General features: G+C 50.1%; 3 protein-coding genes across 7 annotated transcripts; 2 read left to right on the top strand and 1 right to left on the bottom strand.

The window, feature by feature from the left end:
- Positions 1 to 22,053: 22,053 nt before the first annotated feature.
- On the top strand, positions 22,054 to 37,190 carry MFGE8 (milk fat globule EGF and factor V/VIII domain containing). Its single transcript, XM_027957063.2, has 9 exons — positions 22,054 to 22,182; positions 25,212 to 25,340; positions 25,723 to 25,851; positions 28,016 to 28,197; positions 28,768 to 28,923; positions 29,791 to 29,935; positions 34,905 to 35,089; positions 36,133 to 36,288; positions 36,411 to 37,190. Exons 1-9 carry the CDS (start codon positions 22,110 to 22,112, stop codon positions 36,546 to 36,548), a joined length of 1,293 nt encoding a protein of 430 aa, XP_027812864.1. The 5' UTR covers positions 22,054 to 22,109; the 3' UTR covers positions 36,549 to 37,190.
- Positions 37,191 to 40,926: 3,736 nt separating this feature from the next.
- On the top strand, positions 40,927 to 58,850 carry HAPLN3 (hyaluronan and proteoglycan link protein 3). Of its 2 annotated transcripts, XM_004017742.4 has the most exons (5): positions 40,927 to 41,016; positions 48,782 to 48,962; positions 52,568 to 52,936; positions 56,102 to 56,404; positions 57,057 to 58,850. In XM_004017742.4, exons 2-5 carry the CDS (start codon positions 48,839 to 48,841, stop codon positions 57,341 to 57,343), a joined length of 1,083 nt encoding a protein of 360 aa, XP_004017791.1. In that variant the 5' UTR covers positions 40,927 to 41,016; positions 48,782 to 48,838; the 3' UTR covers positions 57,344 to 58,850. The 2 variants fall into 2 exon arrangements, with proteins under 2 accessions (XP_004017791.1, XP_060257371.1); XM_060401388.1 differs by having other exon boundaries at positions 40,927 to 48,962.
- A 1,083-nt stretch (positions 58,851 to 59,933) lies between these two features.
- On the bottom strand, positions 59,934 to 128,119 carry ACAN (aggrecan). Of its 4 annotated transcripts, XM_060401386.1 has the most exons (19): positions 127,766 to 128,119; positions 99,851 to 99,927; positions 98,850 to 98,954; positions 96,992 to 97,375; positions 95,500 to 95,674; positions 94,079 to 94,206; positions 93,505 to 93,798; positions 91,850 to 92,254; positions 89,447 to 89,621; positions 88,520 to 88,647; positions 87,157 to 87,450; positions 84,273 to 84,488; positions 77,165 to 81,709; positions 67,351 to 67,464; positions 64,048 to 64,206; positions 63,557 to 63,639; positions 62,323 to 62,467; positions 61,329 to 61,511; positions 59,934 to 60,822 (listed from the first exon to the last, which is right to left on the bottom strand). In XM_060401386.1, exons 2-19 carry the CDS (start codon positions 99,918 to 99,920, stop codon positions 60,746 to 60,748), a joined length of 7,680 nt encoding a protein of 2,559 aa, XP_060257369.1. In that variant the 5' UTR covers positions 99,921 to 99,927; positions 127,766 to 128,119; the 3' UTR covers positions 59,934 to 60,745. The 4 variants fall into 4 exon arrangements, with proteins under 4 accessions (XP_060257369.1, XP_060257370.1, XP_027812861.1 ...); XM_060401387.1 differs by lacking the exon at positions 67,351 to 67,464; XM_027957060.3 differs by lacking the exon at positions 98,850 to 98,954.
- Positions 128,120 to 140,950: the final 12,831 nt, after the last annotated feature.

Below are 140,950 nucleotides of genomic sequence, written 5' to 3'. Positions count from 1 at the left end.
TAGCAGGCCAGGAGGGCCAGGCAAGAAATATTGCCTCCAGCTGTGTTCGGTTGTATGTGACTTTGTTCTTGGGGGAGGATGCGGCTGAAATTCAGGGAATTTCCGAAAGGACAGGCTAGGTCTGAAGGAGGCTGGTGTTTAAGGATTGTGAGAGGCTCAGGGTTGAGCTGGAGAGGGGATGAGGTCCTCCGCTCTTCATTGAACTGGGAGCCTCTTGCGGCTGCCAGAGTTCCATTTATCCCTCTTTTCCCCCAGGATTTCGCAGTGCTTGGGGGTCACATAGAGTCGGACATGACTGAAGCGACTTAGCAGCAGCAGCAACAGCAGCAGCAGCAGCAGCATCTCAATAATTCTGCTTGCTCGGTAGATGCATTGATGCTTTTCAGATATCAGTTGAAAACATCAAGTTCCTGACACTGGTCAGTGAGTCCAAACTAGAATGATCATCCTCTCGTGGATCCTCTTTCCCCAAACTTGGGTTTTGTACATTATGTTCCCTGAAGTGGTTATGTTACTGAGGTGTGGGGTCCGGCTGCTTGCTGCTCAAAAGCCAATAAACAGGCCTGGTTGGTGGAGAGAAAAATTTGCTTTATTTTAGACGCTGGCGACTGGTGTGGGGAGTGTGGATGTCTGTCCAAAGGCCAACTGCCAAGCAGGAGGTGAGAGCTTTTATAAGCTGAGGGAGGGGGCTGCATGCAGAAACAATAGAGTCAGCTCTGACAGTCAACTTCAGATTGGTTATCGGTAGACTGACCAGCGTCATCTTGATTGTTTTAGGTACAGTTAATCTTCAGTTCCAGGATCGGTTTGCTTCCATTTCTTTGAGGCCGTTCCTTGGAACTGTGGCAGCTTATGTCACGGCTACAGTCTGGTTATCGTGTAGTTAACTTCTTCCACCCTGTGAGGGTTTCAGTATCTATAAGACAGCTCATAGGACGTGGCTCAGAATATTATCTATAGTCCTTGAGGAGAAACGAAAGGTCCTTGACTGCATTTGATGAGTACATTATTATTATTTGGTCTCCTTTGTTTTCCTTCATTTCTGCATGTTCTCATTTCTCTGATTAAACTCATTCTTTAAAGTTTTCCACAGACAAAAGGCAGGCAGAGTACATGGGGGAAGGACCACAGAGTCCTGCTGTGTTTCAGTTACTTGTAAAAAGAAGAAAAGGAAGAAAGCAAGCTCTGCTCTCACACTCTGCAAAGCAGCAGCTGCAACATATAGCCAGGGCTTTCTCTTGTCAGACTTGAATTTTTTTTAACTTTTTTTTTTTTAATTGCCTGCACTATGTGGCATGTGGGATCTGTTACCCAACCAGGAATCGTACCCGTGTCCCCTGCGTTGAAGTGTAGAGTCTTAACCATGAGGGAAGTCTCATCAGACTTGATTTTAAGTCACTAAATACATTGCCTCCTCAATCTTTACAGTCACCCTGTGTGGTAATTGCTATTCCTTTATTATCTTTCCTAGGGATAGATCCAAGTTTGTGAGGCCCTGAAACTTATACAATTGGTGGGCCCTCTTTTAAAACAAATTAGATTACAGTTATGTAAATATAAGCACAAAATTAGGCCCAGAGCCTTGACAGGTGGCACATGACAAGTGGCAGAAACCAACAAAATATTGTAAAGCAATTATCTTCCAATTAAAAATAAATAAGTAATTTTTTTTAATTACTGAAAAAAAGTTAAAACCTTAATTTATTAGTTTTTTGACTGTGCTGTACCTTCACTGCGGTGTGCGGGTTTCCCTAGTGGTGGTGGGCGGGCTTAGCTGCCCCGAGGCAGGCGGGCTCTTACTTCCTGAGCCATGTTTGCTGCTTGCAAAGGTAGATTCTTAACTGCTGGGCAACCAGGGAAGTCCTCAAGGTATTGTTTCTTTCCTTTTTGAAAGGCTTCCATATTTTCTGAAGTTCTAATAAGGAGCATGTAAGTCCTATGAAAAGAAATTTTGTTCTATTGACTGCCCAAGCAGGAAAGAGTCTGACGAGCGTGTAGCCATGCCCTGGTGTGGGTTAGAGCTGAAGCGAGGGCGGAGGGCACAGGATCAGGCCACCTGTACCCACTTGCCCAGGAGTGGGAATGGAGCATCCTGACTCTGAGTTTGCGCATCTGGACCCAGAGGCAAGAGGTAAACTGACACCAGTGAGCTGCGAGCAAGTGCTCTGGGTGACCTCTGGCTATTCCTGTGCTGCCCAGGGAGGACTACTTCAGACCCGGTACTCTCACATGGGGGCTTCCCTGGTGGCGCAGACAGTAAAGAATCTGCCTACAATGCAGAAGACCCAGGTTTGCTCCTTGGGTTAGGAAGATCCCCTGGAGAAGAGAATGGCTACCCCATTCCAGTATTCTTGCCTGGAGAATTCCATGGACAGAAGAGCCTGGTGGGCTACAGCCCATGGGGTTGCAAAGAGTCGGACGTGAATGAGCAACCAACACTTTCACTTTAACTTTGGGTTTCCCTGGTGGCCCAGATGGTAAAGAAGCTTCCTGCAAAGAAGGAGACATGGGTTTGATCCCTGGGTTGGGACGATCCCCTGGAGAAGGGAACAGCTACCCACTCCAGGATTCTTGCCTGGAGAACTCCATGGATAGAGGAGCCTGGCAGGCCCATGGGGTCTCAAAGAGTTGGACACGACTGAGTGAACACTTTCACTTTTTTCAGTCTCATCTGGAGGAAGGAAGGAGTGGAGTAAAGTCACTCAGTCGTGTCCAACTCTTTGTGACCCCGTAGACTGTAGCCTACAGGCTCCTCCGTCCATGGGATTTTCCAGGCAAGAGTACCAGAGGGGGTTGCCATTTCTTTCTCCAGGGGATTTTCCCCCTGACCCAGGGATCGAACTTGGGTCTCCTGCATTGCAGGCAGACGCTTTACGAGGATGAGGGTCCAATTCCCCAAAGACAGACTGCTGGTTTGGACTCCACAGCTGGATATGCAGGATTCATTCTCAATTCATATCTTTGCCATCACTGATCCTCCTCCTTGGAAGGCCTTCTCCTTTTTTACTTTGCTTCAAGGCTTAATACGTGATCCACTAGGTAATAGGACTCTGCAGTATAGACTTCTACCACTCACCCAACCTTTGGTTCTTTCTGTCTTGAAAGGCCTCTTTTCCCTTTCTCTCTCGTGAAACAACAGCAGCTGATAGAGCTATGGATCAGGCACTTCCTATGGACAATTTCAGTGCGTTCTGTGGATTATCTCATTTACATGGACATATGTGCTCTGCTCAGTTATGTCCGACTCTTTGCCTCCCATGGACTGTAGCCCGCCAGGCTCTTCTGTCCTGGGTTCTCCAGGCAAGAGTACTTGGAGTGGGTTGCCATTTCCACCTCCAGGAGATCTTCCTGACCCAGGCATTGAACCAGAGTCTCTTGTGTCTCTTGTATTAGCAAGCAGATTCTTTACTACTGTGCCACCTGAGATGCTATCTCATTTAATCTCCTAAACAAGCTAAGCAGTGGCTTTTATCAAATCTATTTTTCCAGACAAGGAAGCAGAGGCTGAAAGTCGTGCAGTATCTGACTTGAGGTCACATAACTGGAAAGTGGCAAAGCCAAAACTCCAAGAAAAGACAGGATCAGGCCACCTGTACCCACTGCCTTGGTCTTAACTTCTTACCTGACCTATCTTCTGATTAAACTAGAAGCTCTAAGAGGTGCGGGCAGTTATGACTCCACTGCTGGGGGTGTGGGTTTAATCCCTGGTTGGGGAACTAAGTTCCCACATGGTGCATAGCATGGCTGAAAAAAAAAATTAAAAAGAGAAAAATAATGTTAAAAAAGAGATGCCTTAGACCTCTTGATGTCTTAATGGCATGGCTGAATGGCTAGTACAGAGTGGACATACAATGTCAGCGGAGAAGTGTGGGAGGAACTGGGGACGTTTTGAAAAGATTCATCTTCAGCTGATGCTGAGTTCCGGATTGGGAGGAGAAATCATAGATAGAAGTGTCTGCAAATGAGCCTCTGCGCTGGACCTGGTCTGGCAAGAGGCTAGATTCTGAATCCAGTCTCTCTGCCATTAGACCTTAGCCCAAAGTCCTGCCTTGATCAGCTAAGGACTGAGTATCCCGTCTTCTGAAGGCTGAACTTGAAAGCCGTGTTATCATGGAAGGGTCTGATTTTCATTTGGTTCTGGTGTCTCCAAAGATCTTAATAGTTTTCCTAGTTTCTGCAAAGGTTCCAAGGTCCTCTGGGATTCCAGTCCAAGATACACCATCCATCACTTTGAGCTTCGATCACTTTGAGTCGCGAGACCTTGGCAGGTCCCTTCTGGACCACACGGTCCCACCTGTGACTGCCTGCACCCTTTCTTGTTCAGTGGTGAGAGTCTGTACACCTGCGTGTGTGTGTGTGTGTGTGTGTGTGTGTGTCCTTTGTAACCCCCAGGGATCTCACTCACATCCTGCTGGCATTTCATGCGTGTTAACTCACTCTGTCCTTGAGGCAATCCAGGGAGGTATTCACTGCTACCCTTGGGTTTTGTTTATCTAATTCAACTTCTGTTTTTTAAAGTCATTGAAATAATTCAGAACTTTAAAGCTCCAAAACATACACTTCTAAAAAGTCTCCCTCCCTCCCCTGGTCTTCAGCCACCCAATTTCCTTTCCTGGCAGCAACCCAAACAGCCCATTTTTTGGTTTATCCTTCCAGGCATACTTCTTGCACACACAAGGAGATGTGTATAAATATTATGTCCTGCTCCTCCGCCTTCTCCAGTGGTGGCCATTGGAGACTATCCACCCAGTCTGTACTTCATCTACTTTACTTAGCAATACAGCCTCCCCAATATTAATACTTTTTTAAAGTTATTTTTTTATGTGGGCCATTTTAAAAGTCTTTATTGAATTTGTTACAATATTGTTTCTGTTTTATGTTTTGATTTTGTGGCCACTAGACATGTGGGATCTTAGTTCCCCAACCAGGGATGGAACCTGTACCCCTAGCATTACAAGGGGAAATATTAATCACTGGACCACCAGGGAACTCCCTCTCCACATTATTTTTAAACCCATGAGGTTCCTGGGGTTATGGAGCCTGGATGGCAAATCAGGTCTTTTAGGATGCAAAGCCTGTAAGGCGCTGACTCTGGGAGGGGGCATCCGAAAGCCCTGTTCCTATTCAGGACTTTCCCTCAATGGGCCCAGGCAGCTCTGATCGACACACCTCTGGGTGCCAAGAGAGCTGGGAAAAAACCAGCCAATGGCTTGGCCTGGCAGAAGGTTCCAGGACCTGGAGGAAAAAAGGGTTTTGTTCTCCGCCCCCTGGAGACTGGCAGGAGTTGGCCTGTCCGGGGGCCATGCTGTCTTTCTCTCTGCTGTCTATAAGAGCAGAAAAAAAAAATAGTTTTCTCATCCTGCCAAGACCCGATGGCAGTTCGGCGGGTCTTGTGCTGGTCCCTCCAAGGGCCCGGCTCCCACGCCTCACCTCCTTTTGATGGCTGTGCTGGCTGTGGGCAGCCTCGGGGGTCCCTGCCAAGGCCGGGGGGCCTGGCCTCCCTGGGAATGTACATCTGCTCCACGTCTGGACCTAATTGCTGTGCTGGGAAGGAACTCTCCATGCTCGTGTCCAGACAGCCGGCCTTCTGGGATTGGCGTGGGGGTAGGAGGCCAGGGAGAGCTGGCCAGCCCAGGCTGAGGAGGAAATGTCATTGGGAGTTAAGTGTGTTTTTCTGCTTTTTCCTACAAAGAGCCCTGTTTGTGCCCTCTCTGTCACCCGCTGACCCCAACCGCAACCCCCCCAGACTCTCTGCTCCTCCACAACACTGGGTCTGGAAGGTCTGCCAGCGGCTTCCTTCCGGTGCACTTGATTCCCAGGGAGCCTGCGCCCCATTTCCAAGCTCACTGGAGGAGAGAGGGAAAGAGGCCGGACGGGAGCCTGGGAGCTGCCCACGGGGGACAGCTCTGATGAGGTTTCTTCCCAGGAGCGCCAGGTCCCAGGCCAGGATCTACTCTCTGTCCTCAGAAGCTGGGCTTACGGACAAAGCCCCCAGCAACCTGTCCCTGAGCAGGCCAGCAGGCGGAGATTTCTCTGAGCTTCATCCTCCCAACTGTGAAATGGGCGCAATAGCGAGATCTGAAGACGGCGGCGAGTGGGCCCAGATGAAGCCGGGAGCGGGCAGGCTACAGCCCGAGTCTCTACAGCCGAAGTTTGGCTGGAAAAGCAGAAACAGAGGGACCTGCTGGGGCCGGCGGGAGGGGAGAGGGCTTTGGTTTGGCTGGGGTCCATGCTTGCCCCTGGGGGAAGTGGGCCCCTAGACTAGCATTAGGGAGGTGTACCTCTGGGCATCTTCAGCCTGTCTTTTGAAGGATGACAAAGAGGGGCATCCAGTGTTCAGAGTGCAGAGCCTGCCCCCTGAGAACTGAGCAGCAAGATGTGGTCTGAGCCCCGACTCAAAGGGGCTGCTGGTGGCAGCTCAGGGAGGTAATGCAGGCTGGAGTTCTCAGTAGCAGCAGTGCGGAAAATGGGCAAGAAAGAGCCTGTTGATGGCTCTTTCCTGGTGGTCCAGTAGGTTAAGACTCCAAGCTTCCACTGCAGGGACCACGGGTTCCATCCCTGGTCGGGGAACTAAGATCCTGCATGCCAAGTGGTGTGGCCAAAAATAATAATAACAATAATATTTAAAAAGAAAGGAAGGAAAAAAAAAGAGTCTAGGTGGGGATGGCAGGACAACGGGTGTGCACCAGTTCTTTGGAAAGTGCTGGGGAAGCCATTTGGGAACTGTCATTCTTGGGACACAAGAGCCAAGTGCCAGTGATAACTCTGAAGGGGGAGGGCCTTGGGAGACCCCCTCCTTCCACATTCATCAGGGAGGTCTGGTAACTCATGGGCAGGCGTGCTAAGTTGCTCAGTTGAGTCCAGCTCTTTGTGACCCACTGGACTGTAACTCTCCAGGCTCCACTGTCCATGGGATTCTTTAGGTGAGAATACTGGAGCAGTTGCCATGCCCTCCTCCAGGGATCTTCCTGACCTCAGATCGAACCCATGTCTCTTATGTCTCCTGCATTGACAGGCAGATTCTTTACCATTAACACCATCCAGGAAGCCCAACTCAAGGGCATCCACTTGCTAGTTCAAGAAAGAAATGGGTCTCAGGGCTCTGCCAAGATCCCTGGCATTGAAAAGGTTTAAAGTTGCCACTGGAAGGCCTTACGGAGAGAGACATGGAGAGTGTGGTGTGCAATTCCAGCAGTTTGTCCAGCCTCTGAGAGCCACAGTGGTCTATGTTAGAATGTGTCAGGGGGCCCCTATCACGGTATGCCTCATTAGCCTTGGATGAGCTTGCTTCCATGCTGGGCTTCGAGCCCCTTTTGGTCACCTTTATGCCCCTTTGGCATTCACACCAGGCCTGGCAGATGCTAAATACTCATGGTGAAGATGGAGAATTTAGTGAATCATCTGTAATTTTCCAGGGCCACTTTGCAAGGCTGGATAAGTAATCTGGATTAACTGTGGCTGGTAATGTGAGGTCCAACTGCTTTTATGTATCCCTCCCTACTTTATTTCCTTCCCCTCCCATCCCAGAGAAAAGAGGTCTTTTAGTATAATAATGTAGCAAAGTCAAGTTTACAGGTAATGAGAAAGGTCTGCCTGTGCAGCTGATTCTCATCTTGATGCATCTGATGAGGGCTCTAGAGGGCTGCTAGGCCCTGGCACATTACGTAGTGGGTGCCGGTTGAGTGCATGCATGCTGTTGCTCAGTTATGTCTGACTCTTTGCAACCCCACAGACTGTAGCCCACCAGGCTCCTCTGTCCATGGGATTCTCTAGGCAAGAATACTGGAGACGGTTGCCATTTCCTCCTCCAGGGGATCTTCCCGATCCAGAGACTGAACTCCTGCATTGGCAGATGGACTCTTGACCTCTGCGCCACCTGGGAATAATCTGGGTCTCAGGTCTACAATGCGGGAGACTCAGGTTCAATCCCTGGGTTGGGAAGATCCTTTGGAGAAGGAAATGGCAACCCACTCCAGTACTCTTGCCCGGAAAATCCCATGGACAGAGGAGCGTGGTAGGCTACAGTCCATGGGGTCACAAAGAGTCGGACACGACTAAGCGATTTCACTTCACTTCAGGTACCCCACCATAAAAAACAGCAGAGCCAAGGTTCCATTTGTTGACGAAAAAGATGCACGAGAGTTTCGAGTTAAGTTTTATTTGGAGCCAAATGAGGCCTGCAGCCCGGAAGACAGCACCTCAGATAGTTCTGAGAGACTGCTCCAAAGGAGCAGTGGGAGAAGGTCATTATACAAGATTTTGGTGAAGGGAGAGTTCAATGCAATCAAACGCTTACTTTACCAAAGATTTTCTACTAGTCATGAGGAGCTGAGGTCATCATGAAGGGATTTAGTGCTTTTCCAGATAAGAGGAGATGCAAAGATTGGGATCATGAAGTCAGTTCTTGAAAATATCTACCTAAAGACTTGTTCCACCAGTTTCCCTGGAGCACAGAATGCCTCACTCTCCAACCTGAATTCCCTTCAGGGAGTGTCAAAGGTCAGCAGCTGCAGCAGCACAGGATTCCACCTCCCCAGAAGCAGATGGCAAAGGCCCTTGTGTTGTCGCTGTTCAGTCACTCAGTTGTGTCCGACTCTTTGTGACCGCATGGACTACAGCATGCCAGGCTTCCCTGTCCTTCACTGTTTCCTGGAGTTTGCTTGAATTCATTCATGTCCACTGAGCTGGTGATGCTATCTAACCATCACATCCAGTGCTGCCCTCTTCTTTTGCCTTCAATCTTTCCCAGCATCAGGCTCTTTTCCAATGAGTTGCTTCTTCACATCAAGTGGCCAAAGTACTGGAGCTTCAGCTTCAGCATCAGTCCTTCCAATGAATATTCAGGATCGATTTCTTTTAGGATTGACTGGTGGCAAGTGCCAGTTTGTAGTTGACCCATTCCATTTTGGAGTATTCAGAAGTCCATGGGCCTCTCATGTCTTAATGCTGCCTTAGGGCCAGCAGGTACTCAAAACCTTTTCATTTTCTGCTGCCCCTTCTTCTCCTTCAAGCATCCAGGGAATCTGGGCTTGTTGTAGAGAAGAACCAGTTCTGACTCTGTGTTGGAACTGTTTCTTTGACTTGCTTTCATTGCTGTTGTTGTTGTTCAGACCCTAAGTCATGTCCAGCTCTTTGGGACCCTGTGGACTGCAGCACACCAGGCTTCCCTGTTCTTCACTATCTTCGGGAGTTTGCTCAAACTCAGTCTATCGAGTTGGTGATGCTACCTAACCATCTCATCCTCTGCCACTTTCTTCTCCTGGGTGAAGAGGAGAATTTTGCCCAGCCTCAGGGTCTTTGCCAATGAGTGGGCTCTTCACATTATGTGGCTAAAGTACTGGGTTCTTTTCATTGCTGTTATTGCTGTTATTATAATCATTCATAATGGCTTTCCTCAAAGGACCCAGCCCTTCTGCCTGACTGTTAAAGTGCCTTTGTTCAGCTCATAGAGAGATAATGGGACCCTGCCCACCTGTGAATGGCCACAAAGGAGAGATTAACTCACCCCTTCCAAAGTCTGGCCCTTCCTGGAGATGTTTTGCAAGACTGAGGGCCCTTTTCATTTACTTCCTCACTGCCCCTCCCTCTCTATCCTGCCTTTTGACTTTAGTTCCTCCTCACGTCTCTCTCTGGTTCTATAAAAGAACCTGGCATCCAGCCGCCTTAGTCTGGCATCTTCTCGGTCAGCTGGCTTTCTGAATGAAGTGGTATTCCTTGCCTCTACACCTCATCTTGGACCCACTGGCCTGGCTTGCAGCAAGCAGAGCTTGGACTGAGGTGAGGGAGCGTGTGTTTGCAGAGCCCTGCAGTTGAAAGCACACAGGTTTGGCTTTCTTCCTGCGGCTGCATTTTCACGCCTTGGGTTGCCATCTTAGAGCTGGTGATTTTCACATCTATCTGTATGAAAGTTTCCTTTCAAAGCCCCAGCCAGGTCTTTGTGAGTGTAGCTGAGAATGGCCCTTTAAGGAGACCGTTCTTGCTGGGACCCTTTCTCACTCCTGGCAGCCCAAGGGGCTGGGGGCAGGGTGGTGTGAAGTGCTAACTCCGTATCTGAGGGCCATTAGGACACTGCTCTGTCCTTCCTAAGGGTTGTACTGCTGTGTACTGTGCTCTGTCACTCAGTCGTGTCCGATTCTTTGCGACCCCACAGACTGTAAGCCCACCAGGTTCCTCTGTCCATGGAATTTTACAAGCAAGAATACTGGAGTGGATTGCCATTTCCTCCAGGGTCTCTTCCCAACCCAGGGATCTGACCTGTGTCTCTTGGCTCTCTTCCGTTGGCAGGTAAAGCTATTTCTGAGAATGAGTGTTTGCCCTTGTGAAGCCTGGGGGCATCTGAGTCAGCAGTGATGGGCTGGATTAGTGGGAAAATGAAGAGGTCTGCAAGTTACCTTACTGGTGAGACCTTGATGGGGTTGGACTTGGTAGGCCAAAGCTTTCCCAGCCAAAGGTCATCACACAAGCTGTCTAGTCCCCAGGGCGTTAATCAAGGTTCTAGATTCTAAAAAGACAAATAGACTCTAGAATCTAAATTCTAGAAAGACAAATCGCTTAGACCTGTAGATATGCTGGGAAAGGAGTGGATTCTGGCTCCAGGCAGAAGTCTCAGCGAGCTCCTTGACTGAGGTTAGCAGATACTAGGGAAGTGAGAATGGGAAGTGTGCAAGGCTAGGAATTGGCATACCCCCTAAAGGTCCTGTGAGGAGGATTTAATGCCTTAGGATCAAGAGGTTGGCCATGCTAGGTAAGGGCTTTAGGGGCTCCAGGTCTTGTTGAGAACTGTAGGGTAAAACAAGATTAATTTCAAACCATTGCTGAGAAGGAAAAAACTCCTCCTCTACACTCTCATGTTCTGTTCTGAGGGTCTGTGAATTAAACTAACAAAAGACAGTTTAACAAGAATTTACTTACACACAGGTGATCAATGATGAGCAACCCAAAAGGGGAGTTAGAATTAGGGGTCTGAGTCTCTAACTAGTAGGTGAAAGGAAAGAGGAAGAAAAGAATCCTACGGAAGAAATAGGTTTCTCTAGGAGAACTAAGGGGACATAAGAATATTTGCAAAGATATTTCTCTAAAAAGGTATGAGTGGTCTTTCTGTCGCCTACAGGACCCTAAAACTTCTATAGAGAGGGGTTTACTGTAGTTTACTTTTTATCTCTTCCTGGGAGCAGAGCCACCCCAAAGAGGGCACTTATGACAATCCTCAAGTCTCAAAGTTTTCTGCTTTTAGTCATACAGGGAAGTCTGAGAAGGCTTCTTTCCACATCAATTGAGTTCCAGATGTCTTCAGCTTAAAATAATCCTTATTCCAACTCTGAGGTGCTGAATGGGCCCTCATGCCACATAGCTTGGAAATCGCTCAGTAAATATTTTTCAATGAATGAATGAATGAACACAGTAGAGATTAGGTAGGGAGGATGTTGATTTATGGCTACACATTTCACACCAAGGATTGGAGCAGGAGATGTAGTCCCATTCCTCTCTGGAGAGAAGTTTGCCCCACAGCCAAGCTGAGCTCCCTCTGGACTCAGGGGCATTTTTGGAATATGTCAAAGACTGGGTAGACCAACTTGTTCACCTGGCAGTTTTACAAAAGTGCATGTGACCTCTGCTAGGACTTGGGAATTGAGTTCAAAGGGGTGTTGGGGCCAGAGCTGCAGTGTAGTAGGTTTGGAGCAAGCAATCAGAAATTTTAAGTCTGCTGGTCAGTTCATTGAGGGTTAAATAACACAACCAAGTGAATCTTAAAGATCTCATTGGCTTTATTAAATAATTTGTGAATTGGGCAGCATTCCACTTCGCAAGTAGAAAGGAGCTCCACTAAGCTGGAAAAAATGAAAGATTTCTAAAGACAGAGAGGGGGCAGAAAAAGGAAATTATGAGCCAAAAAAAAAAAAAGTATTGTTTCAGGCAGGGTCGCCCTCCTAAGGGGAACGGAAGGGACCTACGAGGCAGAATATCTCATTAGTGCTGACCAGGTAATTTCAAGTTGGTTAAAGATTACATTCCTGTGGGAGGCTGTAATTGCAGTTGGGTTAGGTATTAAGTCTTGGTTTGCTAAGGAGGGGTTTTAACATAAGTAATTCCATTTTGTACCTTTTATTTTTATTGTTGTTGTCTCTTTTTTCTTTTTAACAAGAGGGTCGACTATTTCTTGGGAGAAATGGCAAAATGACTGTCTGACAAGTTCTCCTGGGGCTGCTGGCTTGAAAAGGAGGCAGTAGTAAGAGAAAGGAGACAGGGCCGGGATCTCTGCATAGACAAGGCACCCATATCCTTAAAGGGAGACCCTTCCAGCTGGAGCATGAGCGAGTGTTGGGTGGGCGAGTAGGGGGGTGGGGTTAGTCCATGACAAACGCTCCTGGGCCTGTGGTTTACTAACGATCCTTCTACCCTGCCCAGCTTGGGGCTCTGGCTTCATTCCTCCCTGGGTTCGATTTCTAAGAAAGGACTTGATGTTCTTCCCGGAAATGGCCTTGCTCTGGACTCAGGCAGGAGATGGCTTGTCCAGATGTCCAGCTGGCCCCATTAACAAGGCTTTGAACAGAGCCCTACAAAAATAGATCTTTCTAAGGCATTTCTTCCGTGTCCCCTTTATGCTCTGCAGATCAAATCCCCGACCCAGGTGTGGTGGTATTTCTTTTCCACACCAGATGCTGACTCTGAGGACTGCTCTGGGCCAGCGAGGCAACCTCTCAGCATGCCACTAACCTCCTGGGAAGGAGAAAAAAAGCAGACTTTGAATGAAGAAGATTAATGTGCTTGGTTAGCAGCTTTGGTTGAGGCACCAGGCAGGTAAGATGGGAAGCTGGGGCTCAAATCCAGGTCCCGGGTCCAAATCTCTCTGTGCAACACCCAACTGTCTCTCAGAGGAGCAGACAAACTAGGTGGGGAGGCATCTCAGGGTGCCAGGAACTATGAACAGGAGACCATTGGCTGTTCTGAGCATCAGGGCTTCAGGAGTTCAGAGAAGGAGAATTAGTGAGGCTGGAGGGAGTCGCCAGGGAAATTAGTGAGGATAGTGTTCAAAGGTGAGGAAAATCATATAAAGGAACCTCAGAATTTGGCCCACCTTTTGGTTTCAGCGAGAAAACACTTCTACATTTTTAAACTGAAAGCATGTTTATTCCTCAGTGCTGGCCCTTGGCTCTTGGCCTTTGGCTGAAAAACAAAAGGAGGTTGTTCAGTCCCTGGGCTGGGATGTTTGCTCACAGATCATGATGTGTGCTTAGAGCATCTGGTCTGGGAAAGGAGGTGTGTCTCTAAGGAGCGTGAGCATGGGACTGCCTTGCCATTCTGCTCCAGCCCCGCCTGCATTCACAGATGCTGGAGGGCAGAAGAGGAATGGCTAGGCTAGACAAACTTCCTTTCCTTCCTCGCCATATCAGTGGAGTTGGGCAGTGTTGACAAACACATAATCATAAACCAGCATCTTAGAGATAGTGAAGATCTGAGAGATCACCTGTCCTCACTGTGCCTCTCATTTACCCTCCTCCTGACTCATGCCCTTTGCTTGAATCCCTCCAGCCACAGGGACCCACCCCTGCAACAACAGCAATCTGTTTCCCAATACAAACATAGCAGCTATCATTGGAGAGCATTGTTTTCTTTTTGAGCACTTTATGGATGCTTCAGGTTCTTCTTATATCCTCCCTGCCCTAGAACCAGCCATTTCTCCAAAGCACTTTCATCCATTTTGTTGGAGAATGGTATTAGAGACAAAGGTCTGAGCACTAAGGTGCTCATTGCTACTGGGGTGTCACTGTTTCTAGGCCCTCTCAGCAGACAGAGCTAAGAAATAAACAGTATAACTCTTTGGAGAAGGAAATGGCAACCCACTCTACTATTCTTGCCTGGAAAATCCCATGGACAGAAGAGCCTGGCTGGCTACATTCGATGGGGTCGCGGAAGAGTCAGACATGACTTAGCAACTAAATCACAACAACATTACAACTCTTGTATACACACATATCTATAATTATTTCTGCACTATTCCTCCGTATCTAGGTTAAGTTGAACTTGAAGTCATGCTAGTATCTCTGATTAATCTAGTACTGTGTGGATTATTCCAACCTCCTTCCTTGTTTATCTACAACTTCTTTCTCCAACAGTGAGAAATCTGAGTCCTACCATCAACCATCCATTTACTCACTTGTTTAAGCCCCAGTATACATGCACACAGGGGGCTTCCCAGGTGGCTTCGTGGTAAAGAATCCGCCTGCCAATGCAGAAGATGCTGGTTTGATCCCTGGGTCTGGAGGATCCCCTGGAGGAGGAAATGGCAACCCACTCCAGTATTCTTGCCTGGGAAATCCCATGAACAGAGGCACTGACAGGCTACAGTCCTTGGGTCGCAAAGAGCTGGACATGACTGAACAACTGAGGACATATATGCACATGTTAGCCTGAAACTCCATGAAAAACAACTTTACTGCCTTTCCTGACTAGCTTTTGGGGATTATGCAGAATTCTGTTTGTCCTTAGCCTTATAGTTTCCAGTCAAAACACTGGTTTCCTAAGCTACTTATGTCAGCTCCTCTCCACTCCCCTTCCTGCCTCCCCCACCAACTACTAGCACTGACGTCTGTCATACATTTGCAATCAAGTTAGACTCTTCTGTCACAGTCTGGGGTCCTGCAGCCATCCTGGCTGGTTTTTAAGTATTTGTCATCCTGGCTGATTTTTCAGTATTTGTCTATGTTCATAAAGTTCACTCTTTGTGTTGTGAAGTCTGTGGATTTGGCTAAATTGGGTATCATCATGTCTCTAGCACTCCAGTGTTATACAGAATATTCCATCACCCAAAAATTCCCCCAAGGTTGCCCTTTGCGGTTAACCACTCCTGCTCCCCCAAACCCCTGGCAACCACTCATCCATTCTTCATCCCTATAGTTTTACTTTTCCCAGAATGTTATGTGAATGAAATCATAAAACATGTAGTTTTTTGGGTCTTTTTTCTCTATTTTAGCAAAATGCTTTTAAGATTCATCCATGTTGCCATATGAATCACTATCTCAGTAATTTTTTCACAGATAAGTATGCCGTCATATGGTTACATTACAATTTGCCAGTTCATTGATTAAAAGACATCTTCGCTGCTTTCAGTTTTTAAAAATTTTTATTTATTCATTTTGTCTGTGTTGGGTCTTCATTGCTGTGCCTGGGCTTTCTCTAGCTGCAGGAAAGGGCTACTCTTCATTGTGGTGCATGAGCTTCTTATTGAGATGGTTTCTCTAGTTGCAGAGCACGGGCTCTAGGGCATGTGGGCTTCAGAAGCTGTGGTTAGTTGCCCTGGGGCATGTGAAATCTTCCTGGACCAGGGATCGAACCCATGACCCCTGCAGTAACAGGTGGATTTTTAACCACTGGACCACCAGGGAAGTCCTCCAGTTTTTGATGACTATGAATGAGGCTGCTGTAAACATCTGTATTTCCATGTTAACATATGTTTTAATTCACTTGGATACACATCTAGAGTGTAACTGCCTGTGTGTCATAAGTCTATGTTAAATTTTATAAGAAACCACCAAACTGTCTTCCAAAATGTCTGTACCATCTTCCATCCTCATGGGCAGATGAGGGTTTCTATTGCTCTGCATTGCTGTCAATAAGTATTTGGGGTGATCAAGTTTGTTTTGGTCTTTTTTTTTTTTTTTTATTTTGGCTATTCTATAGGTCTGCAGCGATATTAAATAGTTGTTTGCATTTTTATTTTCTTAGTGAAAACTTACTTTGAGCATCTCTTCCCATGCTTATTTGCCATCCACTTATCATCTTTGTTGGTCTTCCCTGATAGTTCAGTTGGTAAAGAATCTGCCTGCAATGCAGGAGATCCCAGTTCGATTCCTGAGTCAGGAAGATCCACGGGAGAAGGAATAGGCTATCCACTCCAGTATTCTTGGGCTTCCCTTGTGGCTCAGATTCGGGTAAAGAACCTGCCTGAGGCCTGGGTTTGATCCCTGGGTTGGGAAGATCACCTGGAGAAGGGAAAGGCTACCCATTCCAGTATTCTGGCCTAGAGAATTCCATGGACTGTATAGGCCATGGGGTCACAAAGAGTCGGACACGACTGAGAGACTTTCACTATCTTTGTGAGTTTAGATCTTTTGCCTATTTAACAAACTGGATTGTATATTTTCTTATTTTTGAGTTTTAAGAGTTCTTTATTCTGGATACATGTTCTTTATAAGATATGTGATTTGCAGACGTTTTCTTAGTGTGTGGCTTGTCTTAATTTCTCTTAACAATGTTATTGCAGAGCAAACAGTTTTCCTTCATGAAGTCCAGTTTGTCGATTTTTCTCTCGAGGATCCTGCTTTTAGTACAGCATTTCAAGTTCATTACCCAAACAGAAGTTATACAGAATTTCTTCTAGAAGTTCTATAGATTTCTGGTATAGAGTTATTTCTATGATCCTTTTTGAGTTAAGTTTTATATAAGATTAAAGTTAAATTTTTTTTTTTTTTTTTGGTATGCAGTCATCTGATTCTTCCAGTACCCTTAGTCGAAAAACCTATCCTTTGCCAGGTATCGTCCTGGCACCTTCAAAATTCAGTTTATCAAATTGGTGTATATATTGGGGTTAATTTCTGAGCTTTCTGCTCTGTCCCTTTCTCAGAGCTTTTGCTTCTTCAGATCCTTGTAAGGCTGGCTTCTTATTCAGGATCCGTGTGAAAGTCACCTTTTTAAAGAGGTTTTTCTGGGTCACCCGATCTAAACTTGTCCTCCTTTATTCAAATCATGTCATATTGTTGTGCTGTCTCTGTAGTACTAAGACCTGAAACTGCCTAGTACTGGGTAAGAAAGTGTTCAGGCCAAGGAGATACCATCCCACTGAACTCCAAAAGGGGCAGATCATAAAAGAAAATCCCCTTCCTCTCTAGCCCTCTCTCACTTGTTAAATCCTCTGTCAGCTCCAGATCCCAAGACCCAGGTCTTCTGTCTCTCTCCTCAGTGAGTGGAGCCAGTGGTTCCCATTCTCACTGTGCATTAGCTTTAACTGGGGGAACTTTAAGAATACTTATTCCCAGGCTCCACCCCAGGGATTCTAATTATGTGGAAATGCGGCCTGGTCACCTGTATTTTTTTAAAGCTTCCAAGTTGATGGCAGTGTGCAGCTACCATTTCTAGCTTGAATGCTGACCACAGTTGGTACTCAATAAACAGATTGTTGAATGACTCAATGATGAAATGCAACTCAAGTTGGTAACTCTGTATTTGTACCAGGTGGGTGGCAGAAAGTCAGTGAGGGTGATCAGGAGCTTCAGTTCTGCTGGAGTTTGTGGCATTAACCAGCAAGTATGCTGAACTCACAGCCCTCTCTATCTGCTATCTGAGGTGGGATTTCATTTTTCTTTTATTTTTTGGCTGAGCTGTAAAGCTTGTGGGATTTTAGTTTCCTGGTCAGGAATTGAACTTAGGCCCTCACAGTGTAAGCACTGAGTCTTAACCGCTGGACCACTAGGGAATTCCCTTAGGTGGGATTTCTGAAGAGCTGTATTTCCTTTTTATTGAGATATAATTCAGAGAACATAAATTTCACCCTTTAAAAATGTACAGTGGTTTTAGTATACTCTCTAAGTTGTACAACCATTACTGACTGCTAATTTCAGAACATCTTCATCACCCCTAGAAGAAACCTTGTACCCGTGAACTGCCTGCCTTTCAGTTAGCATAATGTTTCCAAGGTTCATCCATGTTGCAGCAATGGTCAGTACTTCATTCATTTTTATGGCTGAATAATGGTTCATTGAGTGGATATACCAGTCGGTTTATCTATTCATCAGTTGATGGACATTTGAATTGTTTTCAATTATGAGCTGTTGATAATGAGTCAGGAACATTCATGTGTAAGTTTTTGTGTGAACTTGTTTTCAGTTCTTTTGGATATGTACCTAGGAGTAGAATTGCTGGGTTCTATGATAACTCTATGTTAAACTTTTTGGGAAACTGCCAAACTGTGGCGGTACCATCTGATGAGCCCATCAATAATGTGTGAGGGTTCCAATCTCTCTATATCCTCACTAGCATTTATTATCATCTGAGTTTTTGATTATAGCCATCATAGTGGGTATGTGAAGTGGTATCTCATACATTTTTTTTTTTTCAATGATTATTTACTTATTTAGCTGCAGTGGGTCTTAGTTGCAGTACATGGGATCTCTGAAGCAGCAGGTGAGATCTAGTTCCCTGACCAGGGATCAAACCCAGGCCCCTGCATTGACAGTGAGGAGTCTTAGCCACTGGACCCACCAGGGAAGTCCCTCACGTGGTTTTGATTTTGATTTCCGTTTTTCTGATGACTTAAAGCATCTTTTCATGTATTTCTTCCATTTGTTTATCTTGTTTGGAGAAATATCCATTCAAATTCTTTTCCCATTTAAAAATCGATTTGTCCTTCTGTTGTTGAATTCTGAATTATTTATATATTCATGATATTCAGTTCAGCTCAGTTCAGTTGCTCAGTCGTGTCTGACTCTTTGCGACCCCATGAATCACAGCACGCCAGGCCTCCCTGTCCATCACCAACTCCCGGAGTTCACTCAGACTCGCATCCATCGAGTCAGTGATGCCATCCAGCCATCTCATCCTCTGTCGTTCCCTTCTCCTCCTGCCCCAAATCCCTCCCAGCATCAAAGTCTTTTCCAATGAGTCAACTCTTCGCATGAGGTGGCCAAAGTACTGGAGTTTCAGCTTTAGCATCATTGCTTCCAAAGAAATCCCAGAGTTGATCTCCTTCAGAATGGACTGGTTGGATCTCCTTGCAGTCCAAGGGACTCTCAAGAGTCTTCTCCAACACCACACTTCAAAAGCATCAATTCTTTGGCGCTCTGCCTTCTTCATAGTCCAACTCTCACATCCATACATGACCACTGGAAAAACCATAGCCTTGACTAGACGGACCTTAGTCGGCAAAGTAATGTCTCTGCTTTTGAATATGCTATCTAGGTTGGTCATAACTTTTCTTCCAAGGAGTAAGCGTCTTTCAATTTCATGGCTGCAATCACCATCTACAGTGATTTTGGAGCCCCCAAAAATAAAGTCTGACACTGTTTCCACTGTTTCTCCATCTATTTCCCATGGAGTGATGGGACTGGATGCCATGACCTTCGTTTTCTGAATGTTGAGCTTTAAGCCAACTTTTTCACTCTCCTCTTTTACTTTCATCAAGAGGGTTTTTAGTTCCTCTTCACTTTCTGCCATAAGGGTGGTGTCATCTGCATGATATCAGATCCTTAGAAATGACTTGTATTTATTTCCTCCAATTCTGTGAGTTGAAAAGACCTTTTTGAAAATGTCTTTTGAAGTACAAAAGTTTTTAAATGTTGATGCAGTCCAGTGGATCTATTTTTTCCTTTAGTTGCTTCTGTTTCAGGTGTCATGTCTAAAAATCCACTGCCTGATCCAAGGTCATAAAGATTTGTGCCTGTTTTGTTCTACAAGTTTTATAGTTTTAACTCTTACACTTAGTTCTTTGATCTCTTTTGAGTTAGTCTTTTGTATAAAGTACATGGGAGTTCAACTTTATTCTTTTATGTCTATCCAGTTGTTCCAGCTGGAGAGGGCAATAGCACCCCGCTCCAGCACTCTTGCCTGGAAAATTCCATGGACGGAGGAGCCTGGTAGGCTGCTGCAGTCCATGGGGTTGTGAAGAGTCAGACAGGACTGAGCGACTTCACTTTCACTTTTCACTTTCATGCATTGGAGAAGGAAATGGCAACCCACTCCAGTGTTCTTGCCTGGAGAATCCCAGGGACGGGGGAGCCTGATGGGCTGCCGTCTATGGGGTCGCACAGAGTCGGACACGACTGAAGCGACTTAGCAGCAGCAGCAGCAGCAGCAGCAGTTGTTCCAGCACAATTTGGTGAAAAGACTACTCTTTTTTTGAGCTGTACCACATGTCTTGTGGGATTCCAGTCTCGTGACCAGGGATCAAACCCAGGCCTATGGTAGTGAAAGTGCTGAGTCCTAACCACTGGACCACCAGGGATATTCCCAGACTATTCTTTTTCTATTGAATTATCTTGCCACTCATTGAAAATCAATTGACCATAGATGTATGACTTTATTTCTGGACTCTCAGTTCTATTCCATTGATCTATGTATCTTTCCTTATGCCAGTACCACATGGTGTATTTTTTTTTAATTAAAAAAATATATGTTTGGCAGTTCCAGATATTAGTTGAGGCATGTGGGCTCTTAGTTGCAGCTTTTGGGATCCAGTTCCCTGAGAAGCCCCCACTTCCCCTCCCCTGTTGGGAGTGTGGAGTCTTAGCCACTGGACCACCAGAAAAGTTCCCACACAGTCTTGATTACAGTTATGTTGGAGCAGGTTTTAAAATTGTGAAGTATGAGTCTTACAACTTTGTTCTTCCCCTACTAAGATTGCTTTGATCATTCTAGGTCCCTTCTGTTTCTACCTGAATTCTAGTATCAGCTTGTCAATTTCTGCAAATAAAGACAGTTGGAATTTTGATAGCCGTGTTCAACTTGTCAATCAGTTTGGAGAGTATCGCTATCTTAACAAATTTTAACAATATGTCTCCCAACTCATGAATAAAAATGTTTCCATTTATTTGAGTCTTCTTTAATTTCTTTCAATGTTTGTTAGTGTTCTTCTACTTCTGTTAAATTTATTTGTATTTTATTCTTTATGATGCTACTGTGAATGAAATTTTTTTCTTAATTATTAATCCATTTTTGTATTGTTCCCTAGTGGCTCAGTAGTAAAGAATCCCCCTGCCAATGCAGGAGACTTGGGTTTGATCCCTGAGTTGGGAGGACCCCCTGGAGAAATAGCAACCCATTCCATGGACAGAGAAGCCTGGAGGGCTACATTCCATACCTTGCAAAAGAGCCCGACACAATTTAGTGACTAAGCAACAACAAAATCATGAAGGGTACTGAATTTTTACCAAATGCTTTTTCTGTGGCTACCGAGTAGATCATGTATGTGTAGCGTTTTTCCTTCTGAGTAGTTTTAAGAAGGGTCTCCTGCCAGTAGTTAAGTTTGACTCTAGTCTGAACCTAGGTATCAACATAGCTGGTAGGGGAGATATCCTGCTGCTCTCTTTTTTTTTTTTTTTTGTGGCTAGTCGGATGAGAACACTATTATTAAAAATTTTTACCCATGTAAATAAGCAATACCTGCACATGATAAAAAAATAATTATTTAGGAAAAATTCAACCATGACAAGCAAGTCTGTTTTGACCCCGACACTTCAGTTTCTGCCCCCTTAAACAACCACCATGTTCATTTCATTTCCTGGAACACTGAGGTGTTTTCCTGCTACAAGGAAGGGCAGAAGTGAACAGTTGCCTCACAAACTTTATAGCATGAAAATCCTGAAGTATTTTCTGCCTGGCCCTTTACAGAAAAATATGCTGATTCTTCTTTTTTTTTTTTTTTTAAGTCTCTGACCATTTCAAAGGATGATGCTATGATATGCTATGCTATCTTTGTATACATGTCATTTTATGCGTGAGAGTTTCGGCAGAATGAATTCCTTTATGGGGAATTGCTAGGTCTTCCGGTCTCAGCCTTTGTCATGCTGATAGATATTACCACACAGCTCTCTGGGTAAGTTGAACCAATTTACAGTTTCTCCAACAATGCATGCTTGAGCCTGTTTCCGGGAGCCTCGCACTCACAGTGCGCTACTAATTTGATGCTTGCCAATCTAATGCAAATAGTACCCATACTTGTAATCTGGGTTTTTCTTACAATGAATAAGGTTTAGCATCTTTTCTTAAGCCTAAAAAGTAAAAACAAAAACCAAAGCAAAACCAAAAAGCAAAGAATAGACAACTCCTTCTGAGCCCTTTACTGCTCAGACGACTCGGAACTCAATGCCTGGTCACTCGCACCCTGCGGGATACAGGGCGTGGCTCGGACTGAAGCGGGCGGCCGCTGACTCCCGGTTCCTCCCAGCCCCTCCCCAGTCCCCGGAGCCCCGCCCCGAGTCCGCCTCTGGCGGGCCTGGGCGGAGCACGTGGCCCGGTGGGAGGTGCCGCGCTGCCTGATTTATTCCCGTCCAGGAGAAGGAGTGCGAGCCCTCGGGTCTGAACCGCCCCAGCGCCGGGTCCTGCGCCCTCGTCCCCACACCATGCCGAGTCCCCGTCTGCTGGCCGCGCTGTGCGGCGCGCTCTTCTGCGCCTCCGGACTCTTCGCCTTCTCCGGTGAGTTGATCGCGCCGCCCTCGCGCCCTCGCCCCTCCTCTCCGCGCCGCTCGGAAGTTCGCCGCCGCGCCCTCCCTCTGCCTCCGCTGTTTACAAACTTGGTCCAAGACCCGGGGCTGAGCCGAGGGGCTACCTCTCCGGCTGCTCCCGGGCGGGCGGCGGGGATGCTCTCGGCCTCTCCAGCTGGGGGTGGGGTTTGGTCGGTGCTAGAGGCGTGAGCGTTGGGCGGGGGCTCGGGACACTGGATGACAGCCCAGCCTCCCCCAGGAAAAGTGGCTTACACAGAACAAAGGAATCCGCTGTGTCGGGCCTCTGTTTTCCCATCTGTAAAATGAGGCCACGTCCCTCGTAGCTCAGACGGGAAAGAATCTGTCCGCAATGCGGGAGACCCAGGTTCAATCTCTGGGTAGGGAAGATCCCCTGGAAGAGGAAATGGCAACCCAGTCCAGTACTCTTGCCCGGAGAATCCCATGGACAGAGGATCCTGGCGGGTTACAGTCCATGGGGTCGCAAAGAGTCGGACACGAGTGAGCGACTAACATAGTGCTCTTGCGCTCCTTCCACCAGGAAGTTTCTAGGACTCTTGTATTGATAAATCTTTTCCAGCCAACTTTACCTGGAAACTCCCTCCCAGGCCATGCCGGCGGCTGGTCTGTTCATTGCGATTTTATCCTCCGTTTAAAAATAGGTATTTGGTCAGATAAGCGAGGGACTGGCTAGGGAGCCAGAGGAGTGGATAGGCTTGGGGCTGGGTGGGGGGTGGGGGGAAGCCAGGATGGGGTGAGGAGCTTAGGGAGGGATTCGGAAAAGGGCTCGACCGGAGATGGCGGCTCCTGACTCCCCTCTCTCCCTATGGCCTTGGCCTGCCGCTTTATCTTTTGGCCCTCCTCCCCTGCCTAGGACGCATCCTGCTGAGAGCTGGGCCTCCAGCAGGCTGGTGATGGGGATGGGCGATGCCCTACACCGCGGGCTGAGGAAAGGGTGCCCATGAGGTGAGCGAGATATGGCAAAGACTCTTCAGGCACCACCTCCATCCTTTCTTCCTAGAAATAGGATTGATGAAATTCGTTGGGGTGGGAGAGTCATGGCTGAGCCCCTGCTCTGCCATCTGGTGCCAATCTGACCCCCCACCCCCACCCCACCCCAACGAGTGGAATCCACTTGAAGTCTCCTGGAGACAAAGAGAGATGGCTGGGTCTGAAACGTCCCCTTGCCTCGCCTCCCCTGGCCCCACAGCCTGGGCCCTGGCAAAATGTCCCTGGGGAGATCTCCCAGAGAAGGCAGGACCCTGAAATCCCAAAGGTGGTTTTGGAGACCCAGCTTAAGCAGGAAGGGGGAAGCCCCACAGCTGCGATGCGTGGGTGAGTGGTCAGGCGCATGCCAGGTAGGGAACACCTTCCCCTTTCTCTTTCCACTCTCCCCTGCTTTGCCCTGGAGCTCTGCAGGATGAGGGCCCTTGGGAGGGGGACAGAGGGGAGTCGGATTTTGCCAGGAGGAGCCCAAAGCTCTGGCCATTCTCAAGTCTCTGCCCGCTGCCTGTCAGGTCAGGGAGGGGATTAACCTGCTATTTAAAGCCAATGACTAATGGCTCATTGGGAGCCGCCTTAAGCTCCTGAGGCCCCCACTGCTCATTAACGGTGTTCCCTTCCCTGGAGCCCCCGCCCAGCTCTCCAGGGCTTTGGGATTTCAGAGGGGCCCTCCAGCCTGGGATGGCGTGACTCTGCAGGGAGGAAAAAAGGTTTCTCATGTCTCACCCCAAGTAATGCGTAGGGGTGTGGGGTCTGGGGCAGCCCTTCTGGGATGCAAAGATCAACTAGAAGATGTTCTGAAGGTCTGGCTGACCTAATGGGCTGAAGTGCACCCGAGTCAAAGCACTGGGGACAGACTAACACTTGTCACCTGGGCCCCCAGATAGGAGCTGTGAAGTCCTCTCCAGCTCTCTTCCTACCTCTCGTTGTTGTCCATTGTTTCTCAAATCCACCTTCCTCCTTACCTCAGCCTGCCTTCGTCTTTTACCAGGAGGCCTGTGGCAGCATCCTTGATGCTTTCCTGGTCTCCTCTCTCACCTGCTCAGTCACATTTCCACGCAGAGCCAGAGGGATCTTTGCGTACTTCTGAGCCACTTCTCCACCCTGGCAGCCCATCCATGTCTCAGCACGTGGCCTTGACATTCTCCCTCACCAGCTAGGAAATGGCTTCCCCACTCCCACCTCATGCTTGCGAACCTGAGTTTTTCCTGGTGGCCAGTGGTGGGGACGCTGAAGGAGGGTTAAGAGCTCTTGTTCTGCAGGATGAAGAGTCTCCACTTGTCCTTCGTAAGGTGCCCCCTGCCTCAACCTCCCTTTTCAGTGATGTCTTTCTTCCTGATCTGCAGTATACCATGTGTTCTGGGCTGCTGCTTCTTTTTGGAAAGTTCTTTCCTCATTCCCCTGCCTGGCACCTTCCCAGTGTGACTTATAGCCGGCTCAAATGTCCCCACCTCTGAACCTTCCAGCTTTCTGGCAGAAACCATCCTCCCTTGGCCCCTCACACAGGCTCCTTCAGAGCTCATAGTGCCTCATTACCTGGTGACTTGTAGGTCACCACCTCTTTCCTCTGACTTCTTTTTTTTTTTTTTTAATAGGTATTTGCTCATTTGGCTGTACCCAGTCTTAGTTGGAGAAGGAAATGGCAACCCACTCCAGTGTTCTTGCCTGGAGAATCCTAGGGATGGCAGAGCCTGGTGGGCTGCTGTCTATGGGGTCGCAAAGACGGTCGGACATGACTGAAGCGACTTAGCAGCAGTCTTAGTTGTGGCATGTGGGATCTAGTTGCCTGACCAGGGATCGAACCCAGGCCCCCTGCATTGGAAGTGCGGAGTCTCAGCCAATAGACCACGAGGGACGTCCCTCTTTTGGCTTCTTGAGACCCAGACTGCATTTGTCTCAGGGGCCCAGAATATATACCTGGTAGTTGACCACCGCCGCTCCCCCCGCCCCAAATATTTACTTAATGAATGATTTGTTCCTAACCCAGAACTGTCATTGCAGGTGACCTCTGTGACTCCAGCCAGTGCCTGCATGGTGGGACCTGCTTGTTGAACGAGGAGAAAACCCCTCCCTTCTACTGCCTCTGCCCCGAAGGCTTCACGGGCCTCCTATGCAACGAGACAGAATATGGTACCTGTCCTGGGCCATGCCTGCTGCTCCCCACCAGCTCCCAGCTGCAGCCCTGGCTGTTGGCCTAGCTTGTCCCACTGTGGGCAGTGGTCTCCAGCACCCCTCCCATTGTCCGCTGGCCTTTTCCTGGAAGCTTCCAGGCCACTTGGAAAGCTGGGTGCTTCCTTCACTTGGGTTGACTCACCTCCACGTGACCCTTCTTGGCTCCAGGATGGCCCAGGCCCCCTCGGGCAGATTGAGAGGGGGGAGGGAGGAGCTGGTGGGCACTGGCAGGCAGCAGGCCGAATTTGAGTGGAGGGTCCTTTGGGGCTTGGCCTGTCTGTTGCTGCCTATCTCCAGCTCCTTCTTGATCACCTGCCCATCTCACCTGCTTCCTCCCCAGGTCCCTGTTTCCCAAACCCCTGCCACAATGATGCTGAGTGCCAGGAAACCGACTCCCTCCGAGGGGATGTCTTCACCCATTACACCTGCAAGTGCTCTCTTGGATACGTGGGCACCCACTGTGAGAACAGTGAGTATCCAGCGGTGCCTGCTCCGAGGGGCAGGCCCTGTACCACAGACCTGGCATCTCAGGCCACATGCCAGCATTCCTCCTGCGTTAGGATCTCCTTCGGGAGGATTCGGAGCGGGGCAGAACTCAGTTACTGTGGATTGGGGAGGCAGGGAGGGACTCTGTTGTCCTTCCCCAGGCTTCTTCCTGCCTGGTTCTCTCTCCTGGAACTGCTGGTCAGGCCTGATGTCCCTGCAGGGGAGTAAGGGGTGGTGGTGACCCCAGAGGTCGTGGGAGTGTTATTTTCACTATGAACGAGACATACAGCCTTAGAGTTAAATCCTGGGATTTTTCTACCGAGAAGGGAAAACCAACACATTCTTAATCTTTTGGGGCCCAGGGAGTCAGTTAATATGGTTTGATCCTCAGGGTCTGACAGTGCTGGCCCAAGTGAGACCTCTGGCCTCCTCGCAGAGCTCAAAGAGGAGGGAGAGGCCTGGGCAGACTGGGCCGTCCGCTCACGGTCAAGCGGTCAGAGGCCCGGCGTGTGCAGAGGGGCTGACCAGCCTGGCTTGCTTGGTTATCCACCCAGCCACAGATTGGCCCTGGCGGGTGCCCAGCAAACCTTGCCAGCAGCGTCTGTCCATGCTGTCCTCACTCCTGGCCTAGCTGAGATTCCTCCCACAAACCAGGGCTCTTCCTCACCTGCCGTCGGGTGGGTGAATCCAGGCCCAGGGCTGGATCGGGTGAGGGTGGTGGTGCCTGATTTCTGCAGTCCAGGGGGTCTGTCCCTGAGTGGGTGGGCAGGGGGCAGTGTCCTGCTCTGGGCAGATCCGTGGACGGTTTCCAGGGGAAGGAGAAAGGGCTGGGCCAGCCGGGTGGGAGCCAGCTCCGGGGGAGACCAGGTAAGTGTCTGCTCACTCTGCAGCTCAGAGGAGACAGGCCCGGAGGGCCTGTGCCCTGTGCCCAGGGCTAAGACCAGCATGTCTGAGACACTGGGTAGAGGAATGTTGTAGGGGGGAGGGGCGGGTGTTCCCCAAGGCCGCTGGGAGCCCTGGGTGGAGCCAGGTGGGCCCACTAATTACCATGCTGGAGCCCAGGTAACCCTGGGTGTGCCTGAGTGCGAATTAACTCATCTCGCCTCCTTCTGCTTCTCGGCTTGGGGTCTGTCCCAGGCTGGATGTGGCCGCGACCACAAAGGGCGAGGAACCCCCCCACGGGGACCTTTGCCGCCCCTCCTTGTTACTTGGTGTGTGTCTTTGGAGCTCTTAAGGACCCCGCAGGCATGTTTGGGGCCCGCTGGGTGTGGACATGAGGGCTGAGGACAGAGCAGATCTGGGTTTGGATCTCTGTTCAGCCAGTGGCCGGCTCTGATCTCGGGCGTATGGCCTCACTTGTGCCTCTCTTTCCCTGTGAGAGGGTCATACACCGAGCTTGGCATGAGCCTGGGGCTTTGGAATACAAGTGGAGCCCTCCTGGGTTCTCTGCTTGGGACCCAAGGTCCAGGCTTGCAGGCTTGGCCCCCGAAGACCACATTGCTGGTGAAGGTGATGGGCTTTGGCCGGGGGGGCGGTTTGTCCCAGATGGCTGGTCAGGACAAGTAGTGAGAAGGCACAAAGGGTACCAGAGAAAACAATGGCTCTCACACTCCATTCAGAAAACTCCTGCCAGTGAGATTCTAGAAAAGTCCAGGCACATGTGCTTTATGTGCAGTGTAAGGACTGTTCGCTGCCGTCTGAGGGGCCCTTCTTCCAAAGCCATCCTCTTGGGGGACCAGGGGGCTGGGCTGGATGGGGCGGGACATGGAGGAAGACAGGAGGTCATACTGGTATCTGCTCACTAGCCCACCCTCTGTGTTAGAATAATTGCTGCTTGATGTCCTGTAAAAAAGAAACCACCTCCTGCAGCCTGGTGGGGGACTCCAGCTGCCAGTCGTGACCTGTGGGCCTCACCTGGAACCTTCTAGCAGCCCAGTGTCCCAAACCCCTTCACAACTCTGCCTGGCCCCTCTCTCTGTTCCTCCCTGTGCACTTTGTTTCTACACCTCCTCCTCGGCCCTCATCGACCCTTCATGGTCTCTGCTCTGGGTCCTCTGGGTCCTCGGCAGAGGCCACAACTGTCTTGTTCTCGTGTCTTCTGGGCAGCACCTGCGTGGGTGGCCCTCTGACTGCCCTTCCCCCCTCAGCCTGCACCTCGCCGCTGGGCATGCAGACGGGCGCCATTGCCGACTCCCAGATATCTGCCTCGTCCATGCACTTGGGCTTCATGGGTTTGCAGCGCTGGGCCCCGGAGCTGGCCCGCCTGTACCAGACGGGCATTGTCAACGCGTGGACATCCAGCAACTATGACAAAACCCCCTGGATCCAGGTATGGAAGGGGTGGCCTGGGGGTGGGTGATGTGATGGGAGAATGTGGGTGCCTGTGTTGGGGGGGACGCCATGGGAGGGTTTAGAACAGGGGTCCAGGTAGCAAGGGAGCCGGTTCCCACGGGTGAAGTATCTTTTAAGTGGAGGGCTGCTCTGGGAGCCTGGAGTGGGTGGGTGGGATGAAGGGAGTGACTACGAGGCTGTTAGAGGGGGGTTTGCACTGTTTGCAGCCTCTAGAAGCTTGTCCTTTTAAAAAAAAAGCCTTTATTGAATTTGTTACAATATTGCTTTTGTTTTATGTTTTAGTTTTTTTGGCTGTAAGGCATGTGGGATCTAGTTCTCCGACCAGAGCAGGGATGGAGCCCACACCCCCCTGCACTGGACGGCTGATTCTTAACCCCTGGACCACCAGGGAAGTCCCTGGAATCTTGTCCCTGTGTCCTGAGCCCTGGGCCCAGAGCCTGGAGAGGGCCAGATGAGAAAGCCCCTGCTGCTTTGTCCTGATTGGGGGAGTGATGGGGGTAGAAAGAACCCGGGAGATAGGGGTTCTGTCCTGCCTGCCCTGGTCCAGGTGAACCTGCTGCGGAAGATGTGGGTGACAGGCGTGGTGACCCAGGGGGCCAGCCGCGCAGGGAGTGCTGAGTACGTGAAGACTTTTAAAGTGGCCTACAGCAACGACGGGCGCCAATTCCAGTTCATCCAGGTTGCAGGGCAGTTAGGAGATAAGGTGAGGTTTGTTGCGAACCCTGAAGAAGGGCTGTGGTCAGCAACCCCTGGGGGTCAGTGCTGTTTGAGGGCTCCCAAGGAGGCGAGGGTACCAGGGATGATGAACCATAAGGTGGGTTTTCAGTGGTATCTTGGCTCGCAGAAATTGGGAAGCCCAGATTGTGTCTTTGTTTTTAGTTGCTCAGTCATGTCTGACTCTTGTGGCCCCACGGACTGTAGCCTGCTGGGCTCCTCTGTTTATGGGATTTCCCAGACCAGAATATTGGAGTGGGTAGCCATTTCCTTCTCCAAGGGATCTTCCCAACTTAGGGACCAAACCCACGTCTCCTGCATTGGCAGGTGGATTCTTTACCACTGAGCCACCAGGGAAGCCCTAGATAAGAATAGTGAGACTCAAGAAGTTTCAATGACTTGTAGACGGTGGCTGTAGTGGTGGAGATGGGATGCATTTACAGCCTTCAGGGACACCATGTACAGTTGTGCGGGCTATGCACTGCTCAAGGGCTACTACTTAACATCATTCACCATGTAGACCTCATGTGTACTTCTGTCTGTGGGAAAATCATTGTTGCAAAGTCTTTTGAGAAAGGAGTACCTTTTCCTAATTTGCACAGAGGCACCCTGTAGATCATAGGTGGTCCTGAGTGAAAGATGAGGATTTACACCTACACCCTGTGGTGACCAAAGAAGGTATGAAAAGGGGAATCTGTTGAGGGCTGTGGGCTGTCTAGAGGAACGGGGAGCTCCTGCCAGCTCTGCTACGCACACCTCTGTCTCCAGGCCCAAAGTGGAAGCCGGGGAGAGACCACCCCAGGAAGCGGGACTGCCCGCACTGACCCACTCCTCCAATCTGCCTCTTCCCTCCTAGATATTTGTGGGTAATAGGAACAACAGCGGCCTGAAGATCAACCTATTTGATAGCCCCTTGGAGGTGCAATATGTGAGACTGGTGCCCATCATCTGCCGCCGGGGCTGCACCCTCCGCTTTGAGCTCCTTGGCTGTGAGTTGGATGGTGAGTGCCAGTGGCTCTGCCGTCCTTGAAGATGGCTGTTCCTGTCCCCTCTTTTCTCAGCCAGGGTGAGGAGTTGGGTAGGCAGGCAGCAAAGCCCAGGAACCTGGGCTCACACAGAAGGATCACCCACCCTTAAGCAGTCCTGCCCAGTTGCTACATGTTCTAGAAGCTGGTTGATAAGAGGAAAAAAGGACTTCTCCTGCGGCTCAGTGATAAAGAATCCGCCTGCAATGCAGGAGAGCCGGGTTCGACCCCTGGGTGGGAAGATCCCCTGCAGGAGGAAATGGCAACCTACTCCAGTATTCTTGCCTGGGAAATCCTGTGGATAGAGAAGTCTGGTGGGCTATAGTCCATGGGGTTGCAAAGAGTCAGACATGACTTAGCGATTAAATAGCAAATGACAACAAAGAGGAAAAAAGATACCACTTCAGTTTTCAAAATATTTTTAGGTACTCTGATTGGTTCCTTGAGCTTCTAGAACATGTAGCATTAGTTCTATTTTGCAGATGTCAGTTCTACGAGGGCAGGGAGTTTGTGTTTGTTTTGTTCACTGCTGCATTCCCAGTGCACTGATCATAGGTGTTCAATAAATACTGATTAATGAGTGAATGAGTGAAGGAGGAAAGTGAGGCCCAGATAAATTGTTTATCAAGGGCACACAGCTGGTAGGTATTAAAACTTGGTCTGAATCCCTGGGCTTTGACACCCACTCATCCACTGTTTCTCCCTCCCAAACCTATAATCTGCATTCAGGGGCAACATTTCGGGACATGGAGAGTCATAGGGCTGGAGACGTGCTGCTTGTCTCTTTCCGGACTTTCCGGAGAGGTCAGGGTACAGGGGCTGGGCTGAGAGCATTGTCTGCGCAGCTCAGTCCAGCCTTACTTTCTCCCTGAGGGCCGGATAGTTTTCTCTCTTTGCAGCCACAGTGCCACCTGCTGGCTGCCAGCAGAACTGCAGGGCTCTCTAGGCAGAGCTTGCGGAGCAGAGATGGCTCTCTGCCTTTCTTGTCCTAACCCAGGGCCTACCCTTTGTGCCTCCTTCCCCTCTGTGGACCCTCTGTTATCGCATTTCAGTTACCACCCAAAACCACTCAGAGTTGAGTTCAGTGCCTGTCTGGGGTTATTCTTTTTTTAAAGCATGAAGTAAAGTCAGTTTATTTTTGCTCCCAGAGTCACTGCCTTTTGAATCTAATTGTTTTGGGGAGTTAAAGACTATCCCTTTTGCTGAAAGAAAATTTAAACAGTTGATAAAGGACAGAAACAGGTCTGGGAACCCACATCCTGGGCTCCTCTCCCTGGCATCCCTCACTACTTGCTGTCATAGTCCGAAGCCCTTGCCTGTTTAAAGTTGTTGACCTGAGCCTCTCATGTCACAAATGGCTCCTTCTAAGGCCGAGAGAGGGAGGGTGTGTTTGGCAAGGGGAGGAGGTGAAGCTGACTTGTTTGTTTTCCTTAAGGATTGGACCAGTCTCCTTTCCCTTGTAGGCATTTGGGTCGGCTGGAGAGAGTATTGGTGTGTGTGTGTGTGTGTGTGTGTGTGTGTACACATGTGTGCACGTGCGTGGGACTTGATCTGGGCATTTCTGGGCATGCCCTGCACCAGATCCCTCTTTACCAGCAGGCACAGTCTCCTTGGTGGATTGATTAGTTATTTAACTCAGTAGATATTTATTAAGGTATTTATTAAGCTCCTTCTGAGTGTCTGGCTCTAGGGAGTAAGGCTGTTGGGTTCTAATGAGAGAGTCTGATGTGAGACAAGAAGCAAATATAAAAGAAGGGTCAGATAGCAGTAAGAATAATAAAGGGAAAACTAGCAGGAGACGTGACGATGGTGACTTCGGGTGAAGAGAGGGAATGGCATGGGGACTGCTCTGTTGGGATGGCCTTTGAGTAGAAGCTTGAATAATGCAGATCAGGCCATGAGAAGAACTTGGAAAGGGCATCCCAGGTGAGGAGTTGGTGAGTGCAGAGCCCCTGGGACACGTTGAAAGGTACAAGGGAGGCCAGTGGAGCTGGAGCCTAGAAAATGAAGGATAGCTTGGTGGGTGATGGGCAGAGATGGACCGGGCAGGGACCGTGTGGACCATTTTAAGGATTCAGGCCTTTGTACTGAGAACAAGAGGCAACCATTGTTGTGGGGGTGCTGATAGGCTGTGGTTAGAGTTGGGTCTAGAAGGGATCCCTCAGGCTGTGTAGGGAGAATGGAGGCAGAGGGGCATTGTGAGTGAGGGGGAGATGTGTAGAAGACAAGGTGGCTTGGGTCAGGGTGGCGGAGCCAGTGGATTGGGTGGATGAGTGTCTTCCACTCCAAGTGAGCTCCATGGCCCGGCAGAATGAGCATCACTTGGAAGCTTGTAAACTTCCAGCCCCAGCCTAGACCTGCTGAGACAGAATCCTTATATTAACAGGGTCCCCTAGTGATCTAAGGGCTTCCCAGGTGGCACTAGTGGTAAAGAACCCACCTGTCAATGCAGGAGACATGAGACAAGGGTTCGATCCTTGGGTTGGGAAGGTCTCCTGGAGGAGGACACGGCAACCCACCCAGTATTCTTGCCTGGAGAATCCCATGGACAGAGGAGTCTGGAGGGGCTACAGTCCATGGGGTCGCACAGAGTCAGACATGACTGAAGTGACTTAGCTCTCATGCACGCACAGTGATCTAAAAACCATCAGTATTCTGGTTCAGATGGTGAAGAATCTGCCTGCAATGCAGGAGACCTGAGTTCGATCCCTGGATTGGGAGGATCCCCTGGAGAAGGGAATGCAGCTCACTCCAATATTCTTGCCTGGAGAATCCCATGGACAGAGGAGATTGGTGGGCTATAGTCCATGGGGTCACAAAAAGTCAGACACGACTGAGCGGCTAACACTTCATTTCACTTCCACTGATCTATGAGAAACACTGCTCTGGTACCTAGGTGGGGAGTCTGAGGACCAGAGTGGGGAGGAGACTTCCCCAGGGTCACGCAGGGAGTGGTGGAGCTGAGAGTTCTGCTTGGTGCCCTGCCCAGTTCTCTTTTATCTGGTAGGCTGTCTGACTTCTGGGGAGGGGGCCCATAATGATGGGGAAATGTAGCGCTGGAAGCAGATGGGCTGCAGAAGGGTGCACCATGATCAAATGATGCCTTGGCTTCTCTCCGGAGAGTTCCAGGTTTGTGCCAGCCCCGTGGCCTTCCAGGTCTGGAGCTTTGGGATGAGCCAGCTCCCAGCCCATCAGCCTGTCTTTATGGGAGAGGCTGGAGGTTACCTGACACACCACCATCACAAAGAGATGGTATGATTGATCAGCATCGGCACTGTCTGAAGGCAAATGTCTTTACTGGCAAGGTCAACAGCATCTGGGGAGACGGTGATGTAAAGCACTGTGTGCTATCGTCTGCTCCCAGACGGCACCATGGATTTGCAAGTCTTACCCCGGATTCTGCAAAGGGACAGCCAGTTGTGCAGTGAAGATTCTGACATGTGGGAGACATACCCATTATTCTCTTGGGAGTTTTTTTTAAAAAGATATTTATTTATTTGACTACACCAGGTCTCAGTTGCAGCATGTGAACTCTTAGTTTTGGCATTACAGGATCTAGTTCCCTGGCCAAGGATCGAACCTGGGCCTCCTGGCGCTGGGAGTGTGGGGTTTTAGCTGCTGGACCACCAGGGAAATCCCCTCGTGGGAGTTTGTCTCTTGCCCATCCCCAGCTGTTCTGGCCTCCTGCAGGTGCAGATGAGGGCACAAAACAGCCCAGCACATTCCTGAAAGTTTGGAGCAGGCCCGAGTGAACCCAAGGCCAGCTTCTCAGGCAACCTTCCCAGGCACGTCAGACAGTAGCAGAGTAGTGAATGTGTGAACCCTTTGGGGGGTGCTGTGGGGCAGGGAGACACGGTCGTTCCCGAGCCTCAGGAGTTCTGACTTCTCAGCTTCCACCTGCTGGAGAGCAGGAATGCAGTGCTGTTCATCACTGGGTCATCACCAGGCAGGCCTTGCCAGCTCTCAGTGTGTGCAGGAGTGGTGGAGACAGTGTCACAGTGTGGCATGGTGATTAGCTCTGTGTGTGTGTGTCAGAGAGACTTGGGGACAGTGCTTAATGGCTCTTAGCCTCAGTTTTCTCATCTGTGGAATGGGGTTGCTAATATCCTGTTGATTCCGGTTTTTGTGTGGTGGGTTAAATGACTGAAGTCAGCACTGAGTCAGTGAGATGGTTACTATCAGTTACCCCAGGACTTGGCAGTATGAATTGCAGCCGTACTCTAGGAACGACAGGAAGTGCTGTGAGTCCAGAGGAGTCCCACCTCAGTGAGGTGGTCAGGGCAGGCTTCTTGGAGGAGGGGTCTAAGAGTCAGGCTTTGAAGGAGGGTGAGAGGTGGTGGATCAGGGCCCTGCCCTGGGGTGGAGGGAGAAGCGTGGTGGGTGATCTGTTCAGAGCAACAGAGGGGTGTGGGGCGGGAGCTGAGCTGAGGTGTGGGTAGGGCTGTCAGCAAAAAAATATTTAGACCAGTTAGCTGGCTCTGAAAGGCGGAAGGAGAGTGTCCTTTTGTTTTCCATGGTTTTTAAGTGTAACTGTACTCCTCGGCTGTTCTGAGTCTTCACTGCCGCGTGGGCTTTTCTCTGGCTGCTGCAGCCGAGGGCTGCTCTCTAGTTGTGGCACGCGGGCTTCTCGCTGCAGTGGCTTCTCTTGTGGACCGCAGGCTCCAGGGCTCAGCAGTCTTGGTGCTCGGGCTTAGTTGCTCCATGACATGGTGGAATCTTCCTGGACCAGGGACTGAACCTTTGTCTCCTGCATTGCCAGGCAGATTCTTTACCACTGAGCCACCAGGGAAGCCTGAAGGAGCTTCTGTGTGTTCAAGAGGATGCCAGAGGCTTGTCAGAAGCCAGGGTTCTTTTCCCTTCACTGCCTTGCTCTCACACCCACCAGGGGAGGCTGTGGATCCCAGATCTGGGTGACAGCCCCCCACCCCCACCTCCTTGTTGGCAGGATGCACTGAACCCCTAGGTCTGAAGCATAATACCATCCCCGACAAGCAGATCACAGCCTCCAGCTACTACAAAACCTGGGGCCTGAGTGCCTTTAGCTGGTTTCCCTACTACGCACGACTGGATAATTGGGGCAAGTTCAACGCCTGGACCGCCCAGACCAACAGTGCCTCTGAGTGGCTGCAGGTGAGTCAGGCTCCTCTGGGGATGCAGGGTTGGGGTTGGGTGGGGCTGTGGGAATCTATGACCCTGGACCAACCCTGGCTTCTGCTTGCTGCTTGCCAAGAGGGAGTTTCTTTGAGCCTTGTTTGTGTTCGACTTTGCTCTTTTCTTCCTCTTGTGTTGCCACCTTTCTGCTGATTCTGTCACTCAAGGGTTGGGGGGTGGTGGAGGAGCTCAGAGCTGCTTCTGTCAAGGTTCTCAGCCCCAGGTGCTGAGTGTGTGTGTGTGTGGAGGTGGGGCCACCTCTATTGGCTGCCACAGGGTAAGGCTGAGCCCAGGGACAGCAGGGCAGGATGGAGGAGGTTCATGTCGGGGTTTCTGTGCCTGCTCTCAGAGGATGCTCTCTAACTAGCTGAGAGCACACTGTGCGACAGCCCTTGGATTTCACTGCAATTGGGAAGCTCAGGAGAGTAGTGGAAAACCAGAGCATCCTCTCTTATCTCTGAGGAAGCCGGGTCCTGGCAGGGCGAGGACTTGCCTGGGGCTCCCCTTCTGGTTGGCAGTGAGATGGGTTTGTAGCCTGGATCTTACTGAGCACTGTCTTCTCCTGGTTAGCTGGCAGGCTCCCCAGGTTGGACTTGGGGGCAGGAGGGTGGTGATGTCTCTAGGCCCCAAGGAGCACATTAGCCTGGGAAACTGGGTTCCATGAGAAGCTGCCTGCCTTTGGAATCCCCCAGGACCAATGTCAGGTCCTGGACAGCCTGCAGGGCCCTCATGAGCAGTTTATGTCCCTATAGACTGTGGCCTCTCTGCCCCTGTTGCCATTGTACAAGGGTTGCCTGGGGCCAGGCTCTGAAATCTGACCTTTGTTGCAGTGAAGTGCTTGACAAAGTTGGTGGGATTATTTATGCCCATTTGATTGATGGGGAAACTGAGGCTCTGCCAAATGAAGTAATTTTCCCAAAAATAGAATGTATGCCCCAGCATGTATGTGTGCCTTTTCCCACCTTACTGGAAATGGTGCAAACAAAGAAGATGGGATTGATTTTTTTTTTTCCCCCCTGTAGATTGACCTGGGCTCCCAGAAGCGAGTGACTGGCATCATCACCCAGGGTGCCCGAGACTTTGGCCACATTCAATATGTGGCTGCCTACAGGGTGGCCTACAGTGATGATGGTGTGACCTGGACTGAGTACAAGGATCCGGAGACCTCGAAAAGCAAGGTGAGTGTGTGTCCAGCTGTCCTGCCTTCCCCACTCCAGGGGTGCCCTGTGAGTTAGATCTGGGGGTCTGAGGGGGAGGAGGACTGGCTCTGAGGGTCTCCTGACACCTCCTCTTCCTCCAGATTTTCCCTGGTAACATGGACAATAATTCCCACAAGAAGAACATATTTGAGGTGCCGTTCCAGGCTCGCTTCGTGCGCATCCAGCCCGTGGCCTGGCACAACCGTATCACCCTGCGCGTGGAGCTCCTGGGCTGTTAGTGGTAGGCCCGGCCGCAGTGACCGGAAGGGCCCTGGGGCAGATGCTCCTTTCTGTGGACCTGCTGCCTCCTCCGCCTTGCCCTCCTGATTGTAGCTGACCTGGGGCAGGCAGTGTCTCCCTCCCAGTCACCTCTCCCTCCCTCCTCTTCCCTTGCCCCACTCCCAGGGGTCTCTGGCACCCAGTCCTCAAGCCATCCCATTTGCTTAGGCATGGTGGGAGCTGAGTAGGTCTGGGATGGACAGGGAAGGGCAAAGTACAGAACGTGGGTGACCTGTGCCTCTCAAGGTCCCCACGTCCAGCCCCCGTGTCCTCCCTGCACCGCTCCCACACCCCACACCCCCAGGGCCCTGGAGGAATAAACAGGCCCTGAGGCCCCAGGCTGGAGAGAACAGCCTGAGGCATGACGCTGCACTCCTGGCCCCCGAGACGTCCCCTTCATCCCCTCCCACCCCCCACAGATGCCTCTTGATTCACTGTCATCCTGAAGCCTAGAAAGAGGTAGAAGGTGGGGTGGGGTGGGTCTGTGGAGTGACGGTGGAGGAGGCGGATGAGCATGGAGAAGGCGGGGAGCCCCTCTGTGCTGGTTCTTTACCCCAGAGTACACAGGCAGCTTCCAAAATATATTTATATCACCCCCTGAACGCTCACTGTGGTTCGTCATTGCTCCGCCGAAATGGGCTTCCGCCTACAATGCAGGAGATCCCGGTTCGATTTCTGGATTGGGAAGATCCTCTGGAGAAGAGATAGGCTACCCACTCCAGTATTCTTGGGCTTCCCTTGTGGCTCAGCTAGTAAAGAATCTGCCTGCAGTGCGGGAGAGCTGGGTTTGATCCCTGGGTTGGGAAGATCCCCTGGAGAAGGGAAAGGCTACCCACTGCTGTATTCTGGCCTGGAGAATTCCGTGGACTGTATAGTCCATGAGATCGCAAAGAGTTGGACACCACTGAGCGACTTTCACTCACTCAATGGGCTTAGACTTGGACTGGTTGCTACCCCCACCCTCAGCCCTCGCTGAGCCCCAGCATTCGTGTCACCTGACCTGGCTGCAGAGAGGGAGGAGGCTGCTGGGGGGCAGGGGCTGGAGTCCCACTGGAGGGGTCAGGACTCTTCCCCATAGTTCTCCTGCTTCAAAGCCATGCAGCCCAGGGCCTTAGTTGCTGTCAGGTGAGGGGCCCCTGGGAGCCTGCGCGGTGGCTTCCTTCAGGCCTGCCTTTGCTCCTTTCTGGCTCCAGGAAAACAGGCGGAGGCAGCTGGTTTTCCCCTTCGGCAGTTTCCATTTTCTTTGCCACTGGAACGGTGGGCTGGAGGAGCTGTTAGAAACTGAACCTAGGCTGCTTCCAGAGCCGCGGGAGGCCCAGCAGCGTGGGGTGCAGTGTGGGATGGGGGCGGTGGCAGGGCTCTGCCAAAGGGGCGAGGTGCTGCTGGCCAAGCACACTGGGTCCTGGGAAGCCACTGACAGTTTTACTCCAGGGCTGGGAGGAAACTCCGGGGGTACCCCTCTTCCCACTCCCCACCCTTAGCGAGGAGCCATCCGGAAGTGGCTCCTGTGTAGGGGGGCACCCTGCAAGCCAGTGATCTGCAAGGGGGGCTGCAGATAAAGGAGGGACTGACTACCTGGGAGAGGGGCATATGCGACCACCCCTTAGTCTTGGGACCCAAGATGGGTTTTCCTGAACAGACTTTGGGAGTGTGCCTTGACACATTTAGGCAGTGTCTGGGCTGCAGATCTGGCCATGTGGCTGCCAAAGGGAGGGTGTGGTTTTGTTGGAAAATCATCAGGGAAATTAGTCTGGAAGTGGCTCCTCCCCTGGAACTTCTTGGCTGGGCTTCTTGGCTGGGCAGGGACAGAATAAAAGGCGCAGACTGTGGTCTCTGAATGAACTGGGAGGGTGGGGTTCCCCATCCCTGGGGGCTGGGGTTCCTTCCCATTTCAAAGCTCTCCTCTGTGGAGCTGCACTGTCTGGGTCTGGAGTCTCTCTGGGTGGTTACTGACTTTAGGACTCCCTCCTAGGAGCATATCCTACCACCAAACTTGTTCAGGCCTCTCCTGGGGACCGAGCATCTTTTCTACCCTGCATCTCTGCTCTGGGATGGTTCGTTCCCCCAGTAAGTCCCATTTGCAGTAAGTCCCAGGAGTCCCACTTGCAGAAGGGAAAACAGAGCTTGACTCCAGTCTGTCAACTTGTCCCTCTGTGGCATTGGATATTTCCTGCTGGCCAGTTTCACTGGATGGCTGGCCAGGTGGCAGGTGGACTGGTGGGCAGTAGTCACGAACCTCCACCTGGTCCAGGAGACCCAAGGTGACTCTGGAATTGCCTAAGCCACCTCTCAGTCCCTTCTTTCGCTCATCTTTGCAGCTTTGGATGTGTTGGCCCATAGCCTTCTGAAAGTCCCCCTCCTGGGACCCTAGATGAGGGTTCCTTCCCTCCTGACCCCTTCTGTCCTTGACTTCTCTTCCTGGGCAGCCAGCTCCCTCCACTTCCAGAGCCTTCACCATCACCTCTACCAATTATGTTTTTTATTCCTGACCACAGTCCTGAGAGCCACCTCTGAGATTTTACCTGCTGGCCATCCCTGCCACTGGCCAGGATGTTAAACTTGCTTTGCTGTAACAAAAGTGATCTTCCCTGCTGTCCATCCTCTCCCTACATGTGTGGCTTTCAGCACTGGGACCTGTTGACTTGCCTCTCCAAGGAGTCTAGACACCTTTTCATTCCTGGTTTAAATATAGTGGAGTGATTAGGAGCACAAGGCCTCAAGTTGGAGAAAAGTGAAAACGTTAGTCGCTCAGTCATGTCTGATTCTTTGTGACCCCATGGACTGCAGCCCACCAGGCTTCTCTGTCCACGGGATTTCCCAGGCAAGAATACTGGAGTGGGTTGCCATTTCCTTCTCCAGGGGATCTTCCGGACGTGGGGCTCGAACTTGGGTCACCTGCATTGCAGGCAGATTCTTTACCATCTAAACTACCAGGGAAGCCTCCAAGTTGGAGACTCTGGGTTCAAATCCTGGCTCTGAGTGATCTTGGGCAATTTACTTAAATCCCTCTGAGCCTCATTTCCCACCTGTAAAGCGGACATAAGAGGACCAACTCCCTGGCCTTGGGTTGGATGGAGAGAATGTACAGAAGCACTGATGCAAAGCCGGGCTCATCAGGGGCCTCGGAAACCTGGGTCATTGTCACCAGAGCTTGCAAGGGTTTCCTGATTGTAACTTACATCCTACTCATTCCGCAGTCCCCTCCGTTCTGCACCCAGGCTTCTGACAGCTCTCCCTTGGGGAGGAAACTGCACTGGTGCCCTTTTGCCCATCAGGCTGACATTCACTTTGGGTGCAATTTAGTCCACCATGGAGAAGGGAATGGCTACCCACTCCAGTATTCTTTCCTGGAGAATCGCATGGACAGAGGAGCCTGGCGGGCTACAGTCCATGGGGTCACAGGAGCACACGACTGAGCACACACGCTCTACTACAGCAGCTCTTTGTGCTCTGAGATGCTCCTGGCAAATCACACACACACATACTGTCAAGGTGCATTTAGGAAGAGGTTCCGGGTTCAGTGACCGCTTGGTCAAGGCGGAAAGATCTCCTTAGGCTTGGCTGCTGAGGAACCACTGGGGCTTCCAGACCAGGCCTCCTGTTGGCATGGAGGGAAAATTAAACACCCAGCCCAAACAGGCATCCTTGGAGCTGGCTGCCTGATAGCTGTCCTGACAGGTCAGGATTCTAAAGCCGAGTCACCCCTGTTAGAGGATCAGGCAGAAGCCTGATCGCCCCTGCAGGCTGCTGGGAGCACCATCTGCCCATCCTGTGTTCCCCCTTCCCGCTCCCAGGACTACTCACTCAAGCCCCACCTACTAGGGGCAGCCTCCCCGTGCCTGATGCTGAGTTAGCCGAAAGGCAGATTTCCTGACAGTCAAACTAGGGCAGGAGGGATGTCAGCGCCCCTTTGCCTTCTCTGGGCGAAAAGCAAGTGAGAACGGCCACCCCTCCCCCACCTGAAGGTGGGAGTCGGCCATAGCCCAATCGCAGTGTGGAGGTGGGGTGGGGGGAGGCTACCCCCTGCTTAGTCCCGTTGCTTTTGGTAAACCGGCACGTTCTGAGACCCTCTGCGAACGCTCCTTTTCCACGCCCCTGAATATGACAGCCTCAGCTCCTGGGCACTCCCTTCACCGCGCGGCCTGCCAGATGCTCCGCAGGTTGGGGTGGTCTCCAGCCGGTTTGGGGTGGTCTCCAGGCAAGTCTGGAGGCCGCCCAAATCTGTCGCACCACCTCCGTTTGGGCCCAGCCCAAGGGAGGGAAAGGGGCGTGTGTTCCTTTAAGGGGCTGGCCCGGCGGGAGCGCGGGGGTTCGTCCGCAGCCGCTTCCCTTCTGGCCATTCAAGATCCCTGAGTCCGTCTGCTTCCTCCGACCGGATCAGCCCCGCAGCCCAGAGCGTTCGAGCCGTCGAGGAGCCGCCTGGGGACGGTACGTAGCTCAGGGGTGGCCGGGCTCCTGGGGCGCCCTGTGGACCAATTCCTCTCTTCTTGCTTTCTCAGCCCCACGCTTCCCGGGCAGGGTTGGGGAAGCCGGCAGGAGGAGTGAGCCGGGCCCCGTGGGGCCGGGGCCGAGTTGTGATCGCCGCCGCCGGTTGGGGGCGCCCCGGGCGCCCGCGGGTTCAGAGCAGCGCGCGGCGTGGGCTGACTTGCGTGGGACCCTTGTGCCTGGACCCTGGCCGGTGAGGCCAATTCAGAGGGAAACCAGTGGCCTCTGAGACCACTTCCCGGGTCTCCTCTCTCCCACCGGGTCTCTTCGCAACTCATCCCGCAGCCTCCGGCACAGCGCCCCAGGCACCGGGCTCTGCCCCGGGGCATCTGTTGGATGCTCATCTGTTGGGGGCGGGAGCGGGGACTGGCGTCGGGAACACTGCGAGGGGCTGGGGACACCTCCTGAGGCAGCGGGCGGGTGGTCTTCTGCCTGCCTGCTCTGGCCCTCAGGGCAAGCGCAGTGGATGCTCGTGGGTTTCAGGCCTGGGTTCAGTGGGGTTTCTAATTTAGGGAACAGTCGGAGCGCGCGGAGAGTGAAGTCCTGGGTGGGAGATGGTATCCTTTAGGGAGGAATTTAGGGCTCCTGAGCAGCCAGGAAAAAAAAAAAAAAAAACAACCCCCAAAACAGCGCCGGACACTTGGACCCAGTTCTGTCACCAACTCGCTGGGTGGCCTTCAGCAGCCTGTGACCCGATCTGGACCTTGACTCCCAGCGCTGACCTCCGGAGGGCCTTTTGCCCTCTGCCGCAGGAGGAGGTGACCGAGAGGCGGCCTGGCCCCTCTCCCACAGCCCTGCATGAGCCAGCGGGCTGGGAATGCCGGTAGGAAACACCTCCGGACTTCTACTTTCCGGGAACCGCAGGTTTCAAAGGGCTTGGGGCACCGAAGTCAAATTCCTCTCCGGGCGCGGGCTGATGGAGACCTGGAGGGCAAGGCTGCCCTCTGCTGGTGTCAGGGAGACGTGTGGTGTCCGGTGGTGCAGTTGGGTACTCGGCTGTAGCTCATCTTCCTAACAAGTCTGGGTTCAGCTTATTCTGATGTGCGGAGGGGTCCTAAGGCAAGTGGTGGCTGGGAAAAGCAAAGGATGGGTCGTCAGGAATCAGGGAATCCACGCATCTTGTTTTGGTCACTCTAATACATTAGTGAGCTAGGGGGAAAAAAAACCACTCCCAGACCAGAAACTAAGCTGTTTTGGCTCAGAGCTTAGTTTCTGAACCGTGAATTACCTTATGCATGACTGGTAAGAACCCTGGGGGAGCAACCTCCGTATAACATGGTCTGGTGGTGATTTTTTCCCCCCCAGCTCACTAATATATTAAAGTGACCAAAACAAGAGTTCTTCACCATTAAAGAGCAAACCTCAGCAATGCGTGAATTCCTTAAGATAAATGCTGTCAGTCCTGCAGAAAGTGCCTTTCTTACTGATGTCCCTCACTATTCGAATGCTTGCTATTCACTGTCCAGCGCTCAAGAACCAAATAGATTTGAATAACACAGCATCCTTCCCTGTCCAGATTTCTCAAGCTCTCAGTATCCAAACTCTTGCCATCCCATCTGAAGGATGTGAGAGATTTGATGAAGGAGGAGCACTGGACTGCTGGTTTAGCTGCTGAACAGAACTTAGCATAAAGTTTTCTGATAAAAGTAGAAACCAGGGACTTCCCTGGTGATCCAGTGGTTAAAAATCCACCTTCCAATGCAGAGGACGCAGGTTCGATCCCTGGTGGGGGAATTACATCCCACATACCTCAGGGCTATGGAATTCTCCTGGCCGGAATACTGCTCAGATGGTATTGAATCTGCCTGCAATGCAGCTGACCTGGGTTGACCCTTAGGTCTGGAAGATCCCCTGGAGAAGGAAATGTCAACCCACTTCAGTATTCTTGCCCGGGGAATCCCCTGGGCAGAGGAGCCTGGTGGGCTGCAGTCCATGGGGTCACAAAGAGTTGGAGATGACTGAGCGACTAGCACTACCCCAGGGCAACTAAGCCTGCAAGCAGCCACTAGAGAAGCCCACAGCTAGAGAAGCCTGTGCATCACAGCTAGGGAGCCCACCCGCTGCAACTAGAAAAGCTCCTGTGCACCACAAGCAGAGAAAAGCCTGCCCAATGGAAAGAGACCCAGCGTAGCCGAAAAACAGTGGGAAACAGCTGAAGAAGTTGCAAAGATATTTCCTCTGTGTTAAAAAACAAAACAAAACATTTAAGAAGATGACTTTACCCTGGGTCAGACTTTTAATTTTGGTAAACCCAGTATCTTTTGGAATCCAGTGCCCGTAAGAACCCACATCCTGAAGGAAGAAGTGTTTGCCCAGTGGTGGGTGAAAGCTGCAAAGCGCGGATTGACGTGCTGGTTTTTTCTTTTTTCAGGATTGCTCTTGTTTCTGTTAGTGCTCTGGTTACAAAGTTACATGTGTTTTGAGCTGTTGAGTTGTTCAGTCTGACTCTTTTGCGGCCCCATGGACTGTAGCCCACCAGGCTCCTCTGTCCACGGGATTTCCCAGGCAAGACTATTGGAGTGGGTTGCCATGCCCTCCTCCAGGAGATCTTCTAGACCTTCTAGACCCAGGAATCGCACCTGTGTCTCTGGCATCTCCTGCATTGGCAGGTGAGTTCTTTATCACTGAGCTACCTGGGAAGCTCCTCTTTGTGTGTAGGCTGCTTAGATCTGAGTCACGAAGAGGCTTTGTGGCTGTCACCTGGGGATTCCTCTTGGACAAGGAGCGAGGCTCACAGTGTCCTGTCATGCACAGCACACAAGGCAAGTCTGGGCTTTGGGCTCCCTGCAAAGAGGTCTAAGAGCACAGTGGATTCTACCCCTCAACTTCCTTCACATCATTGCTTCGTCTCCATTAAGAGCTCCTAACTGTTCTGAAAACAAGAATGTTTCCTCCACATTCCACCACTCTTACAGGCCAATGCTTTTCTTCTTTCCCCTCCCTTCCTCCTCCTTTCTCTGGTTTTGCTGTATCCCTCCCTTCTAGTTCCTGTACACAGGCATTCTTAGGGTCACACACTTACAATCATAGCAGAGTGGCAAGGCTGTGTTCTGCTTTGTCTACCCTAAATCATACCCTGTGCACTTTCCACGTTGCTGCCTGATGACCATACTCAGACTTCCAAATGCCTGCTGTCAACTCTGGTCTCGCAGCCCCAGAGTCCGCTTTCCACTCAGCCGCTGGAGGGATTTTTTTTAACATGTAGGTCTGATCCTAAAGCCTAAAGCCTTTGTGGCTCCTCTGCCTAAAGCCACTACTAGCACCCCAGGGCCTTGGGGACAAAGGACAGGCTGCTGAATCTGACACCCAGGAGCATCTAGACACTGGTCCTTCTGTCCTCCTCTCCCAAGTTTCAGCCAGAGCTTTGGCAGGAAGCAGAATTCACCCTGGATGTTTCCAATAAAGACTCTCTAATGATGGCTCAGGGGTAAGGAAACTACCTGCCAATGCAGGAGCCACGGGAGATGGTGGGCTCGACCCCTGGGCTGGGAAGATCCCTTGGAGAAGGAAATGGCAACCCACTCCAATATTCTCGTCTGGAGAATCCTGTGGATAGAGGAACCTGACAGACTACAGCCCATGGGGATGCAAAGATTTGGACCCAATTGAAGTAACTGAGTACTTCAATTACCCAATTGAAGTAATAGAGTTTTGCCAAGAAAATGCACTGGTCATAGCAAACACCCTCTTCCAACAACACAAGAGAAGACTCTACACATGGACATCACCAGATGGTCAACACCGAAATCAGATTGATTATATACTTTGCAGCCAAAGATGGAGAAGCTCTATACAGCCAACAAAAACAAGACTAGGAGCTGACTGTGGCTCAGATCATGAACTCCTTATTACCAAATTCAGACTTAATTTGAAGAAAGTAGGGAAAACTGCTAGACCATTCAGGTATGACCTAAATCAAATCCCTTATGATTATACAGTAGAAGTGAGAAATAGGTTCAAGGGACTAGATCTGATAGACAGAGTGCCTGATGAACTGTGGAATGAGGTTTGTGACATTGTACAGGAGACAGGGATCAAGACCATCCCCATGGAAAAGAAATGCAAAAAAGCGAAATGGCTGTCTGGGGAGGCCTTACAAATAGCTGTGAAAAGAAGAAAGGCGAAAAACAAAGGAGAAAAGGAAAGATATAAGCATCTGAATGCAGAGTTCCAAAGAATAGTAAGAAGAGATATGAAAGCCTTCTTCAGTGATCAATGCAAAGAAATAGAGGAAAAGAATAGAATGGGAAAGACCAGAGATCTCTGCAAGAAAATTAGAGATACCAAGGGAACATTTCATGCAAAGATGGGCTCAATAAAGGACAGAAATGGTATGGATCTAACAGAAGCAGAAGATATTAAGAAGAGGTGGCAAGAATACACAGAAGAACTATACAAAAAAGATCTTCATGACCCAGATAATCACAATGGTGTGATCACTCATCTAGAGCCAGACATCCTGGAATGTGAAGTCAAGTGGGCCTTAAGAAGCATCACTACGAACAAAGCTAGTGGAGGTAATGGAATTCCAGTGGAGTTATTTCAAATCCTGAAAGATGATGCTGTGAAAGTGCTGCACTCAATATGACAGCAAGTTTGGAAAACTCAGCAGTGGCCACAGGACTGGAAAAAGTCAGTTTTCATTCCAATCCCAAAGAAAGAATGCCAAAGAATGCTCAAACTACTGCACAATTGCATTCATCTCACATGCTAGTAAAGTAATGCTCAAAATTCTCCAAGCCAGGCTTCAGCGATGTTCAAGCTGCATTTAGAAAAGGCAGAGGAATCAGAGATCAAATTGCCAACATCCCCTGGATCATGGAAAAAGCAAGAGAGTTCCAGAAAAACATCTGTTTCTGCTTTATTGATTATGCCAAAGCCTTTGACTGTGTGGATCACAATAAACTGTGGAAAATTCTGAAAGAGATGGGAATACCAGACCACCTGACGTGCCTCTTGAGAAATCTGTATGCAGGTCAGGAAGCAACAGTTAGAACTGGACATGGAACAACAGACTGGTTCCAAATAGGAAAAGGAGTACATCAAGGCTGTATACTGTCACCCTGCTTATTTAACTTCTATGCAGAGTACATCATGAGAAATGCTGGACTGGAAGAAACACAAGCTGGAATCAAGATTGCTGGGAGAAATATCAATAACCTCAGATATGCAGAAGATACCACCCTTATGGCAGAAAGTGAAGTGGAACTAAAAAGCCTCTTGATGAAAGTGAAAGTGGAGAGCGAGAATGTTGACTTAAAACTCAACATTCAGAAAACGAAGGTCATGGCATCTGGTCCCATCACTTCATGGGAAATAGATGGGGAAACAGTGGAAACAGTGTCAGACTTTAATTTTTTGGGCTCCAAAATCACTGCAGATGGTGATTGCAGCCATGAAATTGAAAGACGCTTACTCCTTGGAAGAAAAGTTATGACCAACCTAGATAGCATATTCAAAAGCAGAGACATTACTTTGCCGACTAAGGTCCGTCTAGTCAAGGCTATGGTTTTTCCAGTGGTCATGTATGGATGTGAGAGTTGGACTGTGAAGAAGGCTGAGCGCCAAAGAATTGATGCTTCTGAAGTGTGGTGTTGGAGAAGACTCTTGAGAGTCCCTTGGACTGCAAGGAGATCCAACTAGTCCATTCTGAAGGAGATCAGCCCTGGGATTTCTTTGGAGGGAATGATGCTAAAACTGAAACTCTAGTACTTTGGGCACCTCATGCGAAGAGTTGACTCATTGGAAAAGACTCTGATGCTGGGAGGGATTGGGGGCAGGAGGAGAAGGGGACGACAGAGATGAGATGGCTGGATGGCATCACTGACTTGATGGACGTGAGTCTGAGTGAAGTCTGGGAGTTGGTGATGGACAGGGAGGCCTGGCGTGCTGGGATTCATGGGGTCGCAAATAGTCGGACACGACTGACCGACTGAACTGAACTGAAGTAAATATGAGTACACACACGGCACTTTCAGTAAACGGACAAGCAGGGCAGGAATGAGGGGGAGGTATGTGGGGCACTAGGCTCGTGTGCAAAATTTTTTTTTTTTTTCTCAATGTGGACCATTTAAAAAGTCTCTACTGAACTTGTTACAACATTGCTTCTATTTTATGTCTTGGTTTTCTTGACTGCCAGACATGTGGGATCCCAGCTTCCTGACCAGGGATCAAACCTACACCCCCTACATTGGAAGGCAAAGTCTTAACCACTGGACCACCAGCGAAGTCCCCTCATGTGAAAATTTAAGGGAGGGGTGTGTGCATGCCAAAAATCTCAATGATCAAGACATAATATTTTGATGCAATACAAATAAAATCGAATCAACAATCTATAGCCCTTGGGCCAGCTGCCTGTTTTATCTGAGTGTCCACTTAAACTGTAAGAACCCCCCAGAAGTAGTCTAGCATGGCATAAAAAAATGTTTTTTAACCTCTACCTCCACAGGCGTTTCTGGACTGAAACAAAAGCTTTGCAGTGCAGGACTCATCCTCACTAACCATGAATGCACCTGATATTTTCTAGTCTAGTCTGGTCTGTTCAATGTCATTTTAAAATGCTGCTCACAACTTTTCCAATTCAACCTTGCAGTTTGAAAAATGGTGATACTGTCGTATGGTCCTGCTTAATTTTTTTTGCAGTCTTTTCACTGCCTCCTAATTCCTGCTTGGGCTTCTGTGGTGGCTCAGTGGTAAAGAATCTGCCTGCCAGTGCAGAAGACACGGGTTTGATCCCTGATCCAGGAAGATCCCCTGGAGGAGGGCATGGCAATCAACTCCAGTATTCTTGCCTGGAGAATGCCATGGAGAAAGGAGCCTACAGTACATGGGGTCACAAAAGAGTCTGGCACGACTTAGGGACTAAAAAACGACAATAAATTCCTGCTTAGGATTTGTTGGCTTGCCTGTTGCCCATCTTGCCTGCAGAGTGCAGTCCTCTGAGAGCAGGGACCTCATCTTGCTCATCACCGCTGTTACCCGGCTGCGAGAACGGTGCCTTGCATGCCGAAGCTGCTCTATCACAGGGGTCCCCAACCTCCAGGATCTAATGCCTGGTCATCCAAGATGGAGCTGATGTAGTATTAATAGAAATCAAGTGCACAATAAGTGTAATGTGCTTGAATCATTCTGAAACCATCACCACCCCTACCTCCACCCTGCCCTAGTCCATGGAAAAATTATCTTCCTTGAAACAGGTCCTTGGTGCCAAAAAGGTTGGAAAGTGAAAGTCGTTCAGTCGTGACCAACTCTGCGACCCCATGGACTGCAGCCTACCAGGCTTCTCTGTCCATGGAATTCTACAGGCAAGAATACTGGAGTGGGTAGCCGTTCCCTTCTCCAAGGGATCTTTCTAACCCAGGGATTGAACCCCAGTCTCCAGGGACTGAACCCCAGTCTCCTGCATTGCAGGAAGATTCTTTAGCATCTGAGCCACACACACACACACACACACACACACACACACACACACTCTCTCTCTCTCTCTCTCTCTCTCTCTCTCTCTCTCTCTCACACACACACACACACACACACTCCAGGGGATCTTCCTGACCCAGGGATCGAACCCTCGTCTCCTGCTTGGTAGACAGATTCTTTACTGCTGAACCACAAGGGAAGCTGCTAAATTCCTGTTGATTGAACGAATGAGTAAGTTGGTCCCTGGGCCCCACTGCAGACTTCTCTCACTGGCTTGTTTTTCTCCTCCCAGTTTGCCCCAGGCCCCAGCCTTGTCTGGACACCCTGGCGCTGCCCGGTGTGTGACACCATGGGCCTGCAGCTCCCGATCCTGCTGCTCCTGCTGTGCTGTGTCTCCGGCCTGCCTTTCTACAACGGCTTCTACTACTCCAACCGTCCCAACGGCCGGAACCTGGACAACGGCTACAGCAAAGGTGGGTGGCCTCTTGGCTTGGCTCTTGGCTCGGCTCTTGGTTTGGCTAGGTGATGAAGGCGTCTCCTGGCCCCTGCAAGATCCGAGTTGGGTGGGGGCTCAGGGGGTGAAGCCAGCAGTCCTGCTCCCATCTGGGCCTGTGCAGTGGTCCAGCCTTCTTGCTAAGATGAGCCGAAGGGTGGTTCTGTTACTCCATGTCTACTGGCCCCTTAGATATGGAGGGCTTCCCCGGTGGCTCAGTCAGTAAAGAATCCGCCTGTAGTGCAGGAGACCCAGGTTTGATCCCTGGGTTGGGAAGATCCCCTGGAGGAGGAAATGGCAACCCACTCCAGCATTCCAGCCTGGAGAATCCCATGGAAAGAGGAGCCTGGTAGGCTACAGCCCATGGGATTGCAAGAGTCAGACACGACTGAGCGACTAAACCAACAACAACCCATGGGCGTGGAGCTGAATGCACTGTAGCACAGTCAATTTTGCTTTTTATACTTCCCCCAAAGTCCTGCCAGTTTTTCAAAATTCCACTTAAACGTGACTTCCCCAGGTTTTCCCAGTGGAAAAGGGGTTTGGAGTTAGGGAGATGTGTTTGACTCTCCATTTTGCCACTTACTAGCTATGCGGCTTTGGGCAGGTGACCTTTTTTTAAACTTTTATCTGCGTTTTTTTTTGGTGGCATTTCTTCCCCAGGCCGCATGTTTCTTTTTAAATATTTATTTATTTATTTGGCTGTGCTGGGTCTTAGTTGTGACACTTTGGGATCTTTAGTTAAGGCATGTGGGGATCTAGTTCCCTGACCAGGGATCGAAGCCAGGCCCCCTGCATTGGGAGTGTGAAGTCTTAGCCACGGACCGCCAGGGAAGTCCCAGGGCCATAAAGTATTGTTTTTTTGGTTTCTTTGGGGATATCTTTTTCTTCTGTCCAGCCTTCTCTTCTGGTTTAGGAATAATCAGACCTTTTTCGGTAAGGATCATCTACATGTGACAGGGGAGCTTAGGTATCGGTTGATCCAACCAACCCTGAGCTCACTAGTCCTGTCCCGCATCTTTAGAGGCTTTGTTCACCAGGACATGCTTGATGACCAGAGAGTCTACATCTAAGCTCTGAAGTCTGGAATCACTCTCTGCATTTCTGAGCATGTGCAATAAAAATTCAGCACTCTTCTTGGGCCACCAACCCTGCACCCAGCCCCACTGTTTGGCCTGGGAACACCTATCAACACCATTGTAATGATGGAATGGCACAGAATATGTTTAAAGTGACATTTTTCAGATACTTGGTGGCTTTCTGGATATGCATACCCTTCATGGCCTGGGTGGTTTCATGAGTGTTCTTAAAAGAAAGTGAAAGTCGCTTAGTCCTGTCCCACCAACTTTTGTAACCCCATGGACTATACAGTCCATGGAATTATCCAGGCCAGAATACTGCAGTGGGTAGCCTTTCCCTTCTCCAGGGGATCTTCCCAACTCAGGGATCGAACCCAGGTCTCCCGCATTGTGGGCGGATTCTTTACCAGCTGAGCTACAAGGGAAGCCCAAGAATACTGGAGCGGGTAGCCTATCCCTTCTCCAGGGGATCTTCCTGACCCAGGAATCGAACCGGGGTCTCCTGCACTGCAGGCAGATTCTTTACCAGCTGAACCACCAGGGAAGCAGTGTTCTTAAAGTGAACATGAAAATTTGAACCTCTTGATTTTGTGCAATTTTCTGGGTCAAGTGAATAGCAAACCATTTTTAGAAGTGACTTCAGGCCAGTTACTGGAAAAGCCAGGTGACTTTTTATCAGCAGCTTTATGCACCTACTATGCATCATTTGCTAGGTCATATGAGCCTCATAGAAACTCGGACACAGGCAAGGAGTCGTTAGGTATGGCTGTTTTTCAGCATGAGATTCTCTGCAAGGAGCCTCCCTGTCTATCCCTTGCTTACTCCTAGGGTTAACCCCCACTTCCCTGTGTACCTCTAAGGTCTCAAGTCCAGACCTAAGGCTGTGAGACCATGAGGCCCCAATAGGAAGACTCAAGTGAGAGATGGGCCAGTCTTAGCCCATAAATCTGGTTCTTGTGGCGCATGTTAGGCTCGGAGTTTATTTGTCCTCCTGAACCTGACTGCAGTCTCCTCTATAAGTCCTGGCCTAATCTCACCTGTGTCTCTAGGTGTTTGGGAAGAGTCGTGGTGGCCAGCTGGACCGAGTGAAGGGCAGGCTATGCCCTCTTGTGACCAGTGTGTTAGAGAAGGAGACTCAGATGAGCCTGAGTCCCCCCGCACTCCCATCTGAGGCGCTCTTACTGCCAGCTGCACCAACTTGCCTTTTTCTTTTCTTTTTTTTTTTTTAGCTGAACCATGTGGCATCTTAGTTCCCTGACCAGGGATCAAACCCGCCTCCCCCCACTGCCACCGCAGTGAAAGGGTGGATTCTTTTTTCCCCCCATTAAAAAGATTTAAATATATTTTAAAAGTGAATAGGACAGGGAAGTCTGGTGTGCTGCTTTCATGGGGTCATGAAGAGCTGGACATGACTGAGCGACTCAATAACAACAAAACATTTTTACAGTGTTGTATTGCTGCTGCTGCTGCTGCTAAGTCGCTTCAATCGTGTCCGACTCTATGCAACCCCAGAGACGGCAGCCCACCAGGCTCTCCTGTCCCTGAGATTCTCCAGGCAAGAACACTGGAGTGGGTTGCCATTTCCTTCCCCAATGCATGAAAGTAAAAAGTGAAAGTGAAGTCACTCAGTCGTGCCGACTATTAGCGACCCCATGGACTGCAGCCCACCAGGCTCCTCTGTCCATGGGATTTTCCAGGCAAGAGTGCTGGAGTGGGGTGCCATTGCCTTCTCCATGGTTTCTGCTCTACAACACAAATCAGCCATAATTATACACACACCCCCTCTGTCTCTAGCCTCCCTCCCCTCTCCGCATCCCATCCCTCCAGGTTCTCACAGAGCACCAGAGATAGCCTCCTTGTGCTACATAGCAACTTCTCATCTGCCGTCCATGGACCATCAGGGAAGTCCACCAGTTCTCATCTGCTGCCTAACAAGCCTAGTGGTTTAAGACAGCAGCCATGTGCTTTGCTCATGGTTTCATGGGCTGGCGTTTTGGGCTGGGCTCTGTCCCTTCTGTCTTGGCTGTGCTCACTTAATTGATTGTGCCTGCGGTGGGCGGGCAGGTCAGCTGGGGGCTGGTGGGTCTAGGATGGCCTCAGCTGGGAGGGCTTGTCTCTGCTCTCTGCATGTTCTCACCCTGCAAGGGAGCCCAGGCCTTGTTCCGATGGTGGTTGGCAAGGTTCTGAGAGAGAGAGAGGCCTCAGCAGGGGCCCTGGAGCCTTGACTCCGAACAAACACCTCAGGACACTCACTTCCCCCGCGTTCATTTGGTCAAAGCAAGTGGCAGGGCCAGCGAGGATTTCAGGGACTGGGGGTGGTTCATAGAGTCACCTCCTGAAGGAAGGAGTTGTGAAGTCACATTAGAGTATGTGGGTACAGGGGCGGTGCAATCTAGGACTCCTGAGCCTGGTGGGAGCTGGGGGTGAGGGTGAGGGAAGGGGTGGCCCCTGCAGGACTACCGATGTGCCGCCGGAGGTTCCCATCTGCACCCGCCTCTCCCCTCAGGCATCTTCAATGGATTGAAGCTGGTGGTAGAGACGCCCGAGGAGACCCTGTTCTCCCACCGAGGGGCCAACGTGACCCTGCCCTGCCGCTACCACTACGAGCCGGCCCTGGCCTCTCCGCGGCCTGTGCGCATCAAATGGTGGAAGCTGTCGGAGAATGGGGTCCCGGAGCAGGACGTGCTGGTGGCCATTGGGCTGAGGCAGCGCACCTTTGGGGATTACCGAGGTCGGGTGCGCCTGCGGCAGGACAGAGCGCGGGAAGTGTCGCTGGAGATCTGGGACCTGCGGCTGGAGGACTACGGGCGCTACCGCTGCGAGGTCATTGATGGACTAGAGGATGAGAGTGGTCTCGTGGAGTTGGAGCTTCGGGGTGAGACCCTGACGGTGGCTTGGTCCTGGGGGCTGCAGGGAGAAGGCCCTGAGAAAGCATCTAGACCTCTGTGCTTCTGGCAGATAAAACATCCAATCCTCAGAACAACCCCACGACGAAGCTCCTGTTATTCTCACCCTCAACGTGTGGATGAGAAAACCGAGGCACAGAGAAGTCAAGTCACTTACCTAGGGTCACACAGCTCATACATGGCTGAGTAGGGGTTTGACCACAGGCAGTCAGACTCCAGAATCCACTGCTCTCTACTCCCTCTTGCTCACGTCCTGTTCAGAGAGAGGGAGACAGGAGGTGATGACACAGCTCATTGAGTCAGAGCTGAGATTTGCACAGGGTTGGCAGGTGACACAAACAAATGAGGCAGCCCGGGGTGGGTGATCCGGAGTGGTGGGGACGGGGGCCACTCCTGAGCCCTCCTACTCAGGCCCAGCTGATGATGCTACACCGGAAGCAAGCCCAGTGCAGCCCGATTTTCTTTCTTTCTTTCAAATGTTTACTTATTTGGCCACGTTGGGTCTTAGTTGCAATGCAAGGGGTCTTTGTCGTGGTGCATGGGCTCTAGAGCAATTGGGCTTAGTTGCACCAAGGCATGTGGGATCTTAGTTCCCCAACCAGGGATCGAACCTGTGTCTCCTGCATTGGAAGGCGGATTCTTTATCCCTTGGACTACCAGGGAAGTCCCTGCAGCCAGATTTTCTGATTTGACATGAGAAGCTTATATTCGTATGTGAAACCTCTGGATTTTAATGTAGAAATTGCCTAATTAGAAACAAAAGCAAAAACAACCAGTGCTGTCCAAAGCTGCCAGCTGTGATCTCCACACGACTTCTGCCTTCTCTGACCCTGGGCCGGGGCTGTGTGTCCTTAGACCTCTCCTACCTGGTAGGGAGTCACTGGGAGGGTATAGAGGGAAGGCTGATCTGACTCCATGTCCACCCCGTCCCAGCTGTGGCACCCCAGATCGGTGCCTTCCCCCCAGAGCTCCAGTCCTGTCACAGGTAAAAAAAAAAATGAAGAATAAGGGTACTTCCTCCTTTACCTTCTTCGAGGAGATGAGGATAGAATGTGGCTCAAGAGCTTGTCAATCAGAGGTGGACCTTGCCACCAGCAGCCACCTGCCCAGTCCATGGGGCTTAGATGGTGACCCAGAGGGGCCATGTTCCTTTTCCCTGATGTTGGGGATGGTGTGGGATGTGTGTGAGCTGGTCAGAGCCAGTTGTCTGGGAACCACAGGGGCAGCCTAGAGAAGCAGGGAGTCCTCACTTTTTTGGGATTACACTTTTTATTTATTTTTTTTTTATTAATTTTAATTGGAGTGTAGTGTCTTTACAACGTCGTGCTGCTTTTTGCTGCCCAGAAGAGGGAATCAGCCATATGTATTCATGTATCCCCTCTGTTTTAGATTTCCTTTCCTTTCAGGTCACCACATAGCACTGAGTAGAGTTCCCCATGCTGTACAGCAGGGTCTCATTAGTTTTCTGTTTAATACATAGTAGTGTGTATATCATACAGTGTGTATATGTCAGTCCCAATCCAGGGAGCTCTCACTCCAGACCCTGCCTTTGAATAGCGCCAGTCCCAGGCCCTAGGGACACCCCTTCTCCTTAAGGTTTCATCTGACTTGATAGAGAATGAGCCCAGGGGGTTTAACATTTTTTATTACAGTAAAATTTCAAACATGGAATTTTGAGGGAGCCTGTGGCACCTCCCAGACCGTGGTACCAGAAAGCCCCCTGCCTGGGACCTCCCTGACCTCGAGCTTCCTTTAGTAAGACCTTTTCCCATCCCTCCTCTTCCCCTGGGGCCTCCCTGGTGGCTCAGACGGTAAAGAATTTGCCCTCAATGCGGGAGACCCAGGTTCGATTCCTGGGTGGGGAAGATCCCCTGGAGAAGGAAATAGCAACCAACTCCAGTATTCTTGCCTAGAGAATCCCATGGACAGAGGAGCCTGGCAGGCTACATACATAGGTCACAGTCAGACATGACCGAGCCACTGACACTTTCACTGTCTTCTTTCCTCTTCCCCTGAAAGTCGTCTGTCACATGTGGGAAGTTTCTTGCATTCTCCTCTGAAGCTTCCATATTAATGTTAACATAGACGATGAGGTCTCAGCTACTGAGCCAGAGCCCGGCAACGCCTGTCTCCTGTAGGTGGCAGCACCTCCTCACTGGTGTCTTAGATCAGGTTGCAGTAACAAAACAGCCTCGGTGACCTTTGAACAACAGAGATTCATTTCACACAGTTCTAGAGACTGGAAGTCCCAGACCAGGGTGCCAGGTCACAGACTTCTGTGTCCTCACAATGGTGGAAGGGCCTTGGGGGGAGCTCTCTGGGGTGTCTTTTTTTAAGGGTACTAACCCCATTCATGAGGACTCCACCCTCATGACCTAATTACGTCCCAAAGGCGCCATCTCCTAATACCATCATATTGGGCATTAGGATTTATTTATTTAGCTGTGCTGTGCGACTTTCAGGATCTTAGTCCCCTGATCAGGGATCAGTCCTGGGCTCTGGCAGTGAGAGCACCATTTCCTAACCACTGGACTGCCAGGGGAATTCCTGGGCATTAGGATTTAATCATCTGAATTGAGACCATGGGTTTCCTTGGTGGCTCAGTGGTAAAGAATCCTCCTGCAATGTTGGAGACGTAGAGGACGAAGGTTCAATCCCTGGGTCGAGAAGATCCCCTGGAGATGGAAATGGCAGCTCACTCCAGGATTCTTGCCTGGAAAAATAGAAAGGAGCCCAGTGGGCTCCAGCCCGTGGGGTCACAAAGAGTCAACTGAGTGACTCAGCAGGCATACTGAGCCCATAGCACTGGGGTTCTTGGAACAACCCTGTGGGTTAGGTATTAACCCTGTTCTGTAATTGGGGATATTATTTGACTGACTCATTCATTCCGTTAACAAATTAGTAGTTTTCTGAGTGCTGCTGTGTGCCTGTCTAGCTCTGGGAGGGAGATGTAAAGCAGATACTGGTTCTGCGTTGGACTTGGACAGTGGACAGGAGGTGACAGGTTTGTAGACCTTTTCTGAGGGACTCTGTGTGTGTGTGTGTTTTGAGGGAAGCCTCTTTCTCAGTGGAAGTGGGTCTCCCATCACCGGGCCCTGCCCACCCACTCAAGCCCCCTTTTCTGCCCTCCCCAGGTGTGGTCTTTCCTTACCAGCACCCCCAAGGGCGCTACAAGTTCAACTTCCACGAAGCCCAGCAGGCCTGCGAGGAGCAGGACGCGGTGGTGGCCTCCTTCGAGCAGCTGTTCCGGGCCTGGGAGGAGGGCCTGGACTGGTGCAACGCGGGCTGGCTGCAGGACGCCTCGGTGCAGTACCCCGTCACGCAGGCCCGGCGCCCCTGCGGAGGCCTGGGCCTGGCGCCAGGCGTGCGCAGCTACGGCCCGCGCCACCGCCGCCTGCACCGCTATGACGTGTTCTGCTTCGCGGTTGCCCTCAGGGGTGAGTGGACTGGCCAAGCATGGGCCCGCGGGTGGGAGGGCAGCCTCTGGGGGCCTTCAGTCCTCTCTGCCCACCCTGCTGGCACTTCCAGCTGAAGCCCTGTCCAACTGAGTGCCTCGATGCTGCCGCTTCACACTGATCATCGGTCTAGTCAATCATCCCACATTCCCTGAGGGCCTACTAGGTGCTGGGTCATCATAGACAGATAAAACACAGTCTGCCCTCACAAAGGCGCTCATTTCATGGGAAGATACACGGATAAAAACAGATCTGTTCAGTGCCATATCCCAGCTTGGCACTTAGTAGGTGCTCAGTAAATGGCTGAGCAGATGAGAGACTCTTGATTGGTCTAGCAGCGGTGGGGCGCCCACCTAGAGTAAAATTAGGAAAGGCTGGGCAGAGTACAGATCTGACTGTGGGGAACCCAGCACCATGGCAGGGGGGATGATGCTTTTGGAGAGGGGCTGAGATTTGGGAACGTGCCCCTGACAGTCTCCACTGCAGATGCTCCATAACGTGGCAGCTCCCTAAGCGTAGAGAGTTAACAGGTCTTTTGGGGGCTGGGTGGTGGGGTCTGTATGGGCTGGCCTTGCCCCAGGCCCTCTCTGGCTGGCCCCTCTGCTTCTCCGTCCTCACGCCCCGCATCCCACAGGGCAGGTGTACTACCTGGAGCACCCTGAGAAGCTGACGCTGGCAGAGGCAAGGGAGGCCTGCTGGGAAGATGGAGCCCAGATCGCGAAGGTGGGCCAGCTGTTTGCCGCCTGGAAGTTCAGTGGCTTGGACCGCTGCGATGCTGGCTGGCTGGCAGATGGCAGTGCCCGCTACCCTGTGGCTCACCCACGTTCCAACTGTGGGGCCCTGGAGCCTGGGGTCCGAAGCTTTGGCTTCCCAGACCCACACAGCCGCAAGTACGGCGTCTACTGCTACCGGCCACGCTAATGCCAGGTTGCCCCCTCTCCTCATGGGCTGTATTTATTGAGTAGTTCGTTTTCCCTTGCAGGTTGGGGCAATTTTCATCTTGTTTTTATACTTTCCAACTTAAAATTATTTTTAAATATTATTTTTTGGGTAAATCCCACAGATCCCAAATCGTCCTTTTACTCAGGTCCTTTTACCAAGGCTCTCACCCTCCTCGAATCCTCCTGTCTCTCTCCTCTGGGACGTTTGAGGTCCTTGGGTTCATGAGCGCTCTCTGCCATCACTGAATCCATCCCCTTTCCCAGCCCCGGGGAGGCTGTTTCCAGAGCCAGCAGTGGCAGGGGGAGCCAGGGCTGCGACTTGTCCTCCGCCTCCGCCTGGGGATGAGAGGGCAGCCAGGTGGCTCGAGCTGGGGTTCAGGCCTGGTGGTCTCCTGACCCTCGTACTTCTTTGGGGAGCAGCTGGCCCGTCTCAGCACAGTGGAGGAGCCTGGGCGGGAGGTGGGTCCCTGGGCTTCCATGTGACATCCCAGGGAAGGGAGAGAGATCCCGCCCCATGTTTTCCTTCTCTCTTGGCTCCAAAGAGTCAGTGTTTTGTTCTCATTTTTCCCTGTTTGGCGAGTGGCCCTCAGGTCTAAGTACTGTTTTGGACAATAAATGGTGCTGTGACCCCTCCCTCCATCTTGAGCCCTCCTCCGTGTTGCGCTTTTTTTTTTTTTTTTAAATTTGCTTCTTATTTGGCTGCACCAGGTCTTAGTTGTGACATGCGGGATTTTCAATCTGCATTGCGACAGGCAAACCTTTAGTTGTGGCATGTGGAATCTAGTTCCCTGACCAGGGATTGAACCCAGGCTCCCTGCGATGGGAGTATGGAGTCTTAGCCACTTAACCACCAGAGAAGTCCCTGTGTCTCAGTCTTTATCTCATTCAGTCTTAGGGTCCAGCTCCCTGCAGGTCCAGCTCCCTGCATGGGGGACGGTTCTGTCCTAGACTGAAGAGGTCGCCTGGGTCTGTCCACTGGCGTGGGCAGGGAACACATGGGCTGCACCTTCAGGCTGCCCTGGTCTGGCCTGGCCTGCCTGTGTGTATCCTGCCTCAGGGACTGACCTAGCAGCTGGAGGGCCTCCTGGCGTGTTCTCCCACCATCCCACTCCAGGCTGTGTGTCTGCATGGACCCAGCATAAGAGTGGGAGGCCAGAGGAGGCTATTCCTCACCCTGGTCCCCACCCCCATGTCAGCCTCAAGAAACCAGGTCTCCTGCTTCTGCGCAGGCACACCGCTGCCAGCCACAGTCGGTCCTTTACTTAGCCAGGCGCTTCTCCAAGTGTGGCCGGCGCCACCAGCTTCACCTGGGAATGTGTTTGAGATGCAACTTTCTGCACCTGACCTCAGACCCGCTGAGTCGAAAACCCTGGAGTGGGATCTCTCACAAGCCCTTCTAATGCAGACTCAAGGCTGAAAACGAATGACATAGCTGTGTTCCCAATGAATCAGTTACTTAATAAAAAGGCACAATTTTTGAGTTCCTACTCTGTGACCATCGCTGCATCTTCTACTTTTGTCCACGGATCCTTTCCAGAGCTGTAGGTAACCTGGGCACATAAAAATACTCACCAGCAAACACTCAACCACACAAGTACACACCCAAAGAGACATCAGCAGACTCACACTGACACATGCTAAGCAGCACCAGTGTTAGTCCCTCAGTTGTGTCTGACTCTTTGTGACCCTATGGACCGTAGGCCACTAGGCTCCTCTGTCCACGGAATTCTCCAGGCAAGAATACTGGAGTGGGCTGCCATTCCCTTCTCAAGGGGATCTTCCCAACCCAGGCATCGAACCCTGGTCTCCCGCATTGCAGGGGGACTCTACCGTCTACAACCAACATCAGACACTTCCACACACAATCAGCGCCCATTGAGCAAGGGTGATGAGGGAGTGGCACTAACCTGACCTTCCAGGGAGGAGGCTGGTGGATGGTAACTGTCTGGCACACACAGCCCAGCTCCACTCAAGGTCTGTTGGGGGAAATACATAAACAATTGAAAGCGTTTTCATTGATAACCTACAGCCTACTTACGGGCAGGATGCCCAGACCTTTGTGCTAGTGGCTAGCTAACCCATTTGACCCCAAAAATGTATAAACAAGATTCACTATTCCCAGACTGTCTGCAGTTCTTTTTCTTTCCTCTTATAAATCCTGATTTTGCCTCTGTTCTTGGACTCACTCTATAAATCAACTCTTCTTGTGTGAGCAAACAGTGTAAATCAAAGGACCAAACTATGGAAAGCGGCCAGAAGTCTGACTTGAGTTACTCTCTGACAGCGTGCCAACTCAAAGATCCATACACAGGACTTCTTGGCTGTTACACACACACCCACACATGCACACACACACACACACACACACACACACACAGGAACTCATGTAAGAACAGAGCACCAGAGGTGTGACTGTCCCAGGCCTTCTGGTCAAACAGGACTCGCACAAATTTAGAGTCATTTGATCAAAGTGTGTCCCTACAGCCCCCATTTCTAAGAAACTTCTCAGTAGATCCTGGACCATGGTTGCCTTCTCTTTAAGAAAAAGAAGGGAAAAGAAAAGAAATAGATCTCTTCCAATGTCTTTATTATTATAATTATCATAATCTTTACTTTTCAAAAATATAAATAGGTGCACGGAACCCTGGTGCCTGCACGGTCCCGGAGGGTGGGGAAAGGTGGGGGGAGGGGTGGGTGACACTCCCATAGGGAAGGAAGTGCCCCCCCACCCAGCCCTGCTGAGATGGACACCTGCTCGGGTGGCAGACCCAGGTGAGAGGACTCGAGGAGGGACCCTTGGAGGGAATCCGACCCCCATGCTTCGAAGATCCCTTGATGGCTCGCTCTCAGTGGGCTGGAAGGCGCCCCCTCTCCCCTGGGCTTCTCCCCGACACAGATGAACTCCATCTTATCCAATACATTCAGCTGCGGTTCCAGAGTTCTTCAGCCCTCGGGTCTCTGCCCCTCCTCCCTCCTCCCTAGCTCTCCCTGGAGGTGAAAGAACCAACGATTGCACTGCTCTTGGATAAAGTCAGGAAACAAAAAATAATCTTCTTTATTTAACTTAACCCCTTCCCTTCTCCCCCTGTCCCTGTGCTGGTCCCTGGAAATGCACGGTGGGAGACTGAAGGAACGTCTCTAAACTTCAGTCCACGGGTTACCATACGTTTGCTTTGCTTTGGCGTTTGGGGGGAACATTAGATGCAGATTTGGCGATTTGGGGGGTGGGCGGGTGCATACACAATGTGGGGTTTATTTTTTTCCTTCTTTAATGGAATTCCTTATATGACAGAAAGCGACAAGGAGAGGACACCATCCGGATGGGGTGTCAGCCTGGCCAGGCTTCTGGGCTCAGCGTCCTGGGCACGTCCGAAAGCTCCTCTCAGTGGGCCGTGCTGGGGCGGCTCCTCCTCAGGGGCCGTGAGCTCCGCTTCTGTAGTCTGCGCTTATAGGTGGCGGCTGGGGTGCAAGGGAAATGGAAAAATCTGGGTGAACTCTGGGAAGAAAGCAGGCCAGCCCAGCCTCCCCAAGTCCTTCTCTGCCGATCCCCTCCCTGTAGAAACCATGGGCTCATGAAGGCAGCCTGAGGTTTTACCTGCTTCTTGGTTTTGATTTTTCTTGGAACCACCTTGGGCTAAGGGGCTTCAGGCTAGAATACTGGAGTAGGAAATGGCAACCCACTCCAGTATTCTTGCCTGGAAAATCCTATGGACAGAGGAGCCTGGGTGGCTACAGTCCCTGGGGTCGCAAAGAGTCGGACACGACTGAGCGACTGATAACAGGGGACTTCGGGTGGATGTTGAAAAGGACAGTAGGGCACTTGCCTTCACCTTCCCCCTCTCAGTGAAAGTGAACCTCCCCAGGGGCAGGGGACATCTGTGACAGAGCCCTCGATGGTGTTGGCAGTGGGGGATAGGGAGGAGGATGTGTTGGCCGGATCTAACGCTGTGTGGGGTGATGCTCACGGTCCGTGCAGGTGATCCGAGGCTCCTCCCAGTGCCCGCTGGGCTGGCACCGGATGGTGGGCACGTGTCGCTGGATGAAGCCCTCGGTGCACTGGTACCGCACCAGGGCGTTGATCTCGTATCGGTCCTTCTTCTGTCCGAAGATTCTGGCGTGCTCCACCACAGGGGGCTCTCCACAGGCCACTGAGGGGCAAACATCCTTCAGAAAGGGCTCTTGGAGGGTCTCCCCTGATGCCCTGTGATGAGCCGGTGTGGTCGTCCTGGCTTTGGGGAGCCAGCTCAGAGTTCAAGGAAGGGGTGGGGAGCCTGGACACCCGGCCATGAGCCCTGCCTGCGGGGGAGGGGCACTTTCATTCTGCACTGAGAATCTGTAAGCCACTGGTTCTGACATCTGGGCTCCTCAATGATTTAGAGCAGCAGGAAGGGAATAAAAGGATGAGGAGTTGGGAAAGAGGGTGAGGGCCAGGCAGACTGGCTGTGACTTCGCTATGATAATGGGCTATGAAAACTGCGGTGCAGGGGAAGGAGGAACCAAAGGAGGCTGGGGGTGGGGAGGGGGGCACGAGGCCAGAAGCAGGAACACTGGCGAGTGTCCCAGCCACACCTCCAAGTCTGCAGACTCAAAGCCAAGGATCAAGGCCTGACAACTCCAACTCGTTCGACTGATGGACTTGGGATCCTAGAGAGGGAGGCTCCCAACTCATGTGCAACTGTGGGTGACTTTCTGTGCTGATACCCAGGGCACTGTGTGTGCAGGGGGCTCTGTCCTCTAGCCTGCACCCTCTCCCTGTCCCTAGTGGTCTGAGCCTTTCCCTTGGCTCTGGGATGCTGGCATGGGGCAAGGCCCCTGCCCCCCAGGTCAGCTCCAATCTGCTACTTGGGCAGGTGAGTGATGCCAGCAGCCAGGAGTCCAGGTGACGTGGCTCAGGTCACACAGCAGGAACCTGGGGTCTTGACTCTGTCCTTGTGGGACCCCTCCCATGCTGCCACTTACCTGTGCCCTTTTTACAGGTGAAGGGCAGCTGGTAATTGCATGGGACATCATTCCACTCGCCCTTCTCATGCCAGATCATCACCACGCAATCCTCCCCAGTGGCAAAAAAGTTGTCAGGCTGGTTGGGGCGCCAGTTCTCAAATTGCTGTGGGTGGGATTGGGGAAGGGGTGAGCAGAGGGCAGAAGTGGGACAGCCTGCCTAACCCCTGCTTTCACTCCCTGTCCAGCCCCTTCCTGGCCATGGCACAAAGACTGCGGAGAGTCTGGTGGTGCCATGGGACTCACGGGCTCTCCAAGGAGGGCGTTGATCACACCACCGGGCTGGGTCATTGTCAGGAACTCAGAAGACCCCGGGTTCACAGTCCCTGTTAATGAGCTGATGCCAATCTCCTCTTCCATATGGGCCAGTGGGGCTGGTCACCAAGCTGCCAGGCTTGGGCAGGACCGGGTGGTAGAGCTACTGTTCCCATGTCCAGACTCTGCCTTTCCAGGTTTCTCCCTCTAGCCTGACTGCAGACAAACGAGGCCCCTTTCCTCTGATGTAGCTGCTCCTCTTCCCCATGACCATAACAGAGCCATGACGTGGTTGACATCTGCCTCTTCTAGCAAGTCTTCCCTGAGGTCCTTTACTGATCTTCATTATTTACTACGTATGCTGTTCAACTGGCATCTATGTTGCTTTCTGTCTATCTACCTCCCTGTGTGGACTCTAGTGCTCTGTGTGCAAGGAACCTCTCTAAACCTTCCTCTTGGGGGCTTCTCAGGTGGCTCAGTGGGTGAAGAATCTGCCTGCCAATGCAGGAGACATGGATCGATTCCTGGGTTGGGAAGACCTTCTGGAGGAGGGCATGGCAATCCATTCCAGCATTCTTGCCTAGAGAATCCCATGGACAGGGGAGTCTGGCAGGCTACAGCCCATAGGGCCACAGGGAGTCAGAGACAATTGAGGCGACTAGCATGCATGCATGCATACATACCCTCTTGGTGATTTGCCCTCATTCATTCATTGCCTGCTTCATCCCCACCCTTCCCTTCATGTTAGTTTTCAGGTGTCCAGTCTTGGGCTAGTCTCTAAAGGTGAGACAAACAAGACACAATCCCGACTTCAGGGCTCCTGGTCTAGCACCTGCTCAGTGAACGTCTGCATGTGATTTGAACATGTCTGTCTCTGAGGGGGTCTTCCTTTATCCTCTCTGGGCCACCAACTATCCTGGGTGCCCCCAGCAGAACTCACCAAGGAGTGTCCATCTGACCAGCGGAAGTCCCCTTCGATGGTCTTGTCATTCAGGCCGATCCACTGGTAGTCCTGGGCATTGTCTAGAGAAAGGGCATGGATATCGGGCACCTGAAGGTATCTGGGAGAAACTTGAGTTAATCGAGACAGAGGGGACGGAGGGGTGGCAGGAGCTGGGTGGGTGCTCAGGAGTGTGCCACCTGCCTCCGGGGTCCTGACAAGGGTCATGATACATGCATGTTTGCAGCGCACTTGGGCCCACCTCCCTGAGCTAACGCAGACTGACGACAAGGTTAGTCTGAGGCTGACTCTGACAGACTGTGGGCTGTCCTGGGTACCGTCAGAACCGCTGGCCCCTCAGCCTGGGGAAATGCCCCCTTTCCCTCCCTCCCTGCCCCTACTGGGCCCAAGTCCACTGACTGCTGGCCAGGGAGGCCCTTGGCTTACGTGGCCATTCCCCTCTCGGGCCCGTAAGGCCCCACTGAACTCACTGTTGACAAACTCCTGCTCCTCGGGGGTGACGATGCTGCTCAGGTGTGACTGCTGCTTCCGGCACTGGCTCTCGGCGTCCACCCAGGTTGCCCGGTCGGGGAAGTGGCGGTAACAGTGGCCCTGGAACTTGGTCCAGCCCTCCTCGCACAGCTTCTGGTCTGCAATACAGGGTAGGGGCTTGAGGAGAGGGCCAGGGGGCCGACTAGGGGTGGTGGATTCCGGTGTTTATCCTGCCTTCTGCGTCACACCCCGAAAGGCAGGGAGAGGCCCCACTGGATGGAGGCTCAAGTGGGAAGCCAGGAGGCCTGGCCCCGCCCCTCATCCCCCAGAGGCCTCTGGGAAATGCCAGGGACCCTCTCTTTTTCTGATATCGCCTCCCTCCCCCGAATCTTTTCTCCTGCCTGCTCGGCAGGACTGGCAGAGCTCAGCAGGCCAGGTAAAAAGAGGTGGGAAGGTAGGAGGTGTTGAGGCTTAAGGACAACTTAAGGAGACTCTGAGGGGCTTCAGGGAGAGAAGGGGCGGCAGGGGAGTGTGTGCAGCTGGCAGGAGCAGGAAGGGCTGGGGGCATGGAATGGAAGCTTGGGTGGGGACAGAGGAGGAGAACCAAGTCCGCTTTGGTCCAAAGAAGACATAGACCTCTAAGTCTTTTGATCAGAGTTGGCTCTAGGAGAGCACGCAATACTGGCTTGGGGTCCATGACCCAGGGACCCTGGTTTTTCGTGTTATTTCTTGGTGGCGGATGAGAAGAGGGACTTCTCTTCCCCTAAATCTATATTGATAATGGGTTCTGAGTTCAGGAAAAAGCACTGAGGTGCAGCTCTTGGAACAGTCTAGAGGGACAGACAGAGGCAGGGGTGTGCTAGAGCTGGTGTGTGTCTTCCCAACTTGGCCTTTATTTTTATTTATATATTGCTGCTCCATGAGGCATGCGGGATCTTAGTTCCCTGACCGGGGATACAACCCATGCCCCCTGCAGTAGAAGCAGGGACTCTTAACCACTGGACCATTATGGAAGCCCCCCAACTTGGCCTTTAGTGGTATGACATCGGTAGCTTCCCTGGCCCTCGTGGGAGTGTTGAATCTTAGAAACCGGCAGGTGCTCCACATCCTCTTTGAGAGGCAGTTGTTAAACATCTACCAGCACAGCACTGGACAGAGGGAATTCCAAGATCCTCTCTTCTTTCTTCCCCTGGTGTCTCACAGGTGAAGGACTGTCCCTAGGGCCCTGGAGCTGAGTGTGGGGCCATGAACCCCTCAGGCTGTGTGGCGGCCTTCTGGTTGGGCAGTTCTAGGAAGAAAAGGATCACTACTGCTTGGCAGGGTTGGAAGACAGACACAGAGAGAAGAGTTCGTGGCCAGCAGTCTTTGAAGAAGGAGGCAGAGCAGCAGGAAGTGCTGAGGAGGAGGTTGCTGGTCCCCCTGCTGCCAACAACTTCTCCAAAGGGTTTGGAAAGAAAGGCGGAGAGGCTTCAGAGATAACTGAGCACCTAAGGAAACCACATACATCATCCCAGGGCTGACTTGGGGGGTCAATTCTTGGACCCCCTTGGGGCCTGAGGGCTGAGCTGGGCTGGCAAAGCTGCAGGGAATAGCTGAGCTGGGAGGAGCCAGGGTCCTGCAAAATGGAGGCTCTGGGGAAATAAACAACAGACCTCCAGGAAGGCTACAAGAAGGCTCAGGGCTACAGCCAAGGTTGGAAGCACCCGCTGGGGGTGGTGAGTGCTCAGGACTGGATGGGAGAAGAGAGGCAGCCCTGCTCAGCTGGGTGTCCAGGCCCAGGGCCCAGTTCTGGGGCTCCGGCAGCACCCTCTCTTTGCTGCATCAGAAGGCAGAGCCCTGTGCAGGCACCTCCTCGCCCAGCCTGGCACCCAAGAGCTGTGGTCTGCATGGACATTCCAGATTCTTCTCCCAGTGGCAAATATTCTGGCACCCTGGGGAGAAAATCCTTATAACTCTCCACTCACACCCCAGAAAAGACCCGTTGCACCAATTTCTTGGAGCCTTGGGGTGAAGGTGGAGGATGGGAAGCTGCAGAGAAGGAGGGTCCAGGCCAAGCCTTTTCATTCAGAATTTCCTCCACCAGCCTGAAACCTTCCAAAACTATCTTCCCAGGCTGATTAGGAGTTTCAGCTGCTGTCTGGAAGCTTCTGGGATGTCCAACTTGAGGTCTCACTGTAAATGGCTTTGAGACCCTAAACACTACCAGCTCTGCATGGATCATTGCTACTAGCAACAGCAAGCCTTTCTGAGTTGGGGTGGCCCTGAGACCCAGGAGGATGGGGAGACTAGGAAACACCAAAGGTGAGAGGGCATCAGGCACAGTCTGGCCTCAGGAAGCTCCTGGCCCACAGCTCCCCTTGGCAGGTCCTGGCCCAGATGCAGAAGCAGAGGGGTTGGCAAGAGGAAGCTCATCCAGTGTAGGGGCCATGGGTTTGATCCCTGGTCAGGAACTAAGATGCCACATGCTGCGTGGTGTGTCCCCCACCCCCCCAAAAAAATTGTTTAAGAAGGAATAGGAAGCTCAGCTCCTGTCCCATGCAACGAGGTTCTGTTCTCTCTGACCAGCCTTTTGCTTTGCACAAGGAAGTGAGAAAGGAAGAGCAGACCGGAGTGGTGTTGACATGGCAGCTGTCATGGTGGCAATGATGACAAGGCGACACGGAGCAGTCCCTGTGCATGCATGACCTGAGCATGCTGGTGACATGGGAGCTCTCAGACAGATTGACCACAGCTCTCTCCAGAGAGGAAGTCAGCCTGGCCAGTGTGGTGCGGTGGCTCCCCGGGCCATGGAGGGGCCACTCAGGTCCCATGGGCAATACGGCAGGCAGACACAAGCCCACGGGCATGCTGGGAGGATCCATGGCCATCATCCAGAGCAAGGACCAATGACTCCCACCCACAGCTTCCTTCAAGACAAATGCATGGCATCAGCTCTATCTTCTTAGTCTGATGCAGGCAGCAACTTTGCTGGTGGCATCTGGCAGACCTGGAGGAGGTTAGTGTTTGAAAGTTTCCTCTAGAGCCCCACCTTCCAAAACACAGACTGGCCTGGCCTGCCTGGCTCTTCTGCGGTCAGGTCAGCCAGTGCACCAGAGGAGGGTTTCTGTGGGGAACAGCGAGAGAAGGAGTGAGAGTGAGGGAGGCTGACTTCTCAGTTGTGGCCCCGGAAGTGGCTGCCTGGATGGATCTTGGGTTGGGGGGAGTCCAGCCAGGGCCTAGAACCTGTGGTTAGCAGGGAAGGGTGAGGGAGGAAGAGTGGGTGCAGCAGTTAGTAACATTAGCTGAAGCCAAGACGGCCGTACCAATCTCACACATGTCCCCTTGGTAGCTGGGAAGGCATAAGCATGTGAAAGAGTCGATGGCGTCCACGCAGGTGGCTCCATTCAGACAAGGGCTTGAGAGGCACTCGTCAATGTCTGCAAGAAACCAAGGGCCACCATTAGGTCTCCTGCCCGCAACTCCAGCTTCTCTATTGCATTGCAGCTTCTTTATGGGTGGCCAGCCCTGCGGTTCTCCACAGCCCTGGATTTCCTAAGAACTGTTGCTGCTGCTGCTGCTGCCGCCATCTTGGAGCACTGACCCAAAGATCCAACAAGGGTTTTCTCGCATGTGTGTGATTCTTGACTGGCAAGCTTGGGGCATTGGAGCCAGGTTTCCCAGCAGGTGAAGAGATCTGGGGCTTCTGAAGGCAAAGGCCTATTGTGAGAGTGAGCTTGGAGTTCCTCCAGGTGTCTTCTCTTGTGAATATTTCAAGCGGCCTTGGGGTCTGAATTGGCTCTCAACATGGCAGTGAGCAAGGACGCTGGAATTCAAATACTGGAAACTTAGAGCTCCTTCTTTTCCTAACTTCTTCTGTCCTTTTGAACCAAGAAAAGAGGACAAGGCCATGTAGTACTAGAACAAACAAGCTAGAAGTGGTTTGCAGAGTACAGGTTCAGGAGAAAATGGCAGCGTGGAATATTCACGAGATTTCTTTTTTGGTTGCAGAACCTTCTTTGTCTTCAGTAAATAAAAGTCTAGAGTATCTTATAAAGATGAAGCCAACTTTGTTATCTTGGGGGGATGGAACAGAAACCCAGTCTAATATCTCCCCATGTAATCTTCTCTTCCAGCCAAAGGCCTCAAAACAGGGACATCTCCAGTGAATCATGATTTCTAGAAGGGTTGCATCCTGGCCAGTGGGAGACCAGTGTTGGAAGCTGGCGAGGCACTTAGTAAGTGGCCAGCCACCAGCACCAGCCTGGGATACTGGCAGGTCTCCATCAGCCTTGTTCCCCGGAAGACTCTTCTCTCCTTTTGTTCTTCTGGTCCAACATGTTCTTTGTGATCCATCTTTGTGGGACTTATACTGGTAAGTCATTGGCCTTTGCCTCAAGTTTTCACCCATTAGCCAAGATGAGAACTGGAACTCCTTATCTCGTCTTTCTGTATCTTTCAGAGAAGCCAGAGACCTAGAAGATCCTTCTACTCTTTTTGTATTCGTTCTTCAAAGGCACCTGCTGGGTTCCTTCCTCTGAGAACATGACAAAAGGTATTGGAAGCTCCTCTTCCCAGGGGATTCATACAATTCTGGAATGAATAGATTCCACTGTCTTGTAAGTCAGCATGATGTGTAAAGCTATGTTCATACAAACTTCAGGACCTGATGTGTTGATGGGTGGTCTCCACGTAGGCACCTTCCTAAATACGTTCCAGGACTTAGTTCTTACTTCTAAAGAACAGACTAAACCGTTAAAGTCAATCCTCTGAGAAGAAGATAAAAGCACTTTCTTCTGGATCCTTTTCACTAGTGCGTCACTGATGTCATCTAGACCTGAGCTGGGTTTGTGCCATGAGAGGCCCTGAGAATCTCAAGTCCTCAGGGAGGTCTCTCTTCCCACAGAGTTCTTGACTTCATTTCAGGGAGTTGTATACCATGGGCTAGAAACCAACAGTTCCAAGTTTGAAACTGTTCCAAGCAAAACCAAAATGCATGGAGGAATGGGCTGAAATCCCAGCATGCACTTGGATTCCCAGCATGCACCAGGATTCTCAGCAGCAGCAGTAGCAGCAATAGGTCAGGCCGGTGGGCTGGGCAGAAGCTGGGGGAGGCTCTTTTGCTTCTACTGTTGTCTTTTGGTCCATTAGCATCATTATGGGAGACGGGAAGCACTGGGCAAGGGGATATTAAGCAAATGTAGGCGCTAAAGCAGTTGTACAGAGCAGGGACGGGAATGGCCCTTGGGAAGAAGAGCTAGACATCAACCCTGGGGCCTCTGGCCAACCATGGGGGAGAGGGTGGGAGGGCAGAGGCCCAAGGGAGGTCAGGCCCAGTGGCCTCCAGTGGTCCCAGAGGCTTATTTTACATCACTTGCCCTCCCCAGGTGGCCTGCGCCCTGGGACAGTGCGTTTTCTTTTGTTGTGTTTGGCCAAGGCGCAGAATCTGAGAAGGCTGCAGGGACTGAAACTCAAGGAACTAGTTTCCTGGGCTCAGAAGCTGTTTCATACAGCGCCCAAGATTCACAGATGAGGAGGGAAGGAAGGACCATAATCCTGAAGACCTGAGAGCTTGTGAGCAGCACTGGGGCAACTTAGGCCATTGGCAGTATGGAGAGGGCGGGACAGCCTGAGTGGGGCCTTCTCTTTAGTCACTCAGGCCTGTGGTGCCTCTTCTCTTCCTCTGACTAGAAGAGCCATTCTGGCCCTAATTCACCCCACCTCTTTCAGTGAAGGCAGTTAGAACATTGTTTATCTTCTGAAACCATGAGAACAGTTGGGCTGGGCCCTGCTGTACTTTGGGGACCCCAGACAAGGTGACAGCAAATGGAGAATGGGAAGGGCTTTGGGCAGACTATTTGAAGGAAGAGAGGAAAGAGAGGGAGCCATTATCTTCCAAGAATCTTCTCTGAGCCAGACACCATATCTCACAACCACTTATCCTCCAAGTGTTCCTATAGCATGGATATCATTGTGTCATATTATAGATAAGAAAACAAATGAAGTGACCTGCCCATGCTGGTAAGAAGGGGAGACAGACTGGAGGAGATGGAGGAGAGAATTAGACCATGAGGATGAAAGCCAGGCCTCTGTTATATGTGGAGAGAGAGAGACACTGGAGTCCTGGATCTCACCATCTCATTACCATTTGTACCTCCCCAGCCAAGGGCTCACAGGTCATCACTGAGTAGGGACTCTGAGTTGGCTTTCCACTATTCTAACCAAAAGGGATTTTTTGTTCCTGAACAAGGCTTTCTAGTGATGTCGCTAGCTAAGAACCCCTGGTGAAGGTGATGGGAATAAAGATACTTGCAAATAATCCCCTTGGCCTCTGAACTGGAGAACTCAGGCCTCTACCCTGAATATATCTTGTCCAGCTGTTGCCTGGGTCAGAACTCAAGACATCCAACTTAGAGTTTCTTTTGTTTACAGAAAAAGTTGAGTGACAGGTGCTTTTACTCAAGTGATATCCAACCAAAGGGGCTGCCACTCATAAATACCATGGTATAAGTGCTACCCTTCAAGTTGTTCAGTGCACAACCTGTGTGGCTCTATATGATGACCCTGGACATGACTTTACTGAACAAGGATGTGGGGGTAGAAATCCCCTCAAGAAGCATAGAGGCAATTTCTTAGCTCGACAGATGCTCCACACCCTGCAAAGACCTAGGATCTATCAGGATGAACAGAACTGAACGTATATACTTGCTTTCTGGTATGTCACAATTGATAGTAGGACTATGTGTGTGTACTCAGTTGTGTCTGACTCTTTGCCATCCCATGGATTGTAGTCTGCTAGGCTCCTCTGTCCAGGGAATGCTCTAGGAAAGAATACTGGAGCAGGTTGCCATTTCCTACTCCAGGAGAAGGACTATAACAGCATATTTATCAGTTCCAATTAGCTTTAAAAATAAACATGATTAAAGTATAGTTATTTATATGGTCAAGTCTTTTATATTTTAAAGGTTGATCTTAGATGCAACTTTAATATCCTACTTCTTAAATTCAATTAGTTGCCTGTTAAAATCTGCCTGTGGACTTCTTGGTTATGTCAAGTCAAGATGTAATTTGTATCTTCACTTGTAACCCTGTATTTTTACTTGCTTTGAAAGCATTTCCCCCAATCCCCAGGGATAAGGTTTCACTGGAATTCAAACATCACCCCACTGGGGGAAGAGACAGTGTCAGATTATAGATCAGAATTTCAAATCCACAAAGTGAAAAATGTCAATAAAACAGAAAAGAGTCTGATTAAAATTTAAGTTCATGCCCTTCTAACCATGGAGTTTAGAGAAATCCAGGCAATGCCAGTGATTGCTAGGAAATTGAACGTGAGATCTGATTTCTTAAACTTAGCTGCCCATTAGAATCATTGTGATAGTTAATTTTTAGATTAAAAAAAAAATTACCAACACCATCAGAGTCCCTCTCCAGACCAAGTGAATCAGAATTGCTCATGGTGAGGCCCAGGTATGGCACTTTTAAAAAGCATTCCAGCATTTCCCTGGTGGTACAGTAGATAAGAATTCAGCTGCCAGCACAGGGGATGTGGATTCGATCCCTGGTCTGGGAAGATTCCACTTGCCACAGGGCATCTAAGCTGGTGTGCCACAGTTACTAAACCCATGACTACTGAGGCCTGTGTGCCTAAAGCCCATCCTCTACAAGAGAAGCCACTGCAATGAGAAGCCCAAGCACTCGAGAGTAGCCCCCACTTGCCACAACTTGAGAAAGTCCATGCACAGCAACAAAAGACTCAGGGTAACCAAAAATAAATAAATAAATAAATAAAAATAATAAAGTATCCCAGGTGATTCTAAGGAGCTGCGAGGATTGAAACCTCAGGATCAGAAATCTAATTCCTACAGGAAATACTGTGTTAACAATGGAAGTGAGGAGAGTGCTTCTGCTTTTTAAGTTGATAGGAATAGGATAGTCTTGGGTTTATTTTTTGCCACATCTTGTGGCCTGTGGGACCTTAGTTCCCCCACCAAGTATCAAACCTGCACCTCCTGCTATGGAAGCGAAGAGTCTTATCCACTGGACTGCCAGGGAACTCTCCAGTTCAGTGCTTACTGCCAAAGAATCTGTAGCAGTAGTAGTGCTCAGCCGCTAGTCGTGTCTGACTGCGATCTCATGGACTGTAGCCCTCCCGGCTCCTCTGTCCATGGGATTTACCAGATAAGAATACTGGAGCGGGTGCCATCTCCAGTATGGCAATACTGGTTGCCAGCTCCTACTCCAGGGGATCTTCCCAACCCAAGGACTGAACCTTCATCTCCTGTGTTAGCAGGCAGATTTTTTTAATCACTGTGCCACCTGGGAAGCCTTGCTAAAGAATCTGAGTATTCATTAAGCATTTACTTTGCTGTAAAGAGTACAGATTAATAAATTTATCAAGCACTTGTTTACAGAACGCTGACTAAACAAGATGACACAGATCTATAAGGCCTTCTAACAACCTGTAGTTCCTGGTTCTAGAGCCACATGACAGATGGATGCTGGACACCATCTGCAGTCCTTTTGGAAGCACCAAGTCTTGAGTTAAATTGAACAGGAGTGACTTGGGACCCCAGGGGTATTGTGGTGGGCACTGAGATGCCAGATTTTGCACGTGGATGATTCTTACTACTTGCTCTTTAGAGATGACAAAGCTTTTCGTAATCAGCAGCATGAGAGACAGAAAAGGGAACCTGTGAGATGTACATGGATGATCTTAATCCTCACAGCAGTGTTTCTCGGCTCTGCCTCCACTGGAGTCACCTGGGAGTTTAAAAAACCCCAGAGCCAAGGCCACAGGACTATTCTAATCAGAGTCTGTAGGAGTGGGACCGAGGCACCAGGTCTTAAAGCAGAGAACCACTATCTTTGACCCTGTTTACAACTGAGGTAGCGAGGGCTCGTCTGTGTCTAGTTGAACCAATGCAATACTACAGCCACTCTTCATTCTGGTTCCCCTGAAATCTAGCTTCTAGCTTTTTAAGACCAACAACTGGTTGTTATGTTCAAGAGAAGGTTTCTTATTCAGCTGGATGTGTTAAGCAGTGAAGACTTCAATTCTTTTTTTAAATCACAAATTCATTTTTTTGATATTAGCACACAAATGTTTTCAATACAAAAAGTGTTAGAAATTGTTAGTCGCTCAGTCGTGTCCAACTCTTTGTGACCCTATGGACTCTAGCTCACCAGGGTCCTCTGTCCAAAAAATTCTCCAAGCAAGAATACTGGAGTAGGTAGTAATTTTCTTCTCTAGGGGATTTTCTTGACTCAGGGATGAACCTGGGTCTCCTACATTGCAGGCATATTCTGTACCATCTTTGCCACCAGGAAATTATATCCCGGAAAAAGAACTAGTAATATGCTATTAAAATAATGCCTATCAATATAACTCAAACTAAATGGCCAATTGATTAGGTAATTACTGAATAGATCTAATTTAATTGTTAATTGAAATAATAAGTGTTTCCTCAACTGGTCACTGTAATCATCTTTTAACCCAGTTGGTTAGTTAAGTCGCTCAGTGTGTCTGACTCTTTGCAACCCCATGGACTATATGTAGCCTGCCAGGCTTCTCAGTCCATGGAAATTTCCAGGCAAGGATACTGGAGTGGGTTGCCATTTCCTTCTCCAGGGGATCTCCTGACCCAGGGATCGAATCCAGGTCTCCCGTACTGCAGGCAGATTCTTTACCATCTGAGCCAATTGGTTGGGATATGCGTTAATTACAGAGTGTTTCGCACTTTTATCCACCACCCTCACCACATGCACATAACAGCATAGGTTTGAAGGCCTCAGTTCTTGACTGGACTCACTCAGTGGAGTTAGGCAAATTGCTTAACCTCTAGGGGCTGCACTTTCAAATGGACATGATTACCAGGCTCTCAGAGCTGCCTGGGAAGAAACTGTAGGAAGGAACGCCCATTGGAAATATACATGATTAAAGAAAAGGTGTCTTTAGAGCAGATTAGCTAAGGCCCATTGTCACCTACTTCTAATTTCAGAGGTGCCAGGATGCGAGCCTTGCTGCGTGACTTCTGATACCAGTGTTCCATTTTTGTTTCAAGTATCAGGTTGGAGAAGGAGTTGCTAAGAATGGAGAGAGGTGTCAGAAGATACTAAAAGAGGGCAAGGGGGCTCTGATCCTGGTGGCTGCCCCCATCCCAGAAGCCCTGCTGGGCCCTGAGTCTGTTCCTCACTGACCCAGGCTGGGCTGGCTGACACAGCTGAGCTCCATAGCACTTCACCCAAGACGGGCGCCCTGCTGCTCTCCACCTGCACACCCAGACCTGGGAGTGGGGACGTGTCTGCACACCTGGCAAGACGTCTACCAGTCACTTCTACTGCCGACTGAGGACTCTGTGTGCTGCAAAGCACACCAGGTCTTTCCAAGTTTTCATCAGAGGTGATCTCTCCCAGGACAGAGGTAGTGCTCTGCCTTCCCCGTGGGGGTGGGAGACAGAGGGGTGTGTCTACAGCCCTGGGGTCACTATGGCTCAGTGGAAGCACTGTCCCCTTGGTAGAAAGGCCAGGACCTTCCTAGGAGAACCCACCTTCTCTGGCCACAGAGGCCTATAGTGTTCTCAGTCACGGCCCCCACATGTGGGCAGAGGCTGATCCCAAAGGGGAAGAGAGTGAATAGTATATACCCTAGAGCCTGTTTGTATATATCTATATCTATATCTATCTATCTATCTATCTATCTATCTATATACATTTCCTGTGTAAGTGCCAAGTATATAGCAAGTTTATATTAAGAGTGTATATATATTACGAGTATATAACTCATTCACAGTAATTTCCCTACATGTGAGCCTTCAAGTTGCAAACTTTCAAAGATGCAAATGTGCATGTGGTTCCAGCAAGGAAATGGAACCCGTGCCATCAGCATCAGGCATGAGTGACATGGCAGCTTGCCCTCCATCTCCTGTTGCTGACGACCCTTCAGCTCGACCATCTCCCACCTCCTCTCCCTCCTCGTCAGTAACTCTTCTTGCCTGTTCACTCACTGCCAGTGCCTGTATGCCAGTGTTATACTTCTCAAGGTACTGTCCTGTATGATTAAAAATGTTTTCTTTGTTTTTGTGTTTGTTTTGTATGTATTATTTGTGTGAAAAGTATTCTAAACCTATTACAGTACAGTATTCTATAGCCAACTGTATTAGTTGGGTACCTAGGCTAATTTTCTTGGACTTAGAACAAACTGGACTTATGAATGTGGTCTTTGTACAGAACTCATTTACCTGGAAGGTACTTGCTGTATTATTGTGCATATATATTGGTATCTATATTAATGTACCTTTGTGTAGGATATAAAGGCATTTTGCATGTGTCTTAGGAATGAAGCCCTTTAATGGAAGGCCTTGGGTCTCAGATTTCTGACTCCAGACACAAGTAGGGGTAAGGATGTGGAGGCAGTGCAGAGAGCTAATCCAAGAATCTGAGCTTGGAGGGAATTCGGTATTTCTTCCCTCAAGGGTGGTGATGTTGATGAGCTGAAATGTCCTCATGGCCACAGGCCTCTAGGTGCTCAGGGAGCGACACATAGATTATATCATCTCATTTTGGGAGCCACCTCCAATCAGAGGATCCCCCAGGCTCCTCACTTATCTCACAAGCTGCTTGGATAAACAGAGGCCCCAGCATGGTGGGTGCTCAAGGGTGGAGCTCTGCTGGGTCATAGCTGACCTGCAGCCATGAATCCTGGAGCTGGGAGTGATGAGTTCTATCTGTGTCATCTCATTTAAGGCAAGAAAGGTACTCAAACCCCACCCAGGCCTAAGCATAGAGGGGCTTTCCCAGAGGGGTCCACTCTGCATGATGCAAGACAGCCTACCCTCAGACTTTCCCTCCCAGGGACTTCAGGGCATGACTGGCTCTCTTCAATACACTCCCTAGCTCAACATTTTTTTTTAAGTCTCCAGCTTTATCTTCAAAATTCACGCACCTTTTGGATTTTGCTCATAAAACAATCATTGGCTTGACAAAAAAAAAAAAAAAAAAAAAGAACTACTTCTCAATTTAATGACTTTTTTTCTCCTAAACCATCATGCAGAACAGACCCTCTAGAAAGACATGCCATGTTTATCCTGTGGCTGCTACCCCAACATATCACTATGTACTCTCCTACGCCAGTGTGACAAGAAGCCTGCACCTCAGGTGACCTCGGACACCTCCTCCCGACCCTTCTGTCTGCACCCCCATCGCCACCGAGGGTCCTACCTATGTCGCAGTGCTTGCCAGTGTGGCTGGGGGGCACAAGCATATGACTTGTCCCTCCGTCTCCTGGCAGGTCCCAGCGCTACAGGGCTTAGCACAGCAACTGGTAGAGGCTGCAACCCCCAGGGAGAGGCTGGGCATCAAGAATGTAGCTGCCTGGGGTATAGTGCAGGCTCCAAGACCTCCAGGGTGGGGCCCCAGGCCACAGAAACCCACAAGGCTGGTTTTGGGTCAACATGATTTCTGGGGACTCTCTCCCTCCTGAGCCCCTGCTTCTGGCAGGGCTGAATTCTCTGACTGGACTCTCAGTACACAGGGGGATGCAAGGGGTCCCAGAAAATAAAGGAAAACCAGCAGCTGCTGGGTTTGTGTCAAGGCGAGACCATCACCACAGTACAGAGGAGGGTTTACTTGCACAGGGTCGGGGCGAGGACCCAGGGTCCAAAGGCAGGACACAGCTGAACTGATGCATCATATTAACTTGAACTGTACAGGTTTTAACCCTGCACAAAGCAAATATTGGCACATAAATGTCATCAGCAGATTCATTCTCTCTTCTCACACTCACTCCATGGGCCAGGGGCAGGAGAATAATTTCCAGCACTATCTAAACAGTACTTCTCGTGCCGAGTCCAGATAGTTGAGTTCATATATAAATGTTTGTGTGATGTAACTCTACTGTGACCGTAACAATTGTGAACCTACAAGTGTGTACTGTGTGCAAAAGGTAAATCCTTGTTCTCGACATATTTATATCTCATTTACTCTCCCCTGGTACTATTGCTGTTTTACAGATGAGGCTCAGAGAGGTTAAGAAACTCGCCTAAGCCTGCACAGCTCAGAACCTTGAGTCTACACTGCTTCCTACCATGCTACAGTCTGAATCACTCCGACCCACTTAGGGGAAAATAATTCCAACTGTACCTGTTGTGGTTGCCTCTGAATCATCTGTCCCTCCTGTGGAGGTTGGGATAGAAGCATCAGTTGGGGAGGTGGCTGTGTCGGCTGTTTGACTCTCTTCTCCTGAGTGCACAGGGCTTGAGGATTCGATTTCTAGACGCGCCTCTGCAGGGCGCTGGGTCTGCTGAGTCCACTCGGATTCTGGGATGGTGGTGCTGATGACAATATCCAGCCCTGAGGTGTGGCCAGACAGGTCTCCGCTGGTGTCAGTCCTGTCTCCAGAAGCCAGGGGAGTGGCGGAAGGTGAGCCTGATGCCTCTACACTCACGTCAAAGGCGGTGGTTGACTCTCCACTCACTTCTGGGGTGGCCAAGCCCTCTGTGGGGCCTTCTGGAAAGGCTGAGGGCCTGCCACTTGCTCCCAGGCCTGAGGTTCCCTCCAGATCAGCTTCATGGAAGGTGGAGGTGGTTTCACTCAGGTTAGGGGACCCGGAAGCTCCTCCACTTGCCTCGGGGGCAGCAGACGCTCCCACCTCAGCCTCGGGATAGGCTGATGTCTCACCGCTGGATTCTGGGACTGGTGACGCTTCTACCCCAGATCCAGGGAAACTTGGCACATCCCCAGACACAGAGGCTTCACCACTGGATTCAAAAAGTTTGGGGGTGTATGTTACGGGGGGTCTCTGGCCCAGTTCCTGGGAAACGGTTGGTTCAGTAACACCCTCCACCAACTCAGACGTGATTAACGTAACTTCTGGAAGTCCGGAGGGCTCCCCACTGGTGCTCGTTGCTGCAGAAGATTCCCCACTTACATCAGTGGCGCCAGAAAAGTCCCCACTAAAATATGGAGTACTTGCGGGCTCCCCACGGGGCTCCACTAGTCCAGACTGAAGCCCACTTTGGTCCAAAGATCCCAAATGGTCTCCAGACATGTCTGGTGCTCCAGAAGGGGTACCGCTAAGTTCCAGAATGCCTGAAGGCCCTTCTCCTGCTTCTTGGGCAGTTGGAGCCTGGGTTACAGATTCCACCAAAGTCCTGTCTACAAAAGAGACAGTGGGGAAACCAGACGGAAGTCCACTGCTGTCATATGCTCCGGAGGGCAGGCTGCTCCCACTCGCAGCTCCGGAGGCTTCTCCACTGACCTCAGTTACTCCGCTTGGCAGGCCACTGAATTCTGGAGGTTGGGGCGTAAACCCACTGGAGTCAATTGCTCCAGAAGACAGTCCACTGACATCCACTAGCCCAGATGTGCCTGAGAGACCCGCCTCTCCTGAAGGGAGGCCACTGAGTTCCACAGATCCTAAGCCTTCTTCTTCTTTAAATGTCGTTGGGGTCACTTCAACCAAACTGGTGTCCACGAACATAATGCCAGAAGATTCACCACTGCCACTCACAGCACTGGAAACCAGGTCAGGGACCCCGGATGTTGTTCCACTGAACTCTGGCAAACCCGATGGTTGCCCACTGAGATCAGGGATCCCGGGTGCTTCTCCACTCAGGTCGGTTATGCCGAATGGTGGACCAAGGCCAGAAAGAATTCCAGAAGCTTCTCCACTGATTTCTGGTTGTCCAGAGGGCAGTCCGCTAAGCTCAGTCACGCCAGATATTTCTCCAGAAAACCCTGATGGCTGCCCACTGACCTCAAGAAGCCCGGAAGTTTCCCCACTAATGTCAGGAAACCCTGAGGGCTGTCCACTGACACCAAAGAGTCCAGAGGTTTCCCCACTGATCTCAGGAGACCCAGATGCTTGGCCACTGAGTTCAGCTCCTGAAGAGAGTCCGCTTGCTCCTCCACTAATGTCCAACTCACTGAAGGGCAGCCCAGATGTTTCTCCAGCACCGCTGATGTCAATGGTTCCCCTTCCTTCTAGTTCACCTGCTGTGGTGGCTGTGACGACTTCCACCAACGTAGTATCCACCAGAGAGACAGTTGGGAGCCCAGATGGAAGTCCACTGAAATCAGGAAGGCCAGAGGACGGGCCACTTCCAAGGTCCACCCCAGAATACTCACCACTAAATCCAGAAGGAAGACCACTTGCTTCTGGAGCTTGCCCACTTCCTAAAGTTACAGAAGGTATTCTGCCAAGGTCCAAGGCTCCAGAAGCTGACCCAGTCAAGTCTTCTTTTCCAGAAGTCAACCCACTGAGATCCCCAGCTCCAGAAGCAGAGATCTCCAGACCTTCCCTTCCAGAAGGAAGTCCACTAAGGTCCCCTACTCCAGAAGCAGAAGTCTCTAGATGATCCTCTCCTCCAGAAGGAAGTCTACTGAGGTCCTCTACTCCAGAGGCTGAGATCTCTAGATGACCTTCTCCAGAAGGAAGAACACCGAGGTCCTCTACTCCAGAGGCAGAGACTTCTGGACCTTCTCCAGAAGGAAGTCTGCTGAGATCCTCTACTCCAGAGGCAGAGATCTCTAGATGACCTTCTCCAGAAGGAAGAACACCAAGGTCCTCTACTCCAGAAGCAGAGACTTCTGGACCTTCTCCAGAAGGAAGTCTACTGAGGTCCTCTACTCCAGAAGCAGAGACTTCTGGACCTTCTCCAGAAGGAAGTCTACTGAGGTCCTCTACTCCAGAAGCAGAGACTTCTGGACCTTCTCCAGAAGGAAGTCTACTTAGGTCCTCTACTCCAGAAGCAGAGACTTCTGGACCTTCTCCAGAAGGAAGTCTACTTAGGTCCTCTACTCCAGAGGCAGAGACTTCTGGACCTTCTCCAGAAGGAAGTCTGCTGAGATCCTCTACTCCAGGGGCAGAGACTTCTGGACCTTCTCCAGAAGGAAGTCTACTGAGGTCCTCTACTCCAGAAGCAGAGACTTCTGGACCTTCTCCAGAAGGAAGTCTACTGAGGTCCTCTACTCCAGAGGCAGAGACTTCTGGACCTTCTCCAGAAGGAAGTCTACTGAGGTCCTCTACTCCAGAGGCAGAGACTTCTGGACCTTCTCCAGAAGGAAGTCTACTTAGGTCCTCTACTCCAGAAGCAGAGACTTCTGGACCTTCTCCAGAAGGAATTCCACTCAGGTCTACTCCAGAGGCAGAGATCTCTAGATGACCTTCTTCTCCAGAAGGAAGTCCACTGAGGTCCTCTACTCCAGAGGCAGAGACTTCTGGACCTTCTCCAGAAGGAAGTCTACTTAGGTCCTCTACTCCAGAGGCAGAGATCTCTAAATGAACCTCTCCTCCAGAAGGAAGTCTACTTAGGTCCTCTACTCCAGAGGCAGAGACTTCTGGACCTTCTCCAGAAGGAAGTCTGCTGAGGTCCTCTACTCCAGAGGCAGAGACTTCTGGACCTTCTCCAGAAGGAAGTCTGCTGAGGTCCTCTACTCCAGAGGCAGAGATCTCTAGATGACCTTCTCCAGAAGGAAGAACACCGAGGTCCTCTACTCCAGAGGCAGAGACTTCTGGACCTTCTCCAGAAGGAAGTCTACTGAGGTCCTCTACTCCAGAGGCAGAGATCTCTAGATGACCTTCTCCAGAAGGAAGAACACCGAGGTCCTCTACTCCAGAGGCAGAGACTTCTGGACCTTCTCCAGAAGGAATTCCACTCAGGTCTACTCCAGAGGCAGAGATCTCTAGATGACCTTCTTCTCCAGAAGGAAGTCCACTGAGGTCCTCTACTCCAGAGGCAGAGACTTCTGGACCTTCTCCAGAAGGAAGTCTACTTAGGTCCTCTACTCCAGAGGCAGAGATCTCTAAATGAACCTCTCCTCCAGAAGGAAGTCCACTGATGTCCTCTACTCCAGAAGCAGAAACTTCTGGGCCCTCACCCCCAGAGGGCAACCTGTCAACTATGGGAGGACTGGTCCATGTAATTCTCTCTTCTTCCCCTGAAGGCAGTCCACTTTCCACAGGCAGGCCTGAGCCCACTGTAGGGGTGAGCCCACTGGAGTCAAGGTCTTCAGAGGGCAGTCCACTTGCACTTTCCCCTGAGGGCTGCCCACTGAAGTCTAGGTGTCCTGAAATTTCTCCACTGCCTGTGAAGTCACCACTGACTTCGGGCACCCCAGATGCCTCCCCAGAGGTTGGTAGCTCAGTCCTGCTGGGCACTGGGGCTGAAAGTGTGGATGGCTCCTCTGAGGGGAAAGGCTCCTCTGAGGGGATTGGTTTCTCTGAGGGGAATGGTTCCTCTGGGGGGAATGGCTTCTCTGAGGGGAATGGCTCCTCTGAGGGGATTGGTTTCTCTGAGGGGAATGGTTCCTCTGGGCGGAATGGCTTCTCTGAGGGGAATGGCTCCTCTGAGGGGATTGGTTTCTCTGAGGGGAATGGTTCCTCTGAGGGGAATGGCTTTTCTGAGGGGAATGGCTCCTCTGAGGGGATTGGTTTCTCTGAGGGGAACAGTTCCTCTGGGGGAAATGGTTTTTCTGAGGGGAACGGTTTCTCTGAGGGGAACGGCTTTTCTGAGGGGAATGGCTTTTCTGAGGGGAACGGCTTCTCTGAGGGGAACAGTTCCTCTGGGGGGAATGGTTTCTCTGAGGGGAACGGCTTCTCTGAGGCTGAGGGCACTTCCGTTGCAGAAGGGCCTTCTGTGTGTTCCTCTGTTGCTTCTCCAGTGGGAGGCCATGTAGGAGGGATCCCTGGAGGAAAGGAAGAAGAAAGATGAGGTATGAATTTAGTAACTCTGCCCCATTTTAAGCTCATGCAGAGAAGCTGAACTCCATCTCTTCCACAGTAGGACTTTTTCATCAAGAGCTCAGAGATCTGTCTAGACATTTTGTAATGGACCCTCGCACAAACACTTGGGAGAATGGGGACCAGGAAACTCCCCACCACCCTCAGGCTCTGCTTTGTGAGACTCTAGGGGGCACCACCCATACAAGTCACAGTATGTGAGAGCCTGGCTGCCGCTGAAGGCAATCAAGGTCACCTTCTTTCAAGTGTTTCTACATTATCACCTCATTTATCTAGAACTATGATTTTTAAAGTGTGGTCTTTGGACCATCAGCACTGCATCAGCTCGGAGATGGACAGAAAAGAAGATTCTCAGGTCCCTCTCCAGTTCCACTGAATTAGGAAATCTGGGGAAGGACATGGCACAATGTGTTTTAACATTTATACCCCCATGTTTGGGGCAGGACATGGCATAATGATTTTATGACCATTCTGATAATCTTTGTAAGTGAGAATTGTGCACCAGAACTCATCCTTCTGAGGACAAGAGGGATGTTTGCAAAAATACATCAACTTTTTCCATTCTGAGACCCCTAATAGGGCTAATAGAGAGGATTTGGACAAGAGAGAGAGAGAGAAAAGGCAGAAACCCCATAACTCTAAGTAACTATGGTTACATTATTTCCTTTCTGTCCTGTTTCCTTTGGCATTGAAAAATAACTAGCTGGGATTGTACCTTGCATGTATTTTTGGGCTAATTTCTCAGGCAGAGAACCTGAGCACAGAGGGTGCTGGGTCCCAGTGGTCAGGCTCACTGCCTACTCTCACTTAAAGGAGAATCCTGGATAAGGGTGGGGAGCTCAGGAACTGTGGTGGCATGCATACCAGAGGATTTTAGGTGGATATTTATCTATGTATTTAAACACACATACACACGTGTGCATGCACGCTCTTTCACTTCAGTTGTGTCTGACTCTTTGTGACCCCATAGACTGTAGCCCGCCAGACTCCCCTGTCCGTGGGATTCTCCAGGCATGGATACTGGGGTGGGTTGCCATGCCCTCCTCCAGGGGATCTTCTCAACCCAGGACTCAAATCCAGGTCTCCCACAATGCAGGCAGTTTCTTTACCACTGAGCCACCAGGGAATTTCCCCACACTCATACACATAAATATATACACACCACAAATCAGAAAATAGCCACTTACAGATATTACATTTTTGGTTTCTTGTCAAAAGCAAGTCAATTTAAAGAAAAAGGTCCAGAGTTAACAGCAGTAGAGATGGTTCCCCATATGGCTCAAATCAGTGAGGTGGTAGGGAACTGACGAAATATTGGGAAATATTTCTGTGGGGCCACTGGAGTCCCCTCCCATGAATAACTTCTGTTACTGGCTGCCCGAGTCCTGTGCCAAGCCATACACTCATGCCCAAGAGGACTAAGTTCTTCCTGTCCTGGTGAAGGGCGAGGAAAGGGCCTGGAGCAGGTGTGAATACTGGGTGAGGTCTCTGAGTGAAAATTCTACTTACTCCACTGATGCGACTTTACCTTCTGGGTTTGCATTTCCAGCACCCAGAGGAGCACTTGGTGTGGCCAGATTGCTTGGGAACTGTGCACTGACTGAGTGACTGGATGAATTAGTGGGAAGTTTTGATATATTCCTGTCTTCAAATGCATGTGACCCTGGGCAAACTGACTCTGGCAGGTACACACAGGCTACTGTGCATCACTATAAATCAGCCTTACCCAAAGTGGGCCATGTTAAAAATGTTCCATGAAAGAAAAAAAAAAGACCCTGTGGTCACATTCATTTGGGACCCATTGAATACACTGCCCTCTCTGCTTTACAGAGCATATTAGCACATCCAAAGCTCTGAGGTCTGCAATGGCGGGGGTTGTGGGGTGGGTGCTATTAATGTTTCTGTAAGTCAGGATTTCCTAAACCTGATGCCTAGTAAATGCTTTTTCCAATAGGGCTTGGAGTCTGTGGATTTCATCCCAGCAAGTCCCATGTGATTTAATCATGACAGCTGTTGCTCAGGAAGTTCTGACTGGGGACACCTGGCCCAAAAAAAGGACCCAGAAGGAGAAACAAGAGAAGACAGGTCACAGTGGGACTGCCAACAGCCACCCCCTCCCAGGTCCTCTCCCCTCTGTTGGAGTTCCTCCCACAAGAGTTTTAAGAGGTGAGGGAGTAGAGGTGTGAATGCAGGAGCACAGAGTGAGAGTCCTCCAGCTGATTCAGTGCTGGGCATTTGCGGCATGTAGCTGGAAGATAATTGAGTGCAGAGAGAGTGAAAGAGAGAGAAGAGGTGTGCTTTATGAACAAAGCTGCCCTTTTTCTCCCTTAGGAGTTGGTCCTAGATGCCTGCTGAGGTGGCTGAAGTTGCCCACGGCAGCACACTTAGATAACATCAGGGCTGGGGGTCAGGGCACGGGGCCCAGGGAGAGAACACCCTCTCCTGTCCCGTCCAGGCCACACCCTGGCCCAGGGAGGCAGCAGGACGTGCAGGAGAGCCCGGACGGACCTGGTAGCGGGAAGGTGCCCGCTGGGGTGTAGGCAAGTTCCCATTCTGTCTTGTTTTCTGGCTCAACGGTGAAGCCTGGGACTGCAGTCGTCTCCTCCCCGACAGGGACAGCAGCCACGCCAGGCCCCACTTCGGTCACGATCCAGTCCTCCACCTCAGGGCCCGCTGTGGGTGTGCTACCCTCCTCTTCTCCTGGAGAGGGCACCACTGAAACACCTAAAGGGGAATATGGGTGGTGAGGGCTGGGGGCTCCTCCATACCAGTGACCCACCCCAGGCTGACCCTTCTTCAGGGGACCCAGGGGACCATGAGGTGGGCCAGGCTTGTGCACAAATTTTGCTGGTCCTTGGCCTTCCAATCCCCACCCAGTCCAGTGAGACGACGTTTGTCATTAATCAATAAGAGCTGTTTGCTTCAACTATATCAATATGCATACACCATCAGCACTTTATTTCAGGGTGGTCTGGGGCACCTCTTTTGCAGAATCTATTATACATGCCAGGCATTGTTTAAAGGTGTCATGATGCATCAATGCATAAAATCATCTTAGGGGACTTCCCTGGTGATCCAGTGGCTGAGACTCAGTGCTTCCAATGCAAGAGCCTGGGTTCAATTCCAGGTCAGGAAACCAGATCCCATACACGGCAACTAAGAGTTTGTGTGGAGCAACTAAAGATCCCTCCTGTCACAACTAAAGATCCTGCGTGCCATAACTAAGACCCAGCACAGCCAAATAAATAAATATTTTAAAATAAGATAAAATCATTTTATCCCACAACAGCCGTGTGAGAGAGATACATTATCTCACTTACAGACAGGGAAACTAAGGTTAAGTGACTTTTCCAGTGTCAGTGGCTTCTAAGTGACAGATCTAGTCCATGGGCCCAAGTATCTGGTGCTGGGGGCTTCCCAGGTGGTGTAGTGGTAAAGAATCTACCTGCGAATGCAGGAAATGCAGGAGATGTGGGCTTGATCCCTGGGTCAGGAAGATCCCCTGGAGGAGGAAATGGCAACCTGCTCCAGTATTCTTGCCTGCAGAATTCCATAGACAGAGGAGCTTGACAGGCTACAGTCCATGGGGTAGCAAAAGAGTCAGACATGACTGAGTGACTGAGCACACAGCATGATCTGATGTCAGACTCTGCCCCTAAGTACTGCAATGATGCTGCCTTTCTTGGGGACAGAAATTATGTTCCAAGTGTGTCTGGATCAAAATCAGGAGAGTGCTATTTAACATGCATGGAGCCATCCTAGCACTGGATGGTGAAGGCAGGATTCATCGATTGGGAGTAACTGTGCTGGTTTTGTGCACTTGATCGGGAAGGAAGCCAGGTTTCTCAGCAGATGTATAAAAGGCTGAGTCTACAAAGGGTCAGGGATGGATGGTAGAGATGCTTGGCTGAGAATTTACTGGGGGGCTAATTGGCTTGGCTTCTGATGTCCAGAGCAAGGAGAGGGGTGCTGGGGCGAGGGCCTCATCAAATCCTCTGGGAAGGGATTGGCTTTCTTGACTGACAGAGTGAGACTGAACTTTCTTTGAATTAGGTTTTAAAAGGTGACCCTGGGGCTTCCCAGGTGGGGCTAATGGTAAAGAACCCCTCTGCTAATGCAGGAGACATAAGAGATATGGGTTCGATTCCTGGGTCAGGAAGATCCCCTGGAGGAGGGCATGGCAACCCACTCCATTATTCTTGCCTGGAGAATCCCACAGACAGGATCTTGGTGGGCTATGGTCCATAGGGTCGCAAAGAGATGGACACAACTGAAGTGACTTAGCACTGAAAGTCTTGGAAACTTTGGGATGTTCAAGGTTTGTTTTTTTAAAGATCCCCCTGCCTTTTTTTTGATTTAGACCATTTAAAAAGTCTCTATTGAATTTATTACAACATTGTTTCTGTTCTATGTTTTGTTTTTTTGGCCACAAGGCATGTGGGATCCTAGCTCCCTGATCAGGGATTGAGCCCACGCTTCCTGCATTGGAAGGCTAAGTCTTATCTACTGGACTGCCAGGGAAGTCCCTCGGGGATTTTTCTAAAAAATTAACTTTATTTTGAAATAATTACATAGTCACAGGAAGTTATAAATATACTAAGTTTTGATGTATGATATGTGAAATACGGAACAAGCCAGTACTATAATCTACATTCTGGGCAGTGTATCTAGACCCATGGACCCTGTAAGAACTCATCCAATCAGAGCCTAGCCAGTCCTTGGCCATGCCCACTGAGTCGATGACATCCCTCTCAGAACTCTGGTAACATGGTATAGAGTCCTCAGCATGGGTCAGTTAGAAATGTGAATTTTTGGTGCTTAGTGAATAATAATTTGATTAAACTCACTACAGAAATATTTAGAAGCAGATGAAAGTTTGACCAGGCTGTACAAATCAAAACTGTATATATACTTATATACACTCATACACACAACATATATGTGTGTTATTTATTTGCAAAGCTAACATTTATTGAGCATTTGCTATTTCCCAGGTACTATGCTAAGTGTTCTGTATGCACTACCCCAGGTAATCCTTCCAGCAACAATTTGAGGTAGGAAATATTATATCATTATTTTATAGAGAAAGCAGAGAAGCAGAGAGACTAAGTGACTCGCCCAAGGTCACACAGCCACAAAGCAGCAGAGTCATAATTAAAATTCAGATCTGCCTGATTTTAGAACCCAAGGTCTTACTTGTTTCTCTTTATGTGTCTCTAGGGGCACATTAGAAGGATGTACTTGCCACAGAGTCAAAGCCTAAGGTCATCCCGTCCAGAGGGACTGACTTTTTCCTCTTTGCTGCGATGGATGGGCAGAGATCAGGAGGGACGAGCCTGGCGGGGTCACCCCCAAGACAGAGGGGGCCTGGAGGGGACATGGGGACACAAACCTCGGAAGCAGAAGGCATGGTGCCGGGACAGTGGATCCAGGAGGCCTGTCTGGTTGGGGTAGAGGTAGACGGTTCTCACGCCTGGTTTGTCCCCGCCACAGGCGGGCCTTGGGGTGACGATGGGGTAGCGAAGGCTGCCGTCAGACAGCCAGCCAGCGTAGCACTTGTCCAGACCGCGGCTCCAGGCAGCGTAGAGCTGGCCCGTGGTGGCCAGCGTGGCGTTTTGGGATTCACAGAACTCCTGGGCTTCCCGGAAGGTGAACTGCTCCAGGCGTGTGGCAAAGAACACCTCCCCTGGGGGCAGAGGCAGGTGGCAGATGTGAGCCTCTGTGCCCATGGCCAGAGCAGCCGCTGCTCACCCAGGGGCAGGGCAGCTGCACTAAGATGAGTTAGTTGCTCTCCATGCGAACAACCTCCCCTCCTTCTCTCTGGATTCTCCAGTCACATGTAGGCACCCCCTCTTCTGTCTAAGAGAGGCACTCCTGGGCACCCTGTGCTCCCTTAAACCTCAGCACTTAATCATGGAGCCCTGAATGCTATGGACCTGTGGCCCCACCTGGATCCTGTGAACTCAGGGAGCGGGGCCTGTGGCCAGGGGTTGGAGTCCCAACACCCAGAACAATACTGGAGTCTGTTTCTGATCTGGGGGGAGGAAGGTCACATTTATTGAACATCTGCTTATACCAGGCACTTTTCACGCACATCTCATTTAATATTCAGTGAAGTCTCTGATATAGGCATAAATCAGCTCCATTTTATAGATGAGGAAACTGAGGCCTAGAGAGGTTAAGTAACTTGCCCAGGTCCCCAAACAAGTGAGTGGCAGTGTTGAAATCTCTCCAGAATGTCAGCATTTCCAAGATTGTGTTCAGTGGGACAGTAATTTGGTGATTTTAATTGAAATGATAAGAAATAAGACCAAAGAGAGGTTCTGTGTTTCATTAAGCTTGGGTGATGCTTGGTTAAGCAGAGTTGAAGAAGTGTTTGTTTTTTTTTTTAATGCAGGACTTCTCATAGTCTTTGATTTGTTCATGAGCATTGAGATTCTCAATGAGGCAGAAGGTGCATATAACATTTTCTGGTACAAGTAAATTAATTCACTTATCCATAGAACTTATTGGTTTTTCAAGAAACCAGTGCTTCCCTGCAATGCTGGGGAATCCACATGAACCATTTGGGAGGCAGACAAGGGGCCTGGCCTGAGAGAGGGACTGGGAAGGCCTTCTTTCTTAAATAGGATCCTTTCCTGTCTGCCTGTTCAGGTGAAAACGGGGCTAGGTGGATGGTGATTCCCCCTCCTCTGCATCTCCGCATCAGTCCCCTCACCCTTCCACAGCCCGAAATGTGAGAACAGGGCCTGTACCCTCGAGTCTGTCCACGTAGCAGTAGACATCGTAGGTTTCTGATGGTGGCCGCAGGCCGTAGGTCCGGACCCCTGGGCTGCTGTCCTTGTCACCCACACAGGGGGTCCGCGGGCTCACAATGGGGTATCTGCAAGGGAGGTTGGGAGGGGCAGATGAGAGCTTATTCTGGAAAACTGGAGATGCGGGGCCCCAGGGTGAGGCCGGGAGGTCTCCTGAAGGATTCAAACCAGGAAGGAGGACTTCCCTGGTGCACCAGTGCTTAAGAATCTGCCTGCCAGTGCAGGGGACATGGGTTCTGTCCCTGGTCTGGGAAGATCCCACACGCTGTGGGGCAACTAAGCCCGTGTACCACAACTACTGAGCCCATGCACTGCAACCACTGAAGCCACACACCCTAAAGCCCATGCTACGCGATGAGAGAAGCCACCACAACGAGAAGACTGCACACACTAACGAGAGAGTGGCCCCACTCGCCACAGCTAGAGGAAGCCACAAACAGCAGTGGGGACCCAGTGCAGCCAAAAAAAAAAAAAACAAAACAGGAAGGAACCTCTCATGCAACACGTTCCCTGTGCAGCTGGGGATGCGGCTGCCTGGGGGCCATCGAGGGATTCCCGGCTTCAGAAGAAAGCCCACAGCATGGAAGGGTCAGGCTGGGGAGGACTGTGGGGCTTGACAAGGAGCTCTCAGTATGTTTTTTGAGAAGAAATGACCAAGGAGTTAATGTCTCCTGGAACCCATTCCCACCCTCTCGGATGTTTTGGTTCTGGGGGAGAAATTAAGGGGTCAGCCAGGAGCCACTAATTAACGGAGCGCACAGTGAGGTGGGTGCCCACTTGGTGGTGGGTGCTGCAGGCTCAGGCTCCCCAAGCCTGACCTCGCATGGTTGGGTTTGGACTGGCAGGTGAGCCCAGCTCGTCTGTCACCTGACTGTCTGGTCCTGCAGCCAGCCGGCATCACACTGCTCGTAGCCTGCTTCATAGGCGGCCTGGAGCTGCTCGGGCGAGGCGATGACAGCCCCAGTGCGCAGGCAGGCCTCCTTGGCCTCCTCAAAGGTCAGCGAGTAGCGGGAGGAGCCCGGGCGGTAGTGGAACACGACTCCTGGGTGGGGAGGAGAGGGAGAGAAGGTGAGACAGGTCAGGATCAGGGCATGGACCAAGGGCCACATTGCCAATATCCGTGGTACCTGGTTCTTAAGGCTTTGCAGGTGTGGAAGGAGCCCTGGCTCCTTGAGGAATGAGCTCTTTTCATCCCCTCCTTCCTTTCCTACTCCCCATCTGATTCCTTGTCAAGCTGGTAATCTCTGCTTGTCCACACTGCTCCTGAAATTCACCTTCCTGAGAAAGCCTTCTAGGAACCTTCTGCCATGGGTGTCCCCAACCCTTCATTCTGGCTTCCTCACTCCAAGGCTGCTCATTTGTCCCCGGACTCTTGAAAACAAAGGCACTTGCTCTTAGTATGAAAAGACTAGGTGATCATTGCAGAGCATTCGGAAAATACAGAGAAGGACAAAGAAAAAAAACAAACAAATCTATCAAACCACTGCCTTTCTTCCACTTGGCCCAAAGTCCCGGGTTCGGGGGGTAGGTGGTCCTCCTGAAAACAGCTGGAAGAGTTTGTGCCGGTGCACTGGGTATACGTTGGGGGATGAGCACAGGACACAGCCTGTCCGTGAACTCCCACTCACTCTGCCTCCCCCATTGCATTTAACTGGACACACATTGGTTTTTGACACTTCCCTGGATGACTGGCCAGTTTACATCCAGTTGCGGATGGATCCCTTATCTGCGTCTCCCCCATGTTCTTGTCCTGTCCTGTGTTAGATGCTCACCTATCCATTGGCACCTTTATGGGTGGCGGCCACATGGAGGGAGTGAAGGTCTCTTCAGCCCTGAGCCAACTTTGGGATATCGTTATTGTTGGCCTTACCCCCAAACTTCTAAGCAATTCTTCCTTCTCAACATACTGTATTTATCTGCGTGATTCAGGCTGACGTCTCACTTGGTGGCATCATGGGAGTGAAGGTGGATGGCGGTGGCCATCTGCCCCACCCCCAGGTGGAGATACTACCAAGGGTCTTGATGGAGGTCACCCCAGTACGTCTTTCCTATTCATGGACTTGAGTTTTGGAACCAGCCAAGTTCCACATGATGTGACATCCCAATTATTCAAATATTTTTTTTTTTTTTTGGTCTCCTGGCATGTGGGATCTTAGTTTCCTGACCAGGGATTGAAGCCACGCTTCATGCATTGGAAGTGTGCAGTCTTAACCACTGGACTGCCAGGGAAGTCCCCATCCAGACGTTTACTAAGCATCTGAAACAACACCATCCCAGAACCGAGGTGGCAAATGTTTTCTGGAAAAAGCCTGATAGAACACATTTCAGACTTTGTGGGCTAAATGGGTTTTGTACATCTACTTGATCCTAACCTGATAGCCCTAAACGGCCCTAAATGGCCACAGACAACATGTTACCGAATTGGTGTGACTTTGTTCCAGTCAAATTTTATTTGTGGACATTAAAATTTGAATTTTATATAATTTTCACAATATGTCACAAAATGTTATTTTCTTTAGACTTTCCCCCTCAACTACTTAAAAAAGCTTCTTAATTCTCAGTTCACGGGCCACAGAAGAACTGGACATGGCCTAGGGCTAGGTTTGGTCCATGGACCACAGTTTGCAGACCCCTGTTCTGGAAGGCCAGTGCTGTGAGAAGCCCTGAGGGTACCCAGTGCAGCTGAGTTCAACGGCTCTATTCTGCGGAAATGTCTGTTGGGGCGAGGAGGGCCCGTGGACAGAAGGGCCCCGGGTTTTTCTTTGCCCTTCACCTCTACCTGTGGATACATTCGCTGGTTTTTACCTCTGACTTCATTTGAAGGAAATGCTTTGTGACAGAGAGCCACACACACATAAAAGAGCGTGAGCACCACTGGTCTGGACCATCCCCCTTGTTCTTTGTTTCACAAGTGAGGAGAGCTGAGTCTGAGAGGAGGGAGGCTTGTCTCACATCCCAGATGAAGTTGAAAGTACAGAAGAACCTCCACCCAAGTGGCTTCAGTGGTAAAGAATCTGCCTGCCAGTGCCGGAGAAGCAGGTTCGATTCCCTGGGTTGGGAAGATCCCCCGGAGAAGGGAAATGGCAACCCAGGACAATCCAGGATCCTTGCCAGAAGAATTCCACAGACGAGGAGCCTGGAGGGCACAGTCCGTGGGGTCGCAGAGTCGGACACGACTGAGTGAGCACTTCCTGCACTGCACACAGAAGACCCCAGACCAAGCCCTTTCCCCCAGCCCTGGATGCAGCCCCTTGAGTGGCGGACACTTACCCCCTGGCAGTCGTGGCTGCCCAGGGACCTCGGTTGCACCTGGGGCTAAGGTCACCTGCACGACGAGGTCCTCGCTGGTGAAGGCCGTGGGGGCTCCCACGCCGGGCGTGGACTCTCTGGGAAAGGCCCAGGGCCAGGTGGCCTCTCCAGTCCTGTTCTCCACCTCGGGGAATGCAGTGGCCCTTACTTCGGGGGCAAACGTGAAAGGCTCCTCAGGTTCTGGGGCGGTTGGGGAGACTTCAAAGTCGGGCTTTGCCGTGAGGATCACGTTGCCTCGGGCTTCACCCTCAGTGATATTTCGGGGCAGGGGCAGCTCCACATCAGGCCAGGTCACCGTCTGGATGGTGATGTCCTCCTCGCCACCTACCCCGAAAAAGTTCTCTGGGATGTCCACAAAGTCTTCACCTGGGGCAGGGGGCAGAGACAGGCATTAGTGCTTGGCCTGGGGCTGGCTTGATGGAGATGAATATCAGATGCTCCCCTTCTCTGCTAAGAAAAGAAAGCACCTACTGTGTGCCAGGCACCTGGCCAGGGCCATTGTTGGAGACCTCAATGGCTTGAGTATTTATTATAGGGGTGCCCTAGATTGCAAGAATATGCAGTCACCATAGCACAAGACCCTGACCAATCAGCTCACTGCTTATTAAACCCATCTTGTTCCAACATCCCTTGCCAGCCAGTTGCTTCCTTACCTATCTTGTGAGCACCTGCTGAACCTCAGATGTTAGAACTAGCCAATGGGAAAATGTAAATCAATTAGAAAGAGAAACGAAAAAATCTTCCCAAAGATGCAGGAGCTCATGAAATTGTTGAAAGTGCCATGAGAGAACTGCCTGCCTCAGTCATGAACAAATGAGCCACTTAGCAATGAATAAAGAGAGCATTCATGAGGATGCTACAACTGCAAACAGGGTGGTGGGAATATTGAAAAGTGAAGAGAAGCTTTTGGGGGTAATTCTAATTATGTTTGCACAAATAACCCTAGGCAGTGTAAAATACAGGATAAAAACATTTAAAAAAGTTTTAGTCTAAATGTTCACAATAAAGCCCTTGTCAAAACCTTTTTCCCACTCTTAAGTAACACTATGGCCCTCATTTTGAAGTGAATTCAATTAAAAAGGGTAACTGCGGAGAGGAAGGCTCAAGAGGGAGGGGACATATGTATACGTATGGCTGTTTGTTTGACATAAAGCAACTCAATTCTCAAGAGCAATTATCCTTCAAGTAAGAAATAAATATATTTAAAATTTTAAAAAGGGCAGATCACAGCGCCCTCCTGTGGCGCATGGTCTCAAATCAGGCCCCACATCTTCCCATTAGACAGATAAGGGAAGTGAGGCTCAGTGCCTTGACTTTGTCACAGCTGCCCAGGAGTGAGTGGCAGAGACGTGATTCAAACTTGAGAAAACAGCCTCTGAATCTCACGTTTTCCCCCAGTTCTGGGCTGATGAGATAGGACTGGGTACACTGCAGGCTACAGTGATTCTAGCTTCCCAAGGAACCCATGCGAATAGGGGGTGCTAAGACATGGGGTTCAGGTACCCACTGGACCCTTGAAGGAGGTAAAACCCAACTCCCCATTCTAAGATTTCATCCTCTGGGTCCCCATTTCGGTGGCATGCTCCCCCACTGAAATGCCTCCAGCCCAAACCCACCTGTGTAGCAGATGGCGTCATAGCGGGATGAAGGGTCAGGGTAGCCCGTCTGGTTGGCATGCAGGTAGACAGTCCTCACTCCCAGGAGGTTGCCCCCGCAGTTCGGTCGGGCCTTGGAGATGGGGTATCGCACACTGCGGTCAGCCAGCCAGCCGGCGCTGCACATGTCCATGCCACCCTGCCAGGCCAGGTAGAGTTGGCCCGTGGTGGCCAGCCTGGCGCCCAGCCGCCGGCACTCGTTGGCTGCCTCCTGGAAGGTGAACTTCTCCGGGGATGTTGCATAGAAGACCTCGCCTGCAAAAGACACAGCCAGGAGGGTAAGGAGCTCCTTCCTACATCTGCCCTGAGTCCTGAGGGAGATCCCCAGGTTCCTCTGAGTTTGGTCTTTAACTGGGCAAAGCCCTGGTCCCACGTATCTGTATTTCAGGGGTAGGATGGGGAGTTGTGAGGGACGTCGAGGTAGGGTATGGTATCCTAGATTATCGCCCTGCCCAGGAGGAGGCCCGCGTGACCCTGAGAGTCAGCAGGAAGAAGGGGCTGGGCTGGGGCTCACGGCAGGGCGGGGCGGCCTCACCCTCCATCTCCTCCGCGAAGCAGTACACGTCATATGTTTCGTTGGTGTCCCGGATGCCGTAGGTTCTCACGCCCGGAAACTCGTCCTTGTCTCCATAGCAACCTTCCCTCGGCGTGTGGATGGGGTACCTGCCGGGAACCCAAAGCAGGGATGTGACACTCGGGGGACGGAGGGGGCCGGCGACCTGTGCCCTTGTACCTTCCTCCCTTGTGGGAGGAAGCGGTGACTTACTGATGTGTTTGCCAGGATCTTCTGGGATCTGTGGGCTACTTGTTTTCTACAGTTTTTTTCCCCAGCTTTATTGAGATGGATGTTTTCATAACTATTGGTGACAGAAAGCGGCGCCTTTTACTAAATATTTATTGGTACCAAACGTTCTATCAGGGGCTTGCAAATCTTTTCTGTAAAAGGATGGATAGTAAATATTTCAGGTCTTGCAGGCCAGAGGGTCTCCACTGTGACCAACCACTCAACCTTGCCATCCTAGTGCAAACGAAGCAACCACAGACAAAATAACAAGCGTGGCTGTGTTCCGATAAAACTTTGTTTACAGAATCAAGGAGTGGGTTGGACTTGACCCATGAGCTATAGTTTGCTGAACCCTGCTCTGTATCATTGGAGTCTCACATCAACCTAAGAAGGAAGGTGCTATAACCACTCTAAACTATAAGAAAGTGGGGCCCAGAGATGTTAAGCAACTTGTTCAAGGTCACACAGCCTCAAAGTATCAAAACTAGGGTTTGAGGTATATAAGGTGTATCTGAGGTGTGGTCTTTTGCACTATGCTAGGCTGTTGAATCACTTTGCCTTTTTTTTTTTTTAATGGTTAATGGCTTTTTTTATCCTGAGATCTTTTGCCTATCCCAAGATTACAGAGTTATTTCCTTTTGTTTTCTTCTTGTGGCTTTGTGGTTCTGGCTTTTGCATTTGGAGCTTTGATCCACCTCAAATGAATTGTCTCATCTTGCTTTTACAGGCTTGCTTACATGATTGCCCTCTCTTGAAGCTAAGGCTCTGTCTGTCTTGCCGGGGGAACCCACCCCTTAGCAGCTGTGCTCAGGGGAAATGAGCCAAAAAGCTTAATTTACATGTGTCTTGCTCTATTAAAAACAGAATAGAAAGTGGTTCACAAAAATATATAAACACCAAAATTTTAAAAAGATGTAAAGGGAAAAATGAGTAGGAAGAATAATTATGTATAATTTGCATGGAGAAAATGCTTATGCGGAGCTATGCTGCTAGTGATCACTCATCCACCACAGGACAGAGGACCAAGGATTTGGGACCTGACCTCAGACTGGCCAGGGCACCTGTCTAGCCCCAGCCCAGGTTGGCCTTGGTGTCAGGCTGGCACCAGCTCAGTGCGGGTCAGTGTTCCAGTCCATCTCCCACTCCGCTCCGATGGTGGCCCCGGGGCTCACCTCACAGTCTGATCGGCCAGCCAGCCGGCGTCGCACTGGTGGAAGCCGTCCTCATAGGCGGCCTGCAGCTGCTCGGGCGTGGCGATGATGGCGCTGTTCTGCAGGCAGGCCCGCTGCGCCCTGTCAAAGTCCAGGGTGTAGCGCGTGGAGATGGCTCTGTAATGGAACACGATGCCTGCAAGACACAGGAGAGCGAGATGGCAGGTCAGCACAGCCTCCCCTCATCCAGGCCTTCATAGAATCAGGGAGAGCCAAGGGGGCATAGAGACATCTGGGCTGGGCCTCCAGCTGATGGGTGGATCCCAGCTCCGTATCTGCATGGGGTCCTTCTGCCTTTGCTAGAACATTTCTATTAACAGGGAACTCATTACCTTACAAGGCATCTTTTTGGAAACCTGTGATAATTCTGATAATCAGGTTATTTGACTTGGATCAAAATCTGCTTTCCTCATAATTTTTTCATGTCATTCCAGGACCCCATATTTGCTTTGCAGAAAGATGCCCCCTCAGCCCAGGGCCATCCCAGTGAGAGTCTTGTTTAAGGCACAGGTAGGAGCAGACTGCCTTTCAGAGAGTGCTGGGCACCAAAGAATTGATGCTTTAGAATTGTGGTGCTGGAGAAGACTCTTGAGAATCCCTTGGACAGAAAGGAGGTTAAACCAGTCAATCCTAAAGGAAATCAACCCTGAATATTCATTGGAGTGACTGATTCTGGAGCTGAAGCTCCAATACTCTGGCCACCTGATGTGAAAAGTCAACTCATTGGAAAAGACAATGATGCTGGGAAAGACTGAAGATAGGAGGAGAAGGGTGAAACAGAGGGTTAGATGGCTGGATGGCATCATCAACTCAATGGACATGAGTTTGAGCAAACTCCAGGAAATAGTGAAGGACAGGGAAGCCCGGCATGATGCAGTCCATGGGGTTGGGAAGAGCTGGACAGAACTGAACAAATGAACAACAACAACCCAAAAGGAAAAACTTGGTGCTGACTGAAGTCCTGAAGCCTACCAAGAACAAAACCATATTCCTTAGTCCATCGAGGGTAGGGGACCAGAAAGTCCTCATCCCTCTTTGGCTTCTGGAACTGGAGGTGGAGGAAGGAAAAGACATGTGGGTGGAGAGTCAGGAGATGCTCTGGCTCCCTTCCTGGGAAACTTCAAGCAAGTCACTTAACCTCAGTTTGCTTGTCTGTAAAATGTGGATGGTCACAAAGCAATTGAATCACAGGATTGTTGGGAAGCACAGATTGTAATTCATTACATGTGACTGTGGCCACAGAGTGTTTAATTCACTCAAAGTCCAGCGAGAGTGATATTACTAGCTTCACGTTACAGAGGAAGCAACTGAAATTAAGTAACTCAACCAAGGTGCAAACTGGCAGGAGGAGGAGCCGGGGTTTGCAAGCCAGTCTGCCTGGGTGCCCACCAGTGCAGATGCCATTCTGGTTCTTTCTGTAGGTGAAGCAGGGTCCCCCCGGGCAGGCTCTCACCTTTCACCACGACCTCCAGGGTGGCCTGGCTGTCCTCGATGCCGTGCATCACCTCACAGCGATAGATCCCGGAGTCATTGGAGCGCAGGTTCTGGATTTCCAGGGTGGCGTCGCTGGGGATGGCGGGGTAGTTGGGCAGCGTGACCTTGTCTTGGTAGGCGCTGTTGACCCGCACCCGCCCTTCCGTGGCCACCAGCAGCACCACCTCCTTCTCCTTGGATATGCGGCTCCACTTGATTCTCGGGGCGAGAGGGGCGGTGGAGGGGGCGGTGGTCACGGGGTGCATGGGGTCGATGAAGTAGCAGGGGATGGTGAGGGAGCTCCCCAGGAGGACCCGCAGCGGGGATGGTTCAGGGATGCTGACACTCAGCGAGTTGTCAGGTTCTGTGCAGGGAGACATGGGGGCGGGAGACAGACCCATCAGTGCCCAGAGAGGACCACCCAGCCTCTCTGTCAGCCCTTCTGGAAATGACAGTGTCTGTGCTGGTGCTGGGGAAGGCTCCTGTGTCATATGGAATTCCCTTTCCAGAGCAGCTTTCTCAATACCCCCTGGTCTCTGTGTCTCAAGATGGGAACTATGGAGCCAGAAAGGATTGCAGAGGGGGCCATTGGTAAACTCAGAGGTATACCTCTTTCTTTCTCAAACTGGGGTACCGTAGGTGATGCCACGCCATGGGATAAACAGAACCCATCTTTCTGGAGTGACAAGCCATGGGATAAGCAGAAACCGTCTTTCTGGAGTGACAGCTTGACTCAAAAATTGGTAAGTTACTTTGGGGGAGAAGCTCCAATACTTTGGCCACCTGATGTGAAGAGCTGACTCACTGGAAAAGACCCTGATGCTGGGAAAGACTGAAGGCAGGAGGAGAAGGGGATAACAGAGGTTGAAATGGTTGGATGGCATCACCAACTCAATGGACATGAGTCTGAGCAAACTCCGGGAGATAGTGAAGAACAGAGAAGCCTGGCATGCTGCAGTCCATGGGGGTAGCAAAGAGTCAGACATGACTTAGTGACTGAACAACATCAAGAAAAAATTACTATGGGGAAGAAAATATTTATACAACTTGTAAAGCTAAAATATAAAAATATCAAACACTTAAGGAGGTCTGCTTTGGGCTCCATCCTGACCTTGCAGAAGGACTAGTCATTCTCTTCTGTTGTTGGGGGATCAGGGGCCTAGTTGGAGAGGCATCAGAGAAGAGCAGACATTTAAGTCTGCAAAGAGTCAGCCTGGGGTGAGGTTGGGATCTCGAGTGGGTTGCCATTTCCTTCTCCAATGCATGAAAGTGAAATGTGAAAGTGAAGTCGCTCAGTCATGTCCAACTCTTCGTGACCCCATGGACGGCAGCCTACCAGGCTCCTCTGTCCATGGGATTTGCCAGGCAAGAGTACTGGAGTGGAGTGCCATTGCCTTCTCCTGGGATATGATTAGATTCCATTAAAAAAACCAACAACAAACCTAGATGGTATTGATAGGGAAGGTGCAGAGAGTTTGTAAATTCTGTTAGAGGTAAAAAATCTTCTGGTATTGGAAAGAAAGAGCCTTTGAAAAAACAGCACTTTTATGAACAGTCATATACTTTTTGAACTTTTTTTTCCAGGAGAGCCTGCAGGTTGACCATAAAAATGTTTCAGATATTTGTGGGTGGCAGATACACAGCAAGGCAAGAAAGAGGGAGCCAGGAATGTTTGGGGTCCAGCCCTAACCTTTTGATATCCTGGGGGGTCACTAGCAGGCCCTTCACAGAAATATCGCTCTGAGGCTCTGCCCTAGCACAGGACACAGCATGGTTTCTGTGGTGGCAGCTCTCCAGGGCAGGTTCTTCCCAGGTGGCACTCGTGGTAAAGAACCCACCTGCCGATGCAGGAGACATAAGAGACTCAGGTTCAATCCCTGGGTCATGAAGATCCTCTGAAGGCAGGTGTGGCAATCCACTCCAGTATCCTTGCCTAGAGAATCCTATGGACAGAGGAACCTGGTGGGCTACAGTCCATGGGGTCACAAAGAATCAGACAATACTGCACTGACTGATCACACACACACAGTTCTCCAGGGACAACTGGAAGTGACAGCAGCACCCAGCCCTGCAGTTTTTAAAGCTCTCAACCAACCCTCATGCAATGGTTGGTCTGTGTGGGCAAATCACCCCAGGGTATAGCCAGCTGGCTATTCAAGGGTCTTAGGAAAAGAGTACAAGTAGAGACTCATGGATCATATGTCTAAATATTTAAAAGCTATAAATCAAGCCAATAGACCCATAACTTGTTTTTAAAAAATGTTTCATCTTATTTGACAATGATACCTTTCAAAATGAAAAACCAGATTCAAATTTAGAATTCTTGGATCCCTTAGAGTTTTGCATTGGGATGTGGTGGCCACGTTGGAGGAGAGGGAATCAGGACCGCTTTTCTTCCCTCCACGGCTCTACACTGTGAAGGATCTGTATTTATCCAGGCTCTCACAACCCAGCTGTGTCCACACCCAAACAGTCACCCCTTCACCTCTCCCGCTGGCCTTCTGGTGGCTCAGACTGGCAGTGGTGGGTGGTCCTTTCATGGAAGGGTGGACCCAGAGGAGCAAACCATGTAGCCCTGGGGATGATTTGGGTCCAGCTGGACAGGGAATTCTGGGCGTCCTGGGTACCCAGAGGGAGAATAGAGCAGGGTGGACACATGTCCCTGGCCCTACAATTCCTCATTTTTAGGGAATGTTGGGGCTGTAGGAGAGTCAGAGAGGGGGACCTCTAAAGTGATGGCGCAGATCAAGCACTATCAGTGCCAGGCTTGGTCTCCGACCCCCGAGTCCGGTCCTCAGTGCCCGCCGGGTAAATGAGACGTGCGTGGGGATGTCCTCACCTGAAACTTCTACTGAGATGGCTGCTGCGATGACCCTCAGAGTCACAAACACCAAGAGTAAAGTGGTCATAGTTCACCTGGGAGAGAGGGGAACAGAGATGTTATTCAGAGGCTCAGATACGGTGAGGTTGAGGGTCACGTGTCACATGACAAGTGTGATAAACTCCTCATCCATGGATCTGAAATCACATCAAGAGGAGGCTAATTTAAAAAAGTGATAATAATTATACTCGAACAATGGCTTTGTGGATAATTTTATTTTGCACTTCGGATTTTTTTCATGTTTTATGACGTGTCTATGATAAGCTTTTGTGATTAAATGAAACAACAGATATTTATCTAAAAGGCTATAAAGAGTTGGACATGAATGAACGACTTAGTGTATACACACACACACACATTAAATATTATAAAATATCCTCAGCTGATCTACTGTTTATCTCACCTATGTGACTGCAAAGAGAAATAAAGAGGTTTTATTTGAAAACAAAAACAAAAACAAACCTATAAGGAGGCTGCATTGTGATCTGAGAGATATCTTCTCCAAGAATCCTGTCCTCACAAAACCTTCATGGATTCCTTAATTACCAGTGTGAGGCTATAATTAAATTTATCTCCTTCTGGTTTTTCTAGGGAACCTCTCATCTTCTAACCAGTAAAGTCTCATCCTAAAGGATCCCTGCGATGGTTGATTTTATGTGTCAATTTGACTGGTCCATGAGGTGCTCAAATGTTTGGTCAACTATCATTCTGGGTGTGTCTGTGAGGGTGTCTTGGGAAGAGATGAACATTTAAATTGGCAGACTGAGCAGAGCAGACTGGACTGCCAATGTGAATGGGTCTCACCCAATCAGTTGAAGGCCCACATTTTGCCCAAAATGGCTGAACCTCCCCTAAATAAGAGATAATGTCTCTTGCCTGATGCTCACCAAACTGCCTTCAGACTTAAATGGAAACATTGCTTCTTCTTGGTTTCAAGGCTTCACACCCTGGCTCTCCTGGCTCTCTAGCTTGCCAACTGAAAGTGTTAGTCACTGAGTTGTGTCCAACTCTTTGCAACCTTATGCTCCATAGCCCACCAGGTTCCTCTGTCCATGGAATTCTCCAGGTGAGGATACTGGAATGGGTTGCCATTTCCTCCTCCAGGGGATCTTCCTGACCCAGGGATTGAACCTGGGTTTCCTACATTGCAGGCAGATTCTTTACCATCTGAGCCAATTTGTTAGCTTGCCAAAACCCTTCACAATCATGTGAGCCAATTCCTTAGAATAAATCTCTTTCTGTATGTATATGCACAACTAAATAGTTCTGTTTCTCTGGGGAACCCTGACTAATACAGTTTCCCAGGCCCAGAAAAGTGACGCGAGTTACCCCATTTCTTTGATAAAATCTGAACTGCCATCAACTCCAAATCCAGGAACCTATGTGTTTTAGGTCAGAGAATGTACCAAGATTTGGGGCACAATTCAGGGGTCTCATTCAAGCCAGGGGAAGGATACTCACCGAGATTGCTCTGTGGGATGTGTGCCAAGTCGATTCAGTCATGTCTGACTCTGTGACCCTATGGACTGTAGCCTGCCAGGCTCCTCTGTCCAGGGGGTTCTCCAGGCAAGAATACTGTGTGTTGCCATTCTCCCCCCGTGGGTCTTCTTAACCAAGGGCTTGAACCTGCCTCTCTTACATCTCCTGCATTAGCAGGCGAGTTCTTTATCACTAGCACCATTAGAGAAATGACAGTCCAGGACCCCTGAAGCAACCAACCCCTGTTGGCCCAAACAGTGACTTCATATGAATTAGAGAAACCCACTTTCCTTACTGTCATCTGTTGGAAAACTGTCCCGCAAAGTATACTAATCTGTGATGACAAAACGTAAAGGGAACCCCCTGCATAACTGGAACCCTGACTCTGAGTGGGCCAGAGTACTCAGATCTCAAGGAGACCCATCTGAATTTACAAGAGGTCAACCGAGGGATGGTTCTCAAATTGGGCTACACACTGAAATCACCTGGGCTTCAGCCTGGTCCTCAGACATTTTAAAAGCTCCCCAGAAGGCTCTAAAATGTGGCCAGGGCACCACTGGCTAGAGAGTATGCAGTCACACTGTGGACACTTGTGACTTGCACCCCATGACGTGTACCCTAAAGATAGGAAGGGAGCTTTCACAGGCTGAGTGCAATGCCCAACTGAGGCTGCAGCCAGCATCCCTGACCTGGACTCCGTCAGCGTCTGATGACCCACTAGGAGTCTCTATTGGCTCAGTCACCATCAGCTGTGGCTGGATGGCTTTGAGGATAAGAGGCTCTGAGCTTCCCACCCCTAGAATGTGGGGAAGGGAGTGGATAGGGCCAGGACTCTGGGGATGCTCGTGGGTAAACTCTGGGAGTTGGTGATGGACAGGGAGGGCTGGTGTGCTGAAGTTCATGGGGTCGCAAAGAGTCGGACACGACTGAGTGATTGCACTGAACTGAACTGATGTATTTTTAATTTGGCTCTGCTGGGTCTCAGTTGCAGCATACAGGATCTTTATTTGTGGCATGTGCGATCTAGTTCCCCAACCAGGGATTGAACCCAGGCCCCCTGCATTGGGAGTGTGGAGTCTTAGCCAATGGACCACGAGGGAAGTCCCTTAGTTTGTCATTTGAGTGATCTTTCCACAGCTATCCTTCATTCATTCCACATACAGCAGGCACTTGAGGGATGAAAGGGTTGTCTGTGTGGGTGCTGCTAGGGGCTCAGAGATGAAGGTGCGAGGATGAGTAGGAAGTCTGGAAAATTCCAAAGGCTTAAGAAGCAGCTCCTAGCTTCTCCTGAGGGATTTTTCTCCTTAGAAGCTGCCTTAAAAAAAAAAAAAAAAATCTCTGGGACTCCAGGTTCTGGCTCGTGAGGGGACTTTTCCTCAGGCCCAGTGTGATCTGTCATGGCCAAGAACTATTCCTCCAGAGGCTTAAAGGGTCAGGTGTCTCCTCCTCTGTGAGGAGAGGGCTAGACTTGCAGGACTGTCTCTTCCTAGAGCCTCAGGGAAAGCGTGTCCAGACACAAGGCCGCCTGTTCTTCTTCCCTCAGAACAACCATCACTGGGAAGTTCTCTGTATGTTTTTGGAGTTGTGTTTCTTCCCTCGCTCTCTGAACAAGCCTGACATTGTCCGGGAAGCAGTGGTTCTCTGTGGGGCTTGGGTCTGCTCTGTTTTTCTCCCTGGCTTCGGCCAGGAATGAAAAGGGCAGGGAGTGGGCATTGGTGGTGGTGGTGGTGGTGGGCAGAGGGGACGGGTTGTGGGCAGAGAAATTAATTTTATTTCTTCTTCTTTTTTTCAAGACAAACTTTGGGATAGAAATATCGTAATAAATATGCTCTTGTGTTTGTGTGTGTTTTCTCAGCTGTAAAGAAAATAGGGAGAAATTCCATTCTGTCTGGATTCCAGTGTGTCCGGGCCTCACTGAGCCTTTATGTGAAGAGGTGGACTCTGCCAGTCCCCACAACAGGGTGGCCTTTCTGCAGGGAAAGTGGAGCTGGTGGCGATGGGATTGGGAGGCTGGGGCTGAGGACAGTGGAAGGGGCTGTCTAAAATGGAGGGAAAGAGGGGCTTGAGGAGCGGGTGAAAGTTGGAGGGTCTGTGCAGAGCTTCTGTGGGCTCCATGTGTGTGAGGTTGGGCTCATTACCAAGGAGCTGGCTTTTTCAGGACAGAATTATTAGGAAGTTTGATGGGGGAAATAAAGCATGCTAGTGCTTTGAATCTGAGCTTTGGCCATGTGTGTGTATGCGTGTGAGAGAGAGAGACAGACACACACACACACAGACCCATAGCTGAACATATGGAAACCTTCCACCTCCTCATCAGCTATACCCTATCAGATGGCTGCCAACCCAGTCAGGACTTTGATCTTTATTCCATCAGATTATGGGGCTGAATGGGAGGGGCTCACCTGCTTGCCCTGAATTCTTATTCCAGCGACATGCAGTGGAAACCCCTAGACCTGGGTCCCAGTCCTGCTCAGCACCTCCTGCTTTAATAACCCAAGATCCATCTCCATGGCTATTTCAGAGACTGAGCGAGACAATGTGCCAGGCAGACCCGGCTTCTGGAGGGCGGGGGCTGTGTCTCTGGCTCGGCGGCAAGCCCAGGGTCTGGCACTCAGCAGGCATCCGTCAGCACCACTCTCTTCCCTCCTCCCTAGAGTCAGGCCTGGGTGAGCCTCTCAGAATGTGGGGACTGGAAGAGCATCTAGCGGTTACAGGGAGGCTTCTTGCCCTGGGGTGAGGGTTGGATGAGATGACTTTCCATAAAGGATAAAACTGCCGTTGCCAACATCACCACCCTACCACACATTTGGAAAATAAAGGAATTAGAGAAAATAAATCACCATCCTCCATCCTAATCCAACCATTGTTCATGTTTTGATAGTTTTCCTTCTGGTTTTTTTCCTTAGGCATCCACTTGCGTTACGTGGAGTGGCAATCTTTTTGCATCTGTTTGCTTTTTCCACACAGCATGGTGGATCAAATGACTTGTTTTTGGTTCCTTCAGAACTGGTGGATGGCTTTGGGGCTGTACAATCAAGACCTCGCTGCTGGGAATCCTGTCTACACGGCCGAGGCAGGTGGTCTTCAGTCTCTAGTTGAACAGGAAGTGCTCATTCATTCCTCACGGGGTGACCCCTGTCACGGTCAGTGTGTCAGTCACACAGTTGTTTCTGACTCTTTGCGACCCCGTGGACTGTAGCCTCCCAGGTTCCTCTGTCCGTGGAATTCTCCAGGCAAGAATTCCAGAAAGAGAGATTTTAAACCCAGAACAGGGAAAGTGGCAGGGATCCCACATCAAGGACACATCTGTCAAGACTGACTCCAACTGCAGCTGCTAATTTCCCACATATTCTAAATAAACATGGTGGGAAGGCGTGGAAAGGGGGAGTCAGGAAACTGATTCCAGGTGAACTCACACAAGCCCTCAGTTTTCTCATCTGCACACTGGAATCAGAATGGGACATGGTGAAGTTAATTTTCATGGATGCTGATGCTCATTTTATATTTTCTCCTCTTTCTCTTCTCTCTCTGCTTATTCTCTCTCCATCTGGATCTTTTTCTAAAAAATAGAGTTGATTTCCTTATTCCTATTGTATTACTTGGGCTTCCTTTGTGGCTCAGATGATAAAGATTCTGCCTGCAATGCAGGAGGCCTGGGTTTGATCCATGGGTTGGGCAGATCCCCTGGAGGAGGGCATGGCAACTCACTCCAATATTCTTGCCTGGAAAATCCCCATGGACAGAGAAGCCTGGTGGGTACAGTCCATGGGGTCACAAAGAGTTAGACATGACTGAATGACTAAGCACAGTGCCTTGTATTACTTGCTTGGTTATCACTGCAAATTCTGCAAATGTTTTCCTGCTTTCTGGGCAATTAAGTGAGTCCACTGGAAAAAGCTGTGGCAGCAGGTTGAGGGTGCTGCAGAGTGACCTTTCAAACCCAGAGTTTTGTCTAGGATTGGCCTCAAGCAGCCCTGTGCTAAGACAGAGGGCACAGTGAGGTGGGGAAGGGAGGGTTTTCCTCTGAGTTGCTTATATTCTTGTAAATGGAGACATATCTGTACCTGGAAAATAGCAGGCATGTGAATGGGTGCTGGGTCCTTGATGCTGTCTAGAATGTCTGTATGACCCCAAGTGTAGTTTTCACATCTTTGACACAGGGTAGAGTGGGAGAATTGTCCCTGGAGTTCTCTGAGACTCTAAGTGCCAGCTCCACACAGTGCAGAAAAGAGACATTTGATACAGGGTCAGAGTCGGTCACATCTCACCTGTCACAGCCTCCTCCCGGGTTAGAAATGAGCTCATCTCTTGATCTGATCCTGCACCCAGATCAGCATTCACTGGGAAGGTTCAAAACCACTGGGAAAGATGCCCCCCCATGCCCTCCACATGCTGGGGAAGATGTGGGGGGCAGCAGAGGGATGCAAAGAGGGGAGCTGTGAGGTTATGAGTATCATGCCTAAATTCAGAGGAATTAGGCTCTGAGGGGAGCCTCAGGCTCTCAAGGGAGGAGCAAGGTTCAAGTGGAGGAATTAGGAGAAATCAAGAAATGATCAAGAAAAGAAATCAAGAAATGACACAGGTCCAGGGACTTCCCTGGTGGTCCAGGGGCTAAGACTCCATATTTCCAAAGCAGGGGACCCGGGTTTGATTCCTGGTCAGGAAACTAGATCCCACAGGCTGCAATGAAGATTAAAGATCCCGTGTACTACAACTAAGAGCCAGAGCAGCCAAATAAATAAATAAAACAATAAATTAGTTACTAAAACATAAAAAAGAAAGACTTGTGTCCAGAAGGTGTCATATCTGGTGCATGTGTGTGTGTGCTCTCAGTGGTGTTCGACTCCCTGTGACCCCACGGGCTGTAGCCCACCAGGCACTCTCTACTAATGTGGGCTCGCCTTCAAGTGGTGCCCGTGGCTTGGGTCCGGCCCTCCTCTTTCTCTTCCTTCCTTTTGCTCATGCAGTTTGTTCCTTCCAGAAGACTATATCTGTAGAACAGCTCTACATCTGACGTAATAATAGCCTTTTCTGAATCCAGGGTAAATACTACCTCCTGGGAACTTCCAGATACCTTGGCCTGAAACCACCTCCTTTCTGCCCATGTTCTTTGTCATTCCTTGTGGTTACCACCAACTAATTAACAAACACATGCCAGCTTGTGATTTCTTCCCCGTCGTTGTTTTAAACTACCAGGCTAAGCCCTTATGGGGGGTGTATGGGTGGCGAGTGGGGCTGTGTAGTGAGAAGATGGCTTTGGAGTCACATGCATGTGCTCGTGTGTGCTGAGTCATGTCTGACTCTTTGTGACCCCATGGACTGTAGTCCGCCAGGCTCCTTTGTCCATGGGATTCTCCAGGTAAGAAATACTGGAGTGGATTGCCATTTCCTCCTCCAGGGGGTCTTCCCGACCTAGGGATCGAACTCATGTCTTCTGTGTCTCCTGCATTGGCAGGTGGATTCTTTTGCCACTGAGGCACCTGGGAAGCCCTTGGAATCACATAGATTCTGTTGAATCGCAGCTGTGACACTTACATGTGAACAGAAAACCTTGGCCCGATTATTTAACCTCTTGAAGGATCAATTTCCTTACTTCTAAAGTGCTGATCAAATAGGATCTATCATATAGGATTTCTGTAATTCCCTGGAGAAGGGCATGGTAACCCACTCCAATATTCTTGCCTGGACAGAGAAGCCTGGTGGGCTACAGTCCATGGGGTCTCAAAAGAGATGGACATGACTGAAGTGACTTAGCATGCATGCACTGTGTGGCTTTCAGTAAATTCTGTCTCCTTTCCTAAATCTTATCAGACCAAATCCTCCCTGGCTGAGGTGGGAGAACAGCTGCATTGTGTACACATATCTCGGTCTTCAATCCATTGTGGGTGCGCTGAGCACCTAGTGTGGGCACCAAGCACTGGGCTCTGCAGATCGTAGTCCCTCAACCAACATGAACTGACTTGATAGAAATTATACCCAGTACAGTTCATGCCTAGATCTAATTGAGATGATGTCCCATGTGTGGATGGTCATTTGATTTGCAATGACAGCAAACAGTGGGATCCCCCACAACGTGGTTAACTTAGGGCTCATGACTATATTCACCCCAAGCCTGGGGATAGGATGAGAGTTCAAATAAAAGTCTGGATTGTTTAGGTGAGATCCTGATGCTGCTGGTGTCCTCTCCAGTGACCCAAGCCTTGTCACTCTCAGAGCTGCCCCGTGTTCACTGAATGAGCCCAGCCATCCCTGTTCTACCCTTAGGCAACAGTGAGTACCTTACAGCCAAGATCAGCTTATACAGCGGTTTCACGGACAATCTAAAGACTGCCTTTATTGGACTTCCTTGGCGGCACAGTGGATGGGAATCCTTCTGCCAAGGCAGGGGACATGGGTCTGATCCCTGGTCAGGGAAGATCCTATGTGCTGAGGTGCAACTAAGCCTGTGCACCACAACTATGGAGCCTGTGTCTAGAGCCCGGGAGCGGCAACTACTGAAGCCCACGTGCTATAGAGCCCAAGCTCCACAAGAGGAGCTACCGCAACGAGAAGCCTGCAACCAAGAGTAGCTTTCACTTGCTGCCAGCACAGCCAAAATAAGTAATTAATAGACTGACTTAGGTTGGCTGAAGGTGTGAGTGGGTTTGCAGGTAAAGGCCTCCCTGTGGAGGTGGGTGATAGGCACAGCGGGAACCTGAACGGAGTAGATTCCAGTTCAGGGCACAGTGAAAGTGTCAGTTGCTCAGCGGTGCCCAACTTTTTGTGATTCTATGGACTGTAGCCGGCCAGGCTCATCTGTCCATGGGATTTTCTGGGTAAGAATACTGGGGTGGGTTGCCATTTCCTTCTCAGGGGACTCAGGGATTGAACCCGGGTTGCCTGCATTGCAAGCAGATTCTTTACCGTCTGAGCCACCAGGGAAGCCCACAGTTGTTTTTAAAAACATCAATTTCTACTCTCTCTGGCCTTTCTGTCTTGATTTCCTTCACTCACGGAAAAAGGTCCTTGCTAGTAACAACTGCTTGACCTGGATCTACTGTGATGGGAGATATGCTATTCTTCTCTCTGGGGTCCACTTTGAACCCAGGAGCCATGCAATTTCCTGAAACAGCCTAGTCTCAGTTTCCTAGGAGACCATATAGTATGGGAGAAGGTGGGTACATTAAAACTACAACCTGAATTCATACCTTTGACTCATCACTTGCTATATTTTAGATGAGCTTGAGAAAGTTTCTTGACAACTCTGGCCAGAATATCCATGAATGATGGCTCTGGAAATTGCTAATTGCCAGTTAGGAGGAGAACAGGGAGTGATGACTCCTATGACAAATTGCTCTAAACATCTTATTTCCTCTAAATCATCAAACAGAAGTCCTTCTGTTCCCTGAGCAGTCTGATCTGTTGGGTGGGGTGGTAAAAGGCGTTGGGAGGAAGGAAGCTTGTATCACATTGGAATCTTGAGTGAGCCAGGGATGTAGAGGTCGGATCAGAAAGGACCGTTAAAACAAATCTTGGCCTATATTTCATGGCAGAACAGGACGAATGCTCTTGGAGTGAAGCCCAGCCCCTTCTCATGTTCTATTAAGTCCCTACGTTCTACGCCCTCACTCCTGCTTACACCACATCATACCTCTATTCCCAGCCACATTCTAGCTATTTCTTGAACATAAAAATGTGTTTCCTCTTAATGGCTTTAGTTCCTTCTCTTCCTTCTTCCTGGTACACATTTCTGGATCTTTCCCTGATTGGCCACTTTCATCATTCCAGCCTCAGTTCAAATGTCCCTTCCCTGACCTCCCTCACCCCTACCCAGTACCTCCCTATCATGTCACCCTATTATTGTTTATTTATAGCATTATCATTACTAGAACTTCCTGCACTTTTCCATTTGCTTGTTTCTTGTTTGTTTCCTCTACTAGAATATACACTCCATGAGGGCAGGAACTTTTGCTCACTACTATCCCTGGGGGCTTAGATGGTAAAGAATCTGTCTGCAATGGGGAAGACCCAGGTTCGATCCCTGGGTTGGGAAGACTCCCTGGAGAAGGGACTGGGTACCTACTCCAATATTCTGGCCTGGAGGATTCCATGGACAGAGGAGCCTGGCAGGCTACATACAGTACATGGGTTTGCAAAGAGCTGGACACGACTGAGTGACTAACACTATACCTACTTGGGCTTCCTAGGTGGTGCAGTGGTAAAGAATTCACCTGCCAATAAAGGAGACAGAGGAGATGTGGGTTCTATCCCTGGGTCAGGAAGATCCCCTGGAGTAGGAAATGGTAACCCATTTCAGTATTCTTACCTGGAATATTCCATGGACAGAGGAGCCTGGCGGGCCACAGTCCACTGGGTCACAAAAAGTCAGACACAACTGAGCACCCACACACGCATACATACTTCAGGTGTCTGCAACAGTGCTTGGCACATGGAAGGTGTTCAACACATATTTGCTGAATGAAAGAATGAATGGTGCTTCATGAATGGGCAATGTCCCTTCTGGATTGTTTGGGAATGGAAGGAGCACTAAGCTTAAGACTGATAATAACTGTTGCAAATCAACCGATTTCAAAGCATTCTTGCCTCCTCAACCCTGAAACACATTAGAAACCCTAGGAGGAGTGTTAACTCTGAATGCGGGTTGGGGTAGCCCGGAGCATACCATGGCCCCTGGAAACATCCATTCACCCTCCTCTCCTGCTAGGAGAGGGCCAAGACTGGTCAGCATGGATCTGGGGACCACCAAGCAGGGAGTGGTGGGTGACCCAGGAGATAGCACCCAGGGACAGAACAGAACTCAGAGTCATCTAGCAGCCTGATGAAGGCTGTGTATTTAAGGAGCTGGGACTGAGCCAGGTCCAGAGCTGAGAAGGAAGGCCAGCCATAATGGTACTTCTTAGGATGGGAGGCTGCACCCAAACCTGGCCCCAAAGCATAAGACCAGACCAGGGTGGGCACCAGAGAGAAGAATTCAGCTCAACATCACCAGCCTTTCCCCATTACTCCCACCTCTCCTTACCCTCGACTGCAAATTCCCAGTAAAACCAGTTTAAAATGGAGAGTGGTACATTAATGGCTCCTGATTCACTCGCCCAGGACACTGAGCTTTGCCCTGTTCTCTGTGTGGAAAAAAACTGGTACTTGGGACCTGCCCCTTCCTGTTCTCAGTCTTCCATTCCAACCCGGGCTCTTGGAGGTTTTCTCTGCATTAATTTCAGACGTTGTGTAAATATCAGACCTGGGAGTTTGGAAAAGAGTAAGTATCCTTCGGCCCAAACTTTCCATCAGGCACAAGAACCTTTCCTGGGGCAGGAATCTGGGGCCAAGAACTGAGTTCCCTCCAGTTGGCGCTGACCATCAACCTGGCAGGACAGAGTGCTCCTTCCTGTAGGAGTTTGGGAAGGGGCTAGGGGACCCAGCAGGACTCCTCAGGGGCCTCCCTTGGTGGGAACTGAGCCCAGGTTTCCAAAACGATCTTTGGTAAAGGTTTCTGGCAGCTGAAGGTCCCGGCCAGCAACGACACAGGCGTTTGGGGTTACAGATGAATTCCTGAGCAAAGCAGAGGGCCAAGTGCCTAGGAGGCAGCTGAAAGGAAACAAGGGGCAACTAGCCTAACCCCTTAAACTCTGGGGGCAGATGCCCAGGTTCTTGGAGTTTAGTCTAGACTTGGGGTCTAGTCAAGAGTAAGAAAGAGGATGGGCCACTGGAATCAAGCCTCATTCTCTTGACTGTAGTTTGCATGCCCTAATTCTAGGACTGGGAAGACGTCATAGAGAACATTCACTTAGTTCCTTTTGGGTCAGGCTTCTCTTTGAGAGCCACTGGGAGTTGTGGACCTGGCTCCCAGAAGGTACTCTCTAAGTCTTTATTTACCTGGGGGCCTTGGGCCACGCTGGATTGTCTGTACTAACAGTGTGATTTATGGTGAGAGTCTTGGGTCATGTGATATCACCTTGACCTCTGGAAGGACTGGAAACTAAGGTCAGCATGTGGGTGGTCAGCCATGTCTACATGACCAACCCACAGTGAAAATCCTGGACAGCCAGGCTCAGGTGAGCTTCCCGGATTGGCAACACTCTGTACACACTGCAACCCATTGTTGCTGGGGAAGTAAAGGTTGTCCACACAACTCCCTGGGACAGCGCAACTGGACGCTCATGCCTGGTCTCTCTGGGACCCTGTCCTGTGTGGCTCTTCCCTATGCTGACTTTGATCTGTATCCGTCTGCTGTGATAAATAGTAACTGTGAATGTAACAGCTTTGCTGAGCTCTGAGTCCTTCTAGTAATCGACTGGACCACAAGGAGGTCTTGGAGACCTCCTGAAACTTTCTGCTCCACCAGGTTAGTTAGCCCTGCCCAGGGGGTCCAGTGTGGTCCGGGTAGACAGCAGACAAGCCCGCTTCTCCCCATGGCCATCCCTCAGTGACACTGCTTTCTCTTCTTGGCGCATGTGCTCTGAGGAGCTGAGCATTCTTTTTTTGGCCCTCACGTGGACAGAATCATTGCCTTTCATCTGGAAAAGTTCCGAGGATTTCCTGGCTCTCCTCCCTCCCTCTTTCGCTCCATCAAACACCCATCATGTGGAAAACCGCAGCAGGTGTTGAGGAAGGATCAGAGTGGATCCGCCGCCGGGGCTCACTGTGTGAGGCAGGAGATGAGATGTGTGGATAAATCCTACAGCACTAGAGGGGAGCCTTTCTCAATGAGACCGCTCCACAAGCTAAGATACAGAAATCATTCCTGTTTTGGGAGGACCTGGGAGAACTGTGAAGAAGAGATGGCTTTTGAACTGAGCCTTGAAAGATGTGATGAAGGGGACGACAGAGGAAAAGATGGTTGGATGGCATCACTGACTCAATGGACATGAGTTTGAGTAAACTCTGGGAGATGGTGAAGGACAGGGAAGGCTGGCCTGCTGAAGTCCATGAGGACGAAAAGAGTCGGACATGACTGAGCGACTGAACGACGACAGTGGGCCTGTGGAGGTAGGGGAAGGGCATTCTAGGAGGGTCACATGAATAAAGGTATGGTGAAAGGAGTAGATCCAACTGGTGTAGGATCACATAAAGTTAGAAACAAAGCTGGGCCAGATTCTGAAGAGCCTCCATGATTGGGCTAAAGTGTTTGGCTTTATTTTGTAGGTGATGGTGGGGGCCTGTCTCAGGGTTTTGGGGAATGACCTGATCTCAGGTGTTTATCAGGAGGAAACCATGGCCCCCAGTATCTCTGCTCTGTGAAGTTCCCATTGCCATCAAATGTACCCTCCTCCCTCACAGCAGGAGTGCACGCGGTCTATAGCATTTGTGTTTCTGCAGGAAGACTGCACCCCACTGGGGTATGCACTGGGCTTGTCCATCCTTGGTTCTCCCTTGTCCATGAGCACCTACCCTTCCTCTAAAAATGGCTATAGATTGAAGGTTGAGCCCAAGCTGGGCATGGTGCCCAGCAGCAGTGTGAACAAACAAATCATCTCATTCAAGGTTCACAATCATCCTGGGAGGGGCTTCATTACTGGTCCTGTTTTTAGAACGGAGGATACAGAGGCTCAGAGCGGTAAATGACTTACCTGTAGCCAGGGAACGCCAGACCCAGAATTCAAACCTAGATTGGTCTGACTCCAAAACCAGTACTCCTAACTAGATCCCTGCTTCCCATGTCCGTGCTAGGGATGGGGGCAGGTGCTGAGAATGAAACCTGTCATGGGTTCGTTCTTGTCACCCAAAGCACTTTGACAATCTGTGGTCTCAGCTTTAAAGCATGATTCAATGAAGGGACATTTGTGGAGTGCCTCCTACATGGGGAGACTTCACATTTTGACTCAAAGCACCAAGGCACCTTGGGGCGGTAGAATGAGCGCAAAACCCAGAGACAGGCAGAGAACTTGCTCTCTGAACCCCTCACAGACCTTTCTGACTCTTGATTTGTTTCAGAACAATTGGAGAAGAGCTGCAAATATTGACATGATCAGATGTTTCACCCGTTTCCCGCTTCCTCCTTTTCCAGCTCTCTCCCCCGTGTCCCCAGTTCGCTGCCAGCTGCTTCTGGTGGTATGACTATGCCCTGCAAGGCTGTCAGGACTAAGGTGCCTATTAACCTCCTGATGGTATGCCAGAGCAGCGACCTTCATGAAAACACCTTCTAGGGATTCATGCTGTCTGCTGCCTCCCAGATCCTCCTAGTCAAGGTTTCTTCCTCACGAGAAAGCCAACTTTCCTTTTTCAAAAAATTGATTTTTTTTTAAAGCTGTGGTAAAATACAAATAGGGCTTCCCAGGTGGCGCTAGTGGTAAAGAACCCACCTGCCAGTGCAAGAGACCGAAGAGACACAAGTTCGATTCCAGGGTCAGGAAGAGCCCGTGGAGGAAGGCATGGCAACCCACTCCACATGGCAACCCACTCCACATGGCAACCCACTTCAGTATTCTTGCCTGGAGAATCCCTTGGACAGAGGAGCCCGGCAGGCCGCAGTCCATAGGGTCGCGAAGAGTCAGACATGACTAAAGCGACTTAGCACGCATGCAAAATACAAATAACATAAAATTTACCATCTTAACTATTTTCAAGTTCAGATATTTTATCATTCAGTGGCATCAAGTGCATTCACATTGTTCCACAACTATCCATTCACGTTGTTCCACCATCCATCTTCAGAATTCATCTTGCAAAATGAAACTCTGTACCCATTAAACAAGAACTCCCATTTCTGCTCCCCCCAGCCCCTAGAAACCACCAGGCCACTTTCTGTTTCTATGAACTGGACTTGGACTACTCCTTCTGAGGAGGCAAATCTATAGCCCTGTCTGGCATAATCTTTAGAGATCTTTGTGCACTATTCCAACTGGAATTTTTCCCATCCAATTTTTTTCTGGAATATTTTGTATATCCAGGGAGGCCTTCTTGTACTCAGGACTCTCTGGGGTACCACACTGCCTCCAGCATCCTGGGATGCTTTCACATACCCCAGCAATGATCTGCATCTTCAGGGGGTTGAGCTCTAAGGCTGCACACAAGCTGGAACCCAAGTAGGATCAAAACTCCCCTTGAAAATCTCTTAAGAAAGGTGTCCTGGTGGATTCCCCCCACTAACATTCTCTCCCAATGAGTTGAATGCAATCATCTTCCTTCCATTACTGCGTGGGACTGTTATTTCTTTATCTGAGAAGAAGATAAATTTGTTGGCTTGTTAGGAGGGCCAGGATATACGAGAAATACATATCATTAAATACTAGATGCAGGTGTGATACCTCAAGATCCTCATGCTCTGAGAGGAACAAGGGGACAGAGGTCAACCCTGGGGACAGCAAATTTGAACCCCTCGTCTCTGCCTCACTGGGGACCCAGAGCCATTAGTGGAGCGGCTGCAGAGTTTCTCACTAAAGCATGCTCTCTCCCAGTGACTGTCACTGCACTGTACTGCTTCAAACTCAGGAGAGCTTGATGCCAATTTCCCTTGATGGAAAAATTCACCCGCAGCTGCACAACCAGTGGATGTATGAGAACAAGGAACCAGGGCTCTCTGCATCATGTGATGAGCAGACAGCATTCTCTCCCATCTAAGCTGTGGGCTCTCCTGAAGGTCAAGGAAAACTTTTCATTTCTCCTTTTGTATTCCCTACAGTGTCCAATAGACAGCCTGGCATGTAGAAGATTCCAATTATGGAAAAACTATTTACTGACTTAGAAACACATTCACCTTATATGACGGAGCACAAAAAAACAAGCTGCAAAATAATATGTAGAATGAGACTCCATTTCATTTTTATGTAAATCTATTCATGGAAAAAAGACCACAAAAATATACAGAAATGTAACTCTGGTTATCTTCCAGTGGAGAGTTAGCAGTCAATTTTCTTTTTTCATTTTGAAAGTTTTTACTTCCTAAACTTTCTATGTGGTTTACTATTTTTTTAAAGGAAAAATGTTTCTAAAAAGAAAAGGAAATTTTATGTCCTTAAAAAAACTTCATTCAAGACAATCACAGAAGAGAATAAACTCCGGTCCTGGAAGCCATTAGGAGAACTGGAGTTTGTGGGTCAAAGCCAGCAGACTCCCCAGTGACCAATGTCAGCCAACTGGGGCTGGGGCGGATAGAGAGGAGTGTCTCAGTGGAGAAAGGCGGAGGGAGAAAGCTCTCTCCGTGTTAAAAGTCTTGGAAATCTGCTGGGAAACAAAATTTTCTTCTGCCCCAGTGTTCAACAGACTCTGGACCCACAGTCTTTCTAGCTCATGGCTCCCTCTCCTGGAGGTGGCCCGGAATCTGCCAAATAATCTCCATGAATCAAGGGCATGATGTGCAGGAATAAACAGGGCTTTACATATACACCCTGAAGGACGAGCCCCAGACTGAGGGACAAGCTCTGTGGCTTCTCTTTCTCATGCTAGATGTCAGTGCCTGGTCTGAGAAATTCATCTTCTCTCTAGGCAGAGTGCAGGAAACCATGAACTTTACAATCAGATAGTCATGAGTTCAAGTTCTGGCCCTACCACTTAACACTGTGCCTCAGTTTCATTATCAGCTATCCATGGGATTCTCCAGCGAAGAATACTGGAGTGGGTTGCCATGACCTCTTCCAGGGGATCTTCCCTACCCAGGGATTGAACCAGCATCTCTTATATCTCCTGCATTAGTGGGCAGATTCTTTACCACTAGTGCCACCTGGGAAGCCCCTCTATAAAACAGAGATAATTAAACCTACTTCATAGAGTTTCTGTTGACTCAGCATGAAGAGGTGTGTGTGTGTGTGTGTGTGTGTGTGTGTGTGTGTGTGTGTAGCTCGACTCATGTCATGAGAGGGCATTTATATCCTATGGACTCCACTTGCCCAGCCTCTGGTTAGAATACAAGCACTGACCTATTGGAGTGCTATCACTTATTTAATCTGCCTTTCCTGATAGAACTTCCTTTACATCTTACAAATGCAAAAAGTGAAAGTGTTAGTGGCTCAGTCATGTCTGACTCTTTGCAACCCCATGGACTGTAGCCTGCTAGGCTCCTCTGTCCATGGAATTCTCCAGGCAAGAATACTGGAGTGGGTAACCATTCCCTTCTCCAGGGGATTGTCCGGAGCCAGGGATTGAATCCAGGTCTCCTGCATTGCAGGTGGATTCTCTACGGTCTAAGCCACCAGGAAAGACCTAAAAATGAAGCATAGATCTCAAATATAACAAGAGTCAATAAAGAATGCTATGGGCTTAATTCTGTCTCTCCCCTTGCCCCAAAAGGTATGCTGAAGCTCTAACCCCCAGTACCTGTGAATGTGAGCTTATCTGGAAATAGAAGCTTTGCAGATGTAATTTAGTTAAGATAAGGTCATTACAATGGTTCAGTAGGGCTTGCTGCAGTTTCCAGGTATGTCAGGAGGACTGCGCTAGCTTCAGGGTGGCTGGAAACATAAGGTACTTGCTGCATCTCTCTGGTCCCATCCTGTTCTGAGCTTGTATGACTACTTAAGAGCATAAGTGGGCAGGAAAGCAGCTGATCAGCTTCATCTTGGGCAAGAAGAGGCAGTTACACGATCATCCAACACACTGACTCAAAATTCAGGTTCTGAGACACCAGGAATGGGCCCGGGGAACATTCACAATGAACAGCAATTACTGCTTGAGTGTACTTGCTCGGCGCCACACACCTTGGTTTAGCTATGTTATCTTGCTTTATCCTTCCAACAGCCTTATGAAAAGAGAGTCAGTGTACCCAATTTACAGATAAGGAAACTGATGCATGCAAGATTAGTCAACCCTGGCAAAGTCACACCTCTGGTTGAACAGGCCAAACTGGGCCCAGAGCCCTTCAACCTGACTGCACCCCTGGAAAACTGGCCTGATGGATTCCTTGGTGAGTCCAGGTGTTAGATGTCATTAGGAAGGAAGCTGGAAATAAAATGTAAGTGACAATGCACTGGACCCTCCATCACAAAAGAGAGACAAGATAAACTTGGAGTTCAAGGAAGGCCCACAGTGGGTGAGGCCCGAGAGCACAGAGCTGGAGGGGAATACTCTTAAGTGTGGATGGTGAAGGCTGAGAAGAGCTGCCCACTGAGGTCTTCAGAATCATGAAGATGCTGAGCTGCAATGCCAGGGGAAACCTCGTCTTGTTCTCCATCCTCTCCCTTGGTGCCTGGCTGGCCATCTAACATGTCATGGGGAGTGCTGGGACCCTGCAGCTTGAAAGAGGTACTGGAAATGCAATAAAAGAGCTCATGACCCATGCTGGGTGGCCACTGATAGAACCTGAGGCTCCAAAGGTGGCTGGACCTAAAACTGAATGTTTATTTCTAAAAGTAGCTGCTCCTCACGATGTTTGAGTCAGCATGAATCATTAAGGAAAGCTTGGAATGAGAGCAGCCATTCATATCCTCAGCTGGGCCCCTCTGATGGCAGAACATCAGCTCGCTGGGGTGACTATTCAGGGTCCCTGGGTCCTGGCCGGGGTGGGTGGGGCCGTTGAAGTGGGCGGGGCCGCTGAAGTGGGCGGGGCAGGTGGGAACTGTCCTTAGACAGCTGCCCTGTTCAGCAGAGCACTGGAAACAGGGAAATTGGGCCCTCGATCTAGCACTGACAGTCACACCTCCAGGCAGGACATATATTTTTCTAGGTTCCGGCTTTCACATCTACAAGAGAAAGATGCACCATACAATGGCTTTCAGAAGACATAAGATCAGAGTTGTTCTCATAGAATCTGATGCCAACTCCCACAATCATTGCCCCTCTCAATTCACTTCTGTGGCCTCTGTGGGGTGTCAGAGACACACAATTCCTATGCTGACCCCCTGGAGGATAGTTTGAAAAGCACTGGATAGAAGTCACTTGGCAGACTTTTAATTAATTTTTTTGGCCATGCCATGTGGCATGCAGAATCCTAGTTCCCCGACCACGGATGGAACCTGGGCCCATGGCGGTGAAAGTGCGGAGTCCTAACCACTGGACCACCAGGGAGGTCCCACTCAGCAGACTTTTACTGAGCACCTTCTGTGTGGCAAGTGTTTTCCATGTGCTGGGAGATAGAAGACAATTAAGATAGACAGGGCTTTTGGTCTTCGAGGAGCTGGGAAGGGGGCAGACAAGCAGCGAGGACAACAACCAAGCAGAAACTTTCAGACAGTGATAAGCTGCAAGGAAAATATGACAAAGGGCTGCTGGAGTGTGGGGTTGAGGGTGTCACGTTTTTTATACTGGGTGGCCAAGAAGGCTTCCTGGAGGAGGTGACATTTGGACCCGAATGACCAGAAAGAGCCAGCCACGCAGAGCCCTGTGGGAAGAGCATCCAGTCAGAGGAGCCCAGGAGGGCAAAGGCCCTGAGGTGGGAATGAAGTGGGAGGCCAGTGGCTAAAGAGGCCAGCGGGAGGCCAGTGGTGGGTGAGGGGAGGGTGTATCATGGAGACCAGCTCCTGCGGGCCTTGGGCTTTATTCTAAGTGTGAAAGGACCACACCGCTAAGGTCTTCTAAGAGCCTCGGCAATCCCCAGAGGGCGGAGCCTCCTCTGCCCTCCTGACTGCCTGGTGCCTGCATCTAAAGGTAGGTTCCTACACTGACACAGGGTTCTTTCGGTGACTAAGGAGTAGTCCAGACTAGTGTCCAGTGTCCAGCCACTGCAGTTGCCTGAGCCTTACTGGTGTTTATCAGAGTCTTGCTGACCCCTGTGGGTGAAGCCCGGGGCGGGGACCCTTGAGGCACTGAGAGAGCAGAGGGAGCTCCTGAGAGCAATGGAGGGTGAGGAGCCTCCTTAACCACGAAGTCCCTCCAGTCTCCTGACGGGGTGACACAGCAGCCCTCTCCCTGTGGAACGGGCAGGAAGGACTCAGGTTCTCTCACACCACGGGGACCTTCTCTCTTAAAATGTCAACAAGCTAGAGCAGAAGCCATGGCAGGTGGGGCTCAGGCAGCAACTGAAATCCAGAATAAGCCTGCGCCAGGGGAATTAAAGGCTGAGGTAAAGGGGTGAAGAAGCCCCCTGACTGGGCTGTGTGGACCTGGGTGGGGGTGACACCCACAGATGGAGTGGTGAGGAAGGGGGACAGAGACAGGCAGGGAGACAGGGCACCTCTGCTAAGCTCTGGGGCTGCCATTCTCCCCGGGGGCGGGGGCGGGGGTGTGCTGTTCATAGAGACTTCCAGGAGACTGGCGCCCCCTGGAGTCAGAGGGCAGGTAGAGCACACTGGGTCAGGCCTGCAGCCCAAGGGTGCAGGGGTGTGTGTGCCGGAGGGAGACCAGCCTGGTGTGGAGACAGAACCCTGTTCAGAGGCACAAGCCAGAGGAGGAGCCAGGGCCCCACCCTCCAGTAAACCACACTGAATGCTCTACCTCTCTCCTTTGTTTTTTTTAATCTAGGGAAAAAAAGAAGGAAAACGAACTCCCAGCAAGACCAGTGTTTAAACGGAAGGTGGCAAGGAGGAGGTGGAAAAGGAGAGGTTGGGTCCAGCTTTGCTCAGATGATAAAGAATCCACTTGCCATGCGGGAGACCTGGGTTCGATCCCTGGGTCGGGAAGATTCCCTGGAGGAGGACATGGCAAACCTCTCCAGTGTTCCTTGCCTGGAGAATTCCCATGGACAGAGGAGACTGGCGGGCTACAGTCCACGGGGTCGCAAATAGTGGGACATGACTGAGTGATTAAGCACAGCAGTGACTGTGTTTGAGGTTTAGGGCTTTAAGCTCTCCTTGGTGGGGTCCCCCTTGTCCTGGGTTGGCCCCCGGGGCCCTGGTGCTGCAGCTTCATTCCTGCCGCAGCATCAGATCTGGCTGACTGCTTAGATCAGCATCTGCAGACTGAGAACCTCACTTTGCTCTAGGGAAGAAGAGTGCTCTGGTCGCATTCAATGTGAGGAACTTGATGGTGATTTCCAATGCTCATTAGCACGCTGAGAAATCCTACAAGAAAGGGGTACTTTTTAAATTCTGTTTAACCCTTGGGGATGAGCTTTTTTTTTACATGCAATGCCTATTGACATCTCGGGAAGGAATGTTCCACTTTGGTGAATGCTGGGCTAGCTTCTTCTGCCTCTAGGGCAGAATGTACTTTTATATTCAGGTACATTAAATGTACTTTAATCCTGGGTCAAGGACAACTGTATGATGAAAGAATGGTGAGGGGATATGTCAAAGTTGCTCAGTTGTATCTGACTCTTTGTGACCCCATGGACTATACAGTCCATGGAGTTCTCCAGGCCAGAATACTGGAGTGGGTAGCCTTTCCCACAGGAGAGGGGAGGCGGGCCTCTACTTTCTCATTCCCCTAAAGAACAAAGGTAGGGGCACAGGCTGTAGTTCTATCTGCAAAAAAGGGAGGACAAGTCATACCAAAAGGTAGGGCTAGAGGGAGGGGCTTAGAATCAAATGCAACAAGAGAAACCGTTTTGGGCTTTAAATGAGGGGTTCGGACTAATGGGACTGCATTAGAATCACCTGGGGAGATTTTGAAAAACGCAGATGCCTAACCTGCCTCCCCTCAACAATCTCTGGGGAACTCCTGTTTCTCAAAAACTCCTCCAATGTTTCTGATTCTAGGGACAGAGATTACCTCTGGTGACAGCCTCTAGGCCCCCTTTCCAGTGTCTTGTAAAACAGACAAACATCTGCTGCTTCCCTGAGTCATCTTAGAATCCAGGTGTTCCCCTGAGCCATTCAGATAAGCAGGTCAAAAAGAGGCGTTTGGGGAGGAAGGGAGCACCCCTGACGGGGGAGGGGAGTAGTGGTGGGAAGGTCAGGCCAAGATCCAGAGTTTGCTGGGGAAAATGTGGCCTCCACTCCCCCTGGCTTCGGACTTTTCTCTTCTAATAGGTTTTCTTCCCCAAAACAACCCTGAGACCAGCAAGGACCCTGGAGGGACAGAGCCAGAAGGTGGCCCAATGGTGGGCGATGGGTGGTCCCAGGACACAGTGTGTCCACAGGTAGATGTGATGGCCCAGTGTTTCTGTGTCCTAGCATCTCCTGTTACTGGTTTGAATGTGACATGTGACGTGGAGGGAGGAGCCTCAGCACCCTGGTTAAAACCATGACTCTGCTAAGAGCAGCCTGCGCCCTCTCCAAGTCCAGTGCGCTCCCCTCTTTGGGACTCAGTCTTCTCCCTTGTATGATGGAGGCAGGGGATTTTTTCTTTTCTGGCCATACCTTGCAGCATGTGGGATCTTAGTTCCCTGACCAGTGACTGAACCCATGTCCTCTGCCTTGGGAGTGCAGAGTCTTAACCACTGGACCACCAGGGAAGTCCCAGGCAGGTGATTTAAATTCTCCCTAAGTCCCCCTGTGCTCTGAGGCTTCATGATTCTGAGAAGGCTCAGAGAAGTGTGTTCCTGCTCAGTCCCTCAATTATGTGTGACTCTGCAACCCCATGGACTGTAGCTCGTCAGGCTCTGTCCATGGAATTTTCCAGGCAAGAGTACTGGAGTGCGTTGCCATTTCCATCTCCAGGAGATCTTCCCGCCTCAGGGATAGAACCCGCATCTTCTGCATTGGAAGGCAGATTCTTTACCATTGAGTCACTTGGATTTCTCAAATCCACCCATTTGGTTAGTGGCTTTTAGTTAGGCCTTAATTTATTTCAACTCCATGTGAGTGACAAATGGTCCCATTTGAAAGAAAGGAAAATGGAGGTATTCAATGACATGCCTGCACTGAGATAAGTCTCTGGGTGCCTGATCCTGATTTGGTCCTCTTTTCAGTCCTGAGGTCCCATTCCTACCTCCCTCTTCCCATGGGGATCCAGCTCTTAGGGATGTCCCAGCTCAATGGTTGTATCTGCAGTTCCCTCTAGAGGGAGCTGTTGCCTGGTGCAGTAACCTGACCGTAGCAGGCAGTGGGAACCATAGGTCCTGGTTTCTGGCCTTCTTAGGTTAGATCAGCAAAGTGGAAGATGCCGATCTGGGTATTGTTGGCACTTTCCTTGTCAAGAATTGAAAGGAGTTTATAGAGCAATGGTCCACTGGTTTGTTCATTCATTTATACGTTCAGCCTGTCTGTGTGTGTCCAGTCCTGGCTCAGGTACAATGTATACCAGATACAGAACCAGCTTGGGCTTCACAGGCACCCCCACAAGGCAGCTTCCTAGACAGTAACTTCTCACTAATTTGGACCTGTGAGGGCAGGCCTTAGTATCTCTATTTTACAGATAAGGAAACTGAGGCTCAGAGGGGTGAAGCAATTTCCTCACATCACACAGCACAGTTCATGTGACTCCAAGTCCAGGGCGCCTCACAGTGGAGAATGCACACACTGGGCTTCTCACTGAAGCAAAGCCTTCCCCATCTTCTCACCCCTTGCTGAGAGCTATATGTATGAGGAGGAGGAGCTGACCCCCCCACCCTTACAAGCAGAAGGCATTACTATGGCAACCGTGCTCCAAACAGCAATCTTCTTGGACCTCATAATCACATGTCTACACCGGCTGATGCGGTAACTTTCCAGAGCGGGATCTTTAAAAACCTCAGATAATAATAACAGCTGCTATTTTATTGGATTGTGTGTCAGCTCCTTTATTTGCTTTATCTTGAATTCTCTCAAACTATCCCACATGTCTCCCATTTCATAGGTGCAGAAACTGAGGCTCAGAGCAGATGACTTGCCCAAGTGCTTGTAGCTAGGATTTCAACTTGGATCTGGGCCACCAAAGTCCAAGTTATCTCTACTTTACCTCTGTGGCCCTGGCTCTTTTTTTTCATTTGTTGTCTGCTCTTACTCACCTGCCACACTCTCTCTTCTTGCCCTCCTACCCCTGGCTTACTTTTCTGCTATTAGACACAGTCGGACATGGCCTGACCCAGTGACTAAATGATGATGTGGAGCAGGGTTTCTTAATCTTGGCACTATTGACATTTGGGGCTGGGTAATTCTCTCTTGTTGAGGCGAAGGCACTGTCCTGTGCATCATACATATTCAGCGGCATCCTTGGTCTCTACCCACTAAAGGTCAGCAGGCAGTATCACTCCTCTCTCACAGCGACAACACTAAGTATCTACAGACATGACCAAATATTCCCTGGGGTGCACACGAGCTCTCCAGTTTAGAACCATTGTCTTATAGAAATGAGGAGTCAGGGTCAAGTTGTTTATAACCCGCCTTCCCCATTAGACCATGGGCAGCTGCAGGGCAGGAAGAGCGAACTGTTTGATGTACTGCTGTGTTATCCATGCCTACTGCAGTGCCTGGCATGTGGCAAGTGCTGCTGAAAGGATGAATGAATGAATGAGGTTTCCATGAACATGGTATGTTTCAGGATGAGGGCCTGAAGGGCGATGTTCCCATCCAGATCCTCATTGACCTGCATGGCCTGGTGCACAATACCTTTTCCTTTTTAGGCCTCAGTCCCCCTCTGCCATCTCTTAAATGAGGGTCCTCCTTGGCCCTGAAGCCCTGGACATCAGTGGTCTGCAAACTGCCACGTTCCATCTCTGAGGCCCAGAGTCCAGGGGCTGAGAAGAGTCTCAGCCCTGGACAGAAGAGAGGCTGTCTCCCCACAGGCTGGACACTGAGAGCTGCCCAATCTTGAGTTTCTCCTTCTTTATCCACGCTCCTCAAGTCAAATCAATTACAGAGAGACAGTCAAGAGCTCCCCCCGCACCGTCCCCCCCAAGACCCTATGCAGTAGAGGTGGCTCCTTTTCAGAGCGTGTGTCTTAAAAGGAAAAACATGTAACCTCAAAGGTAACCAAATATCCCGATCGTGGTGCCCAGCACCACACACCCCAAATCCACCTATTCATGAGTTTAACAAAAAGCTTCTTTAGGGTACACTGTAAGGCCATTGAGAGGGAGAAAAGTCGCCTCTTACACACCCAGGCCAGCCCGCAGGGCCGCCCTCCCAGCACACACATACACACACTCACACACACACATACTCAGGCCGCTTACAAGAAGGCTCTGAGTTTTTAAAAGTAAACCCTACCGTTTCCGCTGTTGCCCTGGATTCAACTTTTGAAAAAAGGAACTGTTTTACCGCTTTCCCTACAAATTCCCCCTTTTTCTGGTCCTCCCTTTGCCTCAATCCCGTGCCCTCCCCCGAACCCTACTTTTGCCCCGCCCCCAGCAGCAGATCTTTTGCAGCCCCCACCCCAGCTCCCCAGGGCAGATGTCACACAGACAGCCTGGCCTTTGCCCCCTGGAACAGGGCTTTCTTAAGGGGGGCAGTAAAGCTCCCATCAAATATGATGGGAGCATGGCCAAGAGGTGGCCTGGTGACACCAGGAGAGGACAGCTCCTGTTTCAAGACGCGTTCCCATCCATAGACCACCCCTCCGCCTTCCCTTTCAAAAGGCAGCCAGTTAGCCCTGTCCCCTTGCCTGCTCCACTTGTAAGCAGGCCTGTCCTCTTCCTTGAACTTGCCCTTCATTCCCACCTCCAACTTCCATCTTCCAAGATACTTAAGGGCCTTGTTCCTACAAGGGCAGCAAGGATGCCCCAGCGCATGCCAGCTGGGGCCATGAGGCAAGAGTTTCTCAGAGCCGAAACATCATAGGGACCAGAGGCTTTCCAATTCTTTTGATCGCAACCCGCAGTGAGAAATATATTATGCAAATGCCAAATTTGTGTATATTAATACATATACATGTAGACTGTCAACACAAATACGCTTCTGTAGAACTGCAAAGTATGTATCAGAGAGCAAAGTTTTAGAAGCAATACTTACCTTTGCAACATGGGAGACACTATTCCTACTTCATTAAACTGCCACTAAATTGGTTTCAAAACTGGCAGTTGGACAACTCCTGTGCTAAATGTTCTTGTGGGAACAGACTGAAAATGACACTCCTAACTGGGGCCCATGGGCTTCCCTTGGCTCAGCTGAGGTCTTCCTAGCATCTAACAAGAGGGGCCTTGAGAGGGACCAGGTTCTAGAAAAGATCGTTAAAAAAAAGTCCACATCAAAAGTTGGACACATGGTCTTTCACTGAGACAGATTTGGGACCCTGGGGTGGAGGGAGTGGCTAGAAACCACTAGAGGAGAGGAATTCAGGTTTGTGGTGCCTGCTGAGAGCTGAACAAGGCATTATATTATGTCTTTTAGTCCTCACAAAAATCCCCAGTTGGAGGTTTTCCTCCCCTTTTTAGAGAAAAGAAAACTGAGTCTCAGGGAGGTTAAGTAAGATAAAGTCATGTGGCCAGTAGTTGGCTGAGCTGGGATTCGAACCCGGGTCTGCCTTGGCTGGCAGGCTTCTTAGCCACATGGCTCCTCTCTACCAGCTCAGGAGGTGAGCTCTCTCTCAGATTCCAACTCTGACTGGGGAGTCTGACAGGCCATTCTGGGTCTGTGAGGATGGAGAAACGCCCCATCTCAGCAGGTGGGGGTGCAGGCTGCCTGGGATGGGACTGTGTGTGTGAGAGGAAAATGTACGCGTGGGTGTGAGGAAGGGCTCAGACAGTGCAGTTTCTCACCCCTCAAACACACAGACTCCCCACCCAAAGAAGTAATAATATATTTTCCCCTTCTGAATTCTTTGCTGTTGAACAGAGGGCTTTCAGATAATAAAGGGAGAATCCCAATTTAAGTATGAAATTCACTGAAAATTTCTAGTGAAAGAAAACCTTCTACTTAATATTAAAATCAGTAATAATAATAATATCAAACAGCTTTGAGTGCTTGTCCGGTGGCAGGCACTGTGCTGAGAGCTTTGCTTGAGTCATGTCAAACCTTCCGTTTACAGAGGACCCGCTCTGGGCCAGCACTGAGCACAGAGCCCGGTACCTAGGTGGCGCTTGCAGATATCAGAGAATGAATGAATGTACCCGGTGTAGAGCTAGAAACTTCACAGAAGTACAACTAATTTGAGCACAACTCTATGTCACCTGAGGAATTCCAGTATTTCTCTGAGGGATATTTTCTTCCTTTTGAATATTCCTTCATCCAAAACTTTTTAAACTGGAGAGATCTTTTGTTTTGTACTTTTATCTTCCAGGTTAGAATCATCATTTCCCCCCACCCCACGTTCTCACCCCTAATAAGCCTTTGGCTTTTCTCCCCTATTGCTTTTCCATTCCTGGGTAGTCTCTTCCTGGCCCAGTGATTGACAGGTCAACACTCTTATATCAAACTGAGCCTTGTAAGCTCCTTTGCCCAGGAGCTCAGGCAACTTGACTGTCCTGTTTCCTTGGCAACCCTTAAGGCAAGGAAGAAAGAGAAGGATTTCATCCCAGACGTCTGGACCCTTCAGTCAGGACTAGTGATCGACTGTGGCCTCGGAAAACCTACATTCTAGTCCTACTCATGCTCCTTAATCATTTCTGGAATCACTTTCCCTCAGAGATGAGGGTGTTTCCAAGGCTCAGGGTTTCCCCAGACTGTCAGACACCCACCCGCTGCAGTATCCAAGACCTGAAACGTCACACTAACCCAATTCAGCTTTGCATATTCCTCTCTTCCCTCCTGGCAGCCAGCCACTCCCACAGTATTTACGCATCAATCAAAATGCACAGCCCTGGGCTCCTTAGTGGTGAAACCCTCGAAGAACCCCATCAGAACCCCGCTTATGACAGCAAGGAGGAGAATGATGAAAAAGTTTGGGTTGGATGCTGTCCCCTTATAAGAAATGACGCCCACTCCTACAGTCTGCTCTAGCCTAGGACATGGGTTCCACTGACACTGGCAACTGCCTACCAACCCCAGGGGTAATGGGGGTTACCCCATCCTGCTGCACCATCACTGGCTTCTCCTGCAGGGGAACCTAGAGATGGAAAGGCTACCTGTGGCCCTGGGTCCTCATCTCTCCTCTTCTTCCTTGAGGAATGCTCCTCCTGGGTGGCATGTTCAGAGCACTGTTCTTGGCTCTCTTGCGGGCACCCTGTCCCAGGGTCTGCCAATTTCTCCTGGCTTTTTCCACCTCCAGGTGCCCAATGGCCAAGGAAGTGGGACCAAATGGGGGGTTCTCTCAGCCTCTGCTTAGGCACCTGCTGGGTACCTGGCACACTGCCTTGTCATTTCATTCGGTGTCCAATCACTCTGCTGTCAGGAAGCCTCCTCTTTCACCTCCGACAGAGGACAGGCCAAGGCTCGGGAAGATGAAGCATCTCCCCACCCCCGTCAACTCAAAAGTAGCCCAGCGGGATTGGGACCCACAGTTCTCCGACTCTGAAGCAGCTACTCTGTCCACTACGGCTCCTCCCGGACCCTGGGGCTTGAAAACAGACGGGAGTTTGGAGCGAAGTCTCCTTTGCTCTCTCTTCCAGGAGACAAGAGCCCCTCCTCACGTGTTCCCTAGCCCCATCTACGCTAAGTCTGCAACAGCCAGAAAGTTTGCTCAAGTCGATTGCGGACGCAGCGGGTGTCTGTCGGGGGTCCGTAGCACACGCCTCCCAGGAGAGGGGGAGACCGAGGCAGCGCAGCCTCCGGCACAGAGGGGGAGCCACAGCACCTCCCCCGGCTCGCCAGGCGCGCTGGGAGAGCCTCCCTCTGGAGGGCAGGAGACGGTTACCTTCAAGAGTTGGGCTTCCTTCTCCAAGAACTTCAGTCCCATACACTTGGCGAGACAGCGGGGGCTCCTGGGGCCGGGAGGCCCGGGTCTGGCCGCGCCGCGGGGGAGACGCTCTGGGCGGGCGCTGCGCACCCCTCCTCCTGCCGGCGTCCTGTCCGCAGGTCCCCTCGGGCGGTGGCCGCAGCGGCGGCGTCTGGGTAGCGGAGTCCCGGTCGGCCAGGGGAAGGGATGCTGAAAGGCGCCCGGAGCCCCCTGACACCCGTCTCAGATGCCGGCCGGCGAGGGTGCTGAGAGAGAGAGACCTTGAGCAGCGCCGCGCGCGTCCTCAGCTCTGCGAGCCCACTCTGGAGCGGCGGGAAGGTAGGTGGGCGGGCGGGCAGGCGGGCGGGCACGGCGCGCGGTGACACATACATAGGGGCGGGCGGGGGAGGGGAGGGCCCGGGAGGGGGCGGAGGGGGGCGAGCGCGAAGGGAAACCCCACCCCCGGGGGACCCGAGGGGCGGCCGACAGGGGGAGGGGAAGGCAGAGGCTGCTGGAGCGCGCTGGACCCCGGCTCCGGTCCGGCGCGCAGAGGGAGAAGCCGCCCGGCGCGCAGGGCGCCAGAGGAGAGCTTCCCACGGCAGCGCGGCCCCGGCAATACCGGGGCCCGCGGGAGGACGGCGGCGCGGGAAGAGCTGTAGGGCCCCGCGTCTGCAATGCGGTCGGGCCGCTCCGCAGTCGGAGGGGGCCCCGGAGGGCCGCACCGGCACTGGCAGCCCCTGGCGGGCCGGGCTCCGCGGCCGCCGCGGCCGGCCCGGGCTCTCTGGCGCGCGCGCGGGGTCTGCGGCTGATGCTCCGCAAGAAGCGATAGCGAGGGGTGCGGCCCCCTGCTCCCCGGCCGCGCTCCGGAAGGACTCTCCTGGGGAACTGGGTGAAAGTTTTTGGGGATGGGGTGCTCCGAGAAGGCAGGGGAGTGTGGAGGAGGCAAAGGAGGTTAGGGGACTGCGGGGAGGCGTTCTGGGGCTGGAAGCCTCAGCATCAAAGGCTGAGGGTCTTCACAATCCAGGAGAGACAGACAAGGATGTATTTCAAACGGAGCAGGAATTCTCCAGTAGCTGCAGACACCACCCTCTTTAATTTTGATTCCAGGCAAAAGAATAAAAGAACTAACAGCATTTGAAGACCTTCTGTGAGCTGGCTGCTTAATACACATTAATATCTCATTTAATTTTCCCAAAGAGCCCAAGGAGATACATATTACAACTACTTCACCTCCCGCAAAAAAAAAAAAAAAAAAAAAAAGTGAAAACGGAGGCTCAGAGGGTGATGGAATTACCTCTCAAGGCCGGGTCTGAATTCATACCCAAAGTCACACTGGCTTTGCTGCTATGCGAGCTGGCGGTTCAGCCTCAGCACTTTTGGGGGACGCAGGCTGGCTGGTGGCCTTCAGCATCCTTAGGGAGGAAACTGCTGGTGACTGACATAAGATTTAGCGGCCTTGGTCAGTGTGGTAGAAGCCGCTAGACCCGTCACTGGGTAGGGACTGAATGGAGAAGCACAAGGGGTGGGATCTTTGTGGGCTGCCCCATTACGGAGATAATAGACCCAGTTTTTCCTCCATTAAAGGGGGCCAGACTGCCTCAGTTTCCCCAGTGTGACTACTCTAGAATTGTGTGGATATTTCCCCCTGTTGGAGGGGTAGGACTGGCCCTGGCCCAGCACATTCTCTGGAGGTGCCCCCACCCCCGCACCCCCCCACCCCTTCCCTGCCCTGGGCCTGAGGAGGGTGTGGTGCCCAGTCCACCTGCTGGTCCTGGGAGCTGGGGCTATAAGGTGTTCCCTTGGTTGCCGGCTCTGACTTCACCCCTGTTCTACCTGAGTCTGTTGGTTTTTCTGAGTCAGGTATCTAAGTTGCAGAACACTTTGGGCATAGCTGACAAGATGGTGATCAGAACCCCTCGTAGGAAAACAGTGTCTTTGGGATGAAATCTTACTAGTTACTGACCTCAGTGTCCAGACCAGAGGAAATGACCCTTCTAGAAAAAAGACAATCCTTAAAATTCAAACAGGAAGGTCATGGATTCCCCCTGTCAGTATTCATTCAGTTGATGCTCTCTGGTGAGAACAAACCATACCCTCATTTGTGAAATGGATCATGTCTGACATATGTCTCAGGACAGGTGGGGCTAGTGAAGGATAATTCAATTCAGGAACAAATATTAATTAGGTAGTTAATCTTTGTAATGAAGGGAATGAATGTTTATTGATTATCTAGATTGTATTGAGGCTAGAAAGCATATAATAGATACCTATTGCATGCCAAACACTGCTTGATACCACAGCCTGGCAGGTAGTTTTTATTTCCATTTTACACACCAAGAGACTGAGAGGTAGTGAATGAGTGCAGGTTGGCATGACTCCACACTGCCTGCCCTTACAGGCTATAGAAAACCCAGCATGATGGGAAAGCATTTGAACACTTTAAAGACCATGTTCAGCAAATCAAAGGACCTGAGTGTCTGAAAGCCCTTGGTGGCATATGGACATTCCCCTGTTCCATGCAGGTGTCTACACAAGAGAACTCCTTGTGTAGTATTTCTGATCCTGGTTTTCCCTCCTCTGCTGAACACTTTGTAGTTTTCCCCCTGCCTTTTCCAGGCCCTGACCCGGTCTGCTGTCATTGGGAAGTTCTAACCTCTTGCTGCTCAGACTTGTTGACACACTAGAAGGGTCAGCTGGAGCTTTTTGGAAATGCAGACCCTCAGGCCCACCCCAGACTCAGGATCTGCATTTTAATAAGGTGTCTTCTGTATCTGCTTATGTTTGAGAAGCATCTTTCAGCAGGTTTACTCATTCAGTCAAAAAATCACAGAGCAAGAGAATCTCTGAGCTAGGAAGTGCTCTTAGAGAATGTTGAGGACAACTTTTTCTGTGTCTTCACTTGGGCTGGGGCTGATTTCTAGGACAGGGCACTTGAGATAGCCCTTCTGGGATGCCGTGGCTCCATATCCCAGTTTTTATGGCAGTGTGTCGCTTGACTGCAAGATTTGGTGGCTTAAGTCACTGTCTCTCATGGTTTCTATGGATGAGGAATTTGGGAGAAGCTAGCCCAGGCACTTCTGGCTTGGGCCATCTCATGGCACTGTGGTCAAGACGTTAGCTGCAGCTCCATCATCTGAAGACTTGACCAAGGCTGGAGGATCCAGGTCTCAGGTGGCTCACTCACATGGCTTACAAGTTGGTATTGGCTCTTGGCCAGTGGCTTCAGGTCATCTCAGGATGGGCACTGCCAGTGGGACACCCTCATGGCACGACACCTGGCTTCCATGACAGTGAGTGATGCGAGAGCCCAAGGGGAAGCCACAATGCTTTTATATCCTAGCTTTGGAAGTCACAGATGGTCATATTCACTGTAGATTGTTGGTCACATAGGGCCAGCCCTGAATTAGTGTGAGAAGGAACATACAAAGGTGTGAATATGGGTCTGGCGATGGCTGAGTGGCATCTTGGAGGCTGGTTTCCACTCTCCATTAAAGTGACTCTTAGAGGATGGCCAGTCTCCTGTTCCATGTAACTGTATTACCATGGAGTGCTTGTTATTGACCCTGTCATGGTGATGCCATGTAAATGCCTCACCGGTTCAAGTATAACGTGTTTGTAGAATTCCTCTGAAGCATCTTTCCAATACTCCTGTATGAGTGAGTGTTCTAGCTTGCCCTCTGTGACAACAGATTTGTCCCAGTCTCTGTAGGACAGGCTTCATTTAGCTCAAGAGGAATTTCTATGTCTTTTCTCATAGTAGAATGCCCACAGGTCCTTCAACTATTTCCTGAAGGAGTTTCCTTCTGACTTCCTCGCTCTCTGGAAACTCCTGTTTGTGGCTGTTCCTCTGATGTGTAATTCCCAGCACTGGATGCCCAAGTTTGGCTGTGGACTGACCAGGGCAGAGCCAAGACAACCTTCCCCTCTCACCATTTGGGCATTTTGCACCTACCAATGCCGCCAGAGATTGTTGAGTCTCCCATTCAAGTACTAACCAGGCCCAACTTTGCTTGGGTTCCGAGATCAGACTGGGTCAGGTGGTATGGTCAACAAGTTTGTCAAGTCTTAGCGCTATGTCATGCTTTTGGTTGATAATGAAACTTGTAGGCAGTTAAAACCATCAGACTGTTCTCATGCTGGCCACCACAAAAGGGCTTATCTCAAGCAACAAAACAGGGTTGAGGGGGGGAAGGGTCCCGGTGTGTTCAAGAGCTATAGGCATGAATCCCAGTTCTGGCACAGACATCTCGAGCAAGTTGTGTAACCTCACTGGGTCTTGATGTTCTCGTCTGTAAAATGGAGCAAACTTATGGAATTTTTATGAGAATTAGAATAAGAGCTGGGATGTCAGCACCGAGCAAATGATCTAGCTCAAGGTGCAAGGTGGTTAATTTTCTTCTCTGGTCCCCTTCACTGCAGTTTGATGTCCTTGAATAAGTGCATTCTCTTCTGTCTGCTAGTCTCTGGGTTTGTAAAAGAAGTTAAAAATACTCACCTCCTAGAGCGTGGCAATGATTAACACTATATGTAATGTGTGTAGAAAACGTTGTGATCCTTTTTGGAAGCAAAGGACCATAGACAGATGGTATAGAAATAGCCCTCTTATAGCAGAACTGTGGGCCAGGAAGCCAAGTCTTCTGAGAACTAGTGGAACATTTGAAAAGTGTTTTATTTCAACACTGTGTGAGTGATGAACTCAGAGGGAAAGGTTCTAATAATAAAGAGCATGGGGTACGTTAATGAAACACAGTTCCATACAGGACTGTGTGGAACAATGACGTACAGTGAGAGGAAAGTGCTGTGTCACTTAAGACATAGAAGTTGAAGGACGTGTTTAAGGAAACTCATTTCTTGAAGATTCAGTTTGATTTTTTTCCCCCCTGGATTCATCGCAGATTCTATTTTCAATAAACCCTGCCATTTATAAAAGAGAAAGTCACGGCAAACGTTTCACTCGTGACTCACTTGTGCTTTATTATTGAGGATACGCAGGGAGTGACGCTGATTGAGGTGTTAATGTGTTGGTTTCTACCATCATAGTCATCATCATAGCATCATTGTCATCACCAATTACAACAGGTCTGGGGTAAGAAGAGGGATAGAAGGATGCTTCTCTAGGTAATTCCAGACCCCACAGCTCCCGGAGCTTTCCCATCTTATCTCTTCATCACCCTGAATCCTATGGGGCATCTCCCACACCTGGACCTGAGCTGGCTCTTCTTTGTTTTTCCCTTTATTCCAGCCATCAGAGTCTTTGAAACAGATCGCCCAGCCCTTGTCACATTGGGCTTGATCTTTTTGTTTCCTTTCACTGATAAATATTGTGTCATTCTGGAGAAATTTTCCTAGATTTTCACACCTTTTAGTAGAGAAACAAAATTGGTATCATATGAACAAATAAAATAGCCCCTAAACAAATGCTTTCTAGAAATGAAACATAAGAGGGACAGACAGCAACTCCATAGTTTGAAAATGACCTGCTAAGATAAGACACAGGCATGACTTTTCCCCACAAAACCTGGCACTCATTTGGTGCAGTGCTGGGGGATAGTCCTCTTGACATTTTAGTTACTCTTCTTCATCTATTCGGCTTCTTACTGTGTATTCCTTCAAGAGGAGAAAACCCAGAATACATAAGGGGACAAAGCTGTATTTCAGTATATTATTTTTTATTCTTAGGACTTTTACTTGTTAGCATTTTAATCTTGAAAGAATCATAAAAGCAGGCGTAAAAATAGGCATTATTAAGATGCTGGAGGGCTGTCTGATTAGTCTCAAAATTTCAAGTTTAAAAAAAACGGGATTTCAGTTTTTTCATGGGTTAGCACAGCGTCATCATCATAGTAATATTTTTTGGTGTGTTTATATATTTGTCATTTGTTTATTATTATAAAACACACATAAAATTTATCATTTTATCAATTTAAAATATACAGTTCAGTTCCATGGTAGTAAGTAAATGCACACCATTGTACAACCATCCCCACCATCCAATTCCTGAACTTTTTCGTCTTTGCAAATTGAAACGCTGTATCCATTATACTCCCCATGCCCTCTCTCTCCTCCCAGTGCCCGGCAACCACCAGTCCACTTTGTGTCTCTATGAGTCCAACTACTCTAGGTAGCTCGTATGACTGGAATCACACAGTGGTAGTCCTTTATTGATGGCTTGTTCACTTAGCATAATGTCTTTAAAGTCCATCCATGTTGTAACCGGTGTCAGACTTTCTGTTTTTCACAGTAATATTTACTGGGTATTTACTATGTGCCAGGACCTGTGCTAAATGCTTCGTTAAACCTCACAATGACTCAATGAGGTCTTGTTGGCTTTATTTCACTGATGAACCAATTGAGGACAGGGAAGCTGCTCAGGTTCATTTTGTTGCTAAATGATAGAACCAGGCCTCTAACCCAGGCCTCTTGGCTTCAGAACCCTCATACTTAAAATGCTATTATCAGTCTTTTATTGAGCACCTAGCCTGTGTCTGGTAATAGGCATTACACCATTTTCCCCCTCCCTTTTTTTCTTTTGCTGTATCGTTTACGTAGACTGAAGTGCATCTTCAGTATACAATCAGTGAATTTTTTCACATCTACAAACACCATTGCAATCACAACCAAATCAGGATGTAGACCATTCCCTTGTTCATCTTCTAGTCAATAGCTCCCCCCTCCCCACCCCGCTGGAGATCACTGTTCTGACCTCACTGATGGACCAATTTTGTCTATTTTTTACTTGATAGAAATGTCATCTTCCCATGAGTACTCCTTTTTGTTTGGCTTCTTTTACTCAAACCAGAGGCGTTAAACTGGAGAGGGTGTGGCCCATCCAAAGGGACAGCCACCAGCCACTAGCCAGCTTCACCCAAATGTTACCATTCAGGAGTTCAGGCTCCATGTTGCTGGGTCATGTACTAGCAGTGGTAACAGTAGCGTAGTTGTTGTTTTCCTTGAGACACCAACTATCTAGATCTTGTTAAGTTAATCAATGGTGATTAACTTAAACATTTAAATATAGTATGTGTCAAAACACTGAAGGATCAGCAAAATTCATTTATGGGTGGTTGGATAAATATTATGATGGCGAGAATGGGCAGGAAAGGACATCTGAAAGGGAGAATCAAAGACACTGGATCTTGAGGGAGAGAGAGAAGCAGGAATCAAGAATGGTCTCAACCTTCTGAAGCTGAATGACCGGGAATGGGGAGTCCCATCAGGAAAGGAGAGAGGCTGCTTGGAGAATGCAATGGCACCCCACTCCAGTATTCTTGCCTGGAAAATCCCATGGACGGAGGAGCCTGATAGGCTGCAGTCCATGGGGTCGCTGGGAGTCGGACACGACTGAGCGACTTCGCTTTCACTTTTCACTTTCATGCATTGGAGAAGGAAATGACAACCCACTCCAGTGTTCTTGCCTGGAGAATCCCAGGGAAGGGGGAGCCTTGTGGGCTGCCGTCTATGGGGTCACACAGAGTAGGACATGACTGAAGTGACTTAGCAGCAGCAACTTAGCAGCATCAGGAAATGGGCAGTGGGGAAGGGCAGCTGGCTTGGGGAGACAAGACAGCGAGTCCCATTGTAGACAAGCTTGGTTTTCCGAGGTGGAGAGACATCCAGGGGAAGAAGGTAAGACAGCAGAAGAAATGTGGGACTGGGGCTCAGGGAAATGCTGGGTCTGCAATTCCACACGTCTGCATTTAGCATTAGAACGGCTGCTGCTAAATCATGTCTGACTATTTACAACCCCATGGACTGTAGCCTGCCAGGGCTCTTCTGTCGAGGGGATGTCCCAGGCAAAACTACTGGAGTGGGTTGCCATTTCCTCCTCTAGAGGATCTCCCTGACCCAGGGATCAAACCCCATGTCTGCTGCATTGGCAGGTGGATTTTTTACCGCTGAGCCACGAGGGAAGTCCCCAGTATAAGAACAGGGAACATTAAATTGTAGTTGACAAATGTTAAAATATACTTTAATTTCATACTGTAGCTAACGAAAGGAGAAAGTAGAAGGGCAGAAAACAGGGAGGAAAAGAGGCTTTGGAGAGAAATGCAAGGATATGCCAGAGACCCTGACACCCAAAGAAAAGTGATGCTGGTATGGGGTTCTAGAGAAAAAGAAATGTGGGCAAGTGTCAAATGATGAATTTCCATCAGCCACAGACACAACCGGGGCTTGATTGCATGACAGCTGCATCTTGTGGCTATTAGGACTGTGCAGTTAATGAACTTTTAAATTCAGTTTATCCCCGCAGTGTTCAGTAACATAATCCATTCTTTTTTGAGGGGAGGTGCACCACAAGGCATGTGTAATTTTCCTCGATCAGGGATAGAATTCGTGCCCCCTGCATTAGGAGCAGAGTCTTAACCCCTGGACCACTAGGGAAGTCTTTAAATTCCTTTTTTGAACTACTGTTGCATTTTTGCAGCTTATAGGCACAAATATGAATCTGGTGCTTCATGGCATTTACCCATAAGCCCAAATGAATGAGGTCAACAGCTATGATCTTTTTATACACACTGGCCAGATCTCACCATGGAACCATGGCATTAAGTTCATCTTAGTTCCTGGATCAAGTCAGATGTCCATCCCCACAAAAGTAGTGCCAGCCTTCCTGAGGATCCTTGGTTTCATAAGGGCATGTATAGTTCAGGCTAGAAGTTCTCCACAGAGTTGTTTCAGAGCCACTTTAACCTTTGAAGGATGAAGGAAAGGGACATGGTAAAATTCATTTAACTTAGGGGGTGGTGTCATTTAATTGCTCTTTCTTGCTTCCCATTTTCCACAATTGAAGGAATAGGACCATCAAGTCCCACTGTTATGCCCACAGAGTAAAATGGTTGACTAGGTCCTAAGCTGTGTGTGTTTGTGTGTGTGTGCGCACCATATAGCTACCAAGGGAACACTTACGTTTTAATTCAAAAACAGAAAATAGACAAATGAGAGTGCTTAAAGCCATAAGAAGCAAATATGAACATACGAGGAAATTTGCGTGTGTGTGCTTAGTCTCTCAGTTGTCTCTAACCCTTTGCGACCTGATGGACTGTAGCCCGCCAGGCTCCTCTGTCCATGGGATTCTCCAGGCAAGAATATTGGAGTGGGTGCCTTTTCCTCCTCTGGGGATCTTCCCAACCCAGGGATTGAACCCTGGTCTCCTGCATTGCAGGCAGATTCTTTACTGTCTGAGCCACCAGAAAAGCCCATGAGAAAATTAATACTTGATAAAATTAATACTCAATAAAACTCCCTAATAGAGAGGAGAGAGATGACAGACACAGAGGAGAGAATGGCTATCAGTGAGTGGGGGTGTACTGGGGAGTGTAAGAGGACAAGGACAGTCTATGAATTATCTGGTGAAGAAATAAATAGAAATTACACTAGAGGGTCAAAAGAGATCCTCCCCCAGCACCCCCAGTCTGAAAATTAGCTGTTGCCTGTGCCCAGGTGAGCTGGGTCCCACTACCTGTCCAAATCTCACACCCGTGCGTTTTTTCCCCGTCTCTGGCCCCTCTGCATGCCTTGGTTGGAAACGTGGCTTTTCCAGAGTCAAAAGCCAAGAGGACAAGGCACCTATTCACCCTGCTGGGTTTGAAATTCTCCTTCAAAATTCCTTTAACTGCAAACGCCTTCTCCCAAGTACACTGTGCATCTTTTCAAATTTCAGACATAAACAGCGGCGTAGCCCCACCTGGCAACCCCCTCTCACCCTCCTGATAAAAATAGAAAGTGCCAAGGTGGGGAAAGTCATGGACACAGTGGGGTTTTGTGGATCAGCTGTTTGCACGAGTCTTCCTGACCCCTCTGCCTATTTTGAGGAGGGGTGTCTCTTGAGGGGAGGGAGCTTTGAGCTGGATTCTTGGGGGATTTGTCATCCCTGGCACCTTGGTCCCTTCCATTCTGGGCCCAAGACGCATCTCTGTGGTTGTGTGTTTAACTCTGTGTCCTAGGGAGAGACACGTTTACCTGTGGTTGTTGGCTTGGGTGTCAACTCTGGTGACTGCGGGGGATGGAAACAGTGGTGGGAAAAAGTGCGGGGAAGCAGTTCATTTGCAGAAACCACTGATGTGAAAACTTTCACTGGACAGCCAGTTGCACATGGCAGAGTCCTGGGTGTGGTATGAGTTTAAATCAAGGCAGGCGCCATGACCCCACGAGCAGGTGAAGGGCATTTGGAGGTAATGAGCTCTTACCCTATGCACTTGATTCCCACTGTATGGGACATGGGTGGGTGAGCAGTGTGGGGTGAACTGGCAGGTTCATTGAGCTAGGGCTTACGAGACCTGTTCTAGTTCCAGCTGCACCATTTATCAGCAGTGTGACCTTGGGCCTCAGTTTCCTTTTTAGTAAAAGAGGAATTGCAGGGATTTCCTTGTTGGTCCAGTGGCTAAGACTCTGCACTCCCAGTGCAGGGGGCCCAGGTTCCATCCCTTGTCTGGGAACTACATCCCACATGCCCCAACTAAAGATCCTGCATGCTGCAATGAGGATCGAAGATCCTAGTCGCATGTGGTAACTAGGACATGACAAAGCCAAATAAATAAATATAAATGAATGAAAGAAGAATGACAATATCCCCATAGAAAGATGCAGGAGAGTTCCTGTTGTTTCACTGCTTACAACCATCCAGTGGCTTTTGGTTACGTTCAGGACACAGCAACCAACAGAGCTTGAATGACGTGGCCCTGCCTCTCTCACCTCATGTCCCCTCCAGCCACTTGACTCTTCCACTCTGCGTTTTGGCTCCATTTCATCTTCATATTGTACTTTAAATATCAGAGAGGCCTTCCCTGACCATCCAACTCCTTTGCTGCCCCAGTTTCTATTACGGCGTCTCATTCCTTCCCTTCCTGGTCTAGCCCACACCTTGCTGGTGTGTATTTTGAGCTGTTTACGTGAATTGTCCCCCGCCCTCTCTTACCAGACTCTGAGCTTCATGAGGGTAGGGACACATATCGCCAGCTCCCAGCTCAGTGTGGGTCATACACAGGCTCTCAATCGATATTTGTTGAGAGAATGAATGAATGAATAGGTCTTTTTTTCTTCTTTATTTCTCCTGTGTCTGGCACGTTTAGAGACTCGGGAGGTGAATCATAATAACTCACATCCATTGAGCACTCTGGGTTAGGCACTGTTCTAAGCAGTGACATCTAGTGACTCATTTAGTAACCGTAGTAATCTTACAATTGGTTAATGGCCATCATAACTTATTCCTGTTTTCCAAAAAAAAGAAACAGGTCCGGAGAGGTCAAGCGCTTTGCCTAAATCATAGCTAGTGAATGGCAGAGCAGAGGTTCAGTCCCAGATAATTAGGTGGCAGAATCTGTATCTTTAACCTCTCACCATCCTGCTTGAATGAAGAGGTGAGTGAAGGAAAGAAGCTAGTTCATTGCAGAAGCTCATAAACATTCATTTATTCTTTCCCTCTGCCTGCATGCTTGATTGAGAGGGTCGAGTTAGAGCTTTATACGACAGTAAAGATGTATAAAGTGTATAGTGATGAATGGGAGTGGATGGTTGGGGAGCTCTAAGGGTGGGTAGGGTGAGGCCTCAGTACCAATCAGCCAGGCTCTATCACCCAAGAGAACTTCCTGGGGATGGTAAGGTTAGGAAATGTTTAAATAACAGGAAGAGAAGGGGGGCGGTGATGGCAGGCCAAGGCCATGGCCTGAGGCTAGAGCTGACAAGGGTGGGCAGCAAAGAAAGACTAGAAGCTACAAATCCCATGGATAGCAAGTTAGAAAATTTATAGGAGAACAGAAGTACCACTAGGATGCATCAGGACGTGAAGCTGAGGATGGTGATCTATCAAGTCAGGACCCACAGGTGGGAGTTCTTCTTGTCCAAGATGAAACCTTGAAAGAGGTGAAGTTGGTTTGTCTTTAGTCAAATCTGGTAAGAAGTGTTTGAGCTCCAGAGTCTGATGTCAGTTCACATGTTACAGCTCAACTTCTGATATTTGGTTGGCAGCCCGAGCTTTGCCACCTGTAGCTGACTAATCCTGACCTTAACATGCAACTAGAATCTACCAAATCCTGAAGAGCTGGCATCTTTGACTTAGAGAAGATAATCAATTTGGAGTCTTTAAGCTGGGCAAGAGGATTCTGTGGCATTCTGACACTTTCATTGTGTTAGGACCGAGGTGTTGACATGGACTCACAATTAAAAGTGGATGATTGGGAAACAAGGCAGTGTGGGTCACTGGGAATAGTGATAATGACCTTGTGTTGTGCTAGTTAACCTTTGGCCCATGCGTCATTTGGGCTTTCCAGGTGGCTCAATGGTAAAGAGTCACCTGCTAATGCAAAAGAAACAAGAGGCTTGGGTTTGATCTTTGAGTAAGGAAGATCGCCTGGAGGAGGGCACAGCAACCCACTCCAGTATTCTTGCCTGGAGAATCCCATGGACAGAGGAGCCTGGCGACCTATAGTCCATAGGGTCACCAAGAGTTGGACATGACTGAAGTGACTTAGCACACACTAAGCACTCAGTCAGGATAGGCTGGGTTATGCTGCAATAACAATAGCCCCCAAATCTTAGTGACTTGAAATGAAAAGATTTAGTTCTTGCCCACATTCACTGTGGATGGTTGGGAACTTTGCACCAGGTCATTATCCTCCGGGTCAGGCTGATGGAGAAGCCACCATCTGGGACATTCCCCTCTGGTTCCATGGCAGAGGGGAAAACAGGGTCCTGTTGTGTATCAGCAATTAAATGCTCCAGCCCAGAATAGGCACATGTCATTTGTGGTTCCAAAATCACTGCGGACAGTGACTGCAGCCATGAAATTAAAAGATGCTTACTTCTTATAAGAAAAGCTATGACAAACCTAGACAGCATATTACAAAGCAGACACATCACTTTGCTGACAAAGGTCTGTATAGTCAAAACTATGGTTATTCCAGTAGTCATGTATGGATTTGAGAGCTTGCCCATAAAGATGGCCAAAGAATTGATTCTTTCAAAATGTGGTGCTGGAGAAGACTCTTGAGAGTCCCTTGGACAGCAAGGAGATCAAACCAGTCAATCCTAAATGAAATAAACCCTGAATATTAATTGGAAGGGTTGATGCTAAGCTGAAGCTCCAGTACTTTGGCCACCTGATGGGAAAAGCTGACTCACTGGAAATGGTCTTGATGCTGGGAAAGACTGAGGGCAGGAGGAGAAGGG

This window comes from Ovis aries, chromosome 18 (genome assembly GCF_016772045.2).
Source record: "Ovis aries strain OAR_USU_Benz2616 breed Rambouillet chromosome 18, ARS-UI_Ramb_v3.0, whole genome shotgun sequence".
NCBI classification, from domain to species: domain Eukaryota; kingdom Metazoa; phylum Chordata; class Mammalia; order Artiodactyla; family Bovidae; genus Ovis; species Ovis aries.
This window is presented reverse-complemented; position numbering and strand designations above follow the sequence as displayed.

Coding starts and splice junctions, on each gene's coding strand:
- MFGE8 (XM_027957063.2), top strand. CDS start 22,110: ATGCCGAGTCCCCGTCTGCTGGCCGCGCTGTGCGGCGCGCTCTTCTGC. Junction 25,852..28,015: donor GGGCACCCACTGTGAGAACA/GTGAGTATCCAG, acceptor TTCCCCCCTCAG/CCTGCACCTCGCCGCTGGGC. Junction 28,924..29,790: donor CAGGGCAGTTAGGAGATAAG/GTGAGGTTTGTT, acceptor CTTCCCTCCTAG/ATATTTGTGGGTAATAGGAA.
- HAPLN3 (XM_004017742.4), top strand. CDS start 48,839: ATGGGCCTGCAGCTCCCGATCCTGCTGCTCCTGCTGTGCTGTGTCTCC. Junction 48,963..52,567: donor GGACAACGGCTACAGCAAAG/GTGGGTGGCCTC, acceptor CTCTCCCCTCAG/GCATCTTCAATGGATTGAAG. Junction 56,405..57,056: donor CTTCGCGGTTGCCCTCAGGG/GTGAGTGGACTG, acceptor CGCATCCCACAG/GGCAGGTGTACTACCTGGAG.
- ACAN (XM_060401386.1), bottom strand. CDS start 99,920: ATGACCACTTTACTCTTGGTGTTTGTGACTCTGAGGGTCATCGCAGCA. Junction 93,799..94,078: donor CTTCGCGGAGGAGATGGAGG/GTGAGGCCGCCC, acceptor TGTCTTTTGCAG/GCGAGGTCTTCTATGCAACA. Junction 87,451..88,519: donor CTACGTGGACAGACTCGAGG/GTACAGGCCCTG, acceptor CTCTGCCCCCAG/GGGAGGTGTTCTTTGCCACA.